The following is a 144,179-nucleotide window of genomic DNA, read 5'->3' as shown; positions in this document are numbered from 1 at the left end:
TGATCTTGGGAAAATAGGCTACGGTCGAACAGCAGGCGACGAGCGGTAAATGACCGATACACGGTTTACTACGTACGTTACTATCAATGCGAGCCACTTCTATGCGACACGGCATCTTTTAAATTCTTTATTTGACGCTTGCCGCTGCTTGAGTACCGATTGCCTCATGCTGAACAAACACCGACCGTTTTCCTATCTTGTTTTCGATTGATTGTAGGGTTTAACGCGCCGACGCAGCGCAGGCGACGACGCGCGTCGTAGTGTAGGGCTCCGGATTAATTTTGACCACCTAGGGATCTTTAACGTGCGCCGAAATCTCGAACACACGGGCGTTTTTGCTACGCGTGAAGGTTGCAACTCTCGCGGATCCCTTATTTCCTGTAACGTTTGGCAAATGAAAGAATGCGTAGTACTTCCATAAAAGCCCAGCGAACGTCCAGAATAAAAAGAAAACACGGGCGCGCAAAGCACGAACGGGAGACTCAAAACTCATCTCGATAAAGTACGAGCTGACCGATGCAGTGCGCTTTAACGACCAGCAGGCAGGAGTGCTCGGCGGCGAATACAGGGCTAGAAAATGGCTAACTTTGGCACCTTTTTAGTCCTGCACATATTATTCGTTTCGTGACTATTCATGCGATCTACCTATAATATTATTGCGCTAAGAAGTCGACACCCGCAAGTGACTTCACGCAGGGCTCGAATCACGCTTCCGTTGAGAAATAAAAAAAAAAAGATGTGTACGCTTTTTCCGTGGTCGTCCTCGTATCATCTTTGTGCACAGCAAGTTATACGGCAGTACTTAAGCATCTTGGACAACGATAAATGCCGACGTGCGCGTCGCTAACCTCTGCGGTATCCGGAGATCCGGGCATCCCCCAACATGGCGGAAGCGCACGCGGTTCCCGCGAGAGGGCGCCAGTTTTTGCATAAGGTCTATTGATGTCCACTGGATGACGAAGGCCTTTCCCGACACGGGAAATTTTTTTCCGAATACTAGGCCAGAAGGACGAATCTGTTTATGGTGAAGGAATGCTGTTGGTGCCCCGGGGGACCTTACGAGTATGGTTTTAGCTATCTAGTGTAGCCTGTCTGGTATCTCGTGATGCTATACCTCATCGGATTAGGCAGCATCCAGACGTAGGAATGAAGGGCTGCACCTGTAGCAGATCTGAAGTTATTTAGGGATAGAGTGAATGGTATCCTTCACGATGCACCACTTTGAAAGCACCGCACCACTTCCCTCCCCGGCGCCACTACCTTCTACTACACTGTTTGCAGCCCGCCGCGGTGGCTCAGTGGCTAAGGCGTTGTGCTGCTGAGCACGAGGTCGCGGGTTCGATTCCCGGCCACGGCAGCCGCTTTTCTGATGGAGGCGAAAAGCAAAAACGCCCGTGTGTACGAGATTTCGGCGCACGTTAAAGATCCGCAGGTGGCCAAAATTAATCCGGAGCCCTCCACTACGACGTGCCTCATCGCCTGCGTTGCGTCAGCGCGTAAACACTACAATCAATCAATACACTGTTTGCAACGACATGCCCATTTTCTCTTCCCTTTTTTCTGTCTATCCAACAATCCCTCCTCGTTTTCCTCCCTATTTTCTAATCCAGTTATCAATTCTTCCTTTCCTTCCCCTCCCCTCACATTTCCACTTGAATTGATTTCCTCCCCCTTAACTTAATCTCTGCTTGGGAAGATACTGGAATAATATACACCGTTGCCAGCGTCACAGTACTTTAAACGCAAAATTGATTAAAACAGAGGTCTAAAACTCTATATACGGACTTCTTCGTGGCAGTCGAGTGCTTGTGTGGACATATAGTGAAGTTTATAGCATCGATACTTTTAGCAACGGCACGCCACAGGTGAATACCGGTTCTCTTTTGAGAGAACAGACAAACTGAAACCTGAGAATGTTGGGCGGTCCTATCAGCCCGAGCTTCTATCACGGCCAACATGTCGGCTTGCTTAAGCACACCGTCGCATTGAATGTCGAAGTCATATGACCCTTTAAATTCGGCTTCACCACTATACACAAATGCATTTCTGGAAAGACATTTTAAGGGGCAATATAAGAGGTCTAATATCGAAGTTGTATGAAGGTCCCAAGGCCATTTACTGGGTCTATTCAATTAACAGTCTCGGACTCACCGCGGTTAGTCCGCGGGTAGTCCGAGTATTCCCCACCCCATGAGAAAAACCAATGCCGGAATACTTCTCGGGGAGTCCGCGGTTAGATCGAGACTAATCGAAGAGCCCCACTGATACCGTTTTCGCATTCGGTGAAGGTGTGACATATCAAGTGTTGGAGACCGATAGGTTTCCTGCTTGCGTCTATATAGAAATACTTACACGTTAAACAAACGCCGCAGCGATCAGAAATCCATCCTGCAAATTCGTGCTCATCAACACAACGCCGTTTAGTTACCACAGCGGATATGAAGTGGAAAATGGTTACAGTTGTTACATGGGCGAAGGCGTATACAAGTACCGACCTCCGTCATGTCGAGATAGCGTGGTAGGCTAGCGGCCTGCAGGGTAGTTGCCTCCGTTCCGACAATGAAGAACCAAGAGCCAAAACTTAACTCGTTTAGCGCATGGCGAGTAAAGAACAGCGATTATACAGGTAGCAGCCCACTGGTGAGCTTACAACATAATAATTCGAACGGGTAGAAAAACGTACTCCGCATGAGCACAGGACGCACTGCCCCCTAATTGGGAAACAGGACCTATTTATAGCCTCCAACCCTCCTCTTCATCATCATCATCATCAGTATACTCAGGTCCACTGCAGGACGAAGGCCTCTCCTATTGACCTCCAACCGCTACTGTCCTGCATTGCTCGAGTCCACAGTTTAACCCGAATTTCTCTATTTCATCCCTCCATCGATCGGGTTAATTGTCTTCCCCTTCTTCCAGACCCATCTTTCGGTATCCACTCTGTTGCCCTAATTGTCCACGAATAATGTTAGGAATAGCACTCAGGGACAGGAAACGAGCTGGATCAGAGAAGAAACTAGAGTAGAAGGTATCATAGTTCAAATAAAGAAAAAGAAATGGACTTAGGCTGGCTATGTAGTGAGATAGTCTCCAATGTCACCGTTAAAAAGAGTGTCGACACGTTGAGTTAAAGTCCCTTCATCTGCTTTAGTTCCTTCATCTGCTTTAGCTAAGTAGCGACAACGATTGATGTGCCGACGCGCCCTGCTATTGGCTCACGCCTTAGTTCCTGCTCCGGTTTCGAAAAATTTCCGGTTCCGGATTGCGTTTTCCGTTTCCCTCCGCCATGATCGATCAAGCTGTTTTGCTTGATCTGTCTAGCCCACGTTGTTTCTGTGTGCGCTAGCCGCACATTCTGAATTGCAATGGTCGCTTGCGATTGTGAGACACTTTTGAAGAGCATATATAGTCTTGTGAATAGGCTACCCGCCCCGCAATGCATGGCACAGCGAGCTGCGCGTTTAACTGCACGACACAGTCGGGCAAAGCCAAGGCGTTGTTTGCCGCGTCGTTCAGCAAGCTCAACGCCAAACGCAAGAAAGTTTGGCTCCACAGGATAGGAAGAAAAGACTTCCAGCCTACCAAGTCGAGTAAACTATGCGAGGTGATTTTCTACTTAACTGCAACACTCAGCTGCTGCGGCACGGCCGTAACACCGCTCGATCGCCGTTTTAAACGCGAGTCTTGTTTGCGTGTGCAAAGTTAAGAGAAACGCCGTGCCTTAAAAAAAAAAAAAAAAGCGCTCGGGGAAACCTCTAGCATTTGGTTCTCAGTTGCTAATATTATTTTGATTAATTTTGACTGCCTGGGGATCTTAAACGTGAATCGAAATCTCGACACACGGGCGTTTTCGCTTTTCGCCTGCATCGGAAAAGTAGCCACCGTGGCCTGTATCGAACCCACGTCCTTGGGCTCAGCAGCACAACAACTTACATAGCCACTGAGCCACCGTGGTGCGTTCAATTTTGAAAGCCGTTGAAATAGCTTCGAATGAGAGTGAATGCAGTAGAAGTTTTTGCAACGAATCGCCTGAACGCTTTTAATCTAGATTCGTAGTAAACTTCGTAATCTGCTGCCAATGTTTATTACTTTAAACATCGGCAGATCCCTCTACCCGTTTACATAACGGGTCATTCCGTTCACTTTCTCTGATTTTCTGCAGGCTGGCCTTGAACTGCATTGGTAGCTTGACAGCGACTTCTTTTTGTGGTGTAATGTGTACCTGTTTCTTTAACACACCTGCTATGCAGTCTCACTTCACAGAGGACCAGTTTGAGCCAAGCATCCGCCGGAAGTTCGGCATAAAGAAGCTAAGGAGCACTGCTGTTCCATCGGTATTCAGCCACAGGCCAGAAAAGCCATCACGCAAGCAGCCGCACCGTAGAAGTTGTGCTGCAGTTGGAAGCGCTAAAAGTGAGTGCTGGCTCGAACATAACCTTTAACAAAATGTTATGTTCGATATTATAAAAGCTAAATGTAGATTCCCATTCATGCCTATGTATATCCGTAACCACAAAAAATCAAATTTTCAGCAACTGGAATCGGACAAGGACATTCTCTACCGATACGCCCACTTGCTACAGATGAGTGCTCACCGTCTGGTCAATGTTCGCAGCTACAAGACGAGCGTGACGTTACAAAAAACTGATCAGTATATATGTTTGCTAAGTCCTACTGCCAAGGTTTTTGAAATTGCGTTATTCAGGCATTTATCTTTCTTTTTATATGTCAAATAACAGATGCTCAGCATGTGTTTCTAAAAGGCTGATTGGTTTTAAACCAACCTGACAACGTTTGTTGAATGCACTAGCCCAATCATCCCCAATCGCGGCCAGGTTGATGTAGTGCACTTTGATCTGTCGAAGGCTTTTGACTTGGTGGATCAAAATCTTCTAATTCAAAAGCTGCTGCGATATGGTGTTTGCAGCAACCTTTGCATGTTCATTCGTGACTATCTAAATAGCTGACCAAACCGACCAAACGTAGGTGGCGTGTTATCTAAACCCTATTTTTTTAAGACAGCTAGGAGTCCCTCAAAGATCCATTTTGGGTCCACTTTTGTTCAATGTTTTTATTAACGACCTCACTTGGTCAGTAAACAATAGCCAAATGCTTCTCTACGCGGATGACATCAAGCTTTTCCGAAAAGTTGACTCTCGTGATGACTGTGCCTTTTACAGTCCGACATTTGCAGTGTAAGTAATCGGTGCCTTGTTAACAAGTTATTAATAAATCCTACCAAAACACATGTAATGAGTCTAACCAGGAAATGTACAAGTGTGTTATATGATTACACGTTAGGTCAATGCACCATGAGAAGGGTTGATGGGTGTTATGACCTAGGGATTTTTGTCGATTCAGCACTAAGTTTCCGTGTGCACATTGAAAAGCTTGTTAAAAAAGCATACAGTCCGTTAGGAGTAATATCAAGCATCACACGTCCTTTCCATAATGTGTCGTGCCTCAAACGTTTGTTTTTATCCTTAGTAATTCCGAAACTTTATTTTGGGTCTATCCTATGGGAAAACTTGTATGAAAGCCAGGCTGCGAAGATTGAAGATGTTCGACGACGTTTTGTTAGAATTGTTTATGATAGGCATTTTGATCGAAGAGTGTATTACTAGTATAGTAACATTTTGGATAAATTGCACTTGGTTACACTGCACAATAGAAGGAGGGATGCAGGTTTTATATTTCTGTTTGAATGTTTGCATCATGTGACTGAGTGCAAGAGTTTGACGTCGTCAATACACTTGTGGGTACCTTATAAGCTATTTCAAGAATTCAATGTGTTGGGAACAAAGTTTGTTCTCCTATGCAATGACTGTTTCATTTGTATAATGATGTGAGGTCAAATGATGTTGATGTTTTTATCAATATGTCGGCATTTAAACTAGCTCTTGTGAAGTTATAGTGTCTCATGTATTGGTATTCATGTTCCTTCTCTTTTGAAAGGGTATTTTCTTTTATTTATATTGATACAGGAGCGGTTGATTGTCATTGCTCAGGTTTCGGTTTTGGCATTCAGATGAGTGATTCCGAAGCTGCTAGTTGTTTAAGTTTTGCCTGTGGTGACCTCTTTTCTACTGATGCATGGTTCATAGACCAACGAAATTTTATAGTTGCTTGATTCAGCCTTCTGCAAATTGTCTCATTCTGCCACTTGTGCTCTTTATCATTTGCTTTTGACTTATGCATTACTGTCTAATACATAAGAGCGAGTGCATTTTCAGTTTTCTGTTTATTTGATGCATGTTTTTAAACAAGCCCGACTGGTATGTGTAAAAAGTTTATTCTGAGGTGATGGCCTTTGTCCTCCACTGTTTACCTGTGCCTTTTTGCAATACTTTCGGTACTGCTACATGCAACGCTTAGGATGGAGTTTTGAGCAAATCTGGATGATGTCTCTAAATATCTGGCTGTGAGCTACCCTATTGCAGCTGGTTTTCTTTTCTTTTTTTGTTTTGTTTTGTTACCATGCTTTTTTGGAAGAGTTGAATTGTCAGCGAGCGGTTGTTGAGATGTACAGACGTTTAATAAGCCTGAATGCTGTATCTAACAATTATGCTCTAATGTAGCCTCCTCTCCTTTCCCCATTTTTCACTCAAATCTAGAGCTTGCAGCTGTTAAGATGAGCAGATTTTTTAACTGAGTTTGATTGTTTGCACCTGTTTGTCTTCCTATCATTGAATGAGCAGTGTTTTGATGTTAAACGATTCCTTGTGTGTTCTTTCAGTTATGTCATGTGGCTTTGCACAGTATCAAGTGTTTATTGTAAAATGTTTATTTGAAGGCAAATAATGCTGTACCCTGGACTCCCCACAAGTTTGCTGATATTTCGCTTAACTGTACACCAATAAAAAAGATTTTGAACGCGTCACGTGAGTTTCTTCCAGATTACTTCCAGACTATATTCAGTTCAAGGGAGTACATTTCTTGCGTCGAACTAGGATAATATCTTTACACAAATAGATTGACAGCTACAGTGCCATGCATGGCATTTGTGGCACCGGTTCACTATATATGAAACCTTGCTTTATATTCAGTATTGGTTGTGTTCAATTCCATTCTTTGGGCATGATCCAAAAAGTGTTTGGCTTTGACAAAAACCTCTTTTTATAATGTGCGAGCTAACAGCATGCTACATAACAAAATATCACCTTTGTAAGATACATCCGCCAGATCCCTCGGAAAATCACAAAAAAATACAAAATACGAAAATGCAGTGCAGCTCCCACTGAACAAACTGCATGGGTTAAATTCAGAAGTATGTCAAAGTTATACCCACATTGAATATGCGAAATTTCAGGAAATAACGGAAATCCCTGAAGTGAGGCTTTATTGTATCCTATATATGATGGCAAAAAAAATACTTCAACAGAATTTTTTTGGAACTTCCAGCATTGCTGCCTCAGAAAATAGGCTTGATTTTAATTGAAACTAATAAACTGTAAGCAGTAAAGGCTACATTTCATGTTTTTTTAGAACCTCTGCGGCTGTACGGAGCATATACACGAGATTCGCAGGGCGAAGCACTACTGTCTATGAAGCAGTTCTGGGGAGGAGATCTTGTGGGTAGAAAGATGTTTGAGACGTAATGGGCAGCGCTCTATTCTGGAAAAAAATACATTTGTTTGGAGCAGTTTAGCATGCTTTTCTACTTTTGCGACTAAGAAACGTCCGTGTGGAGTGATTACCACGCTGTTATCTACTTCGGTGTCATAATAGTACATTGCGGTACATGGTAACGCAACTTTTCAAGGCTGCATTCGTAAATGTGACAGTACGCACCTTAGCTGCTGCTGTGGGGAACTCCGAGTGCGCAAAAGATTTCGTTAGAAAGGCACACTGCGAACAAACAAACAAAAAATACTCGCGAAGGGTGCACGGCCAGCATAAAACTAAAGTCCCCTCATCGCCGCCGATCAAGGGACTTTACATAAAAGCAAATCCGTTGAGTCAGCTTTAGCTAATGTTGATTACCTTTATCTATACTTAATCCAAAGATGAAGGCACTTAAACGTCATCCACATGCCTTACGAACCGTCAGAAACTGAATGCGACGCACGCTAGCCTGAATCTGAGAGCCAGCAAACCATGCTCACTGCCGCGCCACGGCACGCGTACCTGAAGTCCCTTCATCGGCTTTTCACCGGGTATATTCAGCGCTTGACTTCCTTTTTTGTGTGGTATGGCATGAATAATAACGTTACCGCTGTATTCTGCAGCGAAACGTTGGTGAAGCAGCTTCGTACTACTGCGAAGGCAGTGCGCGCGACGCTGCCTATGTGCCGGGCGGGCGTGCAGCTGCCGCGAGTTAGGAGGTTCATGGCGGGCAGTGCTAGCAGACGACGCGAGAGGAGCGGGAGAGAGGTGGAGAGGAGGAACTTTTCGCTACTTGGCTAAGCGCCGATCAAGGGACTTTACGTTGAATAAAATACAAAAAAGCAAAATCACTCTTGCAGAGTCGGAGAGGCGATGAATCAGACGCCGCTAATACAGGTTTTCCCGTTCAATTTTTTCCAATTGCCATCTAATTTAATCCAGGCGCCCGCCAATTTAGTCCAAGTACCATCTAATTTAATCTAAACACCATCTAATTTAATCCAGGGGCCAGTGAATTTAACCCAAGTGCCAACTAATTTAATCCGGCGCCAACCAAATTAATCCAGCTGTCAGAAGGTTGTTCAGGGGTGTTTTGTGCGAAATTAGACGCAGCTTTGCGGACTTTGTTGCGCGTGGTGTTATGAAAACGTAATGTATATTTAGATGGCACTTGGAATAAATTGGCTGGCGCCTGGATTAAATTGTATGGCGATTGGATTAAATTGAGCGGGAAAACCTGTAGTTCACTGTAACGCCGCTGCAGTCAGCAGCCGCTCCGGCAAGCCCAGGCATGCTCAAGAGGGTTCTGGCCACGCCGTATTCTCGAAGTCGCATAAGCACTGCAAGTGGTTTTCATCTCCAGTCACTAGTGCTATGCGGGAAAGTATCACGGCGCGCCATCGCACTGTGCGCGGTCGAAGCCGCGCAACGCGTCAACACACGCACACACAGTCGATTTGTAACGCAGTAAATCGTCAGTTGGGATGGACGTGCTCCGATACGTTTGAGGCCAGGACGTAAAAGGTTAGAGTAAACGGAAAAAGTGGTGAAAACGTGGTTGTAAGAGGTGGTACGTAAAGATGCAGTGTAGAGAATTTGCAATCCACCCGTGCTTATCAGACGACCGTTATGCACGTAGACGGATAGGGTTGGAGGAAGTTGAGAAGAAGCTGTAGGGATGGTAGTAAGGTCCAAGGGATCTAATACCCTCGTCGTGGAAGAGCGCCATTGTTTTGGTTTTTGTGTAGTGAGGCGCATGGATAGTCACTGGCCATCTATTGGAGTTTCAGGGGGCTCGGACCAGGGGATCCACGCGATTTTTGGATCAAGCCAGGTGTTCTGCTTTCATTGGAATATTCTTGCACATCATCGATCCCGACTCCGAATGGGGGCGAAGTAATTAATGATGTACGGCAGACTTGGAAAGCTGTAAAGACAAAGGGTGTTGAGGCGATTCTTTTTGGAAGTGGCTGCACGGGCTATTTGCGCAGCTAGACCTGAGCGGTGGTTTACGTACCCACACGCATGGGCGTCGGCGGGGGGTGCAAAAAAAGGCACTTGCCCCCCCCCCCCCCCCCCCCCCCCCCCTTCCAAGCCACACCTGCGCTTGCTGGCTTTAAAACACAACAAAATTTAAAACACAACAAAAAATAGCCGAAGGGTTGCGCGCGATACAGCACAGGGACTTTTTTAGAGTGCGTTGTGCATTCCTACCCCCCCCCCCTCCCCTTACTTTCTGGGAAACCGCTACGCTACCCAGTGTTTATCAACTACTGGACAAGTGCACCGTAACAGACATTCCGAGCGGTCTCGGAAGAGCAGTGTGATTTTGGAGCCGTGCGCACCTGTCTCTTTGCTCGACTATGCAGATGATAACACAGGTATTCCTCTCTCGCTTTTTCCCCTGATGGCCTAAAGCCCTCGTTCATTTTTTACGTGCTCAGTGCTGCCAATTGACATATGTGGATGGTTTGCTTGCCGGCCGCAACCCTATATCCCCCCTCCCCCCCAGCCAACCTTGTGCCTTGTTCAAGTGGATGGGAGCAAACCATGCTTACTCTATATAAAGACATACCAATTTTGCTAGTACACACATCAGCATTTCGTCCTCTGAAAGTACAATTGTCTCTCTATATATTGAGAGACAGAGGACCGGAACGACGTTTATTGTTGAAGTCCAGTCGCTAGAATGGCCCACACACCATGATGATGATTATGTACTGGAGCGAAGATGAGGGAGCGCAGGCGTAAGAGGTAGTGCTGATGATTATGTACAGATGAACACGAAGCGCTAGTGTTCTGCCCACAGTCCACTCGCTGGTCATCACTGGCAAAATAGCAAACAACGCTCACAATATACAAAGCACGAGTTTAAAACTGAACAAATCGTGCCTATGACTTAAACGATGCATTGACGTTTGATATGGTAGTTCCACAGTTCAACCAAAACGTTTTGATTTGGTTCACGCATACGATTCGCAAACCATATATGCCACTTACAAGACAGAAAAAATAAAAAAAGCAACACTATGCCGGGATTCCGACCCGCGACTTCTAATGCGCGAGAGCGAGACGTTAGTCCACTGCGTCACGGCACAACGGCTCAAGCGGCGGAAATAACCTGTACACTGTACAGCCGGTAAAAGGCTTGTCTATAACACAGCGTTCGTACTCTCAGCCCTATCCTGCCTCGCCGGAGCGGGATTTGAATAAAACTACTGCGGAATTCTGAAGTCTTAGCCCTTCGCTTTTGCCTCCGACATGTTTGGAACGAGTATGTTTCGGTAGTTTTCGGATGTAGCTGGTTGAAGCTGAAATCGCTGTTATAGACAAGCGTTTTACCGGCTGTACTTCATAGATGATATCCAGGAACAGCACCGTTTCGGCTGCGGCTGCGATTTCGCCCTGCGGGAATAGTGCTCGCTGCACTTTTGTTTTACGCTTTCCGCTAAAAACTTCGGTCGATATTGATTCCTTATTACCTAATAAACCTTCCGTAACTCTTCTGCTCTTAACTGAACTTATATTTTCTACAAGCGTTGCTGGTCGCACAGGAGTATGCAGTTTGCAACTCCGGGAAACGAATTGTTCCCACTGCGAACGGCCGAAGCGTCGTAAGCCGAAATACGGATTACATTAGCACTAGTGTTGAGTTGTGTGAACTTACCCGCCGTGGTGGCTCAGTGGCTAAGGCGTTGCGCTGCTGTGCACGAGGTCGCGGGTTCGATTCCCGGCCGCGGCGGCCGCCTTTCTGATGGTGGCGAAAAGCAAAAACGCCCGTGTGTACGAGATTTGTAAGATCCCCACGTGGTCAAAATTAATCTGGAGCCCTCCACTACGGCGTGCCTCATCGCCTGCGTTGCGTTGGCGCGTTATACCCTTCAATCAATCAATCAATCAATCAATCAATCAATCAATCAATCAATCAATCAATCAATCAAATGAGTTGTGTGAACTTCGTGTACCTTACTATGGTTATGACACTCTAAGAACTAACAGAACAGAGCCGCATTTATTACAGCACGATTGTTGCCGGGGCTCAGTTTTCGCTTCTCGATCGCTTCCTGACGACCGTTCGGCCGATCAGTATTAGTTTTAGCTGGCCGTTTCTGACGGCCCGCTCCGCTCCGATAGCAAGCGGGAGCGCCATTGAGCATGCGTGGCGGGCTAGGGTGCTAGCGGCGATACCGGAGCGGAATTCCAACATGGCTGCCCCCTTGCGAGGCGAGCGCGCTATGGCGAACACCGTTTGGTCCGTCGAAACCAAGGAGGTTGTAGTCGAAACACGGGCGACGAAACCGCGAAAGCGCTTCCGACTAGGAAAAGGGAGCTTTGAACGGAAGCGAAAAACGTCGACCGAAGCGCGAGTGTACTTCTATGGAGCGCCGGAAAGACAGCCCTGTCTTGGCTATTCAAACGTTGAACGGCTTCTCTTAAATTATTGAGACCATTATACCGTGTCAGCGACTACATTATATTAAAAAGGAAAAATAAGGCACAAAACATTCATTGATTGTAGGGTTTAACGCGCCGACGCAACGCAGGCGATGAGGCGCGCCGTAGTGGAGGACTCCGGATTAATTTTGACCACCTGGGGATCTTTATCGTGCGCCGAAATCTCGTACACACGGGCGTTTTTGCTTTTCGCCTCCATCAGAAAAGCGGCCGCCGCGGCCGGGAATCGAACCCGCGACCTCGTGCTCAGCAGCGCAACGCCTTAGCCACTGAGCCACCGCGGCGGGTAGGCACAAAACACGGTATTTTACTCTATTTGAGTGACCAAAATACTCTCTACTTTGGAATGACGTTTTAGTTTGCACACGCACAGGACACGACCAGTGATGAGAATGGTTCCCCATCGAGGGCGATACGGCTATTGCTTAGCTAAGAGCCGTTCTGCTGATGACGCTGCGGTTGTGCTGAGCGGGCCGCCGATTGCGGAGCGGACCGTCAAAAACAGTCAGATAAAACTGCCTATTGCGAGCCAGTCACACCACGCCAATAAGCTATTCTAGTAGCATCGCACCACGCGGACTTTCGACCGGCCGACGTGTTCGTGTCGCCGTCAGCGTCGTGTGACAAGGCGCTCTGCGAACCCGGAAGTCGGCGTTGCCGTCGTGCCGTCGTCGTGTCGGCCTGGCAACGCGCCTTAACGAGAAGCGTGGTAATAAAGTAAAAAAAAAAGATAAATATGGATGAACACGGTACTGTTACGCTTGCTGCAGGAAACGCTAATTAACCAAAGGCGCCGCCGCGACCCGTCGACACTGAGCAGATGACGTTTCTCTTTGCCGGAATTAAGTGAGAGAAAAAGCTGTCCAATTGCAAGACTTCTGCCGCCTGACGCGCATAGGCGCATCGATGACGTACACAGAATTAAGATGGTGGAGCTCAGAAACATGCAGGAAAGGGTGGGAACGCGGCAACAAACTTTGCAGCGAAAGTGTGAGCTTTCCGCTGCACGTAAAAATGTTATATTTGGCGCAGCTGACGTTGACCACCCAACCTAACGATTGCGCTAGTTCATTTAGTGTGCTCAAAACGCCTTTCAGCCAAGGCCCATTTAAATCACAGCAGAAGTTGTCTCCGTACCAACTGGAATCCTACAAGCCAAAGCCGATAGCCACTGTACGCTTACAGAAAGATATCTACTGACTATCGCGCCGATGCATTGCGGCGATTCATGTGAGCAAACTCACAGCGCGCCGTGCCCAAATCAGGCGCTCTGGATGAATGCCGAGTCCTTTGAATTTTTTCGCTTCGTAGCTGGGCTCACGATCAAACGATGACGGTAGAGGCATTCTGAAAGGCAACATGTGGGCCGTTTCGTCGGTTAACTTGATTGATTGCAGGTTTTAACGCGCCGACGCAACGCATGCGATGAGGCGCGCCGTAGTGGAGGGCTCCGGATGAATTTTGACCACCTGGGGATCTTTAACGTGCGCCGAAATCTCGTACACACGGGCGTTTTCGCTCTTCGCCTCCATCAGAAAAGCGGCCACCACGGCCGCGGGAATCGAACCCGCGACATCGTGCTCAGCAGCACAACGCCTTAACTACTGAGCCAGCGCGGCGGGTTCGTCGGTTAAGCTTATTCAACGTGCTTTTGGAAGAACGGGTATTCAGTCAGTGAATTCGCACAACCGAAAACGTGCCATAATTAACACTGGCTGGTTGTGCAAGCTTTTTTTTTTTTTTTTTAACGGCAGAAAAGCCCACGAACGTATACGCACGTGTCTGCATGCCCAACCCCGGCCGCTGGCACAACGCACTAATTGTGCCGGAAATTAGTGCAACCTCCGGAAAGAGTGCGGGGAAGCGAGCTGCCTGTTCCTTGCAGATAGAGCAGGGCGCGCGATCCGCCCATCTCTGTTGCCCAGGGAGCGCCCACCAAATGCGCACGCGTGTCCTCTGCAACACTGTTCTCGACGCAACACTGCGTGGGCGCTCACAAAATGGGCACATCGACATTTCACGAGAGCCCGCTGAAGCTTCACAACCAGCTTAACAGGCACTAAATTTTCTATTATCATTCGCGGTTCTGACGAAAATCACACCAGCCACATATCGCCACATAAATTACTCAAAGAAAGAACAAACTGACTAAGGCTCTGGGGGCAACCACAGTAACAAGTTTGGAAAGATACTGATGTATGTTATTTGAACGCTTTTGCATGCTTTCTTTTATAGCGTCTGCATACTGCGAATCAGCCTTTTCGGAATCTCGCTCCATTTTAGGTGCGCCGTTCCAAATATCGCCTGTCCCTCACTTCGCTTTGTCGCTGTTGTGCGGCTGGTAGCTAGACTAGCTCAATTTCTACGTCGCTGCCGTCCGGCTGTCGTCTTCTGTTCATAACCGGTACCAAGCGACAAGTGACATCTCTAATTTTCAAAATGTGCGCGCTTTGACTTCACCTCCACTTTTTAAACATTTACCACCACCCTTCAGGATATACGTTACAATTCAGATTTCAGATTAATAAAACCGACGCATCTTCTGTGAGGTACACATGTTTCTGAAGGCGGAAATCTGTGCGAATGGACTGGAGCATGGTTTCACCTCCTAAGGAATGTGGCGCTTACGGCAGCCTAAAATCCATAAAATATAGGGGCTTTACGGAAGCCTCGAACAAGCGAGGAAACACAGAATAGCGGAACGCTTGGTTGCGTAAAGACTTAAGCCGTAATATTATTTCGAATGCATGTACCCTGAAACGTCCTGGCTTGCCGCTGGGAACAATTCATAAGCACGCAAAAATTTCATAATGCTTCTTGTTTCTTTTTTTTAGAAAGGCACTTAGTCGCAGTTTGAAGACGACGTTTCCTTTACCGTTCATTTCTCTTTTTTTTTCGTTTCATTTTTATTTATTTCAAAACGTTGGCTAGTACAAGAGTGAAAATCTCATCCGGGCAGTTAGCAACAATGCTAGTACCGGGCACATGCGGCTAATGCATTTTTAACATTGCAAGCACATACAATTACGCTAAGGAAAAACAATACAATGATAACAAGCACGATATAGAATATGCAAATTACACTGTCTGCCACAGGCGACGACACAAACGACACCTCTTCAATAAAGTAAACACAATACGCGCGTACAAAGCTCACTTTAATATAACTAACAATTTGGACCATTGACCGCAGACGTTATCTGGGCATGCCCTTGTATAGGGCAGTGGTAACTTTCTGATCAACATGTTTATCTTTTGAAAAATAACAGCGCGACAGCTTCGAAAACACTCTTAGCTTTCTCTGGAATGTAGGTGAGGGAAAATTGTACTCGAATTATCACGACGACGAACTGTATAGAAGAGCAGTGGGGACATCCTGCTCCGTGCTTTTTATTTTTTGTTTTCATTTGCAAAGTACAGCCGACGTCTAGTACGAGGTCCTTGGCAGGCGGGGGCGGTAAGAAGAACGACAGAAATTCGCGACATAAACAAGCCAAAGAAGGAAGTATGTGGCAATAGGCCTCACTGAGATAGGTATGTGTGCAGTGATATCTCTGTAGGCACAATTTAAAAAAGACACAAAAAAGGCACGCAAAGGAAGAATAAAGCGATAATGCAGCATAGCTCACGCACGCACAAAGATAGCTTTGCAAGAAAAGTAGCAATGTACTACAATGAGACAACATACCAGGCATCGTTTAAGCAACCATGTGATCCCAACAGAGCACGACAAAGTGAGCAAAACATATCAAGAAGGTAACAACTTTACTAGAAAAAGAAAAAAAAAATACGTTACAAGTGTCTGGGGGAGCAAACTACAAAATCCTACAAGAAAGCCACAAAGAACAACTGTACAGATTGAGCATGAGATAACGGGTTATGACGTCCAACGCCCGCTGCGACACAGCGTCCCATTTTGAACAAATGGTGTGTGGATATTATACATTTTGAATATGGATTGAACGTGTTTGTTATGTCATTTATATGATTCAAAAATTTGTTATTGGGTATTTTCAAATATTCGATTACGGCTGAATATTCAGTAGTGCTATGGTTATGCCAGACGGCTGAGCGAACTACAAGCCCTGAGTATGTTCTTATGCAGTTGACACCTCACGTCGCAGTAAGCCACTAAAACTGGACGTATTGCCGCAGCTTCGTTGTTTGCTCAAGCCTGCACGGCGATTACTTGCATAGATACGTTTATCGTATTGCGCCATCTATGGAGGGGAGAAAAGATCTTCCGGCACTGCCCGCCAGAAGGTTCTCACTGACGTTTAACGCCCTACTCGCCCTGCGCCCAGCGCATCGCGACAAAAGGACATCGCACGCTTGTTGTGACGCTTGAGTTTTTTAATGTTCGGTCGGCTTTCTAATTCGTTTGTATTTGTGATAGATTTCATTTTATTCATTTTCTTCCTTTTATCCCAAACAGGAAAAGTGAAAATAAAAAATTGGCGTAGCTTGCACTGTTGGTGCAAGGCTGGCGAAACAGAAGAGCTGGGGGTCAACCTATAGCTTTTCCCCACACTGACGGCGGATCCCAGGATAGAAGGAGCAACCGGACCCCAGCAGTGCAAATCCGCTTTGGACGGCACTGTAAGGCAAATACCATTAAAGTACGTACAGTGTTTTATTGAGTAGCAATCGTCGTAGTCCCTTTCGGCGGCGTCTTCCGACGTCAGTCACGTAGGGCGCATCCCATTAGCGTGTCGTCGTCTATAGGTAGACCTCCACTTCTTCGCCAGCTGGTCTGGTGGCCGTTTCCACGAGTGGATTGTGAAAGGATGGCTTGAAGGATTCGCCGTCATGGTCTTCGGCGGGGGTGAGCCGTGAAACGCCGGTCTCTACACGACGACAAAGGCGGGAGCTTCCCATGTGGCGTAAGCCCACACGCAAGCCTTGGCGAGGCCGGGCGGTCGCCGCGAGGCACGCGCTCACGAGCGCTCGGAGTTTCCTTGTCTACGACAGACGGATTTGTGTCGGCCTAAACAACTCTGCTGTTAAAATTCTGAATTGTCGTACTAATGTCTCTGGAAGTGGCACTCCAGGATATTCGTCGAAATTTTATATGTAGCTTATACGTGATATCAATTCGCTAGATTTAGCTTTGCGGGCTTGCAGGGTGTCGTCATGTGCGACGGCAGCAGGTCAGAGGAGGGTTCAAGATAAGCGACACCTTCAATTATACTTTTCCCGCGATAAAACGCCCCAGAATATGGCAAAATAACTCGGAGCATGGTCTGCGCATAGCTTTAGTAAGGTAATTGGACGATGTGTATTACAACTCGCTTAGCTGCCCCTTGAACACAGCCTACTATGTATACACGTATTTGGAAACAAAATGCGCTAAATCCTCAACATCGGAACTGCTTCACTTTTAGTGTCCACTCAGAATGGCCTCGTGAGTTGAGCATGATGAGATGAACCGCCGCGCAAGCCATCTCATGCAACATGATAAACCCATCTGAGACAATACTATATACGCTACTGATAACGGATACGGATATACGAAAGGCGGCGGGCAACCAGGCGACGAAAGTTGCGTAATTATGTATATGATGCAGAGTCAACTTAAATGGGACCTTTTATTGATAGTGGACTCCAAGAACGCCTCGGTTACATTTATTATCTGGTTTCCTAGCTACTACCTTCTCTGTTCTGTTCGTTAAGCTGTTTAGCGCTTTATGAACTTCCAGACATTTCTAATCCGAAGTCATTTCTAATCCGAGTCGGTATCCGGAGCCTGCTTTTCTCGTATTTTAATTGTAGTTTGCACGATTTAGTGTCCAATACTCGCGAGCTCCGAACTTAAACCCGCAGTGCTCAAAGCGCGCGAATATGTCTGCCTCCGATAACAGCTTATACGGAATACAAATATTAGTTTAAAAATAACAGAGTAACAGAGAATACTATAAAAATTAGGGAAATATTTCGTTGCCAACACTTTTTTCCGCCAGCGCAAGCGTCATTAGTTCGGAGAAAAAGGCGACACTCAAGGCCATCCGCCTTGAAGAAACGGAAGGCGAGTTGCGCGGTCGCTCTGTCTGGTTAGCCCAGACTTGTTTTCTCCAGCTTCGAAAGTGAAAGCCGAGCGTGCAGAATGTGAACTCCTATCACACGGACGGAATGTAAACTCACTGGTAGGCCGTGTTAGTTAGCACTCCTGTCTCCTTTTTTTTTTTTAACTCGCTCACTTTTTTGTTTTTTGGTCTGTTGCCAAGCAAGGCCTTTGATCTGCTGCCAACACAGAGCATGTACTTGGCGTTTGCTTTCGTGTGCTTGGCTTTACAGGGAGACATCGCGCCTGAGCATAAAGCTGTTTGTGGAGGTTTTAACAATGACTATTTGTGTATTTCGTGTATATCTTTGCCAAGGCGAATCGTAGCCGCTGAGAGACGTCTCGAGTATGAGTGCGCTGAAGCAATATTTTGTCTGTCGCCTCTGCAATGCCGGTAGCCCCAAATTGGACCTATAGGAGAGAGGGGAAATACCGCGAAGCGAATTTAATGAACAAAATACGCTTGCAACAAAACACGGAAACTAAACATATGCACCATTATTAGTAAGCTTTATTTCCAGGTTACCGAATGGGCAGTTCACGACGAAAGTAACAATACCTGAGCACAAGTTGCTTTAACAAGCCATGATTACATATACTGGTGTTAAATATCCACATTCACAAGTGCAGTCAGAGGGGTCCTTTGATGACATGAAGCAGTGGCGTACGCAGACTCTCATTTGTGACCGGTCCTGCGAAAAAAATAGGGAGAGCGTAAGGATCGAGTGCGCAGAAAAATATCGAGGAAGTCGACCCAAAATTTCTTAAAAACTTTTCTTCTCCATGTTTTGTTGGTTTTTTTTTTTTTTTTTTTTATGGGAGCCGACTCCAGTGCACAGCAGTGCATTTTTGCAGTGGCTGGTGGTCGATATGAGATCAGCCGCCGGAGCCTGATTCCGTCACTGTACTGTAACCGTTCTAGCAAAACCTGCTTGATGCTCTTTCCGTGCCCAAGTGTTCTTTGCGAGATGTTTTGTGAATGCGTTCTTGTATCGAAGCAGCTGCTGCTCTGCGGTGACACAGAGTTAAATCTGGGGCCTAATAAGGAAGTCCTAGCAGCTATCTATCGCCGATCTTTCCGCCGAACTTGAGTCACGTCACGCTGATGTTTTGAAGCAATTTGCTCACCTTAAAAAGAATCAGAAAATACTTAGGCAAACGTTTTCCGACCTATCAACTAGAATGGACGCTCGTAAATCTGTTGTCGATTCTCTTGACGGCGGACCACTCACCGCTGTCATAATAAAGATTGTTTCTGCTGCTATCACAAGCGAAAATGCGGAACTGAAGTCAAGAATGGATGAACTTGAAGACCGGTCAAGAAGGTACAATCTTATCTTTTATGGAATGCTGACAACGAATCGAAGAAATGGGTTCAGCCCGAAGCCCACGTGTGTATAACCTAGCTTCTCATCTCGAAACGCTAAGTTCCGAAATTGCTGATAATAGAGAGTTTTAGCTGACCGTTTCTGACGCTCCGCTCCGCTCCGAAAGCTAGCGGGAGCGGCATTGCGCATGCGTGGCGCGCAAGCGCGCTATAGCGGTGATACCGGAGTGGGGCCCCGCTCCGCTAACCCTGGCCTCTTAGCGGACCGTCGCGGCGGCTTACGTTACCGTGCGGAAAATCAACATGGCTGCCCCGCGATGCGAACGCGCTCCCGCGAACTCCGTTTTGAAACGCGAGCGAAGAAATCGCGAAAGCTCTTCCGAATAGGCAAAGGTGCCACACTCCTCAACGAGCGTTAGTACGGAAGCGAAAAACGTCGACCGAAGCGCGGGGCTGCTTCTATGTAGCGCCGAGAAAGACAGCCTTGTCTTGGCTATTCCAGAGTTTATCGGCTTCTTTAAAATAATTTAGAACCATTATACCGTGTAAGCAACTACATTGTATTAAAAAGGTGAAATAAGGCACTAAACAGGGTACTTTACATTACTTGAGCGACCAAATTCCATTTCGCATATTTACTTTGCGATGACGTTTTGGTTTACACACGCACACGCCACGACCAGTGGCGCGAATCATTCCCCGTCGAGGGTGATACGGTTATCGCTTAGCTAAAAGCCTTCCTGCCGCTGACGCTGCGGTTGTGCTTAGCGGGCCGTCGGGAGCATAGTGGAGCGTCAAAAACAGTCAGCTAAAACTCTCTAATATCTCGAGAGCACATAGGTTAGGCGTTTTTTCAGTCACAAAAATGCGACCCATTATCGTCAAGTTTGCTTCTTCCAAAATAAGGAACCACATCCTGTCACGATAAGCCAAACTTAACAGCACAGGCGTATCAGTGGGGGAGGACTTTTGCCGAACCAGCTCGACAGTCACGAAAAAAGCTAATTGAATTTGGCAATGCAAGCGGTCGGCGCTTTTCACTACGTTCGAACAAACTTGTAAAGATCAAGCAAACGTACGTCTACTGTGCGGCAGCCGATGAGGTTTGGGAAGTCACCCTATAGTCGTGAGACACGTGCGTCAAGCGGCCGCGCGTCAATGCATACGCCCCATATCAGTCCCCATTCATAGCTACCTTCTGCACAGCCACATGTCGGACAAGTGCCCGTACTATTCACAAATACGCGAAGCATAGTGAACAAGAGGGTACGGTTATCTTCTGCCATTGATTCGTGTTCTGCAAATGTCATTGTTTGTACAGAGACTTGGCTATCAGCTAAAATAAGGAACAGCGAGATATTTGACCGCAAAAAAGCATACTTCACAATTGACGTATGCTTTTTTGAATTGAAGTACTCACTGAAGTACGCATAATTCACAAGCCCGCACTGCCACGCTTTTTCAAAAAGCATACGACATCTGTCGTTACGATCGTGACGTCCGTTTTGGGGGAGGTGTATTGATTGGCGTCAGCAGTGCTCTGAAATCTTCTGTGGTTATTGTCTCTTGCGGCTTGGAACTTATCCGTGTACTAATCTGTCTCCCCAGCCAAGATTTAATTCTCTGCGCATGTTACCGGTCATCTACCGCCTCGCCCTCGTTTTCTGTCGAACTACAAGATGTTTTACGCAGTGTGAATATGAGGTACCCGAATTTGCCGTTATTTCTTTTAGGAGACTTCAACCTACCAAGCATCAAGTGGCAAAGCGACCTTGTAACCGTTACTCCAAATTCGTCTGAGTGTACTGACTTCATAAACGTATGTCCTGACTTCAATCTAACCCAACTCGTTCATAAACCCACACGCGTTACCACTACTTGTTCACACACGTCAGACTTGATCTTAACAAATGCGCCAGACTTAGTTACTTTCCTTAGTTGACTTCAAGGAATAAGTGATCACTTAATGTTACACTTTAATCTAAAGGCACGTGTTTCTTCTAACAGAAGTATTAAGACTATCCGGGATTACTCTACAGCAGACATCACATCAATGACATAAGAAATGGAGTGATTTGTCGATGAATTCATGGCTAACTTTGAGCAACGCTCAATACACGAAAACTGGTAAGTTTTAAAGATAAACTTGCATATTTATTTGACCGCTACGTTCCACAAAGACAAGTCCGCACTAATCCCCGTTCGCCATGGTTCAATTCCGCACTTAGACGCCTACGGTTCAATTCCACACTTAGACGCCTACGGAACAACGCTGAATACGTCCGCGAGTTGCTAATGCGAAGAACGCTTACTTTAATGTTTCTCTTCCCTCTTATCTACAAAGCAATCCACGAAAATGTTGGTATATTGCGAACGGTAACAAAAGCAAGATGGTACAATTAACGCACTGTGCCATTTCTGTTCCAAAACACGATTGCTGCAAGCTTTTAAATGGTACATTTTGTTCAGTTCTTCTGCAAGTTCCCCGTCTTCTGTTCCAACTGCCCCCAGCCATAATTTTTTTGCCCATGGATTATATTGTAATAGATTGGGTAGGAGTTGGAAAACTAATCAGCAACTTGAAAACGTCTTCGTCAGCGGGTTATGATGGCAGAAATTCTAAGATATTGAAATGTACAGAGGTTTACTCACCGATAATTATTTCGAAAATCTTTCATCAGTGTTTGAAGTGTTCACCTGGCGATTAACAGGGCAAGGTGGTTCCTGTTCATAAATCAGGTAACACTTACTCCCCGGAGAACTATACCATCCCATATCATTGACGAGCATTCCCTGTTAAATGTTAGAGCACATAGTATATTCACATTCAATTAGTTTTCTCGAAGAAAATTGCTTTTTCAACAACTGTCAGCACGGCTTTAGGAGGATGTTGTCATGCGAAACCTAGCTTTTGTCCTTTTCTAACGACCTCTTTATTAACGCTGATCAAGGTTTCGACACTGATTGTATTTTTCTTGATTTCGCGAAAGCCTTTGACACTGTATCTCACGACTTACTAATTCTGAATCTTAGCAAACTCAATATTGACCCTAATGTACTCCCTTGGATTAAAGACTTACTTTCTAACTGAACACAGCACGTAACCGCTAATGACTGATTATCCCCCTCCGGTGCTGTAACGTTCGGCGTACCTCAAGGGTCAGTTCTGGGACCATTGCTCTTTCTTATTTACATTCATGTTGTGTACTCAAGTTGTGTACTCGTGTTGTGTACTCCTCTCTCGTCCCGTTTAATTTGCGCTGGTTAAACATGAATGTATACCAACTAGCCCAGTTTTCGACCTTGTTGTTCTTATTTACATTAACGATCTTCCCGATTACATCCATTTTACTACCATTAAGCTCTTCGCTGACTATTGTGTATTGTATCTCAAAATTTCTAGCCCGGTTGACATCTTCAAACTTGAAACCGATCTTGACAACCTATCCGGTTGGTGAAATAGATGGCTAATGCGACTTAACATGAAGAAATGTATGTGAACTTCGCGTCGCGCTAATACTGCTAACAACTGTACGTATAGTATTAATGGCGCGTCTTTATCACACCTAGATTCATACAAGTACCACGGTCTTCATATCACAAACAACCTGCTTGGCAAGTGCATGTTGACTATATCACAAATAATTCTAATCGTATGTGCGGGTATTTACGTCGTAATTTTTCATCTGCGCCTTCACCGCTGAAACTTACTCTTTACAAAACACTGGTACTTCCGAAATTAGAATACGCATGCGCTATCTGCGACCCTTCCATAACAACTCTCATCCTCGCCCTCGAATCGATTCAAAACCGCGCAGCTCGTTTTGTATTTTCTACCTACTCTCGCCATTCTAGCGTAACTGCCATGAAGAAGTCACTAAACTTGCCTGACCTGTCATTGAGCTGTAAGTGTTCACGGCTTTCACTCTCTCACAAAATTTTTCATCACAACCTCACTTTAAAAGAATGAACAGCTTTTCACAATCCCCTCCCATATTTCTTCCCGTTTGGATCATCGTTTAAAAGTTGGTGTGTCATCTAGTCGAACTAATCTTTATCGTGATTCTTTCATCCCCCGAACAAGCAGAGACTGCAGAACCACCTTCCCGCCGCCTACGCCTCCATCACGGACATAAATAACTTCAAGGCCATCACCCATCAAGAAGTGCTTTAAATGTATTGTTTGCACATGTTTAATTCTTGTTAAACCCCCCTCATTTCTGTAACGTCCTCGGGCCCTGAAAGTGAATAAATTAAAATGAAAACCCGAATATATCGATACCCGTACGCCGGAGCACGAAACTACAAAACAATACAATAGAAAGCATTTGATCCCATTTCTGTATTGATGTTAAATGGATGCGCTTAAAAAGTAAGGTCGGCAGGCCCTTGGGTCCTTCTGGAGTGTCGTGTCACAAGCGTGTTTCACCTGTAGGGAACGAATGGGTGTTATTTGGCACAGGGGGCAGCGGCGCTCCTTCACCGATATGAGGAGCGGCGTACGGGCATATGGCCTCCCGAGGAATGGCGGCGTTTCGTCCAATTACGAGCTCGATCGGTCGTGGACTGCTGCTCCTCATTTTCATTTCACTTAGTTTCGCAATGGGGCTTCATTTCGCGCCCCAATAACGTGAGGGGTGGTGGGATCCCACATCCGCCACTCAGCTCGGGCGGAGCCGCTGACGCACATCTCGTATTTTTCGGGAAGCAGCCGTGATGCCTAGGAAGCATTGTAACCGAGCTGATGGTGCGCAGGCACTACGCTATCAGTAGCGCGACAGCACTTCTCTAAATGCAAAGCAAGCTGCCTTAAAAGACTAAAAATTCAATGCCCTTCCACTCTGGGAAGGAAGATAACCGCGAAGCTCGGCGCAGTTTAAGGAATGCACGAAACAAAACACGTTTGTTTGCAATGTGAATACTTCCTACGAATGTGCATACGCGCATACTTCCTAGCCAGTTAGGTGAATGAAACTTGGAGGGACTCGAGCTTTGTCGGACAAACATGGCGTACAAGCACGGGCTGTCCGTTTATCTCCAGCGTCGTACTTAGTCTGTGTAACCGCCTTCCCCTCCCTCCACCCCTCTCCCGTACACTCTTGGAAAGCGGCAATCGGTGATCTGCGCGTGCTTAGACGTGAAAGACACCAGCGAAAATGTCACTCCGCAAGCCCTTCAAGCTGAACAAGAATTATTGGCGCAAGTGGGCGTTACAGCGGGATTGGGAAATGTGTTCGTCTGTAAAAGACGCCATGTGTGCTCTTTCTGGATGGTGAGTTGTGTGTGTGCCGCGGGGTATACACGGCGAGAGAGGCGGTAGTGGGTGGTAATTTCATTGTGCGTGATCATCCGGTCTCTAGCGGATCTGGCGCCATGGTATAGGGGAACGAGCTGGGCCCGGCTCGGATGGTGAGTTCTCGAGCCATACTGTGGGCAACTTCATTCCCCTCCAGGCCAGCTTGCGCCGGAGCCCAGATTATTTCTACGGGAGACGTTGGGGGTGCTTTTTGGATAAGTTTGAGTGCCTGAGGCGAAATGAAGCCGGAGGCGAGATTTTGAACTGCCGTTTTAGAATCGGTGATGATTCCCAATCCCGCTAAATTGCGCCTATAATTCAGCCTGCCCTATACCTTTCACCTGACTGTGTACTGCCAGCCAGTCCCTCGGCACCCTTCAACACCTTATGTGGGCATTCCCAAGAGGTCCCCATCCGGAAATAACCACATGTGAGCAGTGGGAAGAGGCGTTGCGCTGCCCAGACCAGGAGGCGCAAGCTTCACTGGTCGCCCTGGCGGCCGCGGTCGCCGCCAAAACGGCGGCCACCATCGTCAACTGACTGTGCTCCTAAATTGTTGTTGTTGTTGTTGTTCCTTCACAAAATGGCGCATACCCAATCAGGGGATCGGCCAAACATCAGTTGCTAATTCGAATGAGATTGCTGCCTAGGTGGATGATTCAAGGAAAGTTAGAAAATTTTGGAAGCTTTTTCTTCTTGTTTTTGAGGAATCGAGATTGGAAATTAGTCAAAATTGAAACAAAATAAATAGAGAAAGAAAGAAAGAAAGACGAAGGAGAAGAAGAAGAAGAAGAAGAAGAAGAAAATAAATGTGCTTCTTCTTTTTCTTCTTCTTCGGCATTACAGGGCGGGCAAGGATGAGTGTTTTTCCCAGCAAATGTTGACTGGAAGTAGCGCTTGTCCCTGTCGTCCTCTTTCGTCCTTCGTTTAAATTTTTGCGCTTTACAAATGTATACGCATGGAATACCAACTGGCACAGAAGTCCGCCTTGATCGGTTTCATTTATACAACGGGCTCTTTTCCGTGTTTAACTTCACCTTCTTTCGTTCTTTTTACGCTCATCACTTTTGCTACTGCTGTGTGCGCACTTTCTTCTACTGCGCACGTGGGAATCAGGCTTCCCTTGAAGTCCTCTGGTTGTTCGGTGTGTTCACGCACCCAGGAGGCCGCGTCCGACGAGTCTGCAAGTTCCTCAGTTCCCAATGGCGTCGGCAGGCAAGTTTCTACAAGGACAGCCTGTACGCGAACGTGCACCAAGAGGGCTGCTCGAGCAACGAAAAGCGGAACAGACGGCGGGAATTTGCGGCGAGTTCAACAACGCATCACGTCTGGAAGACCACCTCCGCGCAGCTTCACACCACCCGGCCAGGAAAGACGCACACACCCATCCGCGTTCACACGGCGGGAAACGTGCATCTTCCCGAAGAAGTGCAACACACCTTGGGCCTTGGCCCAAGGTTCGCCGTTGAACCAAGGATAGTGCACCGTCTGACATTTGTCAGGCAAGTTCGCTCGCCCCAGCTTAGGAAGAAGACCAGTGTGTGTCGGCAGGAGTGGACGCTATATCGCGCACCAGGCAGCCCTGCCTCTGCCCCACCGTGCCCATCGGGCATGTGAGCGCCTCTTGAAAGACAATAACTCATGCGTGTTGCCGGCGCACAAAGTGGGAGGGTTTATGGTACCCCAATCGACGCATATTGACAAGAAGCTAGGGCGGCGATTACCCCAGCGTTCAAACATTGTACCGACATACAGCTAAAAAAAGCCGGGTCATCTCAACTAACGTGTAACCTGGGGAGGGGCGAAACATGCAGTGTATAAGTGTATTCTTGGCGCCTTGGCGTTTTTTCCCACGTAGATAAAACCGTTGGCAAGGGGGGGGGAGGGGGTAGAGGTATACAGTTTTGCTGTAAGTCTCGTGTCTTTGAAGCACGAAGTGTTCTAGCGCGAGACGTTCACTCTTAAAAAAAAGGTCGGCGCACTTACTAAGAGAACACTAACCAGTTACTTGTCCCAGTATTGACTAGGTACTTAGTTGCTTTTACAAACTGGTCATGCATGACCTAGTAAAAAACTACGCGTGACAATGTGGATCTGCTGAGTACGCAGCGCGACATAGACACATTCATCACACACATATCACACGTGGACAATCAACAACTGAATTCAGCAAGAAAGCCAACGGGATGCACGAGGAGAGCGAGTATTACTTAGTTACCTTAGAAATACATCTGCTCTTCGTGCTTTTATAGCCAGCAGCGGAAATCCCCCGAGAGAGTCGGTGGGCTGGTCATAAAAATAAAATATTTTAGCGATAATTTTAGAATTATGCAGTTTAATGTGAGCACAAGACAGCATGGGGATTTGCAAAAACTTTTTAATCGTGATTTGGTGTGGAAAAAGAGCTGCAGTTATTATGTTCAATAATTCATAAAATTTGTTACTTCAGTAAATGCTAGTATCAAACCAGAGTTACTAAGTGCACGGTCTAGTAACGGTTCCACACTTAGTGGTAGGACCTACATACCGTATTTGGGGGTAGTAAACTCCGTAAAAAGTTAGTAAATACAGCCGTTACTACCCTTTTACGAGCTTTTTTGTTAAGAGTGTTGGAAAACGAGTGCCCTGGTGTGTGCTTCAGAGTCGGCCATCAAGCTTTCAGTTCCGTTTTGGAAAAGCAATGGCGCGCAAATAGGGAAGTCAATAACCTACCAGGGTGAACGCCTGAGATTCTCCAAGCAATATCCCCGGCAGAAAGCGGCAAAAGGAACAAGATTTATGCACTAAATTGATTTATGCACACGAATTAATGCACTGCCGCCGGTTAAGTGACCCGCCTGAGCTTCTATTCCGTTCTCCGCGCGCGGATGTTGCTATCGGATGGTGTAAAGCGTGCACGCGCCCGGCTCGAACATTTTCGCCCGTGAGTGGTTAGGGTATAAGTTACTGCAGGGGGTTATGCGAACGATCCAAACTTAAGCTTTTCCGTTAGCTGCGAGCCGCTGTTTGATAACTAAATCGTAAATCGTGCGCGCGTAGCTCTACCCTTGTTATGTTTGGGCCTGGCGGAGCCTCGGCCACGGAAACTACTCGAAAAGGGTGCGGGAAGCGAATGTGTATTTCACGGCAGGCTGGCGCGTTGCGTGAGAGAAGAGAATATGAGATGGACGTGATCACCAGACCAGGTGAGATGAAGGTTCCTCCCGCTTGTGGCGACGCATAGCAAATCAATCACGCTTGCACGATATTTGAAACGGAGCTTATCGCTTCTTCGCTCGCGGTCGGCGTGATGGGGTCTGGGTGTCCGCTGTAGGCGAGCACACCGGCGCTGGAGCCGGGAAAATTATTTCTCGTTCCGGCGGAGAGAAATAATAACACTCCAAGCCAGCCCCGTTGGCCAGACAAACGTTGTCGGTGACGGCCATGGTTTGCAGACGTAAAAGTTACCGCCGCCAGCGTAAGAGCGCCTAGACCACACCGGTGCCTCTCTCCCAGTTTGTGACCGGGATATTGCGACGGACCAGCGTGTGACCAGATGTCATGGGAGTCGATGGGCCGATCACGTGCTGGTGGAACTGCTTTTCACCACGGGCCAGCGCAAAAGTAGCATCTTCATACTTAATACGTACAGCAGCCCCCGGCAGGCCCACCGTTTTTCCAAAATTTTCCGACGTGCGGCCGACTTGGCGGGCCATAATTCCCAGCTCCTCATCCTGGGGGACTTCAACGCCCCACACACAGCATGGGGCTACGGACGGAACACAGCGAAGGGCACCCGCTTATGGCTTGATGCACAACAAGAGCGCCTTACGCTCTCAACCGATCCTATGCAGCCCACAAGACGGGGTACGAGTACCACACAGGACAGTATACCCCCGACTTCACCTTCATTCGAAATCATCACCTTCCCGTTTCTTGGATCAACACTAGGGTCGACTTGGGTGGTGATCACTACATCCTGAGCATTAACTTATAGACGCCTCTGTACAAACCTCGTGCTGGCGTTGCTCAGCAACTCGTTGACTGGCCGGAGTTCCGCAAGGCGCGACTGCAGGGCACCGAACCCGATGAGCCCATAGAGAGTCTCTAGGAATGGGTGGCCCAGCTGCGGCATGACGTTCAACACCACACCAGCACAATACCACAGGAAGCTCAGATCCACCAGGTGGACTCCCGTCTGCTACGGTTATGGGAAGCCAAATCTATCCTCCAACGACGGTACCGTGCCCGACCGGGTAGCAGGGCGCTCCGCCGTATTTGTGCAACTCCAATGTGAGATAGAGAACCACGCCGCCCACGTAGCGGCACAGCAATGGTACTCATTCTGCCAATACTTGGGGTCTAATCTGAGTGCCTCAGGCACTTGGCGTATACTCCGTCATCTCATTGATGACACCAAGACCAGAACGTCTCAACAACAGGAACTCCTCAAACTACTGCACCAATACCCAGATGACCCCCAGCAACTCCTCGCAGAGCTCAAAGCCCGCTACATTACTCAAGCCCCCCCCCCCCCCCCCGTCGGTCCCACGCACATATCAAGGCACTGCCAATCCGACTTGATGCGCCGTACACGGAGTGGGACACCCGTAGGGCTATGGCCCAACTACGTACGCAATCGGCGCCTGGATCCGACGGGATCACCAGTAAGACGCTTCGTCGCGGCACTCACAGCCTACTTCAACAAATGCTGGACCGACGGGGTGGTTCCGGATGACTGGAAAACTGCCATCACCGTATTCATACCGAAACCAGGAAACCCCTGAAAATCGAGAACCTTCGTCCCATCTCACTAACCTCATGCTTAGGGAAGTTGTTCGAGCATATGGTTCTCCACCGGCTTGCTACATATGTGGAAACACACCAGTTACTCCCCGAAACCATGCACGGCTTCCGCCAGGGACGCTCCACGCAGGACGTGTTCATACAGCTGCACCATGACATAATACTGGGCACCAGAGCCTCGCCACGGGACACCCGGGCCATCCTTGGTTTAGATCTCAAGAGCGCCTTCGATAACGTAGCCCATGATGCCATCTTAAGTGGCCTCACGGACACGAACGTCGGTCCAAGAGCCTATCACTATATACAGGACTTTCTGTCCCACCGTACGGCACGCCTTGCAATCGGGGATCTCAAAACCGATCCTATCCTACTGGGCGATGTGGGGACACCCCAAGGCTCAGTGCTCTCGCCCTTCCTATTTAACGTGGCGATGCGGGGTCTCCCGCCAGCACTAGCCCAGATACCTAATCTTCGACACAGTTTATACGCGGACGATATCACTCTATGGACAGCCGGGGGTAGCAACGGCGACATCCAGGACGGCCTTCAAGCCGGAATTAGAATAGTGGAACGCTATGCCAACAGCACGGGGCTGCAGTGCTCCCCGCAGAAATTCGAGCTATTACTTATATACCCAGGCCGTCACACCACTCCACCCCATCAGAGCATTCAGTTATACTCCAACACGGGAACACCCATACCTCAGGTTCCCGTTATTCTGGTATTGGGAATGCACATTCAAGCGAATGGTCTCAACACCGAAACCATCCGCCTCATCGATGTCCATACCACCCAGGTCGGTCGCATGCTCACCCGGGTAGCTAATCGGCGACATGGAATATCCGAAAAGTCTCTACTTCGCCTCGTACAAGCCTTAATACTCTCCAAGATAACCTATTCCACCTCATATCTGCAACTGACTCGCCTGGAAATGGAAAAAATTACTATAATTCTGCGCCGTACGTATACAAGCAGGTGCTAGGCATTCCCGGAACGGCACCTACCCACCGCCTCCTGGAGTTGGGCATCCATAATACTGCTGATGAACTCATTGAGGCTCAGCGCACTTCTCACATTCACCGCCTCGCACGCAGGCCTCCGGGCAGAAAAATCCTACAAAGGCTAGGCCGTACGGTCCCATTTGAACACCCTCTGCGCTATGATAATCCGTGCCTGCCTTTATACAAGCCGTGTTACAAGCGCCCCCTCTCCCCATGAACATGCAAGCGGGCTCCCAAGATGGTCGGCGCCGAGCACGAAGAAGGTACCTCACACGCCTCCTCAAGACCCATCCGCATGTCTGGTATACGGACGCCTCCCCATATAAAGGACGTCCCGCCCTCTGCGCTGCCATATCCAACTTTCCGAATGAGCAGGAAATCGTATGCACCTTGCCCCATGGCGACATCACGGACGCAGAAGAGGCAGCCATCGCCCTTGCGGTTGCACAGATCGCTCGCGGTGCCTCACCTGGAATCATCGTCACTGACTCTCAGACCGCCCTGCGAAACATTACCAACGGCAAGTGCAGCCCTCAAGCTGCTCGCATTCTACGCACCATCCCCGAGACTCCGCACTTACCTCCCATACGTCTCCATTGGACCCCCGCCCCCTCGGGCCTGGAGGGGAACGAGGTGGCTCATGGCCTGCGAGCTCACCAACCAGGCGTCAGATCATCCTGCCACTCCTCCTCTCTCAGCACCCCTCCTTAGTTTTCAAGATATCCTGACTCACTACAAGGACACTAGATGCATTTATCCGTACCCGCACTCCTCATTCACTCGACACCAAGCGGCAAATCCAGACGAACACCCTCCCTTCGCTCGCACTGTATAGCAGAATATATCCTACCTTATACAGCCCGCTCTGTCCTTCCTGCGGAGACTGGGCCAACATGCAACACATACTATGGTAGTGCCCCACTATGCAGGCCAACAGTTTTATTCGTGACAAATCAGGCTGGGAGGCCGCGCTTCTCAGCCCCAACAAGGACATCCAGACGGCTCTCGTGTCGTCTGAGAAATTATCGGGCCACTAAATAAAGTCCTCTCTCTCTCTCTCTCTCTCTCTCTCTCTCTCTCTCTCTCTCTCTCTCTCTCTCTCTCTCTCTCTCTCTCTCTCTCTCTCTCTCTCTCTCTCTCTCTCTCTCTCTCTCTCTCTCTCTCTCTCTCTCTCTCTCTCAGTTTGTGACACAATGGCTACGTCACGAAAGAATGAACGGAAGCGGGTGAAAGAAATGCCAGCTTTGTTTGCTTACTTCTCAGCAAATAACGCATCGTTGCTCGTCGAACAAAAACCGAGAGAGCTGCATGAATGAGTACAATTATATACCTTTATTTCATAAACCACGTATCGGTGTACATTTAGGTCGTTCATAGATGTGCTTACTTAGTGCGCGAAAAATCGCCGCATGTGTTCGTTCTTCGCTTGCGATTCGGGTCTTTGAAGGTTGGAGGATCGATTGGACGCACATTTAGCTTTCGCGCTTCTCTTAACTTTCTTTAGGAAGGGACGGTAGATTTTTTTCTTTTTGTAATAGTAACATTAACGCACTTTCTCCGCGTCAAGTGCGCGAGTTATTCTTAGCACGTTGACAGAAACGCTCGGGAATGTTCAATCGTGGTTTTGGTTTGGTTTGTTTTAGTTTTTCGCGTGAGCTCGCCGAAATGTCATTATTTTTTTTGTAAAAAGGAATTGTTGTACACTATTAAAATATTATTGTTTGTAGAGTCTATTGGTTCTATCACCAAGTTGTGTTCATGTCTGTTATATGAGGTACAAAAATACGACCTGTATATGACCTTACGCCCGTGTGTACGAGATTTCGGCGCACGTTAAAGATCCCCAGGTGGTCAAAATTAATCCGGAGCCCTCCACTACGGCGCGCCTCATCGCCTGCGTTGCGTCGCGGCGCGTTAAACCCTGTAATCAATCAATAAGACCTTACACACACCATATTTTATTTCCATTAGTCATTCGCGCTCTGTATATTTGTGAAGCCCTCTACTGCCTTGCACGGGCCCCAAGATCCCCTCAAGCATTCAAAGGACCGCTTTTTGCCTGTGTGGCCCCCAACATACACGTTGTAAATAAAACAAATTCTTAATTCTGAAAAAAGAACTTGCCGGTAAATTTTTCGCGGGCTCGGATTTATCTTAAAAATTCCGTCTTTGGCGGGGTTCGTGATAGCAACGCGTATAAGCGTTCCGCTTCCTTGTTCGACTTCGTATTGTCCCGAGCATCGAGTAGATAATTGCCACGTGCGCTGAGAAGTGCGGAAAGTGCGGCTACCAGTCTGACGATCGGACGACACCTTAGATTATGGGGCAGAAAAACACTCATGCTCTACACACGACAAATCACTTAAAAATAGCTCGACCAATCATTCTAAATCAAAGCTAGGTGCCCTTTTTTCTTATTATAATTTGCCTCATGTGTCATCACAGAGAATAGAGCTACTAGTGACCGGCTATCTTTTACTTCTGGCGTTAAATGTATTCGGTAGCATCTTTAGAGAATCGCGCAGAAACATGAAGTGAGAAACTTTGGGTCAAATTTTAAAACGCTCCTTACCTGATTGAGGATTTCTTAAGAGCGACCCGGTTTCCTTTGGTAAATTTTTAGGGACCAATTTCAAGACACTCCTTACCTTACGTGTTTTTCCTTGCTCAAATTAGGATCCCTTGACTACTTCCTTACAATTATCCTTAAAATGCTTCCTTAAAAAAAATTACCGAAAGAAGCCCGGCCGCTCTTGAGGCATCCTCACTAAAGATAGGAGCGTTCTAAAAGTTGGCCTTTAAAAATCTGAATCAAGTATCATATGCGCTTAGCCAGCCAAGGAATACCACGCCCTGTGCTAGCGGTGGCTAAACCTTTCAAACGTATCCAGGCCCCGAAGAAGTATTTTATTAGTAATACAAAGGGAAAGCCCTTTTTCAATTCCCAAGCCGATGATAAAATTCGTGGTCCCTTTAATTTAACACCGGCCGCACTGTTTCGGCAAGTGTTTTTATTATTATTATTATTATTTCACATCGCTCACGTCACTTCCGTTCTGTTCGAGGTGCAGCAAGTCTTGCGCGATCCCCTCGGTGGTCGCTGACAGGGGCACGCACGAGGCTTGGCTCTCTCCAAGGCCCAACCATGCCACGTACTCGCCAGCTGTGGTCACTGTGAGATTCGATGCCTTCCGAAGGAGCCCTGTTTGGAAAAGGCGGTCGAAGCGGTTTCGAAAGTTGGAGCGTACTACTACGCACGCGAGTCGCGCGCGCGCCTGCAGCCTTTCCTGCCGCGCAAACCTTCCAAGGTGAGAAGACAGTGCGCGCGGAGCCCCGGCCGGTTGACTCACACGCTGGCGCACGGCGCAGTCCGGGACAAACAATACGGAGCTTCATGTCCGGGTCAATTCCGAGCAACCTCGGCGGAGGGGAGCGGGGAGCCGACGAGTGGCCACGCGCGCCAAGGTTGCGACGCCACATTCACGGAGTTGTAAACGTTGTGACGTAGCCAATGTCGTGCGCGAGCAGCGTGCTTTCCAAGCTGCGTGCGCAGATTGGTACTGGCAAGATGTGAAATATTTCGCCTAACAATTCAGAAACGCCATGTGCAGCTTTCCCGCTCATGGCAGTCCTTTCAACAGTGATTACTCTGTAGTTATTTAGAGAAATGTAAAGTTCTTTTTTTTTTTTTTTTTTTTTGCGCAGCTAATATTGGGGGTGAAAACTTGCTTTGTGCACAGTTTCAAGTCTCGCATGTTGCGCGACTAAGTTCCTGAGCCATGGAAACTATCCCATAGAAATGCACGGGGAGTAAGATTTGACAGTGAATTACACAAAAAATATTCAGAATCCTGGAAACTTATTTTAGTGTTTTCATCTTCACGTTGACTTCTTGCTTTATACAAAATATCACTTTCCTGGAGTGATTTTTCTGGGTTCCTGAGAGGACGGAATTTTGAGCGAGAAAGCTGGGTAGACGGTCAGAGGAGAATAAAGCTGCAGCTTCCGAATTTCGCTCTGTATTGGACATTTAAGCCATGTTTCACGGCTGCCTCTGTGCTAAAGCGATGCCCAGCGCTTAAGCATGGAAGGAGGAGGAGGGGAAAAGCGAACGGAAAGGCCGAGAGAAGCATGGAAGGAGTCCTTGGAATAGTATGAAACTGACAATATGTCACTCATTCATGCGCGTTACCCTATGCGTATTACCGATAGGCACGTCCTAATCAACGAAAATCGCCGAGTTCCTGCACCGAGTTCCTGCATCGAATCACCTTTATGCAACGCTTTCGCACAGTTTCCATCTCCGGGAGGGGTTTTTTTTTTTTTTTCTTTCTTTTCTTTTTTTCTTTTTCTTTCTTTTTTTTTTTTTTTCGCGCGCGGCTTCTGATTCGTCCCAAGTGAATTCGTGTTCCGCCGTCCGCCCAGTCGCTCTAGTCTGCTCGTGGATTCTTTTTCTGCACCACTTATCTCCATGTGCCCCTGCATACTGAAGGCTTCCAAGAATTTGCCCCACACCCGTGCACTGGCGGCCAACCAGTCTGTGTTTACCGCGCCACGAATGACGTATAACGTAACCTCATATTTGGACAGCAAAAACATTGCTTGCTCGATTGCAGAGAGACGTACTATACGCTATCGCAGTGGAAAGTCGATAAAACGCAAAGTTGAAAGCCCCCGCAAAGAATGAAGCCGCCATCCTGCCCTGCGAAAGTGGATGTCAGCAAAGCTGTGCAAAGCACTTTAGTGGTGATGGAGGAGGGTATGAAATGCTTTTCGTCGTCTCGGCAGGCTTGTCGCTTGCTCTCGGCTAGTGTCACTAGATAAGGGTACAGGTCTGTATCGGCACCCTTTTCTCCCATTGTTCCGTGCCGCCGCCATGATAATTGGTTCTTTACCTCTGCCATTGGGAAGTAGAGGTATAGAGCTTTGCTGTAAAAGTTAAGAGAGAGAGAGAGAGATTGAGGGGTAGAGGTATACAGCTTTGCTGTAAAAACTGTCAGATTTATGGTTATGATATTTTTCTTTGTGGCGGTGGTATCTACTCCATTTTCGGATCGGAAACAACGTTTGAAGCCGGGCTTATGCTGAAAGTGCGGATGTATCATCCTAGTACTCGTACGTTCACGTGCCGCCGTGATAAAGGAAACGCTATGCAGAAAAGCTAGGGTTTTTTTTTTCTTATCTGCAGGATTCGGTTGCTTTGTGTACCCTGTTCACTTTTCTTCTCCTCTCCTGGGTGATTGCGTTTTTTTTTGTCTTTTTACCGCCCCCTCCTGCCAAGGACCTTGTACTAGAGGTCATCAAAGAACCCTGTAAATAAATGAATAAAATAAAAACTTCCCCTCAAAGAAAATACCGGTCCATCACCCTGAAGTATATTGCCCTGTGGGGTCAGAATAAGCGGCTTAGCGTCGATTTCGCATTCTTTGGCCGAGGTCAAAAAACGTCATGTTGCTGTATCCGCATTTGCGGAGTTTTCATACTGGTGCTCGAAGAAACACGCTCGTGCGGATTCTAGCGTCCCTGGAATGGAATGACAGTGCACACGCAGCACCATTAGTAAAATTGTAATAGCGACGCAATTCGGAGTCGGCTGCGAGTGATGCGGAGTGGCAGTTGGCTATGGTTGTATGCGTGATTACGTGGGTGGACGATTACATTTGTACTCCGTGTGCACAACGCTTGCGCACTCATATCCTAACTGACATCACGCAAGCCGATTCCTGTCACGAAATGCATGATAAAATCCCTCACGTGTTCACATGTCACATTCGCGTGCAGCGAAACTAGCGGGTGCTCCGTTTAAGGTGAAAACGGCGTACCATGTAACGCACACTCACCAACGAGACGTCGAATAGCACGAGGAAAGCTTTGCTAGACGCAGTCCTTTATCAACCGTAGAAACACTGGTCCCGTAGCCGCGGACAGCAGCGGGACTCTTTTACAGGTGGCAGGAAAGAAAAGGCAAAACAATGAAAATAAAATAACTTCTGTTATGAAAGTTATAGTGACAAAGTTGCCAGTGCGAATAATATCTCAGAAGAACCCCAAGAACCAAAAATGAAAGAAAGAGCGTTACCTTGATATTGTAATGGGCTTACCGTCACAATTGCTTCACTTAAAATTTAATTGCTTGCTTACCAACTTAATACGAGAATAAAATTCCCCCGCATTTCCCCGAGGGGGAGAATGTGAAAGTGCGAATGCACGGTTGTCGGCCCGCTTGCGGCGCTTGCGCTCGGCCCCCGCAGCCCACCGCCTCGCCGCCTTCTCTTCCATCTCTTCCATCGGGTTTGTAGTATCACGTGTACACCACGCAGTTATCAAGCCGCTATAACGCCGCTGAGTCGCCAACGCACGCCGCTGACGACGTAGTTTGAATGCGTTAAAGATATAAGGCGCGTCACTAACGCTGATATCACGTCGCGTCCGTGGCTTGGTCGGTAGAGCGTCGCGCTGCGGCCGCAAAGTCCGCGGATCGAAACCTGGCGCCGGATGCTGTTTCTTTATAGAGGAGCACTGCGGACGCCGACGCCGCCGCCGACGCCGGCGGTGGATGGTTTGGGGTCGCTTATTCGCACTTAAAAAAGTAGCTGAAAGATTACCTGGAAATAATAATTACATAAACGTTATCTAACTAATTCTGCCGGTCTTCTGTAACCGCTATGAAGAAGATAGTCAACTTACCTCACCTGTCATTGCGGCGTAAATGTTCACAGCTTCCACTTTTTCATACAATCTTTCATCACAACCCCATTTTAAACGAACAGCTTTTCACAGTTACCTCCCATATTTCGTCCAGTTTGGGTCACGGCGTAAAGCTTGGTATGCAATCAAGTCGAACTAATCTCTACTGAATCTTGACTCTAATTCCCACAACAAGTAGAGAGTGCAACCACTGTCTCGCCGCTGCCGTAGCCTACACACGAATAACTTAAAGACCATCGTGCATTAAGAATTGCTTCAACTCTGTTGTTTGAAGATTCTTTAAAACGCACTCCTTTCTGCAGTCTCTGGGCCTTGAAAGTAAATAAATGAAATTAAATGAAATAAAGTGTTACTCTTCCCAATATTGCTGCGCTATCACAAATGTGCGCAGACTATACATAATTTTGACACTCCCACATTCTCCCACTCTAGTTAGCTTCCGCTGCACGTGTCTTTCAAAGGTGTAACTCCCGTGCGTTTGCTTGAAGAAGCGTGAAACGCTCTTCAGCGATATGTTGCATGCGCTCTCTTGCGCATCTGTTCCTTGTTACGCAAAACCAATGCGAGCGTCCAAAGGTAATATTTCCTTACTCGAATGGAATCAAAGCTAGTGTTTGCCTAGGGTTTGGCTGTATAGGGTTGAGCAAAGTGCGTATAGAAGACTGCATTTATTTCAAGGGAGAACGCCGTGGGCGTTGCCTGCATATACGGCGTTTCACCTAATAGGTGGTAGGCGTACTTGATTGGTATGCTTATAAAATACGTGCTACATACTCCTTATCGTGTCTGGTGTTTTTCCCTGCGTGTCATGTGTTCTGCAATCCTCCACAGGCGCTTCGTTCAACCACAATCAAGTGTGACCCCTTTCGCTCATCAATAAAATGTGCAACCATCCAAACGGAAGAAATAGAGCAGCAGAGACCGAAGCCAGGGAGAGTGAGAGGCTACGAGGCAGACATAAACAAAAATGCTTTTAAACAGTTCTACTTGAAGCTAAAACGGGAGGAAAGCGGCGATGGGCACATCCTTTCATCAATGATATTTTTGGCGTACGGACCGTTCGCCGAAAGACAGTTCGTAATAGGACCCGCCGCGGTGGCTCAGTGGCTAAGGCGTTGCGCTGCTGAGCACGAGGTTGCGGGTTCGATTCCCGGCCGCGGCGGCCGCTTTTCTGATGGAGGCGAAAGCAAAAACGCCCGTGTGTACGAGATTTTTTGCGCACGTTAAAGATCCCCAGGTGGTCAAAATTCATCCGGAGCCTTCCACTACGGCGCGCCTCATCGCCTGCGTTGCGTCGGCGCGTTAAACCCTACAACCAACCAACCAGTTCGTAATAGGGCAATTTGTCGCGCAACTATTGGTCATGAGGGCAGTTCGTCATATAGCTATTCATCAAAAAAAAAACTTTTCATTAGCTTTAAAGCACTAGGGACTATTCGAAGAAAGGTGAAAAATTATTCCACCACTGCATGGGAGGCTGTGTCCACCGGGCCAATCTAAAACCCCATCACTATCGCGAGGTCCGAGAGTCCTACTTTATCTATAAATTTAAGTCGGCGTCGTTTTGCATCAATGAAAGTTATGGCAAACTTGCGTGTCTTTCCTCCGATTAAAACCTTGGTCCTCCCCTTCTCCTCCCACATATTCATATGCCGGAATTATGTCTCATCATTTGGCAACAACCAGTAGCCGACTTTAGTTCGCGTGCTAGCACCGTGTTCCTCAGCACAGTGGCGTCACTAACCAAATCTGACCAGTCAGCCAAGACATGCTCTGGGTAGAAGGCTGCGGTCCCATTGTTAGCTTTGAGTCGTTCAGATCTATAGGTTTAATAATCACAAGTCACATTCGAAAACTCTGCCATCTCTCCCCCTGACAAAGCATGTAACCTTCATGGGCACTCTTTTGGCCACTTCAGAGCTACGATGTTAGAATCTGGGTTTCGCTCTCACCACGATCGACTAATGCGCGAATCGTACCTGCTTACACGTTCAAATCCGTGTCCTCGTGCAAAATTGTCTTTGCTGGGCACCTAAGCATCTAATACTTCTTTTTTTTTTTTCGGTTTCAATAAGCATACTGAGCACCCCACGTTCCTCCCCTCTTTTCTTTTCTTCTTTTTTTAACTCCGTGTGGCAGCTGTCCTCCCAGTACGGCCCCCCCCCCTCTAACTCCATTTGAGAAGTTCACTGCCGCCGGCGGCCCCTCTCGGGATTGCTGACTGCGAACACGTTATCCCCGCAGTAATTACCCCCAGAGTACCACTTCTAGGACAATTTAGTTAGCTCTAAAATCTCTTACCCTCGAATTCATAGATGTATCTTCTTCTCAACTTAAACCGAGCTAAACTTGCCGCCGCCTAAGTCGACTTCCCTCATTTCATAGACCCAACGCGCCTTCAAGCCGTACTTCAACCGTACTTCGACTGATCTTTGTTAGTCCCAACTGCTGCATTTCTTTCAATGGGGGCTCTAAAGCCCTCCACATTCGTTTGAACAGCCTTTGTTAGGAACTTTTGAGATATTACACGCTAAAGTGAGATGTGATGCTCCAGCTAAATCTGTGGACGACTGCACAACTGTCTATACAGACAGGGCGGAAAAAGCACACTACAAACGAAACTTGACCGTTTACAACGAGGTTGAGGATGCTGGATTGGGGATTCGACACGACTGCTTTTTAATCCGAGCTACCGTATGAGAAGGTGTACGTACTAGCGAGGTTTTAGCTACCACGTCTGTCTGCCCGTCAGGTACGCCTTAATGGGATTGGGATTCTACCCTAGTTTGGAAGGGGCCACGGCCATGATGTCGAATGGCCACTGCGATGGCGCAGTGGCTAAGAGGTCCTGCATCTGTCGCAACACACCCGTGCTTTCGCTGACGAAAAATTTCGGTGCATGACAAAGAACCCAAAATGGTCGATCCGCGAAGCCTTGCACGGTCCGGCTCTTGCCTAACTAAATGTGTTTTCGTTAGCAAAGGGACATCGCTTGGCCATCATGCTCAGACTCGGGCACCGTCAAAGCATACGTCTCTGGAAGCGTGCCCTTGGCAGTTGTTTCTCGGATCCTCTGCGACGGCAAACGTTCTTGCCGGCGTGTGTTGTACCCGCCTCTAGTACGAGGAAACTCATCTGCGCAGTGCCGTCAGCGAGTCGATTGCATGACAAGCTTTTCCGCATGCCGTAATGAGCGCCAAGCTTCGGCGGACGACGGTCGGCTTGATTCCGACGAACGCTTTGCCTCCGGTGCACACCCGATGAATTGTGGCGAAGGGTTCCGGATTAATTTGGCCACCCTTGGGTATCTTCAGCACCAAAAACAGAGCTGCCGCAGCGTAGCTTCGAACCTGAAGCGACTTCGTGCGTACAACAGAACACCCAGCCGATGCATCACTGCATCGCGTTACAGGTATCAGGATCAGTGTTCCAGCAGCTCAAAACCGGCCAAAGACAAGAGAGAAGCACTCAGACGACTCGACGTTCGCATTTGCGCGTTGTGCATCTGTTCCCCTTGGCTGTTTATGCGGCGCATCCATAAACTGATGCCGGGTCAGCTACAGCCAAAATGTAATCTTCGCTTCCTCTTGGAGCGGCAACGCAGGATTAGGGTCGTTAGATCGTGCGCGTCTACACTGCGTGGTCCTATACATCGCCTTCAAAGAAACTCGAATCTGTTCTCCGCCGTGTCGGGTTTGTCTGTCCTCGCACGTCCTCACTAGTCGGATTAAGCGTGGACCAAATTAGAACATGTATATAGAAGCCTCCCATCGTTTTTTTTAACTCAATAATGTCGCCCAGGAAACCAAAAAAAGGAAAGGAAAGACGCCAGCCAAATCTGTCGCTTAGATACACACTCCTCGCTATTGCTTATGTCGCAAGTATGCGTACCAGCTGAGTCGCTATTTATTTATTTTTATTTATTTACACAATACTGTCAATCTCCAAGGGGGATTATTACAGGAGTGAGCATATAGATTCAAAGTTACAGAAAAGATGCGCAACTTGCGCAGGCAAATCACCAGGATTATTGCAGTACTACAGTGCACATTCACAGTAGGCACAATCAAAATAATACAGTAAAAAGAAAACAAGTATGCATACTCAAACAGTGCACACACCAAGATGCATACAAGCATCACATTACGTAGATTTCAAGGTATTCAGGCAATTCACATAGTAATGACGCACACCAATTGTATACGGTAAGTATGAACACCATCCATCAAGCTACACAACCTAGCACACTTTTTTTCAGCAAGTTCCGAAAATTTTTCAATGGTTGGTTGTTGAGTGATAACAGGGCCTAATGCATTCCATTCCCGAATGGGGCGTGGAAAAAAAGAATAGCTGAAAGTGTTGTTATTAAACGAATACTCTTCGAATTCCCAAGAATGGCGTTGCCTTGTTGGTCTAACGTCGTGAAAGGTCAAGAAGGAATCAGGGTTTATTACCAATGATTTGTGGATTATTTGATATAGAAACTTTAGTCGAAGAAGATGTGCGCGGCTGGAAAGGGTGGGTAGCCCTGCCCGACGTAATAGCTCAGTTGGCGAGTAAAGATCGCTCTACACGCATTTGTCCAATGGCTGTTTTCTGTTTGTGGCGAGATGGTAATATATAGCCATTCGCGGGCTTCGCAACGAAGGCGGCTATTGGTTTTTTGAAGATTTTGCGGGCTAGAAATGGCTGCTCTGTTGGCAAGCTGCCCGCCTCTCAAGCCGATGTGTTTTTCGGGACTGAATAAACGAGCGTGTTTACTCCATAACTACATTTACTTGGTATCGTTCATGAGCTGAAAACGGAATCGCAGGAATGGTAGTAATATACGACCTTCCGGATAGAAAAAAACTGCAGGCGCACTAGCTTGCTTGCACATTAGAACTCACTTGTGGAAAAAGGCTTTTGAATTAGTTCATCAGAATTGTTAGTGTGCCTGCTTTTTTCTCTCTCCATGCATGCCGAAAACCAGTCCCCAAGGGATGCGGCTTCGTCATATATATATATATATATATATATATATATATATATATATATATATATATATATATATATATACGTATACGTGGTGTTTCACCGAACTTTAGCCAGAGTTTAAAAATATTTCGAAGCACTTTCAGACGACGCAACCTAATGCATGTTGCTACCTTTTCTATGTAGTTTCTCACGCTATTTTTTGTATGTTGCTTAATTAGGTAATTAGTCCATTTTAATTAGCCAACTTTCGAACCAACAAAGCTAGGCGAAAAATCCCAATTAAAAAGTTCCAGAGCGGCATTCAAAACCTCAGAATAAACACTTTCTGTTATTATATCCGTTAGGTATTAGTGTTTTTCAGCTTATTGAAGATGCTCGCGAATTGCAAAAAAATATCTCGTGACGTGCCGGCTCGCCCGTCTTCTTAACAGTGCTCCCAAACATTGCGCGCACGAACCGACATCGGCGCGCCGCCGCTTAAAAAGTGACAGGGCAGATGACGAACCTGTTGGTTCTGGCAGGACAAGCGATAACCGCTGCGTATGCTTACCGCTATGCATACCGCGCACAGCAATACCTACGTTGCTGCCCTGCCACCAATACACACACACACACATATATATATATATATATATATATATATATATATATATATATATATATATATATATATATATATATATATATATATATATATATATATATATATATATATATATATATATATATATATATATATATATATATATATATATATATATATATATATATATATATAGAAAAGAAAACTTTGAACAAGGTAAAAGCACGATTGTTGCCAACGTTTCAGCAAAGAGAATGCTGAAACGTTGGCAACAATCGTGCTTTTACCTTGTTCAAAGTTTTCTTTTCTTGCGTTCTCTACCATCTTCAATAGTTCAACTGCTCGCTATATATATATATATATATATATATATATATATATATATATATATATATATATATATATATATATATAGTCGTAAAGTATAGTCCTTAGTTGCTGCAGGAATACAAAGTAAAGTACAAGTAAAGTACAAAGTAAAAGTACGCTCTTCAGAGACTTTATTTCCAACGTTTCGACCTGAGACAGGTCTTCTTCAGGAATATTGTTATGTGATGGCAGGACAGACGACATGAACGATAAGACAGTCGAACGATGTATTTACAGCTTAATTAAATGTGGCGGCCAAGACAGCGCGCATCCTCAGAGCCTCTTCGTCGTCGGAGGCTGGGACGACGGAGCTACGCTGCGTCGCCGTCTTCATCGTCTTCTCGTGACATGCCACCCCCCCCCCCCCTTCCCCCCCGGTTGAAAGCGACCGTCCCGGTCGACGCCGCAGTAGTAGGCGATGTGGTGAGGACAAAAGATGAGATGACAATTTGCAATGAAGTTCTTGCCGCCACACAGGGTGATGATGTCGTGGGTGATGCCTGGTCCTGCGTCTTTTCGCCTTTTTCCGCGATTAGAAACGTTTAGGTATATAGCTTTGAGAACCGATGGGTTGAGAAATGGCAACACAGAATTTTGTTTTCTGTATATACCTACAGGATTCGTCCAGCCCCTGACCCGAAAATGGCGCCTGTAGCGGTGGTGCAGGATGCGACTCCCACGCAGCTGTTGCCTGTCCCTTGGACATGCCCGCCGCGGCTCTCGGAAAATAACAGAGCCCACGCGCGACACGCTGGCTCGTCTCGCAACCTGCGGCCATGGGTGGCGAAATGGAGCGGCGCTTTGAGGTAATGGCTCGCGGGCTTCTACAGAAAAGTATAAGCGCGGAAAGCAGCACACTCAGAAACGACAGCCGCTGTCTACTATAGACACGCGCTTCAGCAAGTTAGTCGATGGTAAACCGAACTTCAGAGCGTCCTGTGTGCATCATCCCACTGTTAAAACGAGGAACGAAAGGACCTTCAACCGCACTACAGAGATGAACCGAGGAAAGCTGGGCTCTTTTAATCATTTTAAAACAGCAAATTTCCTACCATTCGTACCCCGATTCTGTTTACAAACGGTCACAGAGGATTCCCGTCAAAATAAACACCCCGTGCTACTAGTGGAGGGCCCCGCGCATGGAGACACACGGTGCAGCTATTTAGGCCCTCTATGGATTAGGGTTGTAACCCTGCACGCTGAAGTTGCCATCACTGTAGCGAATTTACAGAAAGCACTGTGGTGGCAATATTATCAGATACCATATGTTCTTCACTTGAAATCGGGTATTTATAGGGCGAGCTGCCGTTATATTTATTTATTTATTTATTTGAAGTGCTCACCAACAGCCCATGGGCCTTCTCGGGTGAAGCACTGGGTACATGAATATAAGGCATACAAAAGACAACATGTAGGTAAGGAAATAAATCAAAAATGGGTAAAACTAAATGTGTAGATAAAGTCCTTCTTTATATATATATATATATATATATATATATATATATATATATATATATATATATATATATATATATATATATATCGCACCAGACCGGTATTCTGGAAGTCGTGGGTTCGGATCCCACCTGGCGGGCATTTTTTCTCCACTTTCTTTCTTTACAAATTCTTTATCTGTTTCAATGACCTACCATGTCCTCCCCTTTGCTTTCCGAGGTTTTCTTGACTGCCAAAGTTTATTTCTGTCTTATATATATATATATATATATAAAGAAGGAGAGTGATCAAAGAAGGGAAAACATTTTCTGAACAAAAAGAGTTCGGAGGTCGTGTGAAGAAGATGCCCTAATCAACACAAACTCATGACGCGCGCCATACACGAAATGTACAGTGAAATTTATCGTGAAACGAAGTTGTATGTATGTATGTATGTATGTATGTATGTGTGTGTGTATGTATGTATGTATGTATGTATGTATGTATGTATGTATGTATGTATGTATGTATGTATGTATGTATGTATGTATGTAGGTGTAGCAGTGTGCTTTGAATTAGTGCAGGCGGTTGTTCAGCTTGCAGCAAACATCGTGGACACGGGCGTTTCTGCATTGCAATTCCGTCTGAAATGCACGTGTAAAAACCATGAGCGCATGCGGGTAAGACCGTCGTTATGTGTACTGGAGCCCGTTTTCGTTTCATTTTCACCAGCTTTGCAGTTACATTTCCTGGTAACGTTGTTACGCAGTGCATGCGCCGAGGAATTTGCGACTTCCGCCACGTCCAGGCCGAAGCCCGCGGTGTAAAACCACGACCCAGCCCAATGCGGTTCTGTCACGTGTGCGTTTTAAACTCTGTTCGGCGCACGCTTTCGTGCGCTTACCTCCGAGGAATTTCTGCCATCTGTAAGCAACTTATAAGAAAGGAAGTGCCAACGGCACTCGATTTTGACTTTCCGGGCCTACACTCTAGAGGGCACGCTTGCTCAACCACTGGTAGCCCTATCGGAACACTACAGAGGCGCGGGGGCATCAGCTTCTGTCACGGCACCGGCGCCAAAACACGCAGCGTGTGCCGGGAACCGGATGACAGCCCACGGCGGTTAGTTTGGCGCGAATATGCAGATGCTGGCGCGTGGCCGGCGAGCACGTGGCTGCGGCATCCCCCTCTCGCCGCAGCAGCCGCCGATTGCTGAGTGCGCAGGCCGACGGCAGCGCCATCGCCCCCCTCTCGCCCGCATAAAAAGCCACCGCCGCGTCCCACGTGCAATCTTCCCCCGCGAGTTTCGCCCGTTTCCTCCGCCGCCCAAGCGCGCGACCACCGTCTGCGGCTGCTGCAGTCATCCCCACGGCACCGAGCCGAACACTTCGTGTCTGCAAACGGACGCGCCCAGTCTCACTCGCCACCGAAGTCCGGCTGCTCCACCGCAGTACCGCAGGAGAAACGGTGAGTGCGAGCATCCGCATCATCCGGCGCTCCGAATCCTCCGGTCTCGTGTCCCCGTGGTCGGTGCCAAAAGCGAGCGCGCCAGCCACGCGCGCCGCGATGGGAGGTTCCGGAACTGCTTGTGTCTGCTGATGCCGGCTTGACCTCCCCAGGAATTCGTCCTTGGCTGGCGCGCGGGGACGACGCTCACGACTAGAGCGCTCCCGGTGCCTTATCGGACGCGCTCCGATGCTCGCCCCTCGGCGCGCTTTTTGTCGCTCCCGCAGAACAGGAATTCCGGGATGATACCCGCGGGGGACTGGGCATCGCGCGGCCTTGGCTTTCCGGAACCCCCCGCGTCCGTTGCTTTCGGCTGGTTAATTGTGTAACGACATGGTGCGGGCGCGCTTTTCATTTACATGCTTTGGGCACAAGGCTGTGCGAATGATGTGTCCGGTGCCTTTACCCTCGCCTTCCGGAACGCGCGAGCCATAGTCACGGCGGTCAAATGTCAGCGCTCTAGGAAATACGTCGTGCCAGGCGGTCTCCGTGCCTGGAAGTGAGCAAATGCGCACGATATCGACTTCCAACACACGCAGGAGGGGAAAACTTGATGTTTGTGCTTCTTTCGGAAACCTAACAGAACTATTTTCAAAAATATTTACCTTGAATGTTGCCCTCTCCAAAATGACTTGTGCATTGCTTCGCCGCAGCGCGCCGGAGTGGTTGTGAGGAAGTGTGCCGATGATGACGCCCAGAATGCGATTTGACTCCAAAAATGGTGCTTGCGATGTGACATAACGCAAGCATGACTTCTTTCACTGCGTTATGTCACAATGCAGATCTCACCCTTGAGTGTAGTATTAATATGCCGGGGCTTGTTGTTCGAGTGTGCTCCCTGAAACGCAATGTCATGCAGGTGCGCTGTGGCGACGCAGGCCCGCAGAACTTCTTCAGTGTTGCTTAGAAAGAGAACTTCGAAGACGTTTTTGAGGCTTCTAAGTTATTCGTCAGCGGATGCTTCTGTCCACTCGGTTACGGCTGATGACTTCCACCGCTCTGGAACATGACAGAACCGTCTTTTGAACGTTTTATTAAATCCGAACAAAGTCATAATTGTGCTCTACATTCCATCGTTGCGCCTAAAACGAGTGATTGTAATAAAGCGATGACCTAAAATGCATGACGTTGGTCCTGGGTAACATTCACCTGGAAATTTTAAATTAGTAGTAGAATAGTAATGAGAGAGAGAGAGACTAAGTTTTATCACTGACGGCTTCGGAACTGCGGAGGAGATCACAATTAGGGCTCTGAATGTTTTCCCTAATGGGTGACTGCGTCCGAAACTATAAATTAATCTCGATCTCCTGCATCACTCGTAAAATAGCTTACGAAATTTTCGTCCACAACAAACTGGAATATGGCTCTACAATTTGGGAACCGCAGCAAATGTACCCAATGGAAGCAGAATCCGTTCAAAACTGCGCCTCCCGTTTACCTTCCCTAATTGCGGCAATATCTGCGCTGCTAATTTAAATCTCCCTTTGGACGGCCGTTTTAGCATCAAGACGTAAAATTTCGCAACCCTCCTATGCCATAAACTAAACTACAATTTTTCTGACCTTCGTACCTCGCTTCTATTTCCACTCTTGCGCTCATCCCACCGCCTCTTCAATTGCTTGATAATCTCACGACTTCTTCGTCTTTTTTTTTTTTCTCTTCGTGTTATTGCCACGCGGCATGAGAGGTTTAAAGCTGGGAAGAGATAAGAAAGCAGGAAAGCAAGAGAGATGTGCTGCAAGAAGCACAGATAGTCACGAAACCGATAAGTTCGAGTCTACAGCATGCAGTCCAGTAACGTGCAGAAAGTCTACCGGCCACCTGCAGTATCTACCTTCCTGCACCCAGCGGTTGTAGTCATCCGGTTTATCTCGTCGGAGACCAACCTTTCTGAGCGCGTCGTCTCGAGCTGCTCTTGTTACCGCGCACGTCCACAAAAGATGCTTGGCATCAGCATCAGCCGCCGCAGCCGGACACTTGGGGGCAAGGGGTCCTACTCGCACTTATCTCAAAACATACCTTAACATTGCAACAGAACAATACCACTACTTTCCACAATCAGTCGTTTCCAAGCGAAGTCCTTCGAAATTCCGACAGTATTCGCCTCCTTTTTGCTTTTTTCTCTTTTTACAGGGGAGCTGTTATAGGCTAACTCCGCCATTCTTATTTTTGGGTGCGTAGACGAGAAAAGCCGCTCCCCTCTTCCTCACTTTCACACCCTCTCCCTTCTGCCATTTGTGGCCCTCCGGCGCTTCCGTGGCGTTTGTTGCCCGTGGAAAAATGCCTTCCCAGCCATGCATTTGTTTGGAAGTGAAGCCGACTTCAAACAGGTTGGCGTAAGCTTGAACTGTGCAAGCTGGCTTTTCCACATTACGTGTAGCACAGTGAAGCTTACTCGCGAGAAAAAAATAGATGGCAATGGGCGCGAACGCTGCGGAAGGACACGACAACGGGCGGGTTGCGGACGCCAAGCGTCAGCGCTACAGGACCTTGAATACCGCGTTCCGGAAAAAGACGTCGGCGTGGCTACAATCCCGCAGAACTCTTCCGTGGCGCGGTTTGAGCGGGAGTATGTGGCCAAGCGATAACCCACAAACAACTCCGCTGCTCATCCACCTTCATTAAGTGGAATGACGCTGATTTTTTTATTTTTAATTATTAACCTGCTGACGCAGCTTTCAGTCTTTGCATTTCTCAGCCCGATGCACTGGAACGTTGCATGTCTACACATCAACCGACTACCCCCCCCCTTCGTTTTTCCGGCCATCTGGCATTATCGTCCCGTTCAGCAGGCTGGTATGTCTTTGTCTGCGCATGTCGAGAGAACACTGTGCTTCGCACAGTGCGCAAGACTATAGGCGTCTCGATCCGACTTGCATGCCATCGAGCGTTATGACCTGAGTGGTTGTATAGAGCGTAATCTGAAGGAGCACACACGCAAGGGAATTGTAGAATAGAGAAAGTGAGTCCTTGCGGCAAATTTTCCAGTATTTCTTGCCGGGTAAAATTTCAGTTTCTTTTGCCCCGCCCACCTGCCCCCATGGCCCAGTGGCTGAGTTGAACAAACGTACGTCAAATATGAACTATAGGTCAACACCAATATTTTCAACGCTCCAGTAGCCTCGAACGAAATAAGTCCGTGTGACGTCACCGCGCTAGTTAGTGAGACAGCCTTGATGGGCGCTGAGTATCTTCGCTTGCTCGCAACCTGACCAATAAGCGTGTGCTCTAGAGTTCCGCGAAATAGTCGATTGCGAGTTGAACATGAATACGCAATTAGGAGTTGGAAAAATTAGTAGCTAGGTTAGCTTTAAGCTGGCTTTGAGGTGACAAAGCACGGTCTGAAATCAAATCCCCGAAAAGAAGTTTCCAAACCAAGACAATCTCGCTCGGAACTTCAAGTGCAGAGAGTAACAGCGGCACTGAACGATGTGGAATGTCGAAACAGGCAATTCAATCTTTAAATCCACGACCTCCAGTTTGAACGGGATGAATGCATCATGGGTGTAGTGAACGTTTCCTCAAGAACGTCGTCCCCACTGACAGAGCAAACGACTTCCGCACTGCACGAAACCCCACCCCAAGGCGATAAATACATCGTCCCACCCGTGAACAATGGCTTGCGAGACGAGCGTTACTGCGAGCTTTGAGCTCGGGATTTTCATGACGGCAAATATGACAAGACGAAAGTGGACTCTGTTAAAAGAAACAAAAGAATGGGCACTTGAAAGGGACTACAGTTTCACCTGGCCCTGTCACGGGGGAACGTCTTCGTGAAAAAGAGAGTGGTCGAGCGCTGATAATTAAATGAAATGCGGACCTCGATAACATACGGGTTGATGCCCGCTATCTATCGGGGTTAGTCTAGAATCGGCATGCGTGGTGGCGGAGTATGTTTGCTTCTTCACAATGATCGAAATGTGACTTGCATCGGTTTTTTGTTGTACCCCATGACTATTATCTCTTCTATGCGAACATATGATTTACTTTTATCTATCGCCCCCTCCTGGAAGTGCGCAGCTCTTCTTTCATCACACGAACGGTATCGAATGTTCGCATCCGGATGCGAATGTTCGCATCCAGGGGCCCCTTACAAATATGAAGTAATATGTTAACCGACACACAAGTAAAACATTAATTTGAAGCACAACTGCCACCTTCCGGTTGCACCAATTTTATGTAGGTAAAACCTAGCAGGGACGATGACTAAATACTCTACAAGCGCTATGAACTGTGGATATTGTATAGCCGTCTGCAATGTATCGAGAGAAAAAAACCCAGTGTCGTCATAACCTGTTTCACGCGAGTAAGTAAAAAAAAAGTAAGGAAAATAGAAAAGTCCTTTGTTTACGAGGCTAACGGCGACAACACGCAGATACCACAATCATTGGCATGCGCCCTAGTTCCTTCTTGAACAATGCCGCGGATGGTTTGCCGACACAGTTTTTGAAACCTCTGAGGTATTGTTCAAGGAGGAACTTCGTTGCGTTTTTGGGGCAGGCCACTGATAGTGGCATCTCTGCTGTCGCCTTTAGCCTCGTTTACAGCGTATTTCCCTTTCTTATCCTTGTCCCTTTTTGTTTACTTGGATGTAACAGGTCATGGCGTCATACGTGTTTTTTTTTTTTCATATATTGCAGACGGAATTAAATCACTGATGATAATCAGCGCTTGTACTGTATCTTCTTTATTTCGTAAGGCGTTGTGCTGCTGAGTGCGAGGTCGCGGGTTCGTTTCCCGACCGCGACGGCCGCCTTTCTGATGGAGACGAAAAGCAAAAATTCCCGCGCCTTCCCGCAAGGGGAACACGAGTAAATGCAGAGCATTGGGGCCTCAGTACTGATTGAAGGCAGTGTTGCTTCCATCGCTTCTTCCGTGATGCTGGAGTAGCAGACACGAGTAAACGTGGGCACGAGCGTCAACCAAGGAAGGAAGGAGCAACGCAGTGACTGAAACACGAGCGACCGCTAGCCGCTATATTTGCAGCGCGCGCAGTAGAGGGAGAGCAGTACGGGGGGGGAGAGCGCGCATGCGCAAGCAGCGCGCGCCCTTCCACGCCCCACCGCGCTGCTATCACGTACCTGTTAGGCCGAGACCGCGACGGAGCGAACGGGCTGACTACGACGCATGCGCGCGCCAGCTGCTGTTGAGAGAGAGGAGGGAAGGAGAGGCGCACCTGCTGCGGACGCGAAACTGTTGACACCGTCCGACGCAGGAACAGGCGAGGCTAAGAAATGCTCTGCATTTAAAACGCCCGTGTGTACGAGATTTCGGCGCACGATAAAGATCCCCAGGTGGTCAAAATTAATCCGGAGCCCTCCACTACGGCGCGCCTCATCGCCTGCGTTGCGTCGGCGCGTTAAACCCTACAATCAATCAGTTAAACCAAGTTTATCGAGCGATGGCTAGCTTTGACGGAAGGTCCGATTGGCGGAACGAGGCGTTTTCTGGGTATGCATGACCTGGAGTGATAAGGTTCGCCTAAAAAAAAATTGATCTGCCGCCGCGTTTGTCGGCGACCTCCCGCGAGCCCGCATCGAATGTTTTATTCACCAATTGGCGCAACCACATCAATGGTCATTTACCAGGATGGGCGCCGGCACTCCCACGGGCGAAAATGTTCTTTATTCGATTTTTAAATAAGCAGGTATGTGCCGTCGCCGTTCTTAATGTTAAACAAAACATACAACAAAATATGACCTTCGTGCACTATTTGAGCGCGAACACAAAAGCGGTTTGCTCTGAAATTTTTCTTTAAAGACGATCACTTACTGTTGCAACACCCTGTATACGAAATGTGGTCCTGCCGTAACGGGCGCCATGGCAACTCTGATGCCGTGGGCCGAGGAAAATCGTTAGTGTAGCCTACGACTCGGTTCTGCGCGTATTTCGTTGTAAAGTATAATTTCTTTTCGCTCTTTTCTTTACACAGGATAAAAAAATGCTCAGACTAATTGCCCAACTTTCTGTCCTTTTGAATTTGCGCGCGCTGCGGGAACCGCTCCGTCCCGTCGGAAAGTTTTCGTAGCAGCTTGCTGTTCACCGACATTTTTTTTTTCTGCCCGTGTATTTTCTTTCATAACAACTGGCCCGGCCACTCGCTCATTACGTTTGGGGAAGGCTCTAGATGCAGTGCAGCAGTTGGCTCTCGTCAATAGGAAATTCCTTTGTAGTACATTGTGCCATTAATGCTAGTCTTTTTTTTTTTTTTCCGCCCCGGCGGCACCTGCCTGATTTATTTTCGTCGTTGCTTTTGCTTTAAGGCATTTTTCTAGTGAAACACAAGCCTGGCCCCACGTGATGGAACTCCTGGCACGTATACGTTCAGCACTTAATACGCAACACCACAACATTGCTTCCAGCCGAGAATCATCGCACAGCGCTGTGATTAATGTCGTGTGAAGCACGGTGCCATAATTATAGATCTTTAAACACAGTCGATAAGACCAAATTTAAACCGCCCCTGCAGCATTTTTTTTTTTTTCAGCACCTGAAACGGTTTAATAAAACAAGGCCAACAAGTACGTCCACTTTATGTGGCCACAAAATATCAGAGCTGTGTACTACTGCTTTACGCGCATCAGAAAACGCAAATAGCTCGCTCGAAAGATTTTCCTGTTTTTCGCGTGCTTTTAAAAGTCCTGGAATCCTTTGTGGGCATGCTTGTGTGTCACCACCACACACAAATCGCTGCTGGTGGCAGGTTTCCTTTCACTTGCAGCAATAAAAGCATTCGATAGCCCGCTTTGAATAAAGTCGCAACTAAAGCAAATCGGACTTCAAGAGGTATCTGCTGCTGCGAGCTAATCACGCATTGAGACCCTGAGCTGCGATAACTGTAGCTTTCGCAAGCACGAAAGGAAGAGGCAGCGTATATCGGCACCGCGCTGCTGGGCTCTTTTAACCAGAGCGTACTGCTGGGATGTGTTGGGTTTCACCGTAATGGCAAGCGTCTGCAAGCAAGACTTCCTTTCGGCGTGGCTGCCTCTTGTGGCGCAATTCTCCGAGGCGAGTCGCAGAAGAAAAGGACGCGTTGTTTCAGCGGCGATAGCGCCGGCGACCCCGTTCGATCGCACCGCCGAGTGCGACCTTGACGAAACGAAAGGCGTTACGAAATGCGGCCCGATTTCCTTGGAAAAGCGAAGCCTAACGAAGGCGTCTCTGAGCGCGGAAACTGGAAGGATCCAACTTTTCTACCCGGAGTCGCCCTGTAGAGCATGTGTGGGAAACACAAGACTTGCACTCCACACCACCAACACACATCATTCCTGGATATTGGATTGGAGAAACGTTTATTGTGCCTGCAGTAAAGCGCGCACGCGCGCTTCGGACGTGGCCTGGGTAGTTCCTGGGTACTTATTTTAGCCGAAGAGGGGTACGTTCGCAACTTTACGTTAAGGTCGTTCTTATGCTTGTAGTTAGAAAAGTTATTGTCGTTTGCCAAAGTCTCGCTTGACCCAAACTCCGGCGACTTTTAGAAATGCATCGAAACCCAGTAGCAAACGGTCTCGGTTACGCCTCAAACAATTCAAAAATAAGGTTCTTGCACTTGAAGATCGAGGTATACTACGCATGATCAGAATTTTGAGTTTCGCTGTTTCGGAACTTTTATTTCGTCACCCGCAAAAGCTAATTCCTCGGCTTCGAGTTGTACGGACTGCAACAAAACATATATCTACCCTGCCCATGTTTACGCCAAGATGCGGCATTTGTGGCGTAGCTATTAAATGAAAACTGTTTTCTGAACGTCTGAAACTGAAACTGACAGTGCTTAGTCGAACGTTTGGGTCACGAATCTCTCATTTCAAGGTTTAAAAACAAGGTGTGGCTCTAGGGTTTTACTAAAGCTTGGAACAAGAGGGAGCGCCATGGGCCTTCCACAGCGCCTCGTTAAGTGCTGCAATGACATCACACTGGATTTAAGTGCGATTTAATGTGGCCTCCGTCTTTAGGGTGTTAGTGTTGACGTATTTCTCGGTTGCCATGGTTTTTGTATTAGTTCAGGAACAATGTATGCGGGATGAACGAGCTAATATCAGTTAAACCCTGACCTGCGGAGTTCCAAGTGTGACGTCACAGCGGACGTCATTAAATTGACGAGGATAGTAGGTCGGTGGCAAGAAATTCTACGCGATGAAGGGGTGGTTCAAGTTCACAATTCGAGACATGGAGGAACACTGGTCGACGTGGAGCCTGTTCGAGGACCCCGCTCAAACCACGCTGCCAGGAGTAGCTATTTAATGGCGCAGGATAGATACATCCGTGATAGTGTGAAATATCTGCGTATTGTGGTTGGCGTATTGTGTATTTCAAATGTGCAACGGGCGTGTTGTAAAAGGTTAGTTTGAAAGGTCTCGGGCTATGGCCATCGTGGAGGGGAGGGGTACGTGGAGTGAACCATTTTCGGTACAGTTTAGAAGTATATGCTGAATTTGTTACAAATTTGTTTCGGCCATTTTTTTTTTTTTTACAAGTTGAGCTAGCTGCACAATTAATATGAACTGACTAGACACAGCGACTAGACCGGCAACGTCTGCAACCTTCCTAATAAACTTCAAACTTCAATGCCATTTTTACGGCGTCACCACTCTCGCCGAGCCTGTCGGAGATAGTTATTAGCGTACACCGAAGGCAGCCGTGCTTTACACCGCCAATGTCGGAGGCTTGTTGCAACATTCAGTGTAGTCATCTCGTTGGCTTTGCCCAGTCGAAAGTATTTTGGCCAGTCAAATTCCAAGAACGACGAAGACTACCGGCATCACGGCCAAACAAAAACCAAATCACTGTTTACACGCTGAAGCTACACCTGATCAAAGGTATGAGGTGCCCGCTTTTCTGATGGAGGAGAAAAGCCAAAACGCCCGTGTGTACGAGATTTCGGCGCACGTTAAAGATCCCCAGGTGGTAAAAATTTATCCGGAGCCCTCCACTACGGCGCGCCTCGTCGCCTGCGTTGCGTCGGCGCGTTAAACCCCACAATCAATCAAGGTATGAGGTGCGCCGTAGTGGAGGGCTATGGATTAATTTGAGCATCTTGGGATCATTATAGCTATCTGCAAGTAACAGCTTGAGACTGCGACAGGTTTCACGTCCACACCGATAAACCTTCTGCTTTCACGTGGTCAAGATCAGACCAGTTTTCGGCTATGCAAGTGTCACAGTGCACAACTTCAAGCACTATATGGGCCCTCGAACACTGCCTGGAAGCTATAAACAAGTTTTCATCTTGTAGCCCGTATTTTTCCTGGAAAGACAATGTCCGGGAGAAGGGGGAACGTGTAACACACAGCGAGCGTTCTCGTGGAATACCACGCATTATTTTACAAAGTCACGCGCCTTCCGAGAAGCCGGCGGGAAGCTGGAGTTATAGTTGTCTCCCTTTCACGGAGGTGGGGCTTGGGAATCTAGTACAGCCGCGAAGGCCCGAAAACAAGTCGTAAAGCCCTCGTGGGAAAACCGGAGAAGCGCCCTTCCAGGAGCGTCTCAGCGAGGATGTCGTGAGTGGCTGAAGCGTTGCCGGTCGGTCGTTCAGAATCCATCAGCCACCACAAGCGGGGACAATTTGTCCGCAAGGCCGCGCGACAGGGGGAAAACTGTTTTCCTTGCATTTTGTTACGGAACAAATAAGCTGCTTGCGCAAGGAAACCGCTCGAGTGGAAAGCGAGCGTTCACGATTTTTAAGCCGTACTCAAGGGAGTGTGTGTATGGCAGACTCGCGTCATACAGAAGTCGGAATTCCGGTGCTCGTGCGTTTTTACGGCTAATCTTCGCCCGGTGAAGTTTATAGAAATGCATACAAAAATACAAATGCCATTGCAAACGAGAAAGTCGCAGCCGCTAACCTTGTGACCATTTCCACCTCTTCAGTTGCACACTGCGGAAGGGGGGGGGGGGGGGGGGTATTTTGCGCGTACTTTTAACCAAACTTCTACTTCGCCTATTCTCATATTGTGCATATGGAGTGTGAGAAGGTTGCACGCGTCTTGCCCTTAAAATCCGGATGAAGGGTCGTCCAAGGCGGGATTACTTTGGAGACGGCCCTGTGACGGTCTACGGGGTCCTCCCATGCTTCGTTCGATCAGAAACTGGGGCGAAAATTGTTAGGGGGTGGGGCATCATGTAATGCTTTATTTACCTCTTTACCAACCCCCTTTGATCGACGCGTGCGCAGTTGTAGACAGCTCAAGGGTGCTGCTCCAGTGCGCTTACCTTTTTCTCGAAGCAACTTCCTTTTGAAGGCTGAAAGCGAGAAACTATTCAGACTTGCATAACCCGGTGAGCACCCCGCAGGGTGCATGTCGTCGACCGTTAAGGCACGCACTCCCTGGCAGCGCTCACTTGTGCAGGCATCTGTCGTCCGGAGAGAAAGCGACATGTTCGAGGAAAGGCCGCGATTATGTATCCGGCCCGGCAGATGCGAAGAGCACGCAGAGAACCTCCGGGTCCCGCTGCCTGGCCGGGTTAAACTGCGTCACTTTGGTCTCCCGGCGCCATAAAACCGTGGCTGGGGGCACCGTCTGCCCCCGGGGCATCCATCAGCGGGGCCCAGCGGCGTGGGCCGTGAAAGGGTGGGAAAGGTGCTCGACCCGGCGCAGCGGGCGCGCTTCGATGTCCGACCTCCCGTGGGTCCGTCCAGGGTCGTTGGCCTTGAGGCCTCCCTCCTGCGGCCTTTCCGGGCCGGCCTTGACTCGCCGACGGCAGCACGCTTTCGTAGCCCGCGCTTCTTGCAAATGAGCGCCGCTGCTTCGCCCCTGGCCCGTCAGTGTCACTCTCGTGCCACGGCGCCTCATTTGGGCCGGCGGCACTCTGCCGCAGGCGGCAACACCCCGTAGCGCTTCTTCGTCGGCGTTGCCCTTCGGCGCGTAGAAACGGCATCGCTTTTAGCGGCGGAGCTGCAAGCTTGAACACTGTCCGCGCAGGTCGTCAACAGAAAACTATCATCGGCGAAATGGCCAGGGGCAATGCTAGGTAAAGAGGTGCGAGGGAAAGTGGCCAGGAGCCGACGAGCAAATGTGGGGAGTGCGCGCCTCAGGAAGTGTAGTTAGGGAGGCCCCGGGAATCGAACCCGGGACCTTTACGCCTGGAAACCAGCGACTGGGACACCCCAAAGGCCCGAGGTGTACGGGGTTAGCAGCGGCGGGTAATAGTAACATGTACATCCAATTGGAAAGAAAGTTGGTGGCCCGCACTGCGTGCCAATACAAGTAAAAAAAAAAAGAATTTTCAAATATTAGTAAAATGGGTTAATTTTGAAGCGGAATAAAAAAATAAACCTAACAACGAATTTACGCGCCCGTAGCGTGCGGCAACCATTCCATCCCGCCTTCCCAGACCGCATCATTACGAGACGGGAAGGCAAGTGCGTTCATGGGTTTCGGACGTTGGAAACACGTAAGACCGAAGAAAGCAATAACCTCACGCCCCCAGAGTAAGCGTAACAAAAACAAGTGAGACCGCCGCCGCATGAAACAAAGAGACGAACCAGGAAAAGCAACGATTCCCGTGGTCTGAATCTAATCTCGGTCCCTCGCGTTATGAAACCGGCTTCTATGCGATTGCGTTCGTGGTGTGATCTCTCGCGTGCTGTTTTCCTCGCCAGTTCACATGCGTTCGCGCCTGAAGTGGGACGCCGAGTTTGCGCTACAGACGCCGAGTTCGCGAAGACTGTTGCCGCGGGTTCTAGCGCGTGCTAACGTGGTAGCCTTTGGGAGAGATGTGAAACCCTGCGTACAAAACGATCCGGGCCTGCATGCAGCCACGCAGAACTTTCAGCGGCAAGTTCGGAAATGCTTGTGCAACAGCCGGTTCTCCGACATAGGGAGAGGGGCCCCGCCAGCTCTACTGTTTCTCCAGCCATGCACCACTATAGTGCAAGCTGAGCTATTTTTGTTGCATTTGTTTTCCGTTTTTTTTTTCTGGCCTGTTGACACGGTTGATCAGTTTGGACAATTTATTAGTAGCAGAGAAGACCGCGTTACCATTGGCGCATTGTCCTATTTTCTTGAAGTTGTGCGAGATGCCGTGAAGATTCGGCACAACGGCGCACTTCAGCTTTTCTCTCCCTTTCTCGCCGTGTTCCGCGTCTGGCTTTTTACTGAGCTGTTCCAGCAACTTATCAGCGACAGATGCCAGAAGAAATGCAGAGTATTCTGACTTCAGACGGGAAGTTTGCTTTTTGAAGCTGTCGTCCACGGCATGGAAACATGCTTGTAAGATCAGTCGTGCAACAGTGCCTGTTGACCTCGTTTTGTTAGCTTACAGTGCGCCGACTGAAACGGTAAAATCTGCTTCAGGCTACGAGAGTCGTACTCCCAACACACATGATTGGGTGAAAACGAGAGCTCGAGGTCCAGGAACTGCATTGTCCACTCACTCGGAATTTTATGCGTCAACACGAGAGGGGCGAGACATCGCTCAAATTGCGACATGACACTGACCACGGTGGGTAAGAACCTATCACGGCTACAATCAAGAACAAGAAAGCCATCTACGTATCGGCACACCTTAACCACAGGCGACCCTTCTAAGCGAGAGACGAGGAGTCGGTCAAGAACTGCTAGGTATAAGTTGTATAAGAGGGTAGCTAAACATGATCTTATGCAAATTCCCTTTTTTTTTTCTGGATGTAAATACTGTCGTCCCATGTAGCGTACGTCGATTTGAGGTAAAAGGCCAGCATGTGTAAGGAGCTATTTGTAGGTTCCGACTCGGTATCGGTAATTTCGGGACTCCGAACTTTCTTTCGGAATAACTTGCGCGCAAAAAGAACTAAAAGAAAATCCTTCCGAGGCACAATGCTGAACTATCGCGAGTGTTGCAATGCGAACGGCGCAGTTCGCCTGAGCTATTTCCAAAAGCGAAGGTTCGGCCAGAGCACACGGAGACGGGCGCGGTAGCAGTCCTCTTTTGGCCCAGCACCAAGCGACCGGGTATCGCAAGTGGAGCGGCGTAAATCGCTCGCACCTGCGGGCATCGGCTCGTGTTGTGTGTGCGACGGGGAGCGAAACTGCAGCTAGGCCGACCACTCGCGGAGGAATCCGATCGGTGGCTTCGCTTTCCGCGTAGCCATACCTGCCCCTGGGCGCAGCAGTTTAAATGCCCGTTTAGCGGCCAGGGTCGCCCATCACGAGCTGCTGCGGAGAACGCGGTTGGCAGGCGTGTCTTCCTCGCAACGCTGCTTGGGCCGTCCGTGACTGGCAGTCCTGAGCGCACTTGCACCGCGGAATGCAGCCAAGTCCCCGCGCTTTACAGGTTAACGTGGGTGCGATGACACCGAGTATTTTCCACTGATAAGTGCTCTATATAAGCCAACGGTGCATTGAGAGAGCAGCGTCGACTTTAAATGATTCTTGATTGAATTTATGCTTAACAGTGAATTGAAAACTGTTCAAGCGCTCCGGTGGCCTTCCATCGCCGATTTGCGCAATGATCTCATTTGGCAGTTTTCGTTGAAGCCAAGTTTTAGAGGGTCTTTGTCTCCACCTCAGATACAACGAAAACGAATCGGGGCAGAAAACACGCTTATTTTGCGACGGCCCGCTCGAGCAGGGTGCTCTAATTACTAGGTTAATTATTAGGGGCCATGTCGCAGCTTCCTTCCTTTTTTTCCCTCTCCTTCAGTTTTATACGCTTAACTGCACCCTCCAGCCCCAGCCAGAGCGCAGTTGACGGCTAAGCCCTGGCCTTGAGGAACGGAGTACCAAGCAAGACGGGAAGGGAAACTTCGCTTCCTGGGGCGGCTAGATAGCGTCACAAGCCCTTGGCGCAGGTTCAGCTAGCGGCATCTCTTGCCGGCGAAGAAACTGCGCGGAAGCAGCGGTCGACATTACGCAGCGCAGCCAAAACGCGGCGTGGCAGCGGAGTTTCAATGTGGCCGCTATCAACTCGTCCATCAGGTGCCGCCATCATCTCCTTCGCCGTCGTAGCTGCGAAGCTGCGTATTCCGCATTTGTTTTCATTGTGACAGTATCTGGTCGCTCGTTCGCGCCAGCCGCAGTGGGCGTTTCGCCTCCTAAATATATTCTTGCTCCGTGCCTTCAGGGCACGTGCCGAACCCATTGAACGCACCTTCATCATAAGCCTGTCCGGATGACTGCTCTTGTACCGTGTTTTTCTTCCATACTTCATTTTTGTTGGCTGTGCCCTGGTCACGAGCGTTCCTCTATATAGCTCCTGCGGGAAACATGTATAGAGGAACCCTGCTGAGTCACCACCCAGTTGTGCCCTCCTGTGGCCCGAGGATGCACGTCGCCAAGGTGTGATGAAGGTGCTGGGGGTGTGTGCAAGGGGCACAGGGCTTCAGGGCGACCGTACAAAAAACAAATAGGTCACGCGTCACTTATGTCTCGTCGTGCGAGATTACTGTACGGTCAGGTATGTAGGCTCTGCGTAGAGTCACTAAATAAAAACCTTATTTAGTGACCCTAGCTCTGCGTACGTATGTAAGGTTGCGACGCTGTTGATCAGTTGATGCCATGACCACAAGGTATTCCTTCGTCCCTCCTGGTATGGAGTCGTAAAGCCGAATAAATATTCGCTGAAAAGTGAAATGTGTAACTTCGTGAATGTTGTTCAATCGACACAAAGAAAATTAAAATTCCTTTTTCAGTAAGGCAAGCTAAATGTTTACTATCACAAAGTGAATCTTTTTCGGTAACTCCCTCCACAATTCGAATAAAGCTCACCAGAATTAAGTGCATGGTTTGAATTTTGAATATCCAGGCGCCATAAGGAGAGGTATCAAAGCAGTTTAGTTTACTTTGCGTTAAGAAGCACCTAGACAGCGACATGGCGTCGCCTGCAAACTCTAATGCACTTTGCGGAAGCGAATACGTCATGCATGCTTAAGGCGACGTGGAGGCCCCCTTGGTGATCCTCTCGTGGGCACTGCTATATGATATGGGCGGGACCGCCGTCACGTGGTATTTTGCATATTTCGCGGGGTTTCTTTTTCGCTCAAACGAGTACGCGATTAGTTCGTCGCTGAAAATACCGCAGTTAGATGCCCCTCGTAGGTACCTACAAGTGCCTCATTGACACTTTAATGATTACGGCAGTACTTCTCGAGTTAATTATAGTTGCAATAATTATCTACTTACATCTCATTAACGAAAATAATACTGGTGGTCGCTTCTACTGTACTGGAAACATTATGCCCCGTTTTCTTCGAGCAACGCCATAGCTCTTTTTTTTTTAATCTCGGTGCGTGATAGCTGGGGCACCCTGTATAGGATGCTTGCGAAGGATGTACGTGCTGCGTGTGTAATCAAAAGGCGGAAAAAGTTTATAGGTAACGAACGAGTGATAGGTTTTATCCCGACTATAACCACCGATGAGGACCGAAGTACTCAACACTGCAGAACACTTCCTAGTCGCCATTTTGTACCGAACATCGGGGCATCTAGCAGTCTGTGCTTCTCCATAATCGAACTCAACAGCATAACGCAGTCCGAGAGTGCAAGATATCTACAGTCCTACAGCTGCGCCTGCATGAATATACTTTTCTCTCCAGAGTTTTCTTTTCTGCGTGTTCTTCGGTCGCTTGTGTGCTCGTCATCGGAACGCCCAGATACGCACCTCGACTACACGTCGCGAGTGGCTTGCGAGGAGACCAATCTTTCATCTCGGCGACTTCACGTTCCGCGGTGCCCGCTCTTCCGCCTCCGATGCCGCGGGGCTCGGGCGGCCCCTTACGGTAGCTCGCTGCGGGGTTTTCCCCCTGATCACTCGCGCAATCTGGAACGCGCCGCTGCTACCCCCTTCACACGGGACGCTGCCTTTCGTGGCTGTACATTCCATTACCTGCTTGGTCGAGCCCCGGTGCCGAGTGTTATGGGAGATGGGACGCATGCGCTGGCGTTTACAGTAGGTTCGGTGACAAAATCGACTGTGCACCTGATTTTTACGTTATTTTTAGTTAACACCCCCCTCCCACCTCTCCAGTTTTCATTCCGGTGAAGCGCTTTACTCGGCGCCGCTCCGGCGCTCCTTTTTGCCGGTTGCCGGTTTTGCGTGCACGTGCGGAAAGTGGAGGGAGGAAGGGGGGGGGGGGGGGTACACGGGAACCTATGGGTTTCATACCCTCACTGATGAAATGTCCGTTGTGCTGGCGGGACGCTTACACGTGAACGTCACAGACGAATGCAACATTTCTAATGTCTTACTGGTCGAGCGGATTTTGTTGTTACACAGGCAGATAGATATAAGCTTTATTAGTCACGGGATGGTGGGGACGTATCAGCCGCATCGGTCCAGGCAGCCGCTGAGGGCACTGATGTGTCGCCAGTTCCCGTTGTTCCTTGAGATTTGCCGCAACAGCCAGCCACGCTCCAGTGGAATTGTGTGGTTGCGTAGGGTCGTAAGGGCACTCCAACAGAATGTGATCCTGGGACAGGGACAGGGACTGGGACAGGGGTGTCTGGCATGCGTTGGAACAGATAAAGCCGAGTGGGTGTGTGCAGTGCATGTTTGCGCTTGAGATGCCTACGACGCAGGAGGGAAACAGTCCCATTGTTCGTTGGCTAGAATAAAGCTCGAGTCCTTCCAAGAGTCATTCAGCTAAATGGCTAGGAAGTAGGCTCAATCGCAAATTACAAACGTGGCCTGTTTCGCGCACTCCGTCGTCTGCGTCAATCTCCCCAGGTCATCCATCTTCAGGAATGGAAAGGCACTAATTTTGAGCTACACACGAAAATCTTGGTCTGTCTGTTTTATCTTTCGGCCGGATGGCTGAATCGAGGTACATACAATCAATACCTTTCCAAAACACTAAATCTGGTGCCATAATTTATACTTGTCAACATTGTTGAGCAAGAAAAAACATTAGGCGTACTTGAGACAAAACATCAACACTTAAAGGGACACTGAAGTGATATGTAAACATTGCGGGATTACTTGCGCAAATTGTAGTCCGGAGTCCCCAGGCCATGTTACGACCACTCTGGGCGCGTTTACGCGATTTTGTTTAGTAGAAAAATTAATTCGAAAATGCTGTCCTCCTCTCTTTACGCTCGCCCATTTTCTGCGGCGTTTTCGTGTGACGTCGAGAGGAGCCGAGCTCGCAATTGGCTGCGCTACTGCACGGCTCCCCGGCCTTCAGACAGAGTCAGCCAGCGTTTCGTCCGCCGGTCGCCGACGGGTCGTCGCAATTCGTTCGCTCAGTTGAAACGAAGCCAGGACACGTTTTTGAATGGAAGAATGGGCCTTTCTTTACTTGGTTAGTTTGTACACTATATCTAGCTCCAAGTCAAGGTCGCTTCACACAAGCGCTGCACAAGCGCACATGCGACGCTTCGCTGACTGGTACGCCAGTAGGAAAATATAAGGCCTCTTGAAGGCGGGAGAAGAGTCAGCGAAGTCAATATATGTACTAAGGAAATAAAATCAACTGATATTTTTACCGTACAGCGTAAAAATAGGGTGCGGGAAGCAGGTTTTTGCGCTGGGCGAACAAGCACAGCGGTCAGCAGCACGACTACGCATCTGCGAACGCTTTTCCGGCTACGAAATGCAATTGCTAGACGTGAGCTATTGTGGAAACTCGAGGGACGCTTACTGCACGAGCGCAATACAACAAATAGTCACCTAAGCTGCTTGAAATGCCAAAACTAAATAAAAGTGTAAACTTGTTTACAATATATACCTTATATTACCAGGGTCGCCGAGCCCGCTCCGTGGCCGAGTGGTCTGGGCGCTAGGTATGTTGCCGCAAGTGTTTTGCAAGTCACGAATTCGAGTCCCCGCGGGTACGTGCTTTTTTTTTGCAAGTTAGCTTTTTCGTTTTCTGCCTATGTTTTCTACATTGAGTTCACCTTTTTTTGGGCCGCAACGTTCATGGCTCCACGAACTAATTCACAGAACGCGCGCAGGCTGGCACTGGCGCGCTAGCGAGTTCTCGTTGGCGTGCTGTTGCCATAAGCACCGACTGCTTGCGGGCAGTGGGCACAGGCCAGAATGAACAGACCCTTGGCCTGGTGCGAACACGCTTTTTACGGTACAGGCATGAGTGAGGCAAGCTCCAAATATGGGGGAAAAGCGCATGACATTTGGGGTCTGCGGGTACGCGGAGGGCGTCCATGCACTGCGTAGGCCTCGGCTAGTGAATGCTACGATTCCAAGCCGTCCTGGGAGGCTTATCTTTATGCATTTTTACAGGTGACAACATGGCAGAAGCGCGGTACGATGATTACTGAGTTATTGAGAATGCCCATCCAACAACGCCACCGGTTGTGTTTTACAGAACCGAAACCGAAACTTGTTTGGTTGCTCACCTTGGGCATCGTCCAATCACGGTGCCCGCTCCTCCCAACGTCACAGCTTTGGTTGGTGCGGCCGCCGCAAACCGCGCATGGTAGTTTTTCTTCTTTCGCGCTTTTTAAAATATTTACCGATTTGTCAACCGGATAAACGATGAAAAGTGTGCTAATTTGAGCCAGTCTACGCAGTGCAAGCAAAAACGGGAGCTTGACAAATTCACTTCAGTGTCCCTTTAACTGGTACTAGGCGGTGTTCTTTTAATTGAAAATAGATATGCGCTTGATATTTGCGACAGTAAATAAAATCCGCGTAGAAAACAGTATTTTTGACCCCAAAATACAAAAAAGAGCTCGGGCACAAGCCTAGACCTTGTGGCGGCATTACAATTCGCAGCAACGAAAGTTCTCAAATAGATGGCGCGCGAGCAATGCAACGCGGGAAAATTGAATTGAGTAAAGCTCCACCGTGTTTATCGTAGGAGCGAGACGGAAAGGGAAGAACGTGGAAGTTGTCGGGGGGGGGGGGGGGGCGGCATTTACATGCCAAGGACAGCAGAAAACTTCAGCGCAAACGACATTTTCAGCGAAGCGAGCAGATGCCCGGCCATTCTTTCGCAATACAGTGGTGTCAAGAGCCTACACTATCGACCAATTTTGGTGTTTTACAGCGAAGCTGTTAGCCTCTCGTTGGTCGTTAACAATTAATTTCTTGTCGTTAACAAAACAAAACAAAAACCCAGGCAGGATCCAGCAGTTCTTTCCTAATACGCCGAGCGCATGCGTCAGGCTAGACAATACCTACAGCATCTGCCGCCAGAGAAGCCCAGCGCAATCTTCCTTTGCAATCAGGCATACAGCCTTGAGTTCAGTATATTCCTTAAAAGAAAAACCACAAAACAAGCATCGAAACCACACATAGATAAGGCGCCTGTGAACAATGGGACCCCCCTATGTGCTCCTGGTAAAGACAAGGTTTGCATCTGCTCACGAAAAGGGGGGGTTGACGACGTTCGAGGGCGAGCGCATGGGTCTGCAGGCTCCGCCGCCAGAGAAGCCGAGGGCAAGTGACAAGCTCGCCGACACGAGGAAAATTTCATTCTCTCCCACAACAGCATATGTGTAGTGGTTTACAAAAGCTTCGCTGGACATCCACTTTCGCAGGGCGGCATGGCGGCCATTTTGTTAGAGTGTTTTGCATACGAAGTAAGTGAGGTACCGAGTTTTGTTTTTCCTAAAATGGCACGTTGCACGATGAGTCAGCATTATTTCCGCTCAAAGAATTTTCGAGCACTGCTGCAACCTCTTATCCTCAAACATCGCAGCTTCTGTACTTGCAAGTTGCATACCGAACCTTGCCTCCATTGCCGCCAAGACTGTGCAGCTGCGAGCCTGCGTCGAAACCAAATCTCCTGTGACTGTTTACTATTAACACGAGGACAGATTGGACTAATTTTCTTGCACGTCAATGGCTTACCACAATGTATTCATAACATACAGCAATTACGTACCCTGACGACGTGGGGTTGCTCTAATTTTAGGGAAGGTGGTTGCGCAAATCGGTTGTGGGTAAGGAACCGTATGACATAGCAATGTTTGTGATAAGACCCACATTGAACGCCTCAATACAAATGTTTCTATCTGTGGTCAACAAAAATAAAACCACATGTTTAATATTGTAAACCATTATTTCGAAGTTAATTCTTATCAGTATATTCGGGAACTTTGTTCCTGCAAATGCACTACAAAACCCATATAGAGGGTGCGTTCCAAGCTCATGCTCTACCCCTTGTCAAGCACGCGAAAATTCTCTTAGCATCGATACGGAGTCTATACTTCAAACTCTTACAAGAAATTTACGCTATAGTAATTAGCTCCCACTTAAAATAAAGAGATGTCACTGGTAAGAACGTGCAAGCTAGAATTTGGCGTCAGCAGAGGCAGGGATGGTCTGGCGGAGAGTATCAAATGTTTCAAGCGTTCGCATGTTATGGCGGCCCCGTATGTTTACCCGAAACCTTTCTGTGCTCCTGCAGGTTGCCTTGCATCGCCGATCCTGACCATGGCATCCAAGTTGACCTTGGCAGTGCTCTGCACGTTCGCCCTGGTGGGTGCTCATTCGTTTCCTGCATGCACGGGTTGTGCGCACATCGTGAGAAAAGCGGCACGCTCGCAAGGAGCTCACTGTTTACGGTGCGCGCCTAGTCTCGAACGTGCGGATGTGCACGTGTAGGCATGCCGACTATTGAGAAGAAGAAAGTAAAAAAGCGCCAAACTATCGTAGGGCGGCACACTCGGTAGGCAAAGCAGTAGCACAAACCCGTACGCAAGCTTTCCGAGGGTCGAGAAAAGAGCGCCGGCGTTCTGTGTTGCCATGGGTGCGCCTTCGCAGCAACGTGAAATTTCTGCGGCCCTCCAGCTTCACAGCTGATTATTTATGGATGATTTCCGAGACGATGAGAGTACTGCGGCTAGAGCGAAAAATTCCCCCGCATTTCCCCGAGGGGGAGAATGTGAAAGTGCGAATGCACGGTTGTCGGCCCGCTTGCGGCGCTTGCGCTCGGCCCCCGCAGCCCACCGCCTCGCCGCCTTCTCTTCCATCTCTTCCATCGGGTTTGTAGTATCACGTGTACACCACGCAGTTATCAAGCCGCTATAACGCCGCTGAGTCGCCAACGCACGCCGCTGACGACGTAGTTTGAATGCGTTAAAGATATAAGGCGCGTCACTAACACTGATATCAGCGTCGCGTCCGTGGCTTGGTCGGTAGAGCGTCGCGCTGCGGCCGCGAAGTCCTCGGATCGAAACCTGGCGCCGGATGCTGTTTCTTTTTTAAATATAGAGGAGCACTGCGGACGCCGCCACCGCCGCCGGCGGTGGATGGTTTGGGGTCGCTTATAAAGTGCATTCGCACTTAAAACGCTAAAGCCCTGTGGGGAAATTCTCCGGCAGTAGCACGGACAGAACGCTACACACCAGAGACAGAGAAGAGGGGGGGGGGGGCGGCAAAGTCTGCCGGCATGTGTTCCCCTAAATATTTTGTGGCGCCACGCGAAATCGCTGCATGAACGCGATGAGAGAATGACGACGATCAATTCTCAATTACTTGTATGCCAACAGGGGTTTATGCAGAATTTCGACTTTTTTTTTGGGGGGGGGGGGGGGGGGGTGTCGGCGGGATGTTTGGGGGGTGTTGTATAAGGCAGGGTGCTTGTGGTTTTGGAAATTTTTTTTTGGGGGGGTGGGTGGGGTGGTGAAGTCCTTCTGGGGGGGGGGGGGGTGTAAATCCCTGTATGCCAACTTGTCCTTCTCCGACTTTGTTTGTTTCCTTGTTCATCCCACACGCGCATTCATGAAAGAAAATGAACGGGGATAAATCATTAGTATACACGCCTAATGTGATCGGTTAACCAATGATTCCCTCGCCGCCAACAACAGAAGCCTCGCGGGAGTTGGTTTCGCCACTTGCTGCGTGCCCTGGAGCCGTAGTGTCGGAGAAGCCGATAAGCTGCGCACTGTGCCCGTTCGCCGCTGCTGTTGTCGAAACAGGCGGCCTTCCCGCGGGTATGCAATTCCGGCGCAATCGACTCGCGAAGCGGGGCAACTTTTGCCGCGAGTTAGGGGTCCATACGTGCGTACGTGCACGCACCGGCGAAACGGTATAAGGCGAAACCACATGCAACGTTTTGGTCGCGTCTTGCGGCCGTCTGCGGCGCCTGGCGCCGACGCGGAACGGGCGTTGGAGAGGGCGAGCAACCACATGGGACGCGCGAAGAGCGCTTCTCCGATCCAAGTTGCCAGACTTACTTTGGTAAGGGCAGCATCGTTCTGTTTAAGTAATTCCTAATAAACTGAAGAATAATCAAAACTTCAACAAACAAAACACGTTAAATTGATGTTCTATTAAATAAAGTGCTAAAGAGCCGCCAAATAAAGAGCCGCCATGTTGCGTGCGGAGAGGGACCGGAAATTGAGGATAGCAACATCCGGCGCAGACGCCGAAAACGGACCGAAAATCTGGGACGCGCAGACACCGGCGCTCCGAGCGCGCTGCTGTGTATTTGGTGGCGCGCGCTGAACGCGCGTCGCCGCGGACGGTCTCCAAACGCGACCAAAACGTCGCATGTGGTTGCGCCTATAGGAGCTCGCGAATGTGTACGACTGGTTGAATAAAACAATTTTCGCGCCTTCGCTCAAAAAACTTACTATTCTATTGACCAGATACTTTCCTATTTCGGACGTTCGATTAGCGGCGACAAAACGAACTTGCACCGCGCGCGCCTCCCGCGGTGGAGAGGTGCAGCGTAATGTCGACCGGCTCCGCCCTGGTCCCAACCCTTCCCTCACCCCACCGCGTGGTACTGGAGTGCTACTGGTACTGGAAGCGCATATATTAATGCGCACGCGTTATGCGGCATATATGCGTTTAAATGTCACTCCAAAGACACACACACACGCACACACACGCGCACACACGCACACACACACACACACAGTTCTTCATAGAATAGATCGCAAGTGCACGCTCCCATAAAAAAGCCCCTCGTCACTCACACAAAATAAAGAGCAAGATGGTCAGGCACGAGTATGGTGTATGGAAACATTGATCAGTTAACTGCATCGGTACAATAGAAGCTAGGTCGTGGACAGAAACATGCGGGACCTTTCATTAGTTTGTCAAATGCGTGATTAGTGCCTCCACAGTTGACACAATTGGTTTTCGAACTGTAGCAGATCAGTAGGGCCCCTAAGAGGTTTTGAGTGGTCAAGCTCACTCGCTTGGTAATGTTTTCTGCTCGCCTCTTGGACAATGGGCGCTCCTGTCTCTAAGCTCGCGTATCTTTAGACAGTGCCCCATTAGTGCTAAGTGTCTGGCTATATCTCCCTTTTGCAAATTGGGAAGAGGGGGTTCTGTCCCCATACCCAAAATTTAAGGGGCCTCCACGCCAAAATCCTTGCCCCAATCTTTCTGGACAATAACCAGCATGAAACACTTATTTTCATTATGTGCAACTATATACCACATGAAAACGCGTGTGTGCTGCACAGTGTTGGAATAACCCTTTGTCTTCCTCTTATTCAAGATTGGAGGCTCCTGGACCTCCCGGTTGCCAAATTCCTGCACGGGGCCAGAAGACTGCCTCCCCGGGGAATGCTGCGTTATCGGTGAGCGCTACAAATATGCTTGCCTGAATAAAATATGCGCAATTCCCTAGTTGCAGCTGTAATCACGATTGTGGCACCACACTCTGAAGTCTTAACATGCATGTCTAAAATTCCGCAAAACAACCCTAGCACAGTCGTGCAACTCAACATTCAATGGTGATTCACGCAATTTCAGCGCATAAAACATTTTTATTATTGCCAGTCTCTCTTGCTCAGACCATCAGCCATGCTCAAAATTTGATTGATTGATTGTGGTGTTTAACGCGCCGACGCAACGCAGGCGATGAGGCGCGCCGTAGTGGAGGGCTCCGAATTAATTTTGACCACCTGGGGGGCGTTTTTGCTTTTCGCCTCCATCAGAAAAGCGGCCGCCGCGGCCGGGAATCGAACCCGCGACCTCGTGCTCAGTAGCGCAACGCCTTAGCCACTGAGCCAACGCGGCGGGTATGCTCAAAATTTCCATGCATACCCATTCAAAACATTAAAGAGCGCTACAACAGGTGTGATGTTAGCACTCTAATTTAACATTGCTACTGCAGTCCACTTGACCGGTCGTGGCAATATTTCCAATTGCGCACTGCTGTTTCTTGGGCATTTAGCTCTCTTCCCAGCCCATCGCGCATACATGTTTTGCAATGCCGTTCCCCACCTGTTGCAGGCATGCAGCGCTACAGCACACCGCGCTGCGAGAAGGTGGGACAGATCGGCGACACGTGCCGCCCGTACAACCCGCCCGAGAACCGCACCGTCTGGTACGGCCCCCGCCTCCAGCAGCAGAATCGCAACACGTACGTTCTCTTCTGCCCGTGTGCCAACGGCCTGCAGTGCACGGCAGCACAGTGTCAACCGGCCACTCCGCACGACAATGTTGGGAACGACCTGGTCGGAGTGTACAACGAGTACCAGTGAAGACTCCCCGGTACAAGTGCCGTCTCAGCCCTGCGCATTATTTGTCAGTCTCCCACCTGGCCACTGCTTCCACCTCAGGAGCCGCACAGCAACATCTTTGCATGCTCAGAAACCCGTACATTGTGCGTATATGAGGCTGCTTCATGTGCGGCCATTTCGGACATTCTTGTCTCCCACTTTAGTCAGAGTTGGCAATTTTTGAAGGTTGGTTACATCAAGCACGCGCTGTGTCAATACGTGTAGAAAGTGGCACGTGCTGTGTGCTCAACCCTTGCTAGACTCCTCACTTTCCAAACGGCACAGCTGCCCATGAAGCTCACTCGAGCGTGTGAGGCCATGCGAATCCACTGGTTGTGCGGCCTCTGCATCGCAGTCTTCGACAAGTTCCAAAGACATGGCCACTTGCTAATGTGCTGAACTCCATGCAGAAGCTTAAAGGGGCACTGACACAAAAATTTTGCATCTTGTTTTTTTTTTTGTTGCGATAAGTAGCTAGTGACCTACTTATAACCTGTAGAAACCTCATTTGCTTCAGCGTGCGACGGTTGTTTAATTAGAGGCATTTTCAATGCGGCCAGTCGCAGGTTCGGTTTCAGCGAGTGCCGCGAAACGATGGATTTTGTGTGAACAAAGCTGACCACGTGACCGTCGGAGGGATCTCGCAGAGCAGAGCCGCCGTAGCACTGTCGAATCCGCGTCGACGGCAGTTTCTGCGAATGCCCCCACGTACTGATCTCGTGAGGCGCTTAATTAAAAAGCGACCGTGGATGTGACGCAGGCGCTGCGAGTGCAAATGCTACCGCGGCTGAAGAACGACGCGCGACGCTCGAGACGGTGGGTGGCAAGACGCGCGCTGGGAGCAGCCGGCCAGTCTGCCTACAGGTCCGCCTACAGATGTGTTCGGCTTAGTACTGCGGCGGATATTCGATTGCCGCTCTCGTAAGCGGTGCAGATTACAATTTTTAATGCAACCCGCCATCGCATCATTAACTCCTTTCTCATGTAAGCCACCATGGTCGGAACTTGGGGACAATTTCGTGCAGCGGTAACAACCTATCACTCGAGCTACCTGCGCCGTGGCCGCCGCCTGCACAGCGACCGTGCGGCTAGCTCAGTGGGCTTTTCGTGCCTCCGGCGCGTTTTCGCATCCAATGGTAATACACAGTAACAGAAACAGAGTGCCTGGAATCGCTGTAGAACTTTGGTCGCGGCCAGCTGCCCGATTAGCTGACGATATCACGGCGCCTCCGCCGCCAACGATCGGGTCGTTCGTTCTCGAGAGCAGAAGCTCCGCCCTCCAGCCCTCCGATTGCAGCGGCGAGCCGGGCGTGCCGGCGAAAACGCCGGCAGTGCGGAAGCGGCAAACACAAACTCGTGAGATGTTGTTTATTTACACCATATCCTCGGGATGTCGATTGCGCGTGGTCCTTTGCTGGCTGCTCGGTTGCGTTTCGCACACTTTAAAATTGATTTTAAATATGTTCTAGGCTGTATTCGCCGCTGATATTTCGCAGCTGATGTATATGTGTTCCCACCAATCTATCTCCGAAGTTATCTCGCCTTCAAAATTTTGTGTCAGTGCCCCTTTAACTGTGAAATGCAACCTGAAACTTCAAAAAAGGTTGGGGGGGGCCGTGAGCTGGGAATAGCTGCTTCCAGCTGGGAATTTGAACATAAATATATTGGTCCCAGCTTACATTTGCTCGTGGGAAGGTATTGGGTACTAGAGAGGTCCTCACTTGTGTGTGTGGGGGGGGGGTTTATCGTACTTTGGTCGTACTTTTGCGGGGACCTTTTTCATGACAAGTGCCCTGGCTTTGGAACTTCAGCCTAAGACTGTCTACCCAAACGGTAGCCTCTATCTGGTCAGTGTGTACATTCCATTGCAAGCTTTAGCACAAACTCGCTAGACAAACATGTCGCTTTTTGAGAGGATGTTTCTGCTGCACAATAAGGACCTAGGCCGCGGGAATCTTGCTGCACATGCACGATCAGTGTCACTGGCGGAGATGGCTGCGCGTCATCTGCTATGGTTCCGTGCCTGTCCCTGTGAGGCGTGGATGTGCTGCTTGCTATGCAATGCAAAGCTCTGTCATTATATCAACAATTTCATTCATTGTACGTGGTCGTTGGGTAGTACTCCGCTGTGGTTGCCATTTCTCGTAAAAGCGCAAAACTGAACATTCATGTGTATAAGATTACAGTCCTCTCTAAAGTCCAGTCTTAATTGTTCCATAGCCCTCCACTGCGATGTGCCGCATATATGTGCAGCATGTTTGTTTCTTCGGTTCACAAGCCACGATTTCGACTTGCCCTACAAGAAGTTGGAGCAGCGGCGATGTGCTCCACTAGTACTCCTGTAGCACAGACCTGCCTTCACCTGCTGCTCTGTGGATGTCTCTGGTACTGCCGAGATAGCCACACGATGCTTTGTTCTGACGCCCTGCACTGCTACCTGCTGCTTTATAGCAGCAGGTACCAAGTGCAGTGCTGGTTAAATACGGACTAAATGTAACTCTACAGAACCGGAACACTCGCTATCCGAATTACATTCAGTCCTGCTCTACATATTCACTTCAAGGAACACTGAACGGTTATAAAAGTTGTCTGGTTGCCTTATTAAATTCAAGTCCATAAAGCAGTTCAGGCTCCCAGTTTGACCAATTTTAATGCAGTATCCTTGCCGACTTGGTGGCGTTGGTTTTGACGACACGCTTGCTATAGTCTGCAGGGGGCAGCATTTAGCAGGACTGGAACATCAAACCGTGTTGCAAACCAGTGTAATGGGCCTGCGAGCGATGTGCCCGTAAACAGTGGAAAGCTTCACAGAAGGCACGATACACCAAACTGAGGCCCGAGGCTTCCAATGTTTTGCCCATCAGCACATACGTGTCCAGCCTGAATTACTTAAGCATGCTAAGCGTTACAAGGCATTGACAGTCGGCTCTTGTAATCACTGGCGTACGCAGTAAAGGAGGGGGTGCCCCCCATCCCCCGCTGGAAATTTTTCATTTGCCACTAACTCCAAGTCTCTGCCTATCATCAAATCACTCCCAATACTTTTGTGTTGCAATTGTAATGCACCAAACAAGTACACCTTCAATGCATGTATACCCTCACCATGACAATAATCCATTTTGCAATTATAGCACAAATTCGATCTTGGCCGCGGTGGCTGCTTTTCTAGTAAAGGCGAAAAGCGAAAGCGCCCGTGTCGAGATTCGGCGCACTTCAAAGATCCCCAGGTGGCCAATATTAATACGGAGCCCTCCACTGCGGCACGCATCCTGGCGCAGGTGTAGCTTCGACGCGTTAACCCCCTATTTTTTTTTTTACTTTGAACTTAAGCAAAATCCTTGGTTCAACGGTTTTCTTGTTCCTTATTTCATGCTTTGTCCCTTTTTGGAGGGCCCCTTCAATGAAATCCTGCATACGCCACTAGTAGTCAGTGCATAAGCCGGCAGCGGCGGCTAGCGCACGTGACTAGTCACGTGATGTGTTGCCAGGGCTACGGCGCAGTGGCGGTCAAATGGAGGTCGAATTGCTGGCGACGGCGAAACTCGGCTCGACTAGGCTTAAAGCTTTGCTTTTAAAATATGAAGCTTTCTTGCAGCTGTCTGCATTGTTTGCTCGTCCTGACAAAGCATGAGCCAAGGTGACATGCATTGACAGCAATTTGTAGAGCAACGTCATGTTAAAATCTGGTTTGCTGGCTTCTTTTAGGATTCGTGCTTTGCAAATGGGTCCAGTCCAGATGTGTGCGTTTAGGTATGCAACCTGGTTATAATTCGTTCTATATACGCTGCTTATGTTCATGTATTCCTTCCTGCAAATGTTTGTAAATAGCCATGTTCATGTTTCTGTATTTATTTGATGTGTGTCCAAAGAATGCACTTTTTTCCCCCCACATGTTTAGCTAACTAGTGGCATTTGCAGGGTGAAACCAGGCTTTACCCTAAAATAAAGTTGCCTGGGTGCCAGTTCAGAGGTCCACATGATTGTCCCCCATGTTGAAATTACATAAAATATACAAATATATACACGATTTGCTCAAATTGCTATAACTATTGTTACTTTTCATGGAATGTAATTGAAATGTCTCGCCAACTGCCTGGCCACTTTAACAGCACTGCGTGCTTAGATTGACCAGAAACATAATCCTGTACAGAAGACTTGGATAAATAAATGAAATGATTGTGAAGTACTTCAAATCAGGGTAAATGTACTGAAATCTGAATTGTACCTTTGAAGTGTTCCTCAACTGCACATGCTGTTCCTTTGAAATAAATATTTTTGTACCTCTTAAAACAAAAGGCCCAGACCACTGCACCTTTATTTCATTTAATTCATGCAGTGGCACTACCACGTTTCAGTGCTGCATGACATTGCTGTGCTAGTCAGTGCTGCTGTGCTAGTCAGTGCTGCATGACATTGCTGTGCTTTGCTTTACCAAATGCAACAGGTTTACAGATGTGAACTACACAAATTGGGGAAGCGTGGAAGCAATTATAGCTCCCTCCCCAAAGCCAAGGTACGGGGCTCTTTGAGGGGCTGAAGAATCTCCTTCCACTCTGCGCAGAATTAATATATCAGCATAACTTTTGTCATTTACTACTACATGCTGTTCTTGCACCCACTTGCTCCTGCAGAATGACTGCTGCTGTAGCAATGAATCATTCAAACAAGTGTCTCCATAAAAAATCTTTTATATTTTTGCACGCAATCAGAATTCGTGATATGCATCCTATGAAATATTTAAGTTGTTCACCGAAGTTCATTTCCAACATCCTAGAGGGACACAATACAAAAATGCAAACTAGACACGTTCACACTCGCATAGCCAAGAAGTGACCACAGCAAACAGCTTGACTGAGCCACAGGCACAACCCTATTGCACAAAAGTTCGCGCATTCTATATGACCTTTCAGCACATAGTGAAGGTGTGCTGGTGAAACACCAAACATATTTAAATGCGCAACAGAACAGGGAACCCAACTGTAGTTCTCCTTGCCAGCTTGTATCATTTGAGCAGGAGATGCCTACTAGCAGAGCAGAAATGCCTTGTCTGCAAGACAGGCTTGGGTAAAGATGCTACACAACACCGTTCTCGTCCACACTGCAAGTGCCTCTTGCCCAGATTGTGAATCGCTCTACACAGTAAACACAAGTGGCGTAAAGATTGGGCACACAGGGTGGTTGTGACTTGCAAATTTCACAACTTAGCAGGGAAATAAAGGAGTCTTGCAAAATGAGCAGTAGCTGTAAACAAACCCAAACGAAATTTACTTCCTCCCAGGCCATCAATGACATCAATGTCTTGGGGTGAGAGAGAGAGAGAAAGAACCAATCAAGCACTTGAACCGGGCTAAAAAGGCTTAAATATTGCTCAACTGAATTCGTAACCCGTAGCTACATAATTCCACAAGTATAAAGGGAAACCCTTCTTGTGAAAACCAAAAGCACCAAAGCAAAACTACTGGTGAAGTTGCAAAATAATGATTTTGGCAGGTTTTCAGAACGTTTCTGAGCAAATTTTTCGTGCCAAACATTTTTAAGGGAAAAAAAAAAGGGGGGCAAATCTATGTCTCGCATGCACTGGTACCGCCCATGCCCACAAAGCAAAGCACCCACAAAAAAAATTCCTCTGCAAAGGTGGCTGAAGCTCCAACTAGTAGACATGTCTCAGTCGTGGAATGTGTGGTTTCCGCACACTGCAAAATGCATACTCGATTGCAAACAAGGGTTTTCCCAATCGGGGAGAACAGATTTCTTATAAATTGTCGAACACAGATGCCCTGGCAAGGGCAGATCCTAGGGATGGATGGAAATGGGGAGGGAGGCAGAAGGCACCCACAGGAGGTGTAAGCTTAGCAGTGCTAGTTCAGGGGCCTATTGGAAAAGCAATCTCGCACTGTGGCCTTTGATGCCCTTGCACCAGTAACACACAAATACCACGGCTGCAATCACCTTACCCCCCCCCTACCCCTCGTTAAAGGTACACTGAAGACAAAACCGAAGTTGCTCTAAACAGATAGATTGGCATCCACAGAAAACGAATATAGCGGTCTCTGGGGCAGTATCTTTAAAATAAACTCATAAATAACAAGAACGAAGCTACCAGTTGTCCAGCAGAGAGGATGTAGAGATGACAATGAGGCTTCACTGTAGCATTTTTTATTTTTTAATTGTATGTTATTCAGGCCCTTTTAGTCCCTTCGGCATCAAAAAATCCACACGAAGCTACTAGAAAACAAGAATATGCTTAAAAGTCAGGAGGCACATAACAAAACTATATACACTTAAGTGCAGGCAAATGAAGTTTTCTTAGTTTTGCTCCTCCCTCAAAATCCTCAAATAATTTTTCCCAAGGCTTCCTCACTTACTAGTTACCTCTCCATACTGTTTCATGAACATTTATGGCCATTCATGAAGCAGTATATGGCCTGTGTACATGACCCCATTAAGGAACTAATTTATGGGCATAAAAAGCTCTACTGAGGTTCAATCTTTTCCACCAGGGCTTTTGAAGTTAATGAAACTTGCTGCGTCCACATACCAACAATAAATAATGTTTACAATGCTAATATAGAGCTGTATGGCTGTATTTGGGGCATAGTATTACTATTACTGTCCAGGATTTCACTGTCCTGGAGGCTTTATTTAATGCTCGCAATTTCCCTTTTTCTTCCTGCAGCTTTTCATTCCAAACTCTGTCTTCTGCAATTTTAGTAGTGTGGCTGGCATAAACAGTGTACAAAAGCATTTTTTCCCATGATAAGAAAAATGCTGCCTCAGAAGATGTGAATAATGGCTTTAAGTGCAAGCCGAGGCAGACAGTAATAAAGCGCAAGATGCTGCTTCAGGACAATGCTGAAGCACGAGTCTGTGCATACCGATCAAACAGCCTGCAACTGGCACGTGCACAGGCGAAGTGCACAGAAGTCCCAGACACATTGAATTCTGCACATACAAGTACTAGACTAACAAAACACCCTGTTTTATCGTAAAATGCAGAAATAAATATGCATCAATGATAGGAAACACAGACAGCACTGCCTAAAACTAGAATGGCTTGCAGGAATTATATTATGAAGTGGCTCACACCCACCGAAATAAATATAAAGGGAGTGAGGCATTGCGAAAAATGAACCTCTGCAAAACGCAGGGGCAGTTTTCTGTAGTTGGATACGGAATTGCGGAAACTGTACAAGTGACTTCATTCACGTTGAAGAATGATTCTAACATTAGCAGCCGGTCCAACGAAAAGCCAGCCGTGCCTACGACATCAGAACTGTAAGGTCAGGGCTGATATCCATGCTGGCCCTTGAATTTCAACATTACATCCAGTTTGCTGCTAGCTCAATGCCAAGCAATTTACCACTTGCATTCTTTTGAACAGTCATGATGAGAGAAATGCACAATGAGAGCAGTCTGTTTGCCACCTGTTCGAAGTCTTGTTTCAAACCATTTGAAGCTATGCTCGGTTCTGCGCTTAAAAATGTACCCAACACACTGAATGTATCCTAAAAATCTAGAGATAAGGTAACCGAGAATGTTCGGCACCTATTTCGTTCGACAGCTGGGAATAACTAAAAGCAGGGTGTGTCCTAAACAAAAATAAAAATAATAACAAAAAATTAACGAGCAGGGTTTGCACAAGTCTGGCCGCTGCCTTGCCATTTTACAGCACGTTAATACAACACTAAAAATCAAAGAAACAGCAACAGAACAAAAAGACCACACAAATTATTGCACAATTTTTCGCACAAACAAATTAATAAATTCATTTGAAACAATGAAACACAACATTGCATTGAGAAGTGCATTCACTCAGGCTACACTAATAGGCTCGAAGCCATAGTAGAAAAAAAATATTGCAATCGCACTCTATTCAGGGTTGCAGCTGTAATGAGCACTTTCTGGCATAGAAATAAATAATTAAACAGGGGCAACAACACAACAAAAGACACAACACAATGAACGCAATCAGCACACCATTTTGGTGCAGATGTTAAATTAGGAAATATCAGCAATAAGACATAAAAACTGTACACCCAACAATGGCCACAATCGGCACATTTTGGCACAAGAACCCAAGTAGACGACACCGGCAATGAGATGACACATGCCATACAAAACAGCGGAAAACATCCTGCCTTTAAGCTTCATCTTCGGCATCAAACAATAACGCGCAGGTTTGACCTTGAGCAATTTCCATTACACACAACAAAAATTCATAAACTACTCACAAGTCAATTCTTTTATACTTCCAGGCAAATCTGAGAGTAAAATTAAGCCTACAATGGTGCTTAAGTATACATTAATCCGTCAACCAAATTATAGGCAGTGAATGGAAACAAGAAGGTACACCATGCACATGTTAAAAAAAAAATGTTTTGAGGAAGGTTTCAACAATTTTTTCTTCTTTTTTTCAATGGGAGATGCAGATCAATAGGCTCAAGGCAAATTTTCAACACAGAGTTTAAAGAAGTACTGACACCAAATTAGTGTTCCTAGTTTTTTTTTTTTCCTTATGAGTCCCTGCTAGTCTATGAACGATAGAACACGAATTAAAACTGACAAACACACTGCCGATAATAAATTATAGCTCCATTTGCATCAGTTTTGGTTCTGGTTGCCGAGGGCCCAGGAGCATATGCAGGGTGCTCTCGACAGTAGTTGACGTCATTTTTTTCATCTGAGCTTGTCGCTGGCTCGAAAAGCTTCCAAGACCACTTTTCACATCCACCCATACCCTACTTCCTCCTCAGCTCAATTAAGGATCAGTACTGCCGCATTCAGCAAGTCTGAAAAGGCCAATAGGTGGTGGCGATTGGGTGTGCAAACAAAGTGTGTGCAAATGTCCGTGCCCGTGTAAAATATACGCTGAACTATTGATTATTAATGTCGAAACGCCGTGCGACGAAACCTCTGTGAGCCACATCGGAGAAACAGGTGTTTTGAACTCAGCGAAGTCACTTGCAAAGCGAGATGGCTTGAGCGTGAAGACCGTCGCCTCTGTACGTACTTGTCACGTCCACGACGTGCGCCCACCATGTGGGTTCAAAACTTCGTGGCTGGTCGAGGCGGCCGCGTACTGCGTCGTATCGGACGCCGACATGGCTGGCAGGCCGAGCGACCAGCGCCTCGTCCCACGCTGGTACTGAGCGATAACCGCGGTTACGACGGACACCTGGAAAGGCCAGTTGTATTTCAATCGAGCCTGCAGCGGCCCCGAGCAGCGCTGCTGGCTGTGTACTGAATCGTGTACTGTGTACTGAATAGAGTTGGAGGCTCTCGGCCTCGGAGCCATGTGCGCGCTATTCATCCAATTTTGCTGAGTGTAGCTAGTGGCGGGAGTTTTGAGTGACGTCCAGAGCTGGCTGACTGCACGGTGTACCATCTGCCATGCACCATCAGGCAACTCAGGGTGAGTTTTCTGGCCAAACAGTGTGTGTGGCCGCGGCATAGAGACAGTAGGCCTAGCTGTGCGGCCGAAAGCCCCTGCAGGAGAGCGTAGGCGTAGCCTCGTAGGGGACAAGTTTCTCCGTCGGCTTCCCCTAATTCCCCGTCGCCCTCCGCGAAACCTGTTTCCCCTGCGGGCCGACTCTCCTGACTCCGCGCCGACGACCGCGGTAAGATGGCGAGAGGTACGATGCGCCGAGAGGGTGTTGACGCGCCACAAGTCAAGTGCGACAAGTGCAACAGGTGGGCCTACCTAGATGAGACTGGCTATAAGACGTTCCGGGAAGCCCGAGCTGCAAGCGACTTCGTGTGCACGCTCTGCGTGTCGGACACTGCATCCACCTCAAAACTGGAAGCGATGGAAGCGGAGACGATAACGCTTCGAGGTCTGATAACACACCTGCAAGATCAATTATTAAAGGTAACGGCACAGCTCGGCCTCAACGCGACCTCCAGTGCAGCTGAGAACGACACAATGCAAGATCAGATGAAGTGCAGCCACGAGCCGGAGATTTCGCAGGCACAGGAACTAACATCGGACATCGCCCACTCCGAGAGCGACAGCGGGGAATAGCAGCGACGACGTGGCTCTGGGCAGTCCAGCACAGACCGTGCCAAGTGTAGAGATACCGGCTGACCCGGAACACACCCCCGTGGACATGACTGCGAAAGACCGTGTGGTTGTACGGGGCACAGCGAGCCCTGCAGTAGCTACGACAAGCGAAAACAAGTCAACGCTCGCGCATGCTCTGGAGGTTCACACAGCCAGGAAAGAACATCTTGAGGACGAAGTACTTCCACAAGGCTTCCGACGCCCCAGCGCAGATTGCCGGGAATACCCTGTTCAGCGGAGAAAGAGTACGCCCACTCTTAAGGAAAAAGGTAGTCTGCGGGGTGCAGCAGCGCAGAGTGACGATGCCCCTGCTCGCGGCATCCAGCGCAAGCGGCCGGGAACTCGCCGGACAAGCCAAGTGGAGCACTATGGCAGTCAGCCTACCAGGCAAGACAAAGAGCCAGGCAGAAAGGAAGGCAACTGGGTCTACCCTGCCTGGAACGCTGCCAGAGAGGTTATCCTGGTAGGAGACGCCAACGTTGGCAAGTTCGGGGCAGATGCTCAGAAGGCCACGGGCGCACCTGGGGCAGTTGGTCTGCTGTATGGCAAGAAAGCGACAGCGGCAACAGCCATAAGGTATGTGGAGACCTACGAGCGCAAAGCTCAGCCTATTCGCCGTATTTACGTTCTCCATGTGGGCCTGGCGGACGTCCTTCGTCGAGCACCGGAAGAGATTGTGCGCAACCTCGAAGCGAATTGGGCGGATCGCCAGGGTGACCTCGTCGTGTGCTCCATCCCTGAGATAACGACCAGGGGTGGAGAAACACGAGTTGCCATCGTAATGGCCAATGCAAGGCTAAAGAGGTGGTGCAACTGTTCGCGGCACAAATTTCTCGACCTTAGCAAGGGTTGGGAGGCAGCCATGATGGAGAGGGACGGCCTGCTGTACAGCACGGAGAGGGCTGCCTTCGTTGCGGTGAAGATTGCTCAGGTAGCAAAACCTTTTTTAGGCCAGCGCTATCGTCAGCAGGAGCCAGTCGAGCAGAAACCCAAGACTGCGCCTGGCCAACTGGAACCGAGCGGTGTGGAGGCGGCACCGACGGAGAGAAGCAGCAACATGCTGCCACCGCCACCGCAGTGGCCAGCACCCAGTACACCGCTGCTGAACCTTCCTCAAGTACTAATCCCGCCTCAAGTGCCACTCCCATGGGGGCCTGCAATCGCGGCAGAACCACCGCAGTTTCTGCATACTCCACACCGAGCACAACTGCTACCACCATGGGGACAAGCTCCTCTATGGAACCCACACCCAGTGCTCAGCAGTGTTGTGGAGGAACTGGTGCGTCACCATCTCAAGAGGGCCGCCCACCTTCCCCAGTAGCAAAAGCCGGCACAAGCGCACGCGTAGCCTTGCAGCTCCGCCGGGGGGTGGGCATGCATCGCGTAAACCTTCGGAAACGCCCTGGTGGCCAAATGGCAGAAGAGCTGACTGGCAAAAGGGCCGCCAAATGGCAAAAGAGCCAATGGCGGATGGGCCATGCAGGTGGGGTCACACGCAGGCAACGACTTCGTGGACGCCGAAACCGCCATCACCGCACCCGCTGCGCACGTAAACTTGTGCAAAACGTTGGTTTCCTCAACCTACATGGAGCTCTTGTGAATGCGGAAGGTGCGAGGAGCTTTACAAGGTGCTGGACGATGAAAGTATGATGGTGTACGGGGTCGCCGAGACACACCTCATTGGCGACGAAGAGCCACCGATCCACCCTCATTGGCACTGGTCAGGGCAGAACCACGCTCCAAATGGCCGCAAAGGCGGTGGTATCGGGTTGCTGTGGAAGGCCGGTACCTCATGGACCAGGCTCGACTGTCCGTGCAGTGAGCACATGTGGGTGACTGGCGACATCCTGGGCATCCCGGTCCTGCTTGGGGTAGCCTACCTTGCAGTCCACCCCAGCAGCGGAATTGTTCTACGACAACGACACTGGGAGTGCACTGCTCTTCAAGGCACGCGTGGGAGCACTCCGCACCCTCCTCTACCGTCAGCGCTTCGACTCATCCCCAGCAGTGCAAAGTGCCATCTGTCGAGCCTGCGGGGAAGCACAGGAGAGTGCGGAGCACGTGATCACCCAGTGTGCTGTGTTGTCGCCAACCCACCCGGACGGCACCACTCTACCGCAAGCGTTGGGACTCGAGACCTGCGACAGCGACACCAGATCCATGTTGGTGACGACGTCGAAGGAGAGACTGCGCCAGTGGTGGTGGCGGACCCGGCAACCAGGGCCCAGAGACAAAGGTGCTGCACACGGTAACACTGACTCATAGGGAACCCCGCAATTCGTGCAGACAGTGCCTGCCCTATGCCATGCCTATCCTTCCCTCTGATAATCTCCTTCCTGTAGATATAGTTTGAAGTGACGGCTAGGGTGCCAAAATTATGCCCACCCGATACAAAGGGGATAGCCACGTCATCATCATCATCATCATCATCCCTGAATATTCACCAGAGAGAAACACTGAAAGTCTTCATTAAAAACTGTTCACAAGTGTGCCAGCATACCCGCCCACCTGCCCGCGCACACGCACGCGTGCACGCACACACACTTTCCTAGGTGTAATAGATGCAACAGAGCAACTGAGCCACCATTTCCCAGACTCTAAAAACTGAGGCGAAAAATCAATTTAAAATTTGTTCCAAAGGACACTTGATGCCCACAACTACAGGAAGGTATCTTAGTGTCAGGAAGGTGCCTTGGTAACCATATCAGTTTTTAGACAATGAAATTTGCTGTCAGTACTTCTTTAAAGGAAGGTGCGTGTGCCATCAAAAGTAAACAGAGCGCGAGAGTGACCATCAAACTGAGCCACCATGACATGCGGTTCCCAACACCTTGCGCATGCACTCCCTCAAGCAGGAGAGGGGCACACAAGAACCTGCCAGGCTGCCCCGCATCAGGCCACCTAGCACTGTGGCCTACCACTGTGAGGGCTGTTTAGATTAGTAGACGGCACTTGTGCATATTTACATGAACAGAGTGTTGCATATACTGAAACAAAAGTTTTTTCTGCCTAAACTGCTGGCTTCTCAGCATCAAGTCATATGCAGCAGAAACTTAAGGCGGACGCGGGGACCAGATTGCGAAAAGTAACAAAAAAAATTGTTTTTTCGAAAGTCACATTTTTGGATTGCATGTTTTATATTCTATGAGTTTCCAAAGCTTCCCTCCCATTTAGCATTGTTATACATAAATTTTAGCTTGTAATTTGCTCTTTCAAAGGCATAGCAACAGCTTTGAGAGAGGTACAATTATTCAGAGTTTCGTTGTCAAACAGAAAAAAAAAGCACAAAAAACTACAAACACAACAGAAATGGGCGATTGTACTAAGACAGAAAATTATTTTAGGAAATCTGAAACATACAAGTTGTTCCTATGTTCCTTAGCTCTCATTCAATATATACATCAATCCTGTACACGATGTCCTGGATTTTCGAAGGCCCATCAATCTAGCGGCTTGACGGCTGTGCCACTCAGTGAAGCAGTCACGCGCCGGCAGAAAGCAAAGCTAAACATTGCAAGTGGTGAAGATGTTCATTCTATTTTGTGCCTTTGTTTTTTGTAGATCTTGCAATTACTTCTCCATCCTTTTCGGCTGGTGTTGTGCAGGATTCATGGGCGGAAAGGGGGCGTGTCCTTGTGATACTTCGCTGTACTCAAATATCTGCTTCATCAGAATGTAAACTCAAGGTCCCACATTGTTGCTGGAGTCATCAATGCTGCTGGAGTCAAAAAAATCTGCAGCAGCAGCTGCCAAAGCCCCCAGCAATGGTAGACAGCCTTTGCAGAGCACGGCGTGAAGTGTACACCACTTCCACCCAACTCGGAGCTATCTTGGGTTCAAATTTTGCTCGCAGTGCAGCCTCCACTCACGAAATGTAAACGAACAAAACTGAAACTGAAAAAGAAGTTGCAACAAATACGGCAGATGGTGATGGTTGTCTGCAAGGCGCCGTTTCAAGTTTTCACGGGAGGTTAGCAGTCATCAGAACTCCGTGACCGATGGCCTACGGCACCGTAACAAAAGAGCCAAGCAGAGGAAAGTGTAAGCCAGAAAGGACTCTGCTCCTGCAAGGTTTTGAGGACCCACTTGAGGACCCCAGCACAGATGGTGTCACGTGGACGTCAACAAATGGAATTTTATGTTATAAGGCAAGATGCTCTTTCTATTGCTACCTATGTTCCAGACATACTGTTATTTGAAGCAACATTCCTATTGCCAATTCTACACTATACTCCGCGCAGATGCTTTTGCATTTCTGCTCATGTGTGGATGCACACACTGGCTGGTCACGCAGTTCAAGAGGTTGCAGCTGGTGCTACCTCCTAGGTACCATGGCTGAAGGTAAACTGCATAAAGCTTCTTTGACAAATGAAATGTTTATTTGTTTATTTTACCTAATTTTCCCCTTTATGTTGTGAGCAGACTAGAAATGTTTTATGCAATTTTCAATAAATCATGTATTTCATGGATTTTACTGCCTATTACACCCTAACATTCGTTCTTAAAGGTAATGCTTTTTGAAAGTATATTTATACAGCTTTCTATTGATATACACCATTACACTGTAACAATATTAATCATTACAAAAAATAATTACTAATACCTACAAAAGGCGGCCTATTATCCCATGGTAACACTGGCCTTCACGGCCACCACAGACCAGTTTATTAGATGCGACGCTGAGAGGAGCATCTCTTGCCGGCAACCCTGTCCTGCGTCCGTCGTCGTCGTCCGCGTCCGCATAGCTGCGTCTCTCCTCCGCTCACCCCCTCTCCTCTCTCTCCGATAGCGAACACTCTCGCCCAGCATCTGCGGGCGCATGGCGCAGCGCACTCTCACTCCGCCGGTGGGCGGCGCTGCGCGCTGTGTGCATGTGCAGTACTCAGCACCGCCAGTTCTGCTTCCGGCGTAATTTTCCTGCTCGAGAGCATGTGCAGTCGGGGCGTTACCATCGTCGCTGTCTACTTCTCGCCTTCCCTGTCGCGAGAAAGTGTGCAGGAACGCATCGAGACGATAGTGAGCCAGACATACGACAGTGCAAAGCCCTTCGTGCTAGCCGGTGATTTTAACGCCAACGTCAAGACCGACGACTGGTTAGTACGACACGTGGCCGACACCTACGGGTTCCACTTGGTCTCGGACACTGCGTACCCCACCACCGTCCGTGGGTCGTGTATAGACTTGGTGTTTGCTGATCGCAAGGACTTGATCGTGCCCGTGCTACGCGAACCTCTGACGGTGCATTTCACGGACCATAAAGCCATCGTTCTTGTGTGTAATAAAGCCTCCGTCTGAACGACAACAACAACGTCTCTCATTATGCTCAAAATTACGCCCGCATACCCTCGCATGGAACCCAACGATGTGATTGAAACGCAATTCACGTTCACTACTTGTTTCACGCAATTCGACTAAATGCAATTCGACTAATCGACCCAACGAAAACACCCAACAGAACCCCCTTCAGCGTCGCATCACACCAGGGTTCCAGCGAGGGGAGGTGGGCGTAATTTTCCAAGTCCCTTGAACCCAGCGTGCCATGTTCCAGAGAACCATGTCCCCACAATAGTAATGGAAGAGCAAAGTGGATGGTGAGGGAGCTAAGCGCTGAAGAAAGTCCATTACCACCACTAAAACCAACTGAGATGTGCCTGGGCAAACACCGCACCTACGAGTTGCTCCTTCAGGTTACTTCGTCAAGCTGCCTCCAGTTCGAACAGTTCAGCTGCCCTGTCTGGTCCGACAAGATGTATGTTATTGGTTAGTACAAGTAACACGCTGTTATTTGTAACAACATTCCTATTGCTGATTTCGTACTATATTCTGTGCAGGTGTTCTTGCATTTCTGCTCCTGTGTGGATGCACACACTGGCTGGTCATGCAGTTTAATAGGCTGCAGCTGGTGCTACCGCATAGGCACCAAGGCTGAAGGCAAATTTTGCATGGTTTCTTTGTCATAGGGAAAGTTTGTTACACCTGTTTTTTGCTTTTTTGCCCTCTTACGTTACGAACACAAGAATAAAAATGTTCTATGCAATTTGCGATAAATCACGCATTCTTGTGAATTTTATTGCATACTGCAAAGTAATGCCTTCATAAGGCATATTAATCTTTCTATTGATATATAAAATCCCACTGTAACCATGATATTCCTAAAAAAGGATGGTTAGCAATTCACATTTGAAAGTGTTGGGTGACAAAAGCTGTCCATGGAGCTAAGAGCTCATGTTTCTTGGTCAAGTTTTTTGTATTCATTGCTGTTCAGTCATGGTGCCTGGTTTAAATGCATTGAGTCTTCTTGGGTGTTACTACGTGTCAATAGGCTCAGCAATGGTTTTCCTACTACCTGCAATCAAATAAAGAACCAAAACCAGGATTCTATATCAGCAAAAAATCTCAAGCAGCAGTAGGTTCAATTTGGATGCTGAAATGCATAGATTGTCAGCCACAGTCCCCCACTGGTACACAAATGCCAGAAGGCAACGGAATGTCACTGCCGGTCTCTGTACTACAGCATGCCATGCCTTAGTAGGGTGCTTGGTCACATCTACCCGGACCTTTGGAGCCTTTTTAACTTCACCACTTAGCTAATCACCAAACAAAGCAAAATGCTCCTTGAGAAGTTTGTTTCTGCCATACAGTTTTTACGAGGCAATCATGATGGTGTACAATGTTCTTCAGCTTCTGAACTCACCTGTGCTGCTGTTCAGCCCACTATGGGCACTCTCCTATCCCACGACTGAAACAAACATAGGCCGACTGCTGCAGCTGGTGACCCCCGGCACATGGTGCTGTGCTAGAGATAGAAGGAAAACTAAATCTAGAGGCCAGCTTTTCTGCTTTGAAAGCTTTGGCACCTGAGCATAAGAATAGAAAAGCTTACGGCAACCTTTTGTTTCTTGGTAAGTCATGAGATGTAGAGGATACCTTCACTTTTAACCACGTGGAATCAGAGAGGGGGAAGGGGGGAAGGGATGAACTAAATGATGCGACGTGAGTCCCCAGATGTTGCCCCCATGCATCAGATATACTTCCAGAGTTCCTCAAAGGACACAACTCAGAATTCCACCCCAGAAAAGGCATCACTTAAAGCGTCTTCCCTTGTCGGTCTTTCTACAACTCCCACAGCTGAACACATGTGCCTATTCCTTTTTCATACTGTAACAGCAATCAACATCAGAATACGCTCCTTGCTAAGTCAAGCTATGGAAGTGGATTTATATTTTTACCTGCTAAACGCTGCCATTAAAAAAAAAAAAAAAAAAAGGAAATGGAAGCTTGGAATAATTTTGTTCTGTGGCGAGCTTGCGAACGAAGGTGTTGTCACGTATACGACGAAATATTCGCCCGGCAACAAACTGACAAGCTTGAGCAAACGAAACGCATTATCGTACGATCTTTGCTGAGCCACAATGTAGTGCTCAGATGACGTAACGGGGCAGAGTTATATATATTCGATTTCAGCTTATACATTTTTTTTCATTGTTGCAATGGCATCTTTAACAGGATGCCACCTTGCGTTAGCAAACAAGAACGTCAAGCCATCATTTTGCTGGGATGCACAATGTCCCAACGGGCCATATGTGCTTCCACAAAATGTCCGATGGGAACTAGCAACAAGATGCTGCAAGCATATTACAAAAAAGGATGAATCGCGTATGCTCCCCGTCATCAGCCGGACCGGTGAACATCGGCCAAAGAGGACATATTGATTGTTGCCGCCACGGCGGATGACCCCTTTCTCAGTGCTCACGAAATTCGGGACGAGCTTGGGTTGACCTATATATCTCCACCGAGACCAATGGTGCCGACTGCACGAAGCAAAAGTTCCTAGCCGTATCGCCACTCAAAAAATGCATCTTGAAGAACGTCACTGCCAAGCTTGACTTCTTTTCGCACCTGCCGCTGCGAGTTGGAAGGAAGATAAGTGGAGGGCTGTTGTCTTCACTGATGAGGCTACTTACTGCAAACGATGGGATCAGCAGAAAAGAGTCTGATGCCCCGAGAAATGCCGAAAAGTTTTACCATTTTTACTATACCAACATGTTAAAGCCTCCCTGCAACCGGGTGCAAGCTTTTTTCTCGGTCTCGCGGAAATTTCCCTACACTCGTTTCCCCGCTTCCCTTAACCTGTTCTGGCCTAATGGGGAATGCCACGGCAGTAACACCTCGAAGTTCCACCAATTCGGAGGAGCCACATGCAAGACAAACCAAAAACTAACGCGATGCCTGCCTGCCAGCATGTTGCTTCTCGTGTAGAAAGCCCAAATAAACGAAATTTTAGTCTTACTTACATAGTAGGAATATTTAAACTTTGCGGCTAAGGCGTTGTGGTGCACTGCATGAGGTGATGGTTTTCATTCATTCACGAGTGCAGCGGCTGTTTTTCTAGTGGAGACGAAAAACAATAAAGGCCGCGTGTAGACGATTTTGGCGCACGTTAAAGATCCACAGGTGGTCTATTTCAATTCTTAGCTCTGTTGGAGCATCAGGCTCATTCAACTACAAATATCTGAATAATAAAATCCATTTTTTCTGCACTTGATCTCCTTCCCCAGTTTTTTTTATTCATTGTTGATATCTCCTGTTCTCAAGCATGACGAACGCAATGCATGGAAACTGAAGTCCAGCGGCCAATGTCTGAGGCAGTTTGGGGGTCCATAAGTTACGAGGGACTTGGACCCGTCTACACAATTCCTGGGCACTTGATGGCAAGCGGATACATGGAAATCATTATATATACCTTGTTGCCATATGCGCTTGATGGACCATTCCCTGATGGCCTATTTTACCTACGGCAAGATGGCACATACATTAATACAGCGAAAGCTGTTAGCAACATGCCTGAAGGGTTCGGAATAATGACACCGCACTGGCCAGTGAGAAGCCCAGACCTCAACATCATCGAAAATATCCGAGGCATCATGAAGAACAACCCCGGCCTCACCACTGCAACTTCCGACCAGCTTTAACTCCTTAGTAACCGTGCCATACGCGATCGATACTATGGTATCGACGTTTTGAATGCGCCACAAAAAATTTATTTCTGAGACACAGGACAAGTGGCGCCTTCTGATGTGTTCAGAAGGAACAAAAGTTTTGGTTTCGTTTTCGTTTTCCTGTTTTCAACACAAGGAGGCATTGAGAAAAATAAAAGTTCGCGTCAGGGTAACGCCGTAGTTTGGCAATCACGACGGCGGCTCCTCTGCGCGCGCCTTGGTACTGAAAGGCGAAACCAAGCACTTTGGCCGCTTCACATCCCGATTCTTTTAACGAGAGCAGCAGTGAGGAGTCTACTGATGATGTTCAATCATTGGATTTCAGTTCAGACAGTGACAATTCATCTCAGCAGCCGGGGACATCAGCCACAGTGCGCACGCAGGTTTCGTTTCAGCGCCCCCTTTGTATAAATACAGTGTGTGGTCTTTATAACAGACAACAGTTGTTTATTCTGTTTCATTAGGGTCTCGGCAACATACAGTGGAGATATTTTGCCCAATGCGCCAAGACGTGTGAAGTTTGAGTCTAAGTGACAGCCCAGTGTGTCCATATCGACACAACACGGCGGAGCGGCTACCGGAAGTTCGCAAAAGCGCTGGATTCTTTTATGATGTTTTCTACGGCTGAAGTAATCAGGATGTTGTGTGACAATACCAACAAGTACGCCTGGATGAATATTTGTGACAGGCTGACCTATGCTCATCGTGACAGCTCGTGGCAAGAAGTAACTCTGCTAGAGATGATGCGTTTCATTACGATCATCATCTACATGGGAATTGTTGAAGTTCCACGACTGCACTTATACTGGAGCACGGGGAGTATATTGTCGTGAAATTCGGGTCCCTCAATGGCTCTTTTTTTTTCGCTCGCCATATTGGGACCAAGCAGGGGGATGCTGGCGGAGTAGGAATGTCTTCGCCGCCATTTCAGCCCACGGGTCTGTGGGCCATGTGTTTCGGCGAGAGAGAGGCGAGAGCGCTGCAGCCAACAAAGGGCCCACCCGCTGGGTTCTCGGAAGACGCGCTGTCCGAAAGACTGTGTGCTCGGTGCAGCGCGGGGTTCGCGACTCGCAGGGAGAAGGAAGTGAGAAGTGGCGGTGGAAGGTCGTGCGGTTGTGACGCGGCGGCCGGTTCTGAGGGCTGCGGTGTAGCCCCGAGTGCGACAACAGCGGCAACTTTGGGCCCCGAGAATTCCCCTCGAGGAAGGGACTGTGCGTGGCCCAGGTGAACCTGAATTGCGTCGCCAATCAACGGGATTCACCGCAGACGACCAGTGGACCGGCGCATCTTCCCCGGTGAGACCGCCGACCAAACCGAGCTAAGGCATCCTCCTCTCCCCCACTCTTCTGCAGACTCTAAAATCACCGTCTCTATTATCGTCCTCCTTCACATAGACTCCTAGGACTTGATTTCCTCCCTTCTTAGTGTACCGTGTTGTGTGTACGGGTATGTGTGTCTGGCGGGCCCATTGTTAGGGTAGTTGGGGGAAGCTCCCAAGCCCACCTATTGTCTGCCTTACTCCTCCCCTCGTGTTACGGTCGCCTGTTTCCTAAGCTGAGCTTCGTTTTCTTTGTCTGTATTACCCTCTGTGTCAGTCTGTATTTCTTGCATGTGTGGAGGAAGTAAATGTGCTTTGTTTTTAAACGGTTATCCCGTGTCCCGTCTCGTGCCTCACGTCAGTGGCCAATCAGGCGTGGACCTATCGCCGGTTAGCAGGTCCAAACCACATCACCGAATTAGCACGTTGGGGGGAGTTGTTTGTTGCTCCTCCCGTCCGAGGCATCGGCCACTAAATTACCTCGCACAATTCTGTGACATATATACAGTGGCCTTCTCCCACGAAACATCATGCCACGAACCCGGTTTTAAGCTCTACTAGCCTTCCTCCACTTACCAGACCTGGACGACTCTGCAAGTGAAGCCTCTATTGGCAAGATCTGGAAAGTATCTTGGCTTCTGAAGCACATCAATCAGGCGTCAGCAAATTTTTTTCAACTAGAGCGGGACCTCTAGGTAGATGACCGTATGGTGAAGTCAAAAGGCAGATCAGGAATGAGGCAGTATATGCGGGACAAAGTGACCAACGGGGGTACAAACTTTGGGTACTAGCCGACCCCGAAACAGGGTATAACCTCCAGTTCTCTACAGGATTTACAGGATTTACAGGTACAGGATTTACATGGACAACTTCTACACCTCTGCAAAACAACTTTTTGACCACCTGCTGGAGCGCACAACCCTTGCCTGTGGTACCACCTAGAAAGATCACTAATGTTTTCCAACTGAGCTGAAGAATGTTGCGCGGGAACGACGAGCTCAGCGCGGAGACATTCAGTGGCTTCGCGATGGCAACATTTTATATATGCAATGGAAAGATTGGCGCACTCTGAACCTAATGAGTACTATTCATACAGCCAACCAGTTTGTCCCAGCCTAGCGAAGACAGAAGACAGGTGACAGATGGACTTTGATAACCATCAAGAGGCCTCTGATTGTAAAAGACTACAATGCTGGTATGCTGGGTGTGGATAAATCGAACCAAATAATTGGAACCTACAATGTCTTCAGGAAATAAGTGCGCTGGTGGAAAGCACCGTTTTCCCATTGCATGGACATAGCGTGTGTCAACAGTTTCATCCTCTACCAAGGCCACCGAAAAGAAAATGCAGGAGTCCCAGAGCTAGCCCAAAATGCCAGATTCGACCAGCTTGCTTTTACGGAGCAGCTCATTCAGGAAACCTTCAATTATAACGACGTCGATCAAGACCGCGCCCCGTATCCAAGTTTAGAGTCAATTCACCACCAATCCCAGAAAATGGATAAGTCGAAGAACTGCAAGCTGTGCTATCAAAAGAAGAAAGAAGCCGCGCAAGCGCGCACGCCCTCGCACACACTTCCTCGTCGGTGATCACAGCGCGTGGAGCGCCAGCCCCCTAGCAGCCGGCTCCTCCGCCGGCACCCTCCTTCCCTTTCTGGAGACCCTTCTCCCCCAACCAAGGTGACGTCGGAATGCAGGTTGCTCTGCTTAGGGCTTTTCTGTGGAGGTCTGGAATGGCGCGGGTCGGACAAGGAAATGTATAGTCCTTGACCCCGAGATGAGGCGAGTCCCCCACTACGGGACGGACCGAGTTGGCAGCCAAAGACGGCTTAATGAGCTCGTGTAGAATTTGTCTCCCCCCTAAGCTTGGGACAGCCTGTGCAGTGCTTGTTCCATATTTTGACTGAGCAATAAAGCGTGGTTTGTTGACATCACCTGCCTCCGAGCGCATCATTGGCACATTCCGGTGAGTCGACCAAACCCTCAGTGGCGTCCCCACAATGTTGCGGTGGAGCTTGCGGCTTTGGTTCTCATGTTCTAGCCCGCTAGCCGAGATTCCCCCCCTTTCTGGCGCCCAACGTGCCCACAATTTTCACAATCAGGTGCTGCATTTCCCCATCTGGCAACGCTGCACTAAATGCACACCTCCTTCAGTGACTAGCAAGTACCATCTACCAGTACCAGATGGCTAGTACCAGAGCAGACAATGAGTGTTCTCAACAACCAACCTCAATTGTGTTGATTTTTAGCTTCTTTCAGATGGCCCCCACATTTAGCTCAGACACCAATCTAGATACCATTCAAGTGGCTGAACCAGATACTGCTGAATGCAATGTTTAGACAAAATAAATAAACAGTGAAACCTTACCCTTGCCAACTCTGAAGCAAGGAGAAGCCAGCAGTTTAGTGCAGAACATTCTATACAATGCTCTACTCCAAAAAGCACACACACACACACTCGCACACATGAAAAAACCAGGTATTTCCTTACAAAGTACGCAATTTTCAAGGAAACAAACTCCGCCAACCGTGTCACTGAACGGGGTCATGAACTTGCTAAATAGAGAGAGCGAGAGAGAAAAAAAAAAAAACTGTAAATGTAGATCAGAGCTATCAAAAAGCCAAATGCCTTTTTTTTTTACTGCTGCATGAAGCAGTCATGTGCTAAAACCATGGCATCATATCAGACGACAAATCTGAAAGGGCAGGAATGCTACAGGATGTCACTGCTAAAGCTAGCAGTGAAAAGAGGGGTGGCCTGGAGGTACCTTCAGGGACATGGGTAAGATGCCATGAGAAACTCTTGGCAATGACTAGGAGAAGAGAAGTTCAGGACAACACGCACCGGCCAAATGCCTGACATGCTCACACAGCTTGCCTCTAGCATTTTAGACGTCATTCTGGGCGGCCGAGTATGGTGGTGGTGGGAGAGCCCGCAGCTTGAGGGTCCCTTGCCGAGAACTGCACGCACACAATAAAGCGCAAGCAAAACCGCTTGTTTAGGCAAAGGAGCATCACGCAAAGCCAAGTTAAATTTTCACGGCAAGAAAACACTGAACAGGGCAAAGACGAATGCTGACAAAAAAAAAAAAAAAAAGCCACCAGTGAGTTGTAAACGTGCAAGAAGAAAACACAGAAAACGTTGACCCAATCTTAAAGCCCTACCCAAGAATCTAGTTGGCTATTCACCAGTAGCCACAAGGAAATTGACCACGCACAGAGCAGCAAGGATGATGGCTACAGTATATGACCAGTTTCGACTACGCGTTCAGATGTAATTTGAATTTGCCATTAGAAGCCATGCAGATGACAATTGGGTCAAGTGACAAGGTACACATTATCTCTACTAGTCACACCTAATAAACAGAATCAATCCACGATGATCCTGGCCGCGGCACTGGTTTTTCTGACACAGGCGAAAATTGAAAATGCCGGTGTGTCAAGATGTGGGCACAGGTAAAGCTCCCCAGGTGGTTGAAATTGATCTGGCTCTCTCCACTATGGTGCACCTCACAGCCACCCTGTGAGCATTTATCTCCTCAGGTTATACTTTCTGGAACGGTCGAATTAGATCGAGAACACTGATTTCATTGATTATGATGTTTAACGCACAGATGCTTCACAGGCGAAGAGGTGCACCGCAGTGGAGGGCTACGGATTAATCTTGACCACCTGGGGGTCTTTAACGTGTGCCGAAATCTCGAACACATTGGCGTTTTCGCTTTTCACCTCCATCAGAAAAGCGGCCGCCGTGGCCGGGATCAGAGCCCGTGTTCTTAGACTCAGTAGCACAACGCCTTAACCACATGCAATCAAAGAAAAAGGTTTTAGTCTAGTGAGGACAGGGCAAAATGCTCTCCCTATCAAACCGGATAGCCTGCACAGCATGCAAAAGCAATAGAAGGAAGTGCACTTCACTTTGAACACAGGTAAGACAGTCGGGTGCGGCCAGACGCTGGCAACAAAACACATACTAACCAAACAGAAGACATGTTTTGTACCAATATTGCTTCTTTCTCTGCTTTTTGAGCTTCTTTCTTGAGCAAAAGTTTGCTAATAACCTTCTGTAGTTTCCCTTCATAGCATTCGTTGTCTTTGCTTGTGACAAAACATCTGCTGGCTTCTACAACTATTTTCGAAGTGCTCTGAAGAACGATGTGCTCTGAAGAACATTTAGAGGGGACTATTCTATGTGCTTTTCCCATGGCACACAATATTGCACTGCAATGGCGCAGCTTTTGTTCTGACATTAGCAACCATCACATGATCAAGAAAGGGAAAACAATATTTGTCCGCCTACCTACACAGAGTTCCATACAAATATATACTAGACAAAAATCAGTCGCTGCAGTCTCATGACATCATGGGAGTCACTGCAGCAGCTCCATTCTTACTAGGCCCGTCTTGCAACATGGCTTTTTGAAGCTTGCGATTGACATTCTTTTGTTGTGCTTCCTCTGGGTGTGCGGCTCACTAGCAGTACACCACCCTAAATGCGTTTGTTTTTTGAAAAAGGAGCATTTATTTGCTTTTTGGGGGGTACACTCCTGTTTCTGGGTTTGCATTTAATCACAAAGTTAGATAAGGCCATTAAATAAAGGGCAAGGCTAGCAGCAGGGCATCATAACAGCTCAAGGGTCATGGCAAAGCCATTGCTTTGACAAGGCAAATAGGAAGACAGCTGACAAAGCAACAGACAACAAAACCAACAGGAGTGCCACTAACAGGGGCAATATTTTTTGTGTTTCTGTAGCAAAAAGTTCTAAAAAGATTTCTACCAGATAACTCTTGTTAGACTTTTATCTTGATAAGCAGCTTTAAACAGTGTCTTAACAATAGTTTTTGCAGTTGCAGGCCGTGCCGAGAAAGAACAAAACACCTCCAAACGGCCCCACAATGTCTTCTTTATTGCAGTGAGGCTCACCTAGTCATTTGCACTGGATTTCCCACTAAATATCTCAGTATAAAGTTCTATGCCCACTTGTGCCATAGCAAGGAGAAGAGGTGGAGGAGGCACAGTAAAATTTTTGGGCTAGCCTTAGGTGCTGATGTCTGGGAACTCGCCTGGTGGGGGGTTTCCTCTAGCCTGGGATACTCTGGCCTGCGCTGGCCCCCAGGCCCTGTCCACCAGGCTATGCTAGGAGGGGAGGTCGGAGCTGGTCAGCCATGCCACCCACTGCTCGTAAGTAGGTTGGGGATTAGAAGTAAGGGACAGGGTTTGTTGACACCCCCATACCAGATGGTATAGGGTGCCAGGGTGGGGGCAGTATTTGCAAGATGTGGGGTAGAGGGAGTGGGGTATTGCATGGAGTAGGGTATTGTGGGGGTAAGAGTTTGTTCGTAGTCGTCCGAATATTGTAGCTTCGGTTCTGGATAGGTGTGAGTGGGGTGCTGGGTATTGTTGGCGCCCACACCGGTAGTGGGCGAGTATGTCAGCGTATTTTCGCAGGGGCGTAGACTTGAGGATGTCGTCATCTTGTAGGTTATCACCCTCTTGGGAAACGGCCTGGTGTGTATGGGCGCGGGCAGCAGTGTGTGCTGCCTCATTTCCTTTGAGGGATTCGTGGCCAGGTGACCAGACAACCTGCAGTTCTGGAAGTCGTTTAATTTGCTTTAGTATAGCAATGCTGGTAGGGATATTCGTCCAATCAGGAAATTGTGGCATGCGGCTTGGGAGTCTGTCAGTATAACTGTGTAGTCTTCGCAAGTGGTGGCGGCTAGGGCGATAGCAACTACTTAAGGGGGGACGTGGCTTTCAAAATCAACTTTTTTATTTCTTTGTGGATTTTGATGAAAATTGGCACAGCAACTGGAAATGCTTCCGTGATAACACCATAAAAATTTCAAACTAATATTTTGAAAACTTTTTTATGTATTAAATTTTCTTTCTGTTCCGCTTGTACCGAGCTTGAGCGGCTTATAAAACACGATAGAAAACTTGTTCGAAGTGCTTTGCATTCCCAAATGAATGGACGAGGTCGTGACAGTTTTAGAATTTTTTTTTTACAACACAATGTTTTTTGGTTTTCATTTTTTTAGAGGTTAATGTGCAACAGGCATGTCGACTGTGAACGACTATTTCAATAAAAAAGTCACAAAAAACAAATCTGGAAAACCAAAAGTGTCACGACCTGAACTGTTCATCAAGGAATGTAATGCAAGAAACGGAATCAAAATAGACCCAGTGGTCACGAAGAAATCCCTGGTACAAGCGACATAGGTGGCAAAAAAAACTGTTTTGAGAAAACGGCTTCCGAAGTTGCAACGTAGGTTTCACTTATCAAAAGTCGCCACGGTTGCAGCCTTTCATGTCCTTTTGAACATGGGGCTTCTGGAAGGCCTTGCCTTGAAATTGGAGTGCCTTTTACAGCCTTTCTCTTTCCAGAAAACATCATTTTCAGCTCCTCTGTGAAGAGTACATACCCCCTTTGCAAACCAAACGGAGGGGAAGATGGGTTTCAATGGGCTTTCAATGCAAAGTAGGTTAGCTGGTTGGCTGTATAGCACTGGACAACCTCCTTTTGCAGTGTTGTCACCATGGCAACAAGTTAAGCATTTTTTTTCCTTAAGTTTGAACATTTTTGGCTTTTTTTATGTTTTATCTTGCCTGGCACAGTAACTTAGTACTCATACGTGCAGGTGTTCATTGCCAAAAGTTTGCATACCACAAGGATGAAAATGAGCTACTTTGAAGCTTGGTAGAGTATTCTGCATAACTCCCAACTTCAATGCAAGAGCATATTTTTTTCTACTACTTTTGACATTCAAGGCATCCAATATTTCTCGCAGCACAGCCAGTATGCCCTAAGCAATGGCATCAATAATTTCCCTTAAAAAATCGCCGTTAAATGCTGCCACAGTAACGTACATTTTTAACGCAGAGAGCATATTTTTATTCCTATATTACTAACTCAAACCTGTTTGCATGAAAATTACAAGTGCACGGGAAACGTTGCGCAATACGGGCGATATGGCTCGCGCGCATCGCAGCGCACGCTTACCGCGACATATCGAACTTTAATTATACCTGATATGGCTGGTCAGGTCGCTTTTAAGATTAAATCTAACGTCGCAGGCATTAATTACAACTACTGGCGTTCAATCGTAACCGGTTGCCCAGTCATGTGCTGCTCCAATGCGCGTCGGCTATGCCGTGCGCGCCAGCGCGTTTGACGCGTCGACCGTTTCTTTTTCAAGGCTAGCGAGTCCACAGTCAAAACACAGCAATAACTAAGCGTGTAAACATCGCAAACCCGACTAAAAGTTCACTTCACGAACCGCTATCGCAAGCGCGCACACCGCGTCACCCTCCGGGGTCTGGCGACGGTAGAGTCACGCGCACCATGAAGCGTTCGATGACCTCCTCCTTTCGAGCCACACAACTTCCCGTAATCTGGCTCGCGATCTCAGGCATTCCCATCGCGATAACGTGCGTGTTGAATACCACAGATTGAACAGAAACTCGGCCGAGCGAAGCGGCGAAAATGAACTCAATGCGCTCGCTACGCAGCTCAGGCGGCCGCCATCTTGCGTTGCGCCCGTGTCATCCAATCAGGAGGGTCGTTGTTCTGAGCCCCGACCGGAGGACCAACAGCGCTTCAGCATCTATTTCTAGCTTCGTTTGTGCGTCGTTTCTTTTCTGCCGTTTGTGCGTTTGTGAATGAACGAAGATAAAAGAGACGAGCGGAACCGGAAAGACGATCGCTCGGCCGATCTAACCATATCAAAATGGCCGCGCCCGGTGGCACCGTTGCGGAGATAGAGCGCTCCGAAAATTGCCGTTTTTTCGGCATTTTGCGCTGATAGTTTGTCACCGCGCCTGACAAAAGTATTTTTTTATGCCACTTTGCGACGCTTTTCAGCGTAAAAACTTTGCAGACGCATAGAATAGGAAACATAGAAGCCGAATATGCGGGTTTCAAAAAAACGATGTTTTGGTCATTTTTCCGAAGTTGAAAGCCGCGTCCCCCCTTAAAGGGGTCGTGAAGAGAAAATGAAGTTGTCTTTGCTTAATTTTGTCTGCTTGAACGACCTTTTAAAAACATAAATCCCAAATACTTTCACAATTCATTGCTTCTGGAATTTAGGAGGCACCGTTGAAATTCAAGTTTTGAGGCGCATCGCAAGCGACCATGCGCGCACCGGCGGTCGGCAGCGCAACTAGAATGCCGTCACATCAAGTACATTCGAAAGTTCAACGCGGTTCAATGTTCTTTGTGTATAATATTCTGCAAAGCTGCAAGCCCAATATTTTAAAAATAATGCATCCTTTATTCGTTGCCAAAAAACAGTTTTCTATCCACGTGAGCGGTGTCGTGACCGCTTCAGTTGTCTGGCAACCATTGCAGCAGAACTCAGACCTACTGGGTGTTTGTACAGTTTGTAGCCAGTTTCCCGGCTGAATTTCGCGTTCTTTTCCCGAATTCTCTTCGGAATCTTATCTTTTTTGTATGAAATGGCCCAAGATCGCTCAATCAATCAAAAAAAAAAAAAAAAAAAAAGTGCCCCGTGTGCAATTCAAACTTGCGGCCTCCGGGCCAGCCCAACGTTACGGCCAGCCTAGTCGGACATTTTATCCACTACACTATCGACGTGGGAAGCGCGCGCGCCGAAACACTGCTGCATAAAAGCCTTTCCGCATTTGTAACCCAGAAGTCTGTCGTGTTTTCATAAATTCTAATCTACCCAGAGCTTTAACCGCCAACTTACTGTTGAGCGCTTCTGCAGTAAGCCAAAGCGGAGTTTATACAATCAACAAAACAGCATTAACAGCATTGTTTATTGCAGGAAACAGGAAAGCAATCGTCGAACTGCGTGATGTTGGGACTCGGCGCTGTATCGCTGCTTCTCGCTAGTTATTTTTGCGCTTGATGAGTGAATAATGGATGGGTTTTAAGTTCCGACTACTCGAAGTTCCTTCGATAAACGTGTTTATGTAATAAACTCTCATTTTAAGTGTTCGGTCATGTAAGCGTTCGGTCATGTATCTCGTCAGGTCGGAAGTTTCACGTTCGCGCAACTCACATTACAGGCTACGTGAGACAGACGTCGGCAAACTTGTGCAAGAATATCGGCTAGCAAAACTACAGTTTAGACTCGTGGAAACAGCGTAAACTGTTTACGAATGCCCAGTATAGATTAAACGTGGTTACCTCTGCCTGCGCATCTCACCGGAGTTGTTGACTGAAAGTTCGACCATCTTGATCAGGCGCATCAGAGATCAGACGTCTCCCATACAGTTGCAGGGCGAGTTTCATCATGGCGCCGATGTTGTAGCTTTATCTGACCCTTTGCAAGCCCGCTCTATGCCGACATATTGTGCAGACGAGGGAGAATTGTGACTGGCTTCTTACTGACTTACTGAAACGTCACTTCACGAGTTGAGGAGGAAAGCCTCGGTGAAACCGTAACTGCATTTGTTTACCTATTTGCCGATATCTGGAGACGAAACGGGTATGCTTTGTTTGTTTATCAAGGTTCCACGGTTATAAGTGCACACACAACACAGTTTTTTTGAAAATCTCTTCATGACCCCTTTAAGCTGTCTGTCAATTTTGTAATGGTCGCGACTGTGGTTAATACTTTTCCATTGGTGTCAGTCAAAAAGAAAAGGGTAACACCTTTTTCTTGTGCATCTTGCACGAAACTTCTAAATAATCCGTAACAAATAAATCTTTTAAAAGCTTCAATTTTATAATAACAAAAAGAAAAAAAAATTATTAATCGTCTACAGAAGAAGTGTTGCTTTTTTGCAGCCTGGTACATGACCACTGCCTGGCAGATCGCCTAGGCAGTGGTGCCAAATTTCCCTCTAGTACATATTAGTATGAAACTCTATGGGTGAGATGGCAATACGATAGCAATAAGGACAGCGTGGCGTTTCCAGTGGGGAGGTTCCCGTTTGAACCCATTCCCATTTCATCCTTCCCGCTTGTTCCCTCCCATTTCAACCCAGCGCAAAACGACCTCCTTTCTCCCTTTCCCATTTCGCCTGTTCCCATTTGAACCTTCTCGTTTGTTCCTTGCCGCTTCAACCCGGTACAAAACGCCCTTCCCGTTTCGTATTTTCACATTTAGCCCCTTCCCGAAATAACGAACCCAGTTTCGACTCGGGTGACTCGGACCGAGGCGTGCGATTTCCGAAATTATACTTACGCCCGACTTTATTTTAACCTCATAAAAAAACACGTTACGGCTGGCGGAGCCAAAGTATGCAGACGCCCTATGAACCTGCAACCTTTTCGCGATGGTCCGTTTTACGATACGCGGCGCCAATTAAAAAACAACACGTAGGTTGCTGCGTTACGTCCGACCCCGTACAGCGTTGGTGAAGTACAGCTGAAACCAGACCCTTCCGTCTGCTTCTGCGCTGGTTGAGCGGTCTGGAACGTGTTGCTCCAATGCGTACTCCGCGCCATCGGTGATAGTTCCAGCCCCTAGGGTTGCATATACGAATGCACATGCATCGTATAAGCAACACACACAAAAAAAGAAAGGACGAGAATTAACAAAATAGAACCTTTCCGCGGTCGCAGTGCCAGTTTGTAGCGCCCGGACCTCTTGCCGAAAATCAAGTTGGGTGTTTTAACAAATGCAACTATTAATTTATTAGGGGTAGTACAGGGCTACTGTTTTATTTCTACAAAGGAAAAAGATCTCGCGAAATATAATTACCAAATCTAGCAAACTACAGAAAAAAAACGTATTTTATGAACGCGGTAACTATTATGAATCAAGCCAGTGGTACGGTCCATTTTAATGTGTGGCCAAGGGTCACTTTATAGGCACATATCTGTAAAAGAATGGCCATTGAAGTCTAAAGCTGAAATTTTTGTTTGGAGGAAATGGGTTGCACAAATTTTTCATACAGGCGTTAAGTTCTGTATTCTCTTGCGTGTACCTTTTACGGAAAATACATAGGCGGGCACGCAGTACATGGAAAAGCAAAAGCAAACATTGAGGTAGTTAACCGTACATAATAGAAAGTTTTAGCATATCGTTACCGTGTTTGAGTCACCATTTACCGTGTTACCACTTAGCACAAATAACTGTAGTTGTTTTGAGAACACTGTAGCCATCGCCTGTAGAACTATAAAAAGAAACCGTGTCGGTGGCGCCATCTACCAAGTAGAGTTAGAGTCAAGGTGAAAAGAATTTGCCTCCGCGCTAAATAATTAGGCAAGAAATTAGTAAAATATGTTGTAGTACTTACTCAATAACCTACACTACCTTGCCCAGCGCAATTTTGGAGGCTAAAAGTGCACTGCGAGCTCAGAAAGTTATCTCAACTATTTGAGGCGGGCGTTTTGTGAGCGGGTTGAAACGGGAAGGGTGTTTTGGGAACGGGTTGAAATAGAAAGCGGTCAAACGGGAAGGGCGTTTTGGGAACGGGCGCACACATGACGGGCCGAACGGGAAGGGCGTTTCGGGAATGGGTTTAAGCGAAACGGGTTCAAACGAGAATGGGTTGTTTCCGGCTACACCCTTCCAGTGTTGCCAGCTGCCTAAAAGAATCAGCTACGTATGTATAAAAATCGGTTTTCTTGGCCACGGTTCAGAATTATTAAACAAAAACAACAGTTCAGCAACAAAGTTTGTTTTCTTGATGACATAATACCAATATAAATTCAGTATTCAAGAAACTCAAGACTTTTCAAGGAGTTGTCAGCAATTCAAGGTTTTTAAGGGCCTTGAAAACAGGCTTCCAAAATTCAAGGGTATTCAATATTTTCAAGGACCTGTGCGCACGCACCCTGGTTAATTGTTGATACTCGGGCCCGGGCCTTTTGAGTTAATTCTTGATACCTGGGCCTTTTGGGTCTGACAAGTAAAAGATGTGAAACTTCCCCCTAATTTCTCCTCCGCTACGTTCCATATTATGTTTGACCACGGTGTTAGCAGAAACAGCTTGCCACCTCGCTTTCTGGAAGCAATCTTTGGGCATCAATTCTCAGCCGGTATGGGCAATGTTCTTAGAACAGGTAATTCGTCAAGTGTACAACTGAATGCAGCAAAGCAGGGGCCTGCTCCTTTGGATGCTTCATGTGCAGTGTTTCGGAACATGTTATTTATGAAACTGAAATGACGACATATCCAGACCAGGGGGAAGAGCAACCGCCAGTTGGGGGGGGCGCAACGGGGACCCGAACTTGGAGCAAGAGAGCAGAGCCTGGCTGAACAGGACGCCGCTGACAGTGATGGCAGAATGGCCATCCTGGCCACATGCAATTATCTCACAAATCCATAAATATTTTATAACATGTAAATAAACCAGCACATATCAGGAAAGGAAAGTCGGCTCATCTGCTTCAACTTCAGTACAGAGAATTGGGTCATGCTGTGAGCTGACATCATCCTAATGTAGTCCCAGACATTTTGATCTTCATATAACCCGACCCCTGAAATTCGGATGACCAGACAAAACAAACAAATTTCCTTCGGTATAAGCTGGCCAAAACAGACAAGGACAACAGCAGCCACAAAACTAGAATGGCATTTATTTGCTCAGGTTCCCTCAGCCTCGTCATTGCTGTATTCATTGCTACTGTCCTCTATAGCGGGCACTCTCATGGACAGTGTGCAATATTTTGTGCTGCCAAGGGCAGTGCTGCACTTCTTGCACGAGCCTGCAGTCCAGCTCCCCGGGGCGCGAATTTCTAAACGCTTTGCTGCACAGAGCACCCACGTGACATGTCTGTTAGCGCGATGCAAACGATAATTAAAAGTTGTCATTGGCTGCGCCCCAAACCTACAGTGACCTAAAACATACCAAATCACCATTATTAATAAAAACAACACGTGGATTTGCGTTTAGAAAAAAAAAAAAAAAGGTAAGCAATGAAAAAAAAAAAAAAAAACTACGAGATAGAACTGCTGGGGCTCGAACCCAAGCTGTCAGAGTCAGTACTCTACATCGAGGCCACAGAGCCCGAACAGTAGGCTCCCTAGGCGCTAAAAAAAATAGCACGCGCAATGACATCACACACATTACGTAGATGCTCTGTGCAGTGAAGCATTTGGAAACACGCCTCCGGGGCATCTGTCTGGAGGCTGACTCTAAATGCACACGTTTCTTCCAACAGTATGAATTGCCACCTTGCATAGAAGTTCAACAACTCTCAGCAATCAGCCCAACTTTTCATTCAAAGGCAGCATGCTAATGACACTACTAACAGTGACATAATGGCACCAGTGGCATTCGCAGGATTTGATTTGAAAAGGGAAGGGGGGGAGGAGGGGGCAAAAGGGAGAAGAGGACATGAAACGAGGGGGAAAAAAAAAACTTAAAGAAAATTCGAAGCTTTTCAATGAGAAATTAACAAAAATAAAAATTGGAAAGTTCCCGACTGCGTGGATCCAGTCTTCAGGACCTCCTGATTGTTTTGTTTGTATTGACCTTTTTTTTTTTCCATGGGTATTACAAATTCTCGGATTGTCGAGGTGAAAGAAGATGGCAAGGCTGTGTATGCTCAGCAAATGGCTTGCAATACGAAAATATTTATCAGCAGTAGGTACTTGACAAGATGCGGATTTAGTGCTCATGTGCCTGCTCCCTCTCTCCCCCCCAGCGCTCAGAAATTGCAAGGGGGCGTCTCACTTTTCCCTGTGTACACCAGTGAGTAGCACTAAGCAGGCAAATGTGTACTGCTGATCAGATACAGAACACTGAGTGAGCACACTTCATGATGATGTTTCGATTTTTATGGCGCACGGCCGACTGAGGGCAAAGAGCGCCAAAACAGTCATATATGAGAGATGAAGAGGTAAACACTGAAATCGGTTACAAGAACAGAAGTAAATTCAGTGAAAGACAATGAGGATGGCTGGTGTACAAGGCCAGTTTGTGATAACGCGTGGTGTGAAATTAGGTCTAAAGATTTTACTTCCACTAAATCGTTAAAAACACGCTTGACGGAAACCATGGGATCGTCAGACAGGAAAAACGCTGAGTGTGGTGGGATGCGTTGTCTGTAGAGTTCGGCGAAGTATTTGTGTCGTGTTGGGTGGAGTGCTGTGCATTGACGTAGCACGTGGATCACGGATAGGCCGTCTCCACAACTGCTACACAGGGGTCTTGGAGATCCCGTGAGCCGGTGGGAGTGGGTTGCATTTGTGTGGCCTATCTGTAATCGAGCCAGGGTAACTTCATTGTGTCTGTTGTGTGTCTTGGTGGAATATGGTCCCAAGAGTGGCTTTATTATGTGTAGTTTGTTGCCTGTCTGTTCATTGCAGTGTGCTTGCCATGTTGTGCGAAGGTGTTGTCTATGTGTGACTTGAGGTCGGTGTAGGGTATTGTTATGTCAACTGTAGTTGTAAGTGCAGCAGAGTGAGCGCACTCAAAAGGGCACTTATCGCTTGTGCTTTAGTTGGCTACGTCTGCAGGTACTAGTGGCTAGAATGCTCTTTTTTAGCGAAGCCTCCAGGGCAGTGCTAACTGCGTGCCACTTCTTAGGTTTGAATGAGTAAATCCACAAATCTAAGCTGACCCATGACTTTTGTAACCCTCATTTTTTATAACTGCATCGGCTTAAAATACAGTAAACACGGTATCTCTCATGGTGTGCCAGACAATATACCGCATTTAAGATTCTAACCAGATACTTTTTTAAAAAGGAGGGATGCAAAAGTCATGGGTTCACTTAGAAGAATTCATATTAAAATGTGCCGAATACGTATCCAAACCTGAAAAGTTGCCTGTAGTTAGTGCCGCCTAGGGTCTGCTCTAAACAGAATATTGTAGCCGCTAGTATCAGTGGCCGTAGCCAACCAAAGCACAAACGACAGACCACCATTTTGATCATGCTCATTATGCTCACTTACCACATTGGCTTGGCAGCACATACAAATTTACCTGCTTGGTGCTACTATGTTGGTAATGGTGTCATTAAAGTGACCCCTTTAAACGGAAAGTTGTGCCAGCAGCAGAGTTAAGTCTTAAGAATGTGGCAGCACAACACTGCTGAAAGTAACTTCACGGCCCTAGGGCACTTTACAGCACTGAATAGTGTGCGCATTGTGCAAGGGTTACAGCTACAAGGAGGAAAGTAACAATAAAGCCAGTGATGGCGACAATGTTGAGAGAGCCTGAGCAAGCTAGTGGCTAATTAAAGCCGTCTTAGTTTTGTAGCCGTTGTCATCTTTGACTTTGGCTGGCTTACATTCAAAGAATTTTTGAAACCTTAACTCTTTCAGTATGGTGCCATAGGCCATCGGACGCCGGTGTCCGATGATTTCAAACGTCCCGCAAAAGCTAAAAACGGCGGCTGGTGGAGAACTAACGCCATCTGGCTTATTTATTGACAATTCATTTTTCGATTTTATTATGTTTTGTTGATATTTCGCATGCAGAGATCGCACCAAGAGTGAAATTTGAAGCCGCGATAGTGGCGAGTTGTGTGAAAATGGCTTCCATCGAACACGGAGTTCCGATGATTTCAAACGTCCCGCGAAAGCTGAAAACGGCACCTGTTGGACAACTAACGCCGTCTGGCGTATTTATTGACAACTCATTTTTCGTATATATTGTTCTGCTGATATTTTGCGTGCAGAGACCGCGCCAAGAGTGAAATTTGAACCCGCGGTAGTGGCGAGTTGTGTGAAAACGGCGTCTGCTGTATTTGTAAACAAAACGGGCTTCCAATCTGACGACTGCGGCTTTACACATTGATGTGTAGGGTCTGGACAACGTACGGTAGGGATATTCCGCCAAATGTGCTGTGTCATATCGCGTTATCACCTTTACGATAGTCTGGAACTCCTGTCAGATTACCGCTACGGACTGCTGCGCAACACTTCTCAAGAGCGCTGGATTTTTTTTCTGGTTTTTTACCACTAAAGTGAAAAGTATTTTGTGTCAGAAAACAAAAAAGTGTGCTTGAATGCATGACCGACTTACACTCGAGAGGCTTCGAGGAGTGGCACAGCCGTCAGTTTCACTAGGTTGACGGGACCACAAAAATACAAAACTTGGTGTACAGCGTTGATATATGTATTGAATCATAGCCGAGAAATGTAGGAACAAATTGTATACCTTAGAATTCCTAAAATAATTTTTAGGCTCATTACAATCGACTATATACATTTCATGTATACTTTTTTGTGCATTTTTTTCTGAATATTTGACTAATAAACTCTAAGTAATTGTACTTTTCACAAAACTCCTGGTATGTGTTTGTAAGAGCAATCTATAAGCTACAATTACATGCATAGCAATGCTAAATGTGTCCACTAGCTCAAGAGAAAAAAATAGTTTTGTGGAAGCACTCAAAATCGGCCGTTTTTCCACCGTAACGAAAGAGTTAATTTCAGGGGACAGTTGAGAATAAGGGCCTGCCCAGATCCCGATAAGTACGGCACCAACAGGTTGTAAAACAATTCTGCCAGCAGGGAGCTTTGAAAGGAGCACGTACGGTCGAGGCAGCGAGGCATCGAGGGGGCTGCCAGCGCGTGAGTGGACTCTGGACGAAGCCGCTGAGGAGAGGTTGCGCTTGGAGGCCATCTGGCGTAGCGCATTGGTGGCCCGCTCAATGGAGCTGTGCTGTTCCAGCTGCCCACTGCGTGGCAAGAGGCACCGTGTAGGCCAGGTCCCCACACAGCGCTCGCAGCCGCCTCCTTACCTTGGGACGTCCTCCCTGGGAAGGAAAGAGGGCGGCGTTGAGGCACACGGGAGGAGGGAGCCTCCTCCCCACTGTGTACTCACTGGTGCTGGCAGCACATGAAGCAGGTGAGCGTGCTGAGAAGCATGGCTGTGACGAAGCCTGGCAGCAGCAAGGAGAGCAGGAAGTCGGCCAGCAGGTCTCGCCGGGGCAGGTGGCCCACGTCGGGTGGGTCGTAGCGGTCCTCTTCCAGCGGGATGGGCGAGAAGCCCGCATCCTGGTGCTGCATCATCCCTTCCCCGTCCAGCTGCTCGGGAAGCTGCACCAACGATGGGGGGGAGCAAGGGAAAACATCTCGCGGCCGAGAAACGAAACGGGCCCACACCGTGCAAGTGATCTTGTACATGATGCAGGACATTCCCCATGCCACTATGTTATTCCATCCCGGGGAGTAGAAAAAGGATAGAAAGAGTATTGTGCACATAGCTATGAACATCCTATTAACTCAACCTGGGCAAACGTGACCATTTGTGTCTTATAATTTTCTTTTACTGCTCGCAATTTTTCTTTTTTCAATCTGCAAGCACTTATGTTTAGAAGGGAAGACAATGCTTTGCTGGGGTGCTTGGAATGGCTAGAATGCAGCACATGCAATCTTTTAGGCTTCAATTGCAGCGCTTTACTACGGCTCCATATAAAAAGTTATTTTCTCTAATAGATGCGGTTAGCTTCCTAACAAGCAGTCTTCTTGAGGCAATCAACTCCCCAAAAAACATGAACAACAACTCACTGTGATCAGTCGGAACCCGCACCAGTCAGGAAGAAAGCTCCTGCTCCGAAAACGATATTCGGCAGAGGTTCGCTTGTAGTCACGTGGGCAGGAGACCCTGTTGCGCAGTTGGTTGGCCTCCATTTCCAGGGTGCGCAATTCCTGGGAAAAGTTGCTGGTGCCTCCAATGCGCACCACCACACTGAAAATACACGTTTTCGTCAAAGATGCAAAACCTTAACTCGCAGCATTTTACACTTTCTAATAAGTGCATCCATGGTAGTTTTTCTTTTCTAACAAGTTCAATAAATTTGCAGTAATGCAAGCATGCACTTGTCCATGTTCACTAAAAATAAACAACAAAAAGAATTCTATAACCGCACATCTACATAGTACGTAGAACATTGGGCAGATCACTGCAAGACCAAGCTGTTCTTTTAGTACACTTCAATCCCATAAGTTCGCACATAATTTTGAATGCAGCCAAATTTTATTTAATATTTATGAGACAGTAAAGTATTTTCCATTCCTTGTATAGGTATCGCCATAAGTTACTGCATCGCACTTCTCTCTAAAATGAGCCATGTGGTGAATGTGCCAGCCTTACTTTCAGGTTTTGATAAGCAAGTACTGGGCTTGCTTACCTAATTTGTTACCTAGAAAAAGAATCCTTGTCATAGGATTACATGTAAATATGAGTAGATGGAAAGCAGTGCAGAAAGAACCTGTTCAGTCTAGTAGGCGAATTAAACTATCTGGACAAGTTCAGAGTGATGATCCAAACCACAAGAAGAAAATCAGCTACATAATTACAATGGGCTGGACAGCATGGCAAACAGTCTGACGTAATGAACGGTAGGCTACCACAGTCACTAAATAGAAAAGTGCACAACCAATGCGAACTCCCCTTCATGACTTCAAGGGGCCATGAAGACTAAACACAAGTCTGGTCCATTAAAAAAAAAAAGTGTAATAAAATTTATGTCATTGACATCAGGACAAAAAGACCTGATAATAAAAAATTTTATTGCAAACTTCAAACAAATAATCTAGATATCAAAGAAAACAGATTAAGAATTGGCGACTCCCGTCCTTTTCTGGCGAGCTCTGTATGACATCACGGAATCTTTGTACGATTGGCGGCCGCCAACCAAAACCACAGCCAAAAAAAAACATGACTCTGCGACGGTAGTGGGATCCCTAGTTGTGTTTGACCATACCACTTGAATGCTAATGTGCAGTTAACACACTCATAACTATGTTTGTAATGTTCCATCTATTGCATTACTGCTGATGTCGTATAGCCCAAATTTTGAAATTACAATATTTCTTGTATCTTTTCGGTTTAATCAGCAATGGTATTTTAAACTAAACCTTGTTTTCATACCAACACCTGCCAGAAGTAACCTCTGAATGTGCGGGAAATACATCACTAAACCCCTTCAAGCCTGTTCATATTAGCGTCCTCCCTGTGGGAATTACTTCTCAGACAGTGCTGTCTCTTAGCAGATACGTGCAGCTTACTGCTAGATAACAATTTTAAAGGTACACCCGGCGTCAAAATAAGCCGGGGCACGCGAGCGCGTGGCAAAATGCATTGCCGCGACATCAGACGTTGCACTTTTGGTGTCGAGACATCGATGTGCGCGTGCGCGTCCAACCACGCTCGCTAGCCTGTCTTTTACTTCGCTTCAAACAGTAGCGCTGACCACATTCAGAGCTTGGCGCCAGGGGTCACTTTCCTTGCTCAACATGTCTTGCTCGTACAGGCTTCAGCGGCCGAGGGTGAGAGTGAAGATGCGTTGCTCGCCCTGCCCTGCTATCACAGATAACTAATCTTGCCCATCTCGCGATGACAAAATTGTGTCCCACATATGCCCTCGCACTTCGGTATTTCTAATGCGACGCTTTTCTTGGTCTAGGCTTGACTACAGCCTGTCCTTGTATCGTTTTACGCTCCCTCCGGAGTTCCCAGCAATGCGTCTGTGTTTACAGGTAAAGACGCCTTTATGAAGATCGGCGGAAGCTTGGTTTTTGTAAGCTGGTCTTCCGACACCGCCTGTTGCGCAGCGAAGCATGAAAATCTACGGAGGGAGTATGATTAAAGAAAACGGCTTTAACTCGTGTGTTATTACATGTATCCAAAAACCAGTTCTATGAAACTATGCTGATAGGACGATTATACCGCTATGCCGAGTTTCGTTTACTGGTTGTAATTAGGTAGTGAAGCTGTAAACGTTGGAGAATTAGTTTGTTGTCATTATAACGCAATCTACGGAGAGAGATTGCCATGTATTGGAGAAAACGGTCGTAACTGCGGCTCCACGCTGGTTCAGTAGATATCAATCACAATCGGTGGAACGAGTTTCAATATTTTTTTCGTAAAACATGCAATTGGTTGTTAACTAAGAATGAGCACACAAAACAGAACACGAACTGAAGCGAGAAATAATCTATTTTATGAAGGTGTGCTGAGACTTCACCTTGCACACGTTCTGAAACAATTAAAGAAGGGGAAACGGGAGAAGAGTTCGGCATGGTCCTGGGTTTGACAAAAAATTAACAAAAAATTCAGTGACCTTCCACTCTGTGAAGAAGGATGACCATCAAAGCTGCGGTGCCGAGCCTCAACGTGAGCTTTGACTGTGTCGTAGTCCAAGGGGTGCACGAAGCAAAACACGTTTGTTTATAATTTGCAATTGAGCATAGTTCCCGGTTAATTGACTGAATGAACTTGATAAACTAGAGTTTTCTTCCGGTGGACAAACATGGGGCTGTCCGTTTCCCTCCCGTAGAATCCCATATGTACTGATAGCGGACGAGAATTCCACAATATTTACAATTTCACTGTGAACCATGTAATTTTGAAAACTATATAAAACCCGGCTTTGTGTTAGATTCGTCTCAGCAGCTAATTGTCATATAATTTGTTTCGGTATAGTTTCAATGAAACAAGCATTAGAGCCACTTTCTGTGATGGCATTCCCCCCCGAAGATGGACGTGATTCACTGTTCAACAGTCGATGTGGGAAAGCCATCTTACAAAGATCAAGCTTACAACGATCCCCTTGATGTCTGCTTCACCTCCTAACACAAATGAATTGCTGGGAAGACATTTTAGGGAACAGCCCTTCGGCGCCCTTCTCTGGGCTCAGCTGCGTCGGCGTTGTCGTGACCGAGCGAACGATGGGAAGTCCGACGAGTGAAGGAAAGCAAAGGAGGAGAATGTCGTGAAATTGGGAGGGGGGTAAGTTCGCCGTGGTGGCGCGAGCCAGCGCTCTCCGAAAGTGTTCGGTAGAGGAAGGAAAAGGGCAGTATGCTTTGCCCACTCGAGGCGCTCGACGCTTGGAGAAAACGTGAGGGGGGCGTTCGCGCGACAATGATGTGCGTTCGCTTAATGCCATGTTCAGACTGAATACGTAACCGCCATATCGTGCGCTATGGACATAAAAAAACGGCATTTCACACAGTTCAGTTGGCTCAGACGTCAAATGACGTCATTATTTAAAAATATTACGACAGTTGCGACAACACTCTGAACCCGGCCTAAGACGCAGTTCTTGTCTACATTGCTGTATTACCGGAGTCGATCTGCTGGATCCTAGCCATAGACAGCTTTTCTGTAATAAGAATGCAGTATTTAAAACTAAAATAGCAGTCCCGTTGCCACGTATCATTTGTCAGAGCAGTGCAGAGCGAGCAACGCATCTTCACCCTCGCCCTCGGCCGCTGAAGCGTGTACGAGCAAGACGGGTTGACCAAAGAAAGTGGCCCCTGGTGCCGAGCGCTGAATGTGACAAGCGTTGCCGTTTGAAGTGAATGAAAAGACAGGCTAGCGAGCATGGTTGGACGGGCACGCGCAAAACGGTGTCTCGACACCAGATGTGCAAAATCAGATGTCTCGGCGATGCATTTTGTCACGCGCTCGCGTGCCCCGGCTTATTTTGACGCCGGGTGTACATCACAGTAGGCTAAATTTTGCGGGCAGCATTTCCGGTGCATTTGAAAAAAATTTGAAAAAAAAAAAATCACGAGCTGCTTCCCACTTTTCAAGTTTGTTCCAAGTAGAACTAGAATAAAGCTAATCCTAACTGGGCCAGCAATATTGGTTGTGGGAACGCAAAAACCTGCCAACATCACATTTTGGTGTCGCGAAATAAAAAGGCCTAAACCGCACGCCGTGCAGGTACAAGAAACGTTTGAGTTAGCAGTAAAGCTGCAGTCTTCGCGTTCTTACCCTTCTTTGTCCTTCGGATTTACAGGGACCCTGCCTCCAATGTCCACCACAGAGGCCACTTTAGTGACGTAAATAACTGGACTTTCTTTCCACAAGTGATCCCGGAAAATTTCTTCCAGGTCAGACAGCCAGTCTCCTTCAAAGAGATCTTCAATATTGAGATTTAGGAACTTCATCTCCACCTCATAAAGTGCTTCTCCTGGAAAAAACAAAGAAAACAAGGCGCATGTCCCGTAATGAGTCAGGAAAAGATGCCTCAAATGAAAGTGCTGATCATAATGTGGATGGTCAGGGAAACTAACTTGGCCTTTTCTCCACTTGGAGGGTGATAACACGAAGAGAGGTTTTGTAGTTATACTTGTTTATGGCGAAAACCTAGAAAATATTACACATTTTTAATGCACATACAGACGCGTCCCGTGCGCCACAGTGTACATTTATTCACCTCGATATTTAGCTCCCCGTGATCTTGATAGGAACCATACAAAAGTGCCCTGTTTGAACTGTCTGCTTGCCGCAGAAACATCCACTTCGGCAGATCAGGCTTTCCTAACAATGCCGCTCGAAATTCCGCATAGCCGTAGCTATCTGTAACGGAGGAGAAAACGAAAATTAATCGCACGCTATAACGACAACTTCTATTCAAACCATTTCCCAAACTCGAAACATGTGCGCACATACCTATCGATGCGTCAAACATCCCCTTGTCTAGATAAAAATGAAAAACTTCCGTAGTCTGCAGCACCTGGTTCCGGAAGTCTTCCAGCTTCACACCTGCACATACAAGCCGAACGCCACACCCACCGACAGATTTAAATATTGCAAGTAATATGGTATTACCGCAAAACTCGGCGCAGTAGTGTACTACATGTAAAACTCACCGAAGCACCTGCAGCTAGTGACAAACACCCCAAGTGCAAGAGCTCGCAGCAGCGACATGACGGGACGGTGCTCTTCCGTGCGCCCCTCTCCTCCGGATGCGGATCTACCGCGGATTGCTGATGCGCGGAGGCTCGGGAGCAGCTCCACTGTACGAGGTCACGTACCGGCGTTCACTCCATCGGCTTCCTTTCACTCTAAAAGCCCCTGTGTCCCGGAACAGTGTGGTTGCCCTAAATTAACGACACCGGTCTCTGCGAACCACCACTTTGGGCCTCCTGAACAAATTTTGCGGGAAAGACGCTGCCCTTAGGCCCAAACCTTGTGACGTCACCAGAAACTCTACAAAGCCATAGAAACTAATTGGGGAAGTAGAGCTAGAGGGTTTGAAGATTAACGTTGCGTAGCGCCATCTTTTTAAAGCTGACTTTTTAAACTTTTAATTTCAGTAAGGTATTTTAAAATTTCAAGTACAGATTCTGCTACTGGAGCCTTCACGAATGTTATATACGTCTTCAATGCTTGGTGAAGATTACCCTTTGTCTGGCCAAAGCAGCCAAAGTCAGAATGCTTTTTTTTGTGTGTGTGAGAAACCCGGTTCCCCAATATATGCGCGCTTTCATCTGTTTAATATCGTATTTGTAGCTGCCCTATTTATTTCGCGCAAACTACACCTTGCTGAAACCGCAATCGCGTGCAATGTCACTGCAAAATTATGTCATTATATTGCGTTTCCATCGAAAGCAAACGCATCAAACGAACTGTTCCAGGCACTACGCCAGGAATCAGGAATCATGCTGCAGTCCCTACATGCCGGCGTCGCTGACGCCGATATCGTGATACCTGATATCTGCGGAACGCAGCGGGCAATACTACCCTATTATTTTGCAATACGTGCCTTATATCACCCTTTTCAAGGCGCGCGCATTGCACCAAACGGTGTAGGAGCGAACGAACGAGCTCCCGGCGTACCTTTTTTGTTGTTCTATCGCCATTTTTTTTTCACTTTCTCTCTTTTTTTTAATTTGTGTCAGAGCTCAGCGTGCGCCGTGCGGTCGATGTGACACCTGTGTGTACACGTAGTGCATCCTGCTTTTCTGGTACATGAACAATGCAACTTTTCGGCGGAGTCGAAGGGTAGGTTGAACAGCAAGTTTATTTCGATTGTCGCTGTGCTTTGTGTAAGCTAATGTTAGGCCGATGCGCATAATTGATCGTCGAAGTATCTCAGGCATGCGAAGTGACTTTTGCATGCGCGAACAAAACGTATCGGGCATGTCAACTGTTGCCCCCTCACATGCAATGTTGCCTTTTAAGTGGGCCGAACTGCAGTCGCGCTCCTTCGTTGCTGAGGGCACCCCCCAGATGTTCGCCGCTTATCTCGGCGATAGCAGTTTTCTACAGTGGGTCAAGAACGCGGGCTGGTGCTAATAGGGCCGAGCGATGAGCGCCAAATTTGTGCGTGCACTTGTGGGCGCGGAGTTATACACTGCAGGATGTTGCAACGTTATTTGGGCCACAAAAGGTTCTTCTTGGGTGAACCTCTTGCTTCGCACTCGTAGCTACGCACGAAGATCGCATTTTATGGTTCAATTTTGTTGGCTGGCTGGCCTGTTCTTGCCTGTTCATGCCTGTTCTTGCCTTTCGCCTAGCCTGGGGAATGTGTTTCTGAAAGTAAATATTAATATTATGATTGCTCTATGGAGATCCCGCCAGCGGTTTTATCCTAGGGACCTCCATCCCGCTGTTTTTACCCACTAATTAATGTGTCTTGCCCACTATAGAACCAACATTCAATTATTATCGTGACAGCAATGTCCTGGTTATTCTGCATCGAATAAAAAACAGTTAAGCCTATCTTGCAATGGTTTATATTCCGAAAAACCAGGCCTGCTGCCACTGACATACAAAATGAACCGTCAAATGCGATGAATATGTGTACTGGCTAGCGATTCATCCTAGAAAAAAAAGTATGAAGTGGCTCAGCTTATGTCCAAACACCCAGTCAAGCTCCTGGAATTCATACTTTGGTACTTCAAGCGAAAGTTTGCAATAAAAAGTTGGCTGTGGCTGGACGGAACGAAGCGCTGCGGGTTATCCTTCCGTCCAGATGGAATACAAATTTGTATAGTTCAGTCCAGACGAAAGCAAAACTGGCTGATTAGACGCCATTATGTCTCTCCAGATTTGGTTTCAAGGTTGCGCCTCTGAAAATGGCACTCTCGTCCTGGGTTCGATTCTCCCCGAGCCTGCATTTTTTTTTGTGATTGTGTGTGGTTGTGCCAGCGTTTCGTAACAGCTAATTTCACGCCCACTTTACAGCTGACGCGGTGAGAGCAGTCGGTCTTGATTTTGCACTTGACCGGCCGCTCCACTACCGCTCACTAGAGCCAAGGAGACTGACGTATCCATCTCCAGAGTTACGTCCGATCATCTTAGTAATAGTGATTAATAATTAATGGTTATTCTGGCTAGTCAATGAGCGGAAGCGGTTCATTCGGCTGGGTAAATATCAAGACGGACTGGTCTCGCTGCTTGTTGTGAAGTGGGCGTGATCGAGCTTGGAGTTTCGTTTGACGGCCAATCATCTGTGATTCTGGCTAGTCAATGAGTGGAAGTGGTTTGACCGGTTGGGTAAAAATCAAGAAAACTCAAGAAAGGCGATCAGACTAACTCTTAACTCTGTCAAACAAAACTCCAAGCTCGATCACGTCCGCTTCACAGCAAGCAGCGAGAGCCGTCTTTGATATTTACCCAGCCGAATGAACTACGTCCGCTCATTGACTAGCTAGAATAACGATTAATTATTAATCACTATTTCTAACTAAGATGATCGGACGTAACTCTGGCGATGGATACGTCAGTCTCCTTGGCTCTAGTGAGCGGTAGTGGAGCGGCCGGTTGAGTGCAAAATCAAGACCGACTGCACTCACTGCGTCAGTTGTAAAGTGGGCGCGAAGTAGTTAGCTGTTACGAAACTCTGGCACAACCACAAAAAAGAAAAAAAGAAAGCTCGGGGAGAATTGAACCCGGGACAAGAGCACCATTAGTTGAGGCGCAACCTCGACACCAATTATGACGAAATGGCGTCTAACCAGCCGGTTTTGCTTTCAGCTGGACGGAACTATACAAATTTCATGTCGGCTCCATCTGGACGGAACGCTCACCACAGCTAAGTTGTAGGCTAGTGCAGAAGAGACAAACCAGTCCCGCCTGTCTCATGTTTTTGTCTGTTTTGTGCTAACTTCCAACCAGCCTAGCAGCAAGTTTTCGAGCAGAAAGTTTTGCTAATGTCCTTTCTTTTTTCATGTCGAGAACCAACGAATACTATTGCGAACAAAAATTCTCCTTGCACAGTCTGAAAATTTTTGGATACCTTGCAATGAATGGTTCAGGGAATTCAATGTTTCCTGCTTCTGTTTTTTCAGGGGAGCCACATTGTCAAAGGCGGTGCTCATAGACCAAACAGGCCGTATTCTAGCATGGTCCGAAGGCAAACCGATGAACCATTGGGTATGTCCTGGTGTCTTCCTTGTGATATATATATATATATATATGTATATATATATATATTGCAATGAATAATTTCCGGGATTTGGTTTCAAAAATACACGAGAGGGTGGACGCACGTATGAAAACGATGGTGGAACTAACGTTTCGACCAGGGTCTCGAAACGTTAGTTCCACCATCGTTTTCATACGTGCGTCCACCCTCTCGTGTATGTATATATATATATATATATATATATATATATATATATATATATATATATATAATAGACCCTTTGCAAAAAGGCGGTCAACACTGAGAGTTCAGCGGTGGTAACACTGGTGGTGAACGCGACGACGCCATTAAAAAGGAAGCAGGTCGTAGCAACGCCGTTGTGGTTGCACGTTTTCGCCCACGGCTTCACGAGTCTGTTGCCCCACGACGCGTATGCAATTACGTGGACGGTAGACGGTAGCTACCCCATAGAAAATCTGTGCTCGCAGCCTTTTCGCTTCCTTTCTAATGGCGGCGCAGCGGGTGCACAGTGTTGCCAGAGTGGCTTGCTGCTTTTCCACCAACGATTTGGCCATTTTGCAAAGGGTCTATAGGTAAAAGATAAGAACAACTTTGCGGTTAACTTGTTTATTATAAATTAGTCCAACTGTTTTGGCAGTGGAACTTCCTTCCTCAGGGACAATGTGGGATTGTCCCTGAGGAAGGAAGTTCCACTTCCGAAACTGTTGAACTAATTTATAATAAACAAGTTAACCGCAAAGTTGTTCTTATCTTTTACCTGAACGTTTCTTCTGGCCCGTTGCAAAACTCATCGAAATCTATATATATATATATATATATATATATGATACCCTTCACAGCCATTTCTGACACGCCGTTGGCAGCATTTTCTTGTCACGTGACTGTAGTGATTCACTTGGTATGCTGCCACATAGCTTGAATAGTGTGGGTTGTAGAGCATTTGTTTGCCTAAACCATATGGCTTTTTCTTAATGGGCCCCAGTTCCCTAGCTTTTTTATCATCTGAAGGTTTAGTCTAGAGTTCTTAAAAGAGTTTCAAGTTAAAGCAGGATTCACATTTTGTGCGCTAGAAGAAAGTAAGGTGCAGGATCTGCCCTCAACCTTGATGGAGACGAGGCATTTTGTTGAGGGAGGTTCAAACTGATCATTTATGCAAGTCCAGCTTGCATTTAGCCTGGGGCCAGGATGGAAGAGGGGGAATTTTGGATCGAGACGGTGTAGCATGTGCTTTGCTTGCTGTCCGTACTTTTGCTAATGTTGCACTTGATTGGAGGGACATGTCGTGGTAGACCCCTCTTTCCCTTAGGTGTGTGGTGTGGTGTGCATCCCTTGTGGATTTTTCGCTAACCTGGCATGAGCTATGTATATGCAAGCCGTGGGCTCTAAAAATTTAACTATCTATGCTATGGGCAATTTCTGTGACATCTGCTTAATTACTTGGTTTTGTGGAGCATCTTTATCAAGTTGTGAAAGAGGGCAACAGTCGTCCGAATAAGGTAGCGGTGGGGTGAGAGGGGGGGAAGGGAAACAAGAAAGCAGGAAAGAAAGGTTTAAGCACCCTTTCAGATACCACTGCGTTAGTCATCACTTCCAAATTTAAAAAAAAAAAAAAAAAAAAAATCACAGGAAGTTTTGCAGTTGAAGTGAACTCAGTGCATCGAAATTCGGTAGTATCAAAAATGGTTCCCAACTCTTTTAAATGCAGAGCATTTGTATAACTCACGATGTCACCCGTGCGTCGGCGTCCGCAGCAGCCAGCCTCCCCCTACACTATAAAAAGAAAAAGAAAACAGTTACCGGCGCCTGGTTTCGATCCCACGACCCTGCGGGTGGAACGCAAGGTACATGGTGCTCTACCCACTGCGCCACAAAACGACACAGAATCAAAGGCTACAAACGCGCCTTATATCCTTGACTCATTCAAACTACGTCGTCAGCGGCGTGCGTTGGCGACTCAGCGGCGTGATAGCTGTGTGGTGTACACGTGATAGCACCAACCCCCCAAACACTAAATGTTACCGCAATACAACCACCCCCTATAAAGCGGGTTGGCGCGGGCTCCACTCCAGTCAACTCCTGCGCTCTCTTCTCTTGCGTTCGTCGTGGTACCGAAACGTTTCACCACCACCAACCCCACGCCACATAAACGACCCCAATGCTCTGCATTTACTCGTGTCCCTCGCGCGGGGGCATGCGACGGAGGATTTTTTTACTGAGGACTATTTTTATTTTGTAAAATATTGCCGGTAGCGAGCAAACTTGGTTTCAATTTTTTCGACCCATTAGAGCAGGACATGGGGCTTCATTTAGGCGAAAAGATTGGATATGCCCTGAACAAACCTAAAGAACCAGGAATATCTTGGTTAAAATGATGTCCCCCTACTGAGCAAAGCTCAGTTGTACTGTTGGGAATGCAAGCAGTACACGTAAACCATATTCACTGAACTTAACCTTAACGAATTAATGTAGAAACATTGGTATGGGGGGTGCACTCTCCCATTCCCCTTGCACCCAGAATTTTAACATGTGCTCTGCTTGCAACTCAGCCCCTAATCCCTCCCGTCCTTTGCTTGCACACATAACCGACGTCCCTGGATCGATGTATTTTTGAATGACAAATGTGCCCAAAATGGGTTCCTTTGTGTTTCGGGTTATTGCCAATTCTTGAACTTATTTGAAATTTGTTTTTGCTCCTGGTGACATGTTTTTGGTGTTATCTTTTGTATTTGCAATTCAAGTCCTTTTTGAGTGGAGAGGTTTTGCATTTCTCATAGCATTTAGTACTCTGTACGGATGAACGCTTTGCTTGTCAGCTTACTGGCTGCTGCGAATTGAGTTGACATCCCGATTCCATGAGTTAAAAATGACCTTTTGCTGATGAGCTCTTCCCAGAAAAATGAAATGCATTGATAGAAAATGATAGAAATAAATGAGAATGATAGAAAATGATAGAAATGAATTGATAGAATTGAAGTCTTTTATACTTCAAACTCATAGGTTCGTGATTTGTTCCCATTAACTGTTTGTGTATTGCTTTACTAGTGTATGCTCCAATTGCTGATACTGAATAGGCTTAAACTTCCTTCATTTTATTTAGCTGGTTGGAATGGAAGAGTGCCGAAAATGCATCTATGAGCTGGTTCAGACAGCCAAGAAGAATGCTGGTATCACTCCAAGTCTACCGCTTACATCTCTTGTGAGTTTGTTATTTTTTAATCTTTCTTGACTGCAAAACTGGCCTTTTTTTCTATTGACTCTTCACATTTGTTTGCTATTGTTGAAGCTTTATGGTATTTATCTTGCTTTAACTTTCACAGTCTCGTTCATTTACAGATTTTGTGCGCACTGTTGAGCAGAATTGCATGTCTGATGTGAAAATGACTTAACCTCAAAAGGAAGCTTGGAGATTTATGCAACTGGAACTAAGGCACCGTTCTGAGAAGTCGCACTGCTTCGAATAATTATTTTCTGCTGACCTAGCAATTAGACAAGGCAGTAGCTTTCAAAATATAAGCTTTGTGGCTCAATTTCTAACTGAAAAGGAGTAGAGCAGTCATTCAGAAAAATCCAATTTTGTTTCTTTACTACAGGGAACCCTGCATAGTTTTTTTCACTGCTATGAGAAGACGTGGGAAACATAAAATGTTTGTAAACGTACGAGGTCTTCTTAAACCAGGGTACATGGGCATTTTTCCGGAAGTGATTACCTTTACGTTGCAGCTAAAAACAAATAGGTTTTTCAGCCGTGCCCAGCAGGAATTTTATCTCATTTTCTTTTGGCTGCTGGGGTGAGATAGCTGCGCATATTGCACAGTTTTGATACAAATTTGTTTTCCTGCGCCAGACTGCTCCAAAAGCTTGAAAATTTCGAAAATTGCGACAAACTGCTCCGAAACAGTTTGAGAGCCAAGGATTTTAGCGCTCCCGTCAGTTTCAGTGCGGAAAATGCTTACTGGTTGTATAATTTTCCAGCACCCCCAAGGTGATACTGTTTGTAAGGGTAAATGATTGATCATTCAATAAAAAACCCGTATAAAATTGACCCCGAGATAGTTTTCTCGAACGTACCAGTGTCGGCTTGGCAATGTTATATTATGGAGTATTTTAAAGTTTTCTCATTGAAAACCATTGAAAAGTCTTGTAAAAAATACTTATGTGTACTGATGTGCAAGGTACTTGTGCAAGTTGGTAAAAAAAACGGCAATTTTCGGAGCGCAGTATCTCCGGAACGACATCACTGGTCGCCTTCAGACAGGTGTTGCATGTGTGGGGCCTCTTGCAGGTGCGCACTCTCATATGGTTCTTCAGGCAGTGTTTATCACAGAAGGCTTTCTTGCAAACAGTGCATATACAGAGCTTTTTGCCGCCATCTTGGTGTGGTGAAGATTGTAAAACATGGCCGCCGGGCGAAGCAGTTGTTTGTGGTTCAGGCAGAGGGCCCTTCGCCGATTTCTACCGTGGTTTTGGTTATGGGGGTGGCTGAATTTACATTTAGTCGTTTGACCTGTTGCGGGAAGTTGCGCGACTCGAAAGACGGGAGTTCATCAAAAACAAAGGGGTGCCCGCGAATTCGCCGTATTTCGGCCATGATTGGAGGCGCTGTGCGTGCTTGAAGTGAAATTTCTGACTCATTGCTGTGTTATAAAAGGCTGAGCTATGGCTGCCTTTGACAGCCAGTTTGCGAGCGGCGGGAATGGGATGATCGACATTGCAGAAGTGGTGGCGTAGGCTACATCGCTGCAAAATGTTCAAGCAATGTCCGAAAGCGGGACGGGCTATTATTTCACGCTAGTAATAATGGTTCATCTATCTGAAGTGAAACTTAATGCCAAGAGGGAGGAGGCTAAACATACAACGTTACTCAAATTACGATTGTAGTGAATGTGCACTTTGGAGATTGAAATGGGAGGGCTGGTGGGGTAGGACGACCTGTCACCTCGCTTTGCGCAACTTTTGCCGTGGCTCTACACTTGTGCGTAAAGCCCCGTCTGGGAATACAAAAATAATAGTTTTGGCATTTACATGACAATGAAAATGCCTTACAATGCTTAGTTTTTCAATTCGATATTCTCAATGGCACTCCACGCTATCTATACATTGAGCCTAAGCATTTAAAAATGGTTTCTAAAAAGGTAGTGCAGTTCGTACCTTGTGATACTCTGGTAGAAAAAACTTTATTGAAAGGCTGTTTCAGTGTTATGTACGTTCAAAACCGATTAAAAAGTGCGCTTTTCCCCCATGAGTTGCCAAAAATTTGATTTTTTGGGCTCCTCAGGTGACATAATAAATGTCGTTGTTCTGCTCCAAATCAAGATTCTTCTGCTCCAAAATCGAGATTTCGCTGCTCCAAAAACTGCTCCCAAATCTGATTCAGCTGTCTCACCCCTGTTGGTTGCCATGGGCATCTGATTTTCTATCAGTAATGGCTGCGTGCCATTTTTCCTGGTTGAAAGCTGGTGTGACTCTCGAGCGAGTGTCCACGTGCCTGCAACCTGTGTACAGCTGTGGCATACTAATGGGAAGTCACACAGGCTTTTCTGCAGTTTTGCTTGCTTCCTTTGGAGCCGAGAAGTTGAAATAAATGGAAAGAACAGTTATAGAAAAAAACAAAGTCCTCCTTTTGCTCTGTGAAATGTGTAGCTGTGGCAGGGTTGCAACTTGTGTTAAAAGGGTGAAAAATAAAGGCCTCATGAAAAACTATGTGTCATCAATGCCCACTACCTTGGTATCATGCAGGGGTGAGGCCAGCGTGCTCTTTTCTCAATATTTGCCGACAGGAATCGGATACTTTAAGGAGAAAAAATAATAATTTGCGCTTTCACCACCCAGGTAACATTTAGAAAATTGTTTAGTTAATTTAGTTTCATTAGGCAATACCCTGAAACATGTATAAATGTTGTTTTTGGGCCAGGTGACTACCGACAACTCTGCTTAGATTTCATCATGTACAGGGCATCACATATTTTTTTCTGATCTAAATTATGCTAGTTGCAATGCACCCTTAAAGGAGCCATGAAGACAAAACACAAGTTTGGTTCATTTGAAAGGTTGCCTCGTTAGAACCATACTGACACCACTTTTAACGTACTCTTTGCTCAAATAAGCTATATAATTAGGGAAAAAAGGAATGACCATGCGACCCACTAGCTCTTTTCCCGCAACAGAACCTATGAAGTCATACGAGCCCAGCTGTGCGATTGGCTGAAGCCGGCATAAGCAAACACAGTTCAGGCAGAGCTTATAAGCTTTCCGAACGAGCTATTTGCTCCTAAATGCAATGAATATCCATTTTACAGCAGTAAGAATGGTGCGGTAAACAACAAAAGTTACGAAAATACACGTAAACATAGAGGTACCGATGCGCACTGCTGTTAGTAGTGGGCGCACTATGCTTGTTTTAGCTGCACAGCAGTCCGACGCTTTGGAGTTGTCTTATACCACGCTGGCCGATTGGCGTAAGCGACGTTGCCTTATGTGACTGTTTGTCAAGAATACTCCATGTTTCACGAAGCAATTGCTTTCTACTGTAACAAAAACAAGCCAGGTGCAAATACTGTCAAAAACAAAGCAACGGTGGAGTGCTGACTATGCTAGCACCATCTGGGAGGTTTGACGGCAAGCAAGACTGCAGAGCCGAATGGCGCACTGGAAATTTGTTTGTATACGCGCCGTTATGACTTCATTGTAGACGTCACCAAAGCACACGATTTGGTGGGAGAATCGTAACTTTAACCTGAATTGATTCATTTCTCAGTGAATAAGGCATCATTTGCTGCTGCTCAAGTGCTGGGGACGCTATAAAACACGAAACCTTTCGGATTAAACAAACTTGTATTTTGTCTTCATGCCTCCTTTAATAACTTGATAGGTATAAAAGCATAGTAAACCAGCTTATAATCTAACTGTGTGAACATTAGCAAATATGAATTTATACAGAACTGTATGGAGAACTTGCTAAACATGAGAATCGTTCGAGTAGATCACTGGCTTGTTTGCTTTCAAATCCTTGCTACTGATGGACCGCATTGTTCATTGCTTTTGGCCAACTGTCTCTTTCTTGCATATAGATGAAACTTTTAAATCCACCTTGGCTGTTGATTTGAGCCAGTGCAATCCTTTTTAAAGCACTCAGATGCCTACTTTGTGTTTTCCCGTGACCTTGTATGTGCTGGCCAGTGTGAATGTATTCCCCATTTGCCAACTTGTTACTTGGGGCATCATTGTACAGCGAGGCACTCTTCACCTCATTCTTAGCTGATATCAGTTTTCACACATGCACAGGGTTGTGTGTTGGCCTTGTTGAGTTAGTGCAGTCTGCAAAACAAAAGAAACTATTATTGACGGATTTCCTTGCTTTGCTATGAATGAGTTTGCTCGTTTTGCATAGCTCTTGAATTGAATTTGGGTGAGAGTCTTATTTATTTATTTGTTTGTTTGTTTATTAATTTGTTTTATTGATTTATTTATCTGTTTGTTTATTTATTTATTTATTTGTTTATTTATTTATTTATTTGGATACTTTCCATGCCCAAAGGTTTTACAGGAAGGAGGGGGGTTATACAACAAAAAGTAAGCGAAATGTTACAATTGTTGCAAAATGGAGAGTTTGAACTTTGCAGGGTCGGTGAGGGATGCGGTGGCAGCGGAAAGGCAGTTCCAATATTTGTTTGTTCTGGGGGAATGAAAGAATCACTGTAGTGGTTTGTTCGGCAACAAAACGATGATCGAAACGAGGTGAAATGTAGGAGGGGGGAGAGAGAAGCTGCTCTTTTAAAGGTGGATTATACTGATAAATTTTGTGAGAAAGAGATAGGCGAGAGCATTTTCGACGAAACGATAAGTTGGTTAGGTTCAGAGTTCTTTTCATGGCTGTGACACTTGCATGATGCCAATAATTAGACAAAATGAGACGGGCTGCGCGATTTTGAACGGCTTCAAGAGTGAGAGTAAGGGTTACTTGACGGGGGTCCCAGATGGCACATGCGTATGTAAGAAACTTGCTTATAGTATTATTATTCGTGCGTTTAACAATTGAAAGCAACTGTGAAAGCTACTTGCGAACTTGTGGTTTGCTGTGGCGGAACATGATTGTCCAAAAAGGTTCTTAAGCTTGTGTTCACTAGTGCAAGCTGTGCCAAGTGTGTTTGTTTAGGAACGCTTACTTTTTTGCACTTTTCAGAGTCTTTGCCTGAGTGGCTGTGAGCAAGAGGCTACTAACGAAAAGCTAAAGGACCTTTTACTGAGAAAACACCCTGACCTTGCCTCGTCCATATTTGTAAGAAGCGACGTCATTGGTGCACTCAAAACAGTTTCGCCAAATGGTTAGTGTTCCTGCTGCCTGAGTACTGCTTTCGTTTTGTTGTTGTCGTTGGCCCACTGCAGTGACGGCAATAGCCAAAGCACTCTGCTGCTGTGAACATGGTCAAGGGTTCCTTACCCTGGCTATATTTCTGGGGAAGGCAAAACGCAAGTGTGCTGATGTAGACAACATTTTGAATGCACTGTGGAGCCCTGAGTGCTCTAAATCAACTTGGAATTTTTCTATGCAGTGCTCCTCATAACGTAGGGCCCACTCCAGCATGTCAAACCCCAAATTTTAAAATTTTTAAATGTCTTTAAATAAGGAACAAAAAGTAATTAGGAGATTTACTTTTAACAGCGGAGCTGTTGTTACTGGCTGAAAGTTCGGGGTTCGTGCTTGCCGAAAACTCCCCGCGAGGAACGCTATTCTCTAGGCGTCGCGCAGCTGTCGCAACACCCACTCTGCTATAGAAAGACACGTGATAGTGGCTGCCACAACACTCTAAAGAAGCTTGCGCATGCGCTCAGTACCGTAGGAGTGCCCTATGTGTCCGTCAATGCTCACCTACAACAGCTTCACGATTTAAGCCTTGCACATGAGTGCAAGCTTCCGTAGATTTTTATATGTAGCACTTTCTAGAACCAACGAGCATAAAATGCCTATTAGGAGAGCTGAGAGCGAACAGCCTGTCCGTGAGGTTCCTGTCATGATAAAGCACTGCAATGAAAACGGCAGAGTAAAGGAAGCTGGCATGGATTGTGCCGTGGCAATCAGTTGGCAGATGTGTGGCCTTAGTTACTGCACACATGGTCTAGTTGTAGAGTGGAAGTATTTTGCACATGGGCTTGTCTTTTGTCTTTTACAGGAGGAGTGGTTCTCATAGCCGGCACTGGCTCGAACTGCTTGCTTGTGAATCCTGATAACTCGATGCGCCGCTGTGGAGGCTGGGGCCACATCCTTGGCGACGAAGGATCTGGTAAGCTTAGGTTCTCTGTCCCCACACTACCTTTGGCTGGTAGCGGGTAGCCCAGAAAATGTGCCGAATGAGTGTGGACTGCTACCTGGTTAATCCTAATGGTGCACGGTTGCCGAGTTTTCTGTGCAGAGGTTGAAACAATCTTAGAGCACTTGAGTAGGAGTGAAATTGACATGCTACCCGCCGTGGTGGCTCAGTGGTTAAGGCGTGCTGCTGAGCACAAGGACGCGAGTTCAAATCCCGGCCGCGACGGCCGCTTTTCTGATGGAGGCGAAAAGCGAAAACACCCTTGTGTTCGAGGTTTCTGTGCACGTTAGAGATCCCCAGGTGGTAAACATTAATTCGGAGCCCTCCACTACGGCACACCTCATTGCCTGTGTAGCGTCGGCACGTTAAACCCCACAATCCATCCAAATTGACATGCTATCACGTGTACGGTTGTAGAACTCAATTTAAAGTAGTGATTCTGAGCTGCCTGAATTATCCTGTTAATGAATCAACCAAGGTGCAGTGAAGTCTGACGTGCGAGGTGGGCGCTGAAGGATGGATTCTGTACGATGCACATTGCAAAATGGGTGCTGCAAGGTGGATGCAACAAGGTGCGCACTGTAGGAACTTTCATTATGGTTTCTAGGGCAACAAAAATGTTGGCTAGCAGCGTTATGTGATGACAAGGGCAAAGCGCACGATTTGAAAAGGTATCACACAGTCCACAGTGCTGTGTTTGCACTGCATAGTTTCACAGTGCAAAGAAGTCAAATGTTGCTTCTAATCATGGGCTTAATTTGTTTTACTGACTGCAATGAAGGGTCATTCAGGAACGTTGCAATGAAGGAGCGTTTGAGCGTTGTCCAATTACTTTATCAAATTAGAGTCTATGATGTGTAGGCCATGTTCCAATTTTTGTCAGTCAATTTAAGTGCATTTTTTCGTTATAAAAGCACATTCAAAGGCACCATTTGCCATGGGGTGCCCTCCTCACTCATTCGGTGATGTCATCTGTGAAGAAGCACTAGCAAGTCTGTAGAAAGGAAATTTTACAGATAGTGGGCACATTTAACTTGTATGAACTGTGTGTGAACAGAAACTCGATGGTGCCCAGAAAATAGGGGAAAATAAGCATGTTACAGGCTGGGATGGCATAAAACGACATTGCAAACTATTGTGACGTCATTGCCGTGGTTTCCAAAGTGGCCTCTGAGGGCACCTGGCAATATCTCTTCTTTCAAGACTTGCAAATAAATCAAGTCTCTACACTTTTGCTAAATGGAAAAGTAAAGGAGTGCATAGGTTGAAGCTTGCAATGTAGCAACATATGAGGGTTTGAAGTCGAGATTAAAAGGCCCGGGCACTAAGCCAACCGCTTAGTAAGTATGAATGCTTTAATGTTTTGGGTCTCCTTATGGGAACCCGCCACGGTGGCTCAGTGGCTAAGGCATTGTGCTGCTGAGCACGAGGATGCAGGTTAGATTCCCGGCCGCTGCAGCCGCTTTCCTGATGGAGGCGAAAAGCAAAAACGCCCGTGTGTACGAGATTTCGGCGCACGTTAAAGATCCCCAGTTGATCAAAATTAATCCATAGCCCTCCACTACGGCACGCCTCATCGCCTGCGTTGCGTCGGCGCGTTAAACCCTACAATCAATCAATCACTCCCCATGGGAGCCTTTGTCTCAATGAAGGAAAAGTACTCGCTGCAGTGGCTAAGGTGTTATGCTGCTGAGCCCAAGGAGGCAGGTTTGATCCTGGCCACGGTGGCGGCCGTTCTGATGGAGGCAAAAAGTGAAAATGCCTGTGTGTCGCGATTTCGACGTACATTAAAAGACCCCAAGTGGTCGAAATCAATCCGGAGCCCTCCAAGTGGCGCGCCTCATAGCCCAGGTGTAGCTTCGGAACTATAACCCTACAATCCATCAATCAACGAAGGAAAAAGGAGAAATGTTCACCTTGGGTATGACTAATGACACTGCCCAGGCACCTTGTGTGGACTTGTGGCAGTTTTCTGGCATTGCGATTGAGCATCGTCTGTATGAGGAGTGACTCTAGATATAGGAATAAGGTGGCATTGTTGTTCTTTGCAAGCAAATGTGCATTGCCCCAGTGGATTGCGTGCAATATGGTATCGCAGTGCTTGACGAGGCTGCTTCACGACACGTGTGCTGCTGCAGGCGTTTTTTGAAGTTTTCGGTCTCTCCTATGTACACTTACGGGCAGACTGCTCAAGGAAGGATCCAGACAACACCTGGGTACTGTTCTCTTTGCTGTTTGAACTTCACACTCACTCGTTTGTGTATAAGCCTGCGGTACCACACATGCCCAATTCGTACATTATAAGAGTGAAGTTTGTGTGACAGCACCTTGCTCACTCAGGGCACATGCGGGACCATTTTCCGCCCTTGCCTATCAATTTAGAGTACGTGCACTGGGCGAGTCGATGAATGAGGACTCAGGATAACCACTTGATGGAAGTTCCTGCCACATTTGAATAGAGTCCACAACTTGGTTTTCTGGATTGTGCAGATCCTCTTAGCCTTGCTGAGCAAGGAAATGAGCACTGACCCCTTGTGCACTGCCGAAAGCACTGAATTAAGGTGCAGGTACTGTGTGCGCTTCAGAGCACAGCAAAGGAAGCCACACGCCACCACTTCCTCGCAACAAAGTCCAGGAAAGCTGGACACCTATCTACCTGTTCCTCAGTTTTGAACTGTGTGGCCAGTTCCATACCATCAAGGTGAGCGGTGGAGGAATCTGATGAGCCCTTTGGTGGCACACACATGCATGTTGACGTAGCACAGGAACATTCACGCTTGCGACGCAAAAGAGGCGAGGACACACTTAAAGGAGCCATGAAGACGAAACACAAGTTTGGTTCATTTGAAAGGTTGCCTCGTTAGAACCATACTGACACCACTTTTAACATACTCTTTGCTCAAATAAGCTATATAATTAGGGGAAAAGGGAATGGCCATGCGACCCACTAGCTCATTTCCCGCAACAGAACCTATGATGTCATACGAGCCCAGCTGTGCGATTGGCTGAAGCCAGCAAAAGCAAATGCAATTTAGGCAGAGCTTATAAGCTTGCCGAACGAGTTATTTGTGCCTAAATGCAATGAATATCCATTTTACAGCAGTAAGAATGGTGCGGTAAACAACAAAAGTTACGAAAACACATGTAAACATAGAAGTACCAATGCGCACTGCTGTTGGTACTGGGCGCACTATGCTTGTTTTAGCTGCACAGCAGTCCGACGCTTTGGAGTTGTCTTACACGATGCTGGCCGATCGGCGTAAGCAACGTTGCCTTACGTGACCCTGTTTGTCAAGCATACCCCATGTTTAACGAAGCGAGTACTTTCTACCGTAACAAATCTAGCCAGGTGTAAATACGGTCAAAAACAAACCAACGCAGGAGGGCTGAGTATGCTAGCGCCACCTGGGAGGTTTGACGGCAAGCAAGGCTGCAGAGCCGAATGGCGCAGTGGAAGTTTGTTTGTATACGCGCCGTTATGACTTCATTGTAGACGTCACCAAAACACACGATTTGGCGGGAGAATAAAAATTTTAACCTAAATTGATTAATTTCTCAGTGAATACGGCATCATTTGCTGCCGCGCAAGCGCTGGGGACGCTATAAAACATGAAATCTTTCGAATAAAACCGACTTGTATTTTGTCTTCATGGCTCCTTCAAAGCTCCTTCATGGTTTGGTTATTCCGAGTCCCTCATTAGGGCTTGTAAACGACAGCTGCTTCGTTGTGCACACATACTTGATGTAAAGGGCAGGCTGCAGGTCCATGCAGGCCTGGAGCAAGGCGTGGTATTGCGTACTTTGCTCATATAGTGGCAAACTGGGCACGTACCATCCCGCAAGCTTAGGCATGAGTTAGTGAATGTGAAGGACAAACCGCAAAGAGAAAAGTATCCAGCCATTGTATGCGTCATTCCGTGTGCAGACTTCCAGTATGTGTACATAGGAGGGACCAGAAACTCCCCAAAAAATGCCTGCAGCAGCATCAAATTGGAGCATGGTGCAAACAAGAACATGCATCATCAAGTGCCTTTGTCTAGTACTGTGATATGACATCACACACCATCAACTGGAGCGATGCACAAGTGCTTGCAAGTGCAAAAATTCCACTTCACTCAACATGCAACCAACACAGCACAAACATGGTAGTAACGCTGAAAATCTGCCGCCAGTCCATGCGAGGTGACTGGACAGTGTTGTGAGCTATACTATTTAGGGTGCACATTTCTGCTCTTTCTTTTATTGTGACCAAAGCTCCTGTTGAGGTACTGAAATGTTAAACATTCATGGTTACTAACTTTGTGGTTGGTGTCCTGGCCTTGTATTCTTGGGTATAAGGGTTTGGCGAATTCACTTTACTGTTCATTTAGGGTGTAAGTGGGTCTGTAGCAGCACTTAGGATAAGCAAGGGCCAGATCCTTAGCTTTAGAATAACCTGTGCGGCAGAGAAAAAAAGGTTCTTCAAATTTTTTTTTCTTTCCCCACAGGTTTCACCACATCTATAAGAGCCATCAAAATGGTGCTGAATGAAGATGAAGGTTTTCGGCCTCCAAAGTGGAGCGCCGAAAAAATTCGAGAAGTTGTGAAGGATCATTTTAAGGTGAACGTGCCATGCATTAGTCATGCTGCTATGTCAGGTTTTGTGTTTTGCTTTTACTTTTATCTTCTGATGGACCACCCACCAACTAGGTGTACCTTTCATTTGGTTTGTAAATATTTAAAATGAAGAAACTTTGCTTTGTAAAGGGTCTAGGAGTATGCACAGCTGTCAGTGAAAGGATGCTTATGATCGTAACTGTCCTTTAGTAGAGAGGCGCATTCTACTAATTGGTGCTTGTTTAAGCTTGCATAAATCAAGAAACAAACTGAAAGAGACATTCTGGGTTGTGTTGTTTTAGCCCGTTTACTGGATTAAAAATTTTTAGGCATGTACAAAGAAAGTATCGGTGCATTCCTAGGAACAGGCATTGGCATTAAAGGGGACGACTGCACATCTGCACACAGAAGGAAAGAGTAACTACCTTCTTTCGTGTTTTCTGTTAATTTTGCATAGTCGTTTTTTACCTACGTAATGGCGCTCGTTTGTTTATGGACTTTGATGCCTCTCTCTCCCTCCCCCCCCAAATGGTGTGCTTGGGAATTTTTAACTACAATAGAATCTGATTAAAGGGACACTGAAGTGATTTGTAAACATTGCGGAATTACTAGTGCAAATTGTAGTTTGGAGTCCATAGTCCATGTTTCGACCACTCTGAGCGCGTTTGCGCAAATTTATTTAGTAGAAAAATCAATTCGAAAATGCTGTCCTCCTCTCTGCACCCTCACCCATTTTCTGTGGCGTTTTCGTGTGATGTCAGGAGGAGATGAGCTGGCAATTGGCTGCGCTACTGCACGGCTCGCCGACCTTCCGACAGAGTCAGTCGGCCCAGCGTTTAGTCCGCTGGCCGCCGACGGGTCGTCGCAATTCGCTCGCTCATTTGAAACTAAGCCACAACACGTTTGTGAATGGAAGAATGTGCCTTTCTTTACTTTGTTAGTTTGTACACTGTATCAAGCTCCGAGTCCGGGTCGCTCCACACAAGTGCTGCACAAGTGCACATGCACCGCTTCGCTGACTGGATTAGTAGGAAAGCCTAAGGCCACTTGAAGGCGGGAGAAGAGTCAGCGAAGTCAATATAGGTACTAAGGAAATAAAATCAACTGAAACTTTTACCGTACCGCGCAAAACTAGAGAGCAGGAAGCACTTTTTTGTGCTGGGTGAACGAGCACAGCGGTCAGCAGCACGACCACACATCTGTGAACACTTTTCCGTCTAAGAAATGCAATTGCTAGACGTGAGATATTGTGGAAGGTTGGGGGACGCTTACTGCACGAGTGCTATACAACAAATAGTCACCTAAGGTACTTGAAATGCTAAAAATAAATAAAAGTGTAAACTGATTACATATACATTATATACCTTATATATCCAACCTCGGCAGCACTGGCTCGTGGCCGAGTAGTCTGAAGCGCTAGGATTATTGCTTTGCAAGTCGCAAGTTCGAATCTACGAGGGTGCTTGCTTTTTGCTTGTAAGTTGATTTTTTTTTGTAAGTTGATTTTTTCGTTTGCAGCCGATGTTTTCTAAACTGTGTTCACCATTTTTGGGCCGTAATGTTCACTGCTCCACGAGCGAGTTCACAGAACGCGCACAGACTGACAATGGCGCACTAGCGAGTTCTCGTTGGCGTGCTGTTGCCACAAGCACCGACTACTTGCAGGCAGTGGGCACAGGCCAGAATCAGCAGACCCTTGGCCTGGTGCGAACACGCTTTTTACGATATAGACATGATCGAGGCAAGCTCCGAATATGCGGGAAAAGCGCATGGCATTTGAGCGTCTGCAGTGACGCGGAGGGCGTTTATCCGCTGCGTAGGCCTCGGCTAGTGATTGCTACGATTCCAAGCCGTCCTGGGAGGCTTATCTTAAGCATTTTACAGCCGACAACAAGGCAGAAGCACAGTACGACGATTACTGAGATGTCGAGAATGCCCATCCAACGATGCTGTCGGATGTCAAGCATGTTTTACAGAACCGAAACCGAAACTTGTTTGAATGCTAACCTTGGACAGCGTCCAATCAAGGTGCATCTCCTCCTGTCGTCACAGCCTTTAGTTGGTGCGGCCGCCACAGACCGCGCATGGTAGTTTTTCTTCTTTCCCGCTTTATAAAATAATTACCGACTCATCAACCGGATAGACGATGAAAAGTGTGGTAATTTGAGCCAGTCTACGTAGTGCAAGAAAAACCGGGAGCTTGACATATTCACTTCAGTGTCCCTTTAAGCCATCTTAAGCTGGCTTTTGAACTGAAGAAATCGTTAAAACTCTAGTAAACCTTGTGCTTGCCGGTTTTACAAGGTTATACATGTTTTTTTCTTTGTATTTTTAATGCATGCTTGTGAACCCATTATACTGAGTAATAAAATTACCCTGGGATCTTGTGTGCTCACGGCAATGTAATTTTTCAGTTTGAGATGCTGACTAATGTGTTAATTTCCTAGGTGAAAGACATGTTGGAGCTCTTGCCTTTTTGTTACACGGACTTCAAGAAGCAGTTCATTGCAGGCCTCTGTGTGAAGCTGGCCAAGTGTGAGCAACCTTTGTTTGTCTGAGGCTTTCGTCATTAACATCCACTTGTGGACAAGTGGGGACAGTCAGTTCCCCTCTTTAACTCTCCACTTTGTCAGTTGTGCAGGCTTAGGAGGATTGGCGACGTGGCGTTAGCATATCTTGATTAGCAGAAGCTAAAAGGGTTCTGTTCCACTCTTTCTCGCACACACTTATATGCCCCCTTACCATGACTTCTTGTGCTGATGTGGTTTCTTGCATTTCGTGTGTGGTATTGCTTGCATGCATATTGAGCGATCAGCCAAAAGCAAAATATTACTTTGATATTAAAAGCGCTAGTCTAGTTCAAAGAGCTCCTGAAAGCCTTTTTTTTTTAATGTTAATCCCATTAATGGACCCAATTCCAATTACGCCAAGCTGTGGTACACGATTGGAAGTTCCAATGTTGGCCCTTCATCTGTTTTGTGACCCATTGCAGCGGCTCTGTGGGTAAGTCGTAGTGTTGCTGAGCCCGAAGACGTGTTGAACCCTGGCCGCAGCAGCTTCTTTTTGATGGATACAAAAAAACGAAAATGCCGCTGTGTTGAGCTGAATCATCTGTCGTGCGGTGACATTTAGACAACTTCCTGATTGTACATATACATCACAATGATAAAACCTTATCACGAAGATGTTCCAACAGGTGCAGGCATTCAATGCATATCTGTGGTTTTGGGCCAAGGACTTATGCACAGATATAAGTGGCTCCTTTTTTGTACTGTTGTGATGCGTTCTAATCATTCAAAAACGCAACTTGGAGAAAAGGTGCTTTTGTGTAATGTTTTTTGAGTTTCGTGGAGGAAAATCCGGGTTTCACTAATAAATAGATGCGACTATGTCTTATGTGCTCATATTTTCTAGAAGCAAGGTTTTTTTAAGCGTGTAGCAGGGCCAAGCCTGTTTTAATTAGGCGTGTTGTGCTTTCATTCCTGCCAGTGGCCAAAGAAGGAGACAAATTAAGCCAGCACCTCTTTCGATTGGCGGGAAATGACTTGGCAGACCATATTGTAGCTGTGCTACCTCATGCGGAAAAGGTAATGATCTTTCTTTTTCACCTCATTACATGTGGGACTGTCAGTGTTTGATGCAAAGAAAGCAAAATAAATATGAGTACACATTTTAAGCAGAGTTGTTTAAAGCTGTTAGTTGCGCTGTCCGGCATTGCCAGAAAAGAAAAAATAGTAAGAGAAAATACCGAGCACACGTGAGCATGCGCCTCGTGGTCATGAGGAGCGCCCAGCGTCGGCCAGCTCGACCTTCGAGGACACTCTGCCCAGAGTTCGTGGTGTGATCTCTTGCGTGCTGTTGTCCTCGCCAGTTCACGTACGTTTGCGCCTGAAGTGGGGAGCACAGACACGAGGCGCACAAATATTGGAGCCAAACTGGTTCATTTTGAAGCAGAAAAAATATAAATAAACCTAACAACGAATTTAGGCGCCCATAGTGGGCAGAAACCATTCCATCTCGCCTTCCCAGGCCGCCTCGTTACGAGACGGGAAGGCAAACGCACACGTACATGGGTTTGGGAGGTTGGAAACAAATAATCAAAGAACGAAAAAAGTGATAACCTAGCCCCCCAAATTAAGCTCAACAAATACATTTAAAAGACGGCCGCCACGTGAAACAAAAAGAGACGGACCAGGGAAAGAAACTATTCCCACGCTGGGAATCTAATCAGGCTCCCTCGCATTCACATTATGAAACCGGCTTCTATGCAGTTGCGTTCGTGGCGTGATCCTGTGTGTGCTGTTCTCCTTGTGAGTTCGTGTGCGTTCGCACCTGAAGTGGAGAGCACATACACCGAGTTCGTGCTACAGATGCCGAGTTTGCGAAGCCAATTGCCACGGGTTCTAGCGCGTACTGACTCGGTCCACTTTGGGAGAGAGGTGAAAGCCTGTGGACAAGACGATTCGGGTTTGCCAGTCATGGAGAACTTTCGGCGGCAAGTTCGAAAATCCGTGTGAGGTGCAACAGCCGGTTCTCCGATGGATAGAGAGGGGCCCCCAGCTTTGCTGTTTTTCCAGTCTTGCACCACTAGTGCAAGCTGCGCCAATTTTTTGGGGGCTTTGCTAAGTTTTGCAAATGGCTGGTACCACTAGTGTGTTTTCATTGTCATTTTCTCTCGTAATACATTGGCCTTGTGCACCTTACGCACACCTGCACGGCAGTTTTAACTAACCACTTTCTCGATGACGCTTCCTACTGGGCTGACAGGAGTAGCAAAGAACTGCTGCTTCACCAGAGCATGTGTGGGCATGTGCACTATTTGTTGATTGCCAGTGGCCAGTTTGTCAAAAGCTCTGGGAGCGGAATCTCTTCTCCTTGAGCCACTGACTATATAAAAATACCACATGTAAACCACTGCGACACAGCTACATCATACATATCACAGTATTTATGTGCTGAATAACCATTCTTTGACTGAAGCCAACTTTACTCAGAAGTATTTGATGGCACCAGCTGTGCTGATTATTTTGAAGGAAAGCTGGCATCGCTGTTGGGTTGATTTCACTCTGTATTTTGTCCTTCTCTTTTGCAATTTCTTTCTGGTTTAATATTTCTGTACAACCCGCCCTGTACCAGCCTGAAATGGCTCTCAGTGTTTGAAATAAAATGAATGGTACTTGAGCAAAAACTTCTAGTCAATGTATTTGAGGAGAACTTGAGAGGTTGCCAATGTCAGACTACAAGCCAAATTCAGGATTTATGTAGGGTGGGCTGGCCTTGCTGTTTTTTTTTGTTACGAAGGCAAAAAGCAAAAACACCAGTGTACCGAGGCATTGTCACATGTTAAATGGACAGCCAAAACGGCTTTTCATCCTCCGGCTCATACAAAAGGCCAGAGTTTTATATAGTGGGGTAACCACGAGGAATTTCCAAATAAATTGGTAGAAATCATTTTAATTTAGCACCAAACTTTTGGAAACCTGAAAGGTGGCTCCATGTTGCGTTTAAACATCACAATGTACACATTCGTATGCAAGCAGTGCTGTTTCGGTTTCAGTGCGTGATTCGAAAATTGCGTAAAGAAATAGGAAAAACCGCTTTATTATTGTCTTACCTGGGGCCAAGTTTTTAAATACCTGTTTTAGCCTCGCGTACGGTTAAAAGCATGTGGCCGCATGGCTCACTGTCACGGGTGCCAACATTGGCTTTGGCAGCATATGTAACGCTGGTAGATCCATAAATTCCACTTTCAAAAGTTCTAGGGCCCTGTCAGAAAAACCGTTTCAGTTCAAGGTGTTCTAAGCGGTGCCCTTTCATAGAGAGCATGTACTCCACAAAAATCAGTTGGCTGTCCGTTTAAAGATTCTGAGGTGGTCTACATTAACCTGCTTCCCTCTGCCATGCTCGCCTCAGCTCGAGTGATGTTGAGTGCATGGAACCCAAACTTAATTGTTTTCTTCTTTTGTGTGCATATGTAAAGCTGCGTTTAATGGCTCAAATTTCTTAACATAAGCATGTGCACTAAAACCACCTGATAAAAAGTTAATTATTGGATTTTTGTTAACTTTTGAATGGAAGTTGTGTAGTTCCTTGCATTCAATATCCACCTGGGTGCATAAATAACTGGCAAGAATTTCGTTTATGTTTGGCAGGCTTTCTTGGCACTTTTACTGGCAGCTTAGAGGCAGTGATAAAGTTCATTCAGTAAACCACAAATTCGAGAAAAGAAATAGTTTAGGGCAGTATGTGTAACACAAAACCACGTTTGTAAGTTAAAGAGTCAACAAAAAAAAAAGGGAGGGTGGGAGCATTTTGTTATTGAACAGGTGAGTGTTCATAAACTTCTGAAAAGCAAGGGAACCTATTGGGCTGCAACAACTTGGCAAATGTGGGCTATTTACTAGGCCTACAGTGAATATTAGATTATTGTAAAGCAGTGGATTTAAGACAGATATTTTGCAGGGGCCAGGCCATCAGCAGCTCAGTTTTTGCTTTCACTGAGTAGCAATCATTGTTTGCAGAAGGCAGCATTTACCCAGATGAAGAGACGGTCACTTACGATATTCAGGGGATGAATGCTGCCGCCACATTTCTGCCACATTTTAGGACTGCCCAAATACTATCGGGCCTCCCAAGTGTTTGCCCAGTGGCCATCTTATCTGCTGCAGCTCATCCTATATCTTAACAGGGAGCACGAGTCGTGGGGGGTACTTTGCTTGTCTTATCTTATTAGGTGTGACCTTTTCCTGCCCCACTTTTTCTTTCCCTACCAGTTTGAGCTTTCAAGTGTGTTTCGTGAAGATGGTGCATTAGGCGTAGGCAGCATCGTTTGAAGGCATATTTTTGGTATATTTTTTGATATATTTTAGTTTCCTCAGTTTGCAAGTTTATGGCAATGATCCTGTCCTTTTGGTTTAAAAATTTTTTAGTATTTTTACTGGTAATTTTTGTTATACCTGTTGCAAGTTGAAGGGTTCTGAAGTCATTCATTGAATCCGCCACAATTGTGGATCGACCTCACTGCACGTCTTTGTGCCCACAACTGTCCGCTCCATATCTTTGTTCTTATAGTGGTACTTACAGAGACACAACCCTGTAGCTTGACTGTTGCATGCAACTTTCATTGCAGAGCCTGTTGGAAACCAAGGGTGGCCTGCCAATAGTATGCGTGGGCTCTGTCTTCAATAGTTGGGAGCTTCTACGAGAAGGTATGCTGAAATCGTGCTCAGGCAGTAGCCCGCCAAAGCAGACTGCACGTTGCCGGTGCTTTCAGCGTGCAAGGCATTGAGACAACTTTTCCTGCGTCCCAGGTTTTGACGAAGTGCTTTGCCCCAAGATATCGGAGTTCACCCTGCTGCAGCTCACTGTGTCAGCTGCACTGGGAGCGGCATTCGATGGAGCGCTGTCGATCAACAGCACGCTGCCCATGAACTTCAGCGAGAACTCGAGGCAGCTGTACCATTTCAAACGGGACGCCGAAGCAAATTAGATCCCAGTGCTTTTCCCCTTTCCGGCATGACATTGGTGTAAAACTGCTGGTGTTGTTGGAGAATGCTGGTCTGTGTTGGGGCACACTTGTTTGTTACTAGCCAAGGAGTCGTAAGCAGTGCCAAAAGATGTATCCTTCATTCAAGAATATAAGTTGCCTACCTTTGGTGGTGCCCACGGTTTCATACCGGTGCTGAATTGTTTGCCTATCTTTATTGTAAGGAAAGGATGCAGCGTGGTTCAAGTAGCCTGCGGGAGCAAGCTGGTGCTAAGTGATAGCAGTTTAATCAAACTTTTCTATTTGTGTATACTAGCTTGTGAAAACATATTTTGTGATAAGTGCTGCATAGTGTATGTAGCCCATTACTCAATTGTGTGTGTTTGACCAGGGGAAGGCTGCAGCAGTCTGTGGCTTTGTATTTGTGGATCAGACAATATACAGGTAACAGCAAGCTAGGATTTCTAAACTGTCTCACTAAATATGAGCCAGCTTTTTATATATTGGGGCCACAAGTTACACGTTTTAGGAGAGCCCAAACTTCATAACTCTGCCTTAGGTGCAGTGCTTGTGTGGCATGCAATCGTGTATGTGAAGGAGCAGTTTGGTAGGAGAAGGGAGGAAGGCGCCGTCCTTAGAAGGCCAATGAATCTGCCGCATTATTTGCAAGGAACAGCGCATGCAGCCATCTTGCCTTCAGGCTATGCTCGTGATGAGCTATCAGTGCTTCATCCTTTTGTCTTCTGTAGGTTCCAATGGTGTGTTTGTATGCAAGTAAACTGGTTTGCCTTAGAGGCAAAGGCAACTGCCAAGGGAGCTGTGACTATCTATGCCTCTTTATTTTTTTATTTATTTTCAAATGCTACAGGCAGCATGGCTGTCCCAAGCAGGGGAGGGTTACAGTGGATTTGTAACAAGAAGTATTCGTGAAGTCAGTACATATCACGAGGCCTGATGGCAAGGCATTGCACTGTTGGATCGTCTAGGGAAAGAAACAGTTTTTAAATAATTTAGTTTTGGCAAAGCATGGGTGCATTGCCTTGAGAGTGGCTAAGCCTGGCTGACCTGTTGTGTGCAGCATATATGTATCACTGCTCAAGCCAATGATATTGTGATATACTAGTAGATAAGTACAGGAACTTGAGCCTGGCTGCCTGCCAACATATCTGGCGTGCTTCCAACTTGAGCTGCCTGAACATGTTTGAAACAGACGATTTGTCTACAGCCCAAAAGAATTCATTGAGTGGCGCCATGAGCTATGCAATCCCGCTGTCTTTTTCATGTCCTTAGTGCTGTGTGGATTCCACAGAGTTGAGCTATACTCAAGACTTGGCAGTTTAGCGTGCAGCAAGTCTCCAGTTTTAAATTTTTGGTTGACTGTCTTAGCTTTTTCCATACAAAGGAAAGCTTTTTTTTAACGCCTCATTTATGGCAAATTTTGGCCCAGTTAAGCTTATTTGCGATTGTTAGGCTTTTGCCACAGATACCACAAAAGCAAAGCATGTGCCCATGAACTGAATTTTACCGTAAACAAAGGTTTCCCTTTTAACTCTTTGTGCATAAACTCCCCATTTTTTGTGATTATGTGGGTACTCCGTCTGGTGCTTAACGTGGCGTGGCTCTCTCTGTGCACGCAGTGTGCCATAGCCATAGTTTTGAGACTTAACTTCCCATTGTTCTTGTACCGTTAAGTGTTGGACCCCTTCTTGGAAGGTACACTGAGTGTTATGCCTTGGGCAGAGCACGTACTTTTTTTCTTTCATTTTTATTGTGAGCACCTGCAGGATACTCGAACAATGGTTGACAGTCTGCAGCAACAGAAGAAGTGGGGAAAATGAACAGGGCTTTTGTGTTTAAATAACAAGGCCACTTCCTTGCTTAACGTAGAGACAAGTGGCCGCCTACTTTTCAGCGCCGTAGTTTATTTTCTAAAGCTGGCGCACATCCTTACAATAGCTTCCTGTAAAAAAGATTGCAGGGTTTTCTGTTTCTCTTTTTTTTTTGCCAGCACACTTCATTGTTTATGAGAAATTTGTGTTTAGTTATTGCACGTCTGTTTCCTTGTACGCAGCTGATAAGTGCGTACTTTTGCTTCGGTAAGAGTCTTGCCACAATTAGCTGCAACACTTTTTGTGCTGGCAGTTGTAAAATTCCTGGGAGTCGTGTAACAGAAGTGTGGAAAACAGCTGCGCACGAGTTGACCTATTTTATTTCAAACGCCCCCATTTCAAGTGCATCCTAGGCATGCGAGGGAAAAAAAAAAACGTTAAATGATGGGTTTCTTTAGCGATTTTTTTTATAGTGCGGTATATTTTATCTTTCTTAACAATGCCCAGAGATGCAGTTGAGCTCTGTTCACTTTGCAGCCCCCCCCCCCCCTTTTTTTTTTTCAAGTGAATTGCACTTTTACTTACTATAGCTTCCAGACTTTTGCGGTAGCTCCCTCAAATGCAGTCATGCAATTTTACTGAATAGCTTGTAAATAAGGACCTTTAGCTGCTTCACTTTTTCACAGACCACACCTGCAGAACTAAATTTGAAGCAACAGCACAATTTGTGCGACATCTGCTCTGACATTCCAGCCGTAGAAGTAAGTTATGTGCACTCTTAGTCTACTTGGCCTAAGCTGCACAGCAGGTGTTCTGTGCATCTGAACTGGTGGCGCGTCAAATGGCCTGTGCTAGAGAATATGTGTTACACTGCCATGTTACAGCATTAGACTGGGCCGGGTAAAGGCACTGTGGCTACAGTGCTAGTAAGTTTTTTAAAAGAGCTTGACTGTTCCACTTAGCTGAAAGGGGGGCTGTTTGAACGCTTCCAAACAGGGAATGCGAACACATCTCAAATATCAATTATTACCAGTTGTTACTATTATGATTATCAGCAGTTCTAGTGCCAGTTTAGTGCACTATTACCTATATATGCTATTCATAGACACTAAAAAAAGTGCATAACTATTATATTGTTACTCTTTAAACAAGTGAATAACTATTGTTTTTATCATTAATGTTTCCATAATTATTACTATTGCTTTTTTTATTGCAATGTATGGGAATGAGTTTAGGTTTTTACGTGTAAAGCTTGCTCTGGTGTTTGGGAGGCTGGCCAGAATCTTGCCTGGTCTCAAGTCACGTGCTATGCTCAGTGATAGTACAAGCTGGTACTGCATTGCTGTGTGATGTTTTTCTGGCAAGTTACTGATGACCAAACTTCTTGTAAGGACATTTTTGTGTGCTGTAAGCTTTTATTTTTTTGTTGCAAATATATTGAAGTACATTTGCACAACTGTCTGCTTGTCATTTTTTGCTTCCTTCTTTTTTTAGGTAAAGTATCTAACACTCATTCTGATACACCCACCAAAAAAACATGTTGGTATCTCGGCCATGGTAATCAAGCACATTTTTAACTGGAAGCCCACATTTTGAAAACAGTGGTGAGCAAAAAAAAAAAATGCATCTTTTAAGCATTTGCGGTAGAAGATTGAAATAAAATGGCAATTGTAAATTGCGATTTCGAATGTTTGATGCAACATAAGATGGAAATAGTAAAACAAAAGTATTGCACAGTGCACTATAAATTGTAAAGAGCCTATGGCAAGAAATTACTACTGCAGAAGTTTGCTGCTTAATTCTCCCTCAACTCGTTAATTGACCAAGTTCTCTGGGTCGCTGCACTGGTTAGTGCAAGATGACACGGATTAGCAGTACCACAGGCTGTAGGCGCATTAGGTAATACATGATAAATGACACATTTTAGTGCACGCAATCAACTTAAGTGCAATATTTACGACCCAGTCAATGTTTAGGCGAACTTTAAGGTAACACATAGGCTTGTGAAGGTGTATAAGAGACGCTCGTCACTTGCATCTTTTGTCCACTCCCATTATGATAACCTAACTAAATTGTGAAGCATTTGACTTGCTCAAAACAAGACAACATAATTGTGTGAGAACTTCTCACATCTGGTCTTCCCAGAACTGTCATGGGCACATTCAAGCAGGAAGCCGGTTGAGTGTTGAGGAGCTGCACTATCAAATTACGAAGGGCAGCACAGATAGCTTGCACAACTAACAGTGTGGTCATTACGGATGTGCTCGCATTGGAATGGCAAGAAGGGGGAGGGGAAAAGCAGTACGGTGTGTGATATGAAGTAAGAAAGAGAGTAAATAACCATGGCTCAGATATTGGGGTTATTTTTTTGTTTTCCCCTTTGCTTTTTAGCGTTATTTTGGCTCCATGTTCTTTGTTAAAGCGACAGTTTGGTGCCATATTTTATTTGGGGTGCCTCATAGCATAAAGCGTATTGCAACACTTTGCAACAAAATGGGCCATAAAATGTGAGCTTCGTGTGACAGTAAATGTTTTGAGCTCGGCCAGGCTGGGTTCAGACAAAATCTATTGTAATTGAATTTTCATCATTTCTTGATTTTAGCACGCACCACTTTGCAGCCCGTGCATCATATGCCATTTTCTTTGTTTGTCACTGGCCACTGTGATTGTCTAAAAAAGGCCAGTTAAAAGTTTTTAGCTGTCGAATTAGCCTGCTTGGCTTTCGTTTGTGCTGTCCTAGTAGCTTTGTAGCCCTTTGTTGTGCGCCGAGTTGTTCTGTGGAAGTGAATGCTTTGGCGAGCGCTCACATGTCGAAATCGGCCACTTGAAGAGTCACTTCTTTGAACATACTTTTTGGGGTTTCAAGAAAGACAATTGCAGGAAAGGAACTCTCTCGGAGACTAGAAATTAGTTTTGAGTGCTCAATGATCTGTAATTTGCTTTTCAAAATTACTTGCGTATAGAACAAGTGAATACACCCGATACACCCGAGGAAAGCAAATACACCCAAGGAAACGTTCCCAGTCACTTTTGTGTCCCATTTGTCATTCACTGATACCCAACACTGTTCTTCTATGTGTAGCCCTGGCACCGCATGGTAGCTTGAGAATACTGCATCATTTACAGCTATCTCTAACAGTGTAGGCCGTAGAGCCCCTGTGGCATCAGTGTTGTTTCACAGGTTTCACCATTGCATTGTAAGTAGTTGACCCACTTTTATTTTTTGTAGGTACAATATTACGATAGACAGTATATATACCTGCAATCTTATAATCGATGCCATAGTGCTAGCATATTCCAGCATATCCTCAAGTTCTCAAGTTGCTTTAGCAGCAGCTTATCCTCAGATTACATTCGAGACCCAAGTTGTTTTAAATGCATGTGGTGTGGTAAGTGAGAGCAAACATACTGACAACAGAAACTTGTTTGAGCATAAGGATCATAAAATCAGCTATTAAAAGATAGAAAAAAAAAAGAAAGCTTTTATACACACTATTACGTAATTCAAACAACACGAGAAATAAAGCAAACAGGCCAGCTTTGTTGTACCATCTCCTAATCACCCATGAAAATGCAATGAGGCAAATGGCCGATTCCAAATTTCTCACAAGGAAAGCGACGAGTGCAACAACACCGCGAGAATGAGCAACCTGCCATAAGGTCTTCATTCATCACTTTATGCAACTGTTCTCACAATTATAATGGCAGCTGGAACTTCGCAAGGTGCAGAAGCTGAGTTCAAAAAGCGAACTTTCCCGCACATAAGGTCACACGCCTCGAGCCTTCCGCAATTTATGACAGATAAACAGGCACACAAAAGCCAGGTGACTGATGGTCCATGCAACAATCAACTGGCTTTGATCGAGTTTCGTCGCGCCCCGCTGAGGTCTTGACGTGTACTATAGAAATGGGCGTAACAATTCCCGCAAGCTGTGCGCGAAGCCACGCTGAATGAAATACGCTGAGAACAAAGCATGTCAGCTGTCGAAGGGCGCAACGCGCTTCGACTGGCTGTGTCTAATGTTGAGGCAATTGGTGCGACAGTTCCTTCTTGTCCTTCTCAATTACTTTATGGCGTTTATAAATCATTTTAGATTACGGCAGCAGAAAGCCGAAAAATCAAAGCTGT

The 144,179-nt window shown here is 47.0% G+C and overlaps 3 protein-coding genes across 5 annotated transcripts; 2 read left to right on the top strand and 1 right to left on the bottom strand.

The window, feature by feature from the left end:
• Positions 1 to 45,703: 45,703 nt before the first annotated feature.
• Positions 45,704 to 74,644, top strand: LOC144155982 (uncharacterized). The gene is made up of 4 exons (XM_077687733.1): positions 45,704 to 46,068; positions 66,395 to 66,465; positions 69,443 to 69,524; positions 70,183 to 74,644. Exons 1-4 carry the CDS (start codon positions 45,741 to 45,743, stop codon positions 70,431 to 70,433), a joined length of 732 nt encoding a protein of 243 aa, XP_077543859.1. The 5' UTR covers positions 45,704 to 45,740; the 3' UTR covers positions 70,434 to 74,644.
• Positions 74,645 to 75,125: 481 nt separating this feature from the next.
• On the bottom strand, positions 75,126 to 113,656 carry Scgalpha (sarcoglycan alpha). Of its 3 annotated transcripts, none has more exons than XM_077687728.1 (9): positions 113,311 to 113,655; positions 113,111 to 113,203; positions 112,875 to 113,017; positions 112,732 to 112,804; positions 112,430 to 112,628; positions 108,214 to 108,394; positions 107,528 to 107,742; positions 107,238 to 107,381; positions 75,126 to 93,789 (listed from the first exon to the last, which is right to left on the bottom strand). In XM_077687728.1, exons 1-9 carry the CDS (start codon positions 113,366 to 113,368, stop codon positions 93,717 to 93,719), a joined length of 1,179 nt encoding a protein of 392 aa, XP_077543854.1. In that variant the 5' UTR covers positions 113,369 to 113,655; the 3' UTR covers positions 75,126 to 93,716. The 3 variants fall into 3 exon arrangements, with proteins under 3 accessions (XP_077543854.1, XP_077543853.1, XP_077543855.1); XM_077687727.1 differs by lacking the exon at positions 75,126 to 93,789 and adding an exon at positions 99,350 to 101,264 and having other exon boundaries at positions 113,311 to 113,656; XM_077687729.1 differs by lacking the exon at positions 75,126 to 93,789 and having other exon boundaries at positions 107,330 to 107,459; positions 113,311 to 113,654.
• A 235-nt stretch (positions 113,657 to 113,891) lies between these two features.
• Positions 113,892 to 138,408, top strand: Nagk (N-acetylglucosamine kinase). Its single transcript, XM_077687732.1, has 10 exons — positions 113,892 to 114,445; positions 116,737 to 116,821; positions 119,932 to 120,030; positions 125,014 to 125,155; positions 126,002 to 126,112; positions 130,627 to 130,739; positions 133,183 to 133,270; positions 134,225 to 134,322; positions 137,865 to 137,943; positions 138,046 to 138,408. Exons 1-10 carry the CDS (start codon positions 114,420 to 114,422, stop codon positions 138,222 to 138,224), a joined length of 1,020 nt encoding a protein of 339 aa, XP_077543858.1. The 5' UTR covers positions 113,892 to 114,419; the 3' UTR covers positions 138,225 to 138,408.
• The last annotated feature ends 5,771 nt before the right edge of the window (positions 138,409 to 144,179 follow it).

This window comes from Haemaphysalis longicornis, unplaced genomic scaffold, assembly GCF_048455015.1.
Source record: "Haemaphysalis longicornis isolate Haplotype H1 unplaced genomic scaffold, Haemaphysalis longicornis Haplotype H1 scaffold_1, whole genome shotgun sequence".
Lineage (NCBI taxonomy): Eukaryota > Metazoa > Arthropoda > Arachnida > Ixodida > Ixodidae > Haemaphysalis > Haemaphysalis longicornis.
This window is presented reverse-complemented; position numbering and strand designations above follow the sequence as displayed.

Excerpts from the sequence above, each read along its gene's own strand:
- LOC144155982 (XM_077687733.1), top strand. The coding sequence starts at position 45,741 with ATGCAGATGCTGGCGCGTGGCCGGCGAGCACGTGGCTGCGGCATCCCC. Across the intron at positions 66,466-69,442 it reads TGCTCTGCACGTTCGCCCTG|ATTGGAGGCTCCTGGACCTC; the intron begins GTGGGTGCTCAT and ends CTCTTATTCAAG. Across the intron at positions 69,525-70,182 it reads CGGGGAATGCTGCGTTATCG|GCATGCAGCGCTACAGCACA; the intron begins GTGAGCGCTACA and ends CACCTGTTGCAG.
- Scgalpha (XM_077687727.1), bottom strand. The coding sequence starts at position 113,368 with ATGTCGCTGCTGCGAGCTCTTGCACTTGGGGTGTTTGTCACTAGCTGC. Across the intron at positions 113,204-113,310 it reads CACTAGCTGCAGGTGCTTCG|GTGTGAAGCTGGAAGACTTC; the intron begins GTGAGTTTTACA and ends TTGTATGTGCAG. Across the intron at positions 107,382-107,527 it reads TTCATGTGCTGCCAGCACCA|TGGGCAGCTGGAACAGCACA; the intron begins GTGAGTACACAG and ends CTTGCCACGCAG.
- Nagk (XM_077687732.1), top strand. The coding sequence starts at position 114,420 with ATGCAACTTTTCGGCGGAGTCGAAGG. Across the intron at positions 125,156-126,001 it reads CAAAACAGTTTCGCCAAATG|GAGGAGTGGTTCTCATAGCC; the intron begins GTTAGTGTTCCT and ends TGTCTTTTACAG. Across the intron at positions 126,113-130,626 it reads CCTTGGCGACGAAGGATCTG|GTTTCACCACATCTATAAGA; the intron begins GTAAGCTTAGGT and ends CTTTCCCCACAG.